Consider the following 144,179-nt stretch of genomic DNA (forward strand, 5'->3'; position numbering starts at 1 on the left):
TATTCCGTGGTTTCAGTTGTTCCCGTGCCCCGGGCCTACCCTGGATACCCCATGCGTGTGCTTGCTTATTGTTACACGACCAGTTAACTCCTCCTCACATCCTTAGGGTGTGGTCATCTAGGGATGGGTTGAGGGGGATTGCCATTCGTTGTGTACCTCATATCTTTCTGATATTATTATTATTATGTAGGGACACGTTTCATGGTTACATTTCTTTCCTGTGATTGTTATTGTGTAGTGTTTGTGTGGTTGTTGCATTTTGTTTATATCGTTATTGTTTACTGTTAGTTTTGTTGTTGCATTTTGTTGTTGTTGTTATGGTTTGGTGTTGGTTTTGTTGTGTATCATCTGCTGCCAGTATTGTTGGTATTGTCTGCTCGCGATGTAAGGCCGGGGTGGATGCCACCCCCTAGGTGGGGTGTGTATGGCATACCCATGTCTGAAGCAGGGGTAGCGTTTCTCCCACGTGGTTCCCCATACACCCGGTCCAGCGAGTTGTTTTAGTCCCATGCTCATGGTTGTTTGTTTTTATGATCATTTTGCCTTCTTTCTGTTATTTCTAATGGTGTTATAATGGTAGTCCCGCGCTGGAGTCCTATCCCTCGTACCCCTAATGAGTAAAAGTCGTCTTGCGACGACTTGAGGGGGATATGTTGGGAAAAATAACCTGCTGAGTACATCACATGTACATTATAAATATAGCTAACTCCTACCCCAGCCTGATGAGCACATCACATGGCAGTCACATTACAATATAGTCAACTTTTAACACATAACACAAACATGATAATATAGTCAGGTCAAGGCCAGAGCCAAGGCCCCATTTCCCAAGCAGGCAAATGGTAGACACTCAGACAATGCAACAGTCATCCTCAAGAACGGGAAAGCCACATTAATTCATCACACAAGAGATACTTCGAGCACACAAGAGATACTTCGAGCACACAAGAGATACTTCGAGAACAAAGGAGACACTGAGGAGCTCTTCCCCGTTAGTAGGAACACAAGAAGATACACTTGCATACACCAGGGCCTGGGAGCCAAGGTCAAGCAAAAACACACAGAACCACACACACCTCAAACGCACACACCTCATCGAGAGGAGGATACAGCATAAAACTGTATCACACAGAGACTCTTCATCTTCTTCTGAAGCAGACCTTCCACGGAGGCGAAGCTCCGGACGAACCATCAGCGCTGATTAGGGACTTAGACATATTCGATTTCTCACGCTTTATGACTCTGTATAACCGTTGCCACTTTACTTAATAAATCCAAGGTCCTCGTGCCGACAGACTTTATTACCTCTCCGTCTCATTTCATCTGGTCCAGTAACTAGACAGACCGTTTTTCCCAACAGTGCTTAGCCCACGTCACTTTAATAACCTTATCAAAATTGGACATTTTCATTTGCATAGCAATCACTGAACCACCATTAATCATATTTAAAGACACACTTTTTCCTGGACCAATGTCCAAGCGAATAAAGGTTGTTGAGGATCGCCACTTGTGTGCCATATAATATTGGTGCTTTTTGGTCAATGTTTTTGTGACATTTTTAAAGGACTTCAGTTGTTTCTGGAAAAAATTATGTTTGCCTTCGTATCTCATGCACCAGCTATGGAGTACAGGTCCTATTTTCTGAATGCAGCGAGGATAGTGAATTAGGAAATGGTGTTTTGGTAAAAGTCTTTTCTGAGGATATACCTCCTTAAACAGTTTATGATGTTCAACAATCAAATGTTTCAAATACACACACAGGCCTTGAGATAACGTGGGAGAGAATACAAGGTTTACTATCTGTAATAACAAAATAAGCAGGGCCCAGTGTTGGTTTGTAGAGGCTACCAAATCTCCAAATATAAGGGGAACATTCCTCAGTAAGCACCATGACTGAATTGCGTTTAGTCCCAAATCATTAGACTCTGCACTTAAATTCACAGCCACTGGCCTATTACATCTCTCTGTGAATCCATAATCAAAACTTAATATTCTTGAATTCAGTTCTGCCAGTGTAATGTGTTCTTTCAAATAGAAAAACAGCTGCTTTAATTCAAATTGTGCGACGCCTTCTAAAAGATCATGCATTACATCAACTGAGTAGTTCTCAGTTGTATGAAAATATGTAAGTGAATTTAGCAAGCATGATCTCTTCACGCCAAATACATAAGGAAGAGAAGGCTTATTTGCCATTTCTTGACAGTGAGCACTGTGGGCCTCTTTGGTACGCAACACTATTTTGGGAGCCTCTTCGGAGAATTCAGTTTGAAAGTCCCCTTTCGGCTAAACAAAACCTACAGCAATACCTTGCATTGAAACTCTCAACCAGACCAAACAAACTATGTAGGCCTAAATTATCTCCAGTGACCTGTATAACACTGCCACGAACACAACCACCATAAAATGGTATATCAATGCCATTACTCTCTAACTGTTTAAGATCACGAACAATAGGATCTAAAATTGCGCTAAAACCGTAACGTTTTATATCTTGAGCATGAAACAAGGCACAAAGATGAATATTGGCCAAAATACAATTCCACTTTGGTGAGAAATTCCTTAAAGTAAAATAGATTCCACCCATTTTATGAACTCCCTTCTTGGACCCCAGGGGGTTGGCAACTTCGAAGTCGTCATAAAACATTTGGATCTGTATAGTGTGTCTCTCTGATGAAAATAGAGGATGAGTGTTGAAGAAAGAGCCATCACAAATATCTCTGAGTTTTGAATCACTAACATTTGGGCTTTTGAGCATTTCTCTAGCATGTTCACTTTTAAATATTGATTTTAATGTCGATAAAATTGGTACATACATAAATTTGTCTCTAACAACTACTTGGTCATATGTTCCTGTGTTTTTGTTGAGCCTCGAGTCAAATCTTGAGCCAATTACAAGCTCCACTGGCTCCACAGTTTCCCACTTACTGGTAATAAATTTTGATTGTTTGTAATCTGAATTTAGAGCTGTGAATGGATTCTCTAATTGGTTAAAACATCCCTCCACATTCTTGCATGTTTCAGTGTCTCTTTGATCACGAAATACACCCTGGATGACTGACTCTTTTGCATGCTCATGAATTTCCTGCACAATATCCTCCATAGAGGTCACTAAAGAATTAACAACAGACTGGGCTACACCTGCTGCCTTTAGATCTGAAATGACAGAGGCACAACTATTTACAAGGTGTTCTGACGATAATGCTGGCTCTGACTCAACCTCAGCCTCATATGTCTCTTCTGCGGGATTTGCATTAGGACTATCAAGAACACTTTGACAATGTGGTGGTTCAGTTTCAACAATAACATCACATGCACTATTCACATGACACTTATTCAGATGCTTCCTAAGACCAGAAAAACTATTGAAAAAACGTGAGCATCCCACTTGGCCACATTGAAGATAAAGAGTCCCGTACAGAGTCCATGTATTACTTTGAGGTGCTTTACTAGATTGTTTGCTTCACCAAAGACATTGCCACAAAGAAAGCACCTCATTGTTTAATTTTAAGAGTGCCTAACGCACCATTCTCGCTTGCAACTCTGCAATTCTTGGCGTTTCCTTAGTTTTCCCCACATCAATGTTGTAAATGGAAGTTTGCAGAAAAGTGAAAAAGTTGTTCAAGGCAGGACTGTAAGATGTACCAAACACGTAGTGGGCCTTGAAGAGCTCATCCAGGGCTCCAACCGAGCTGGTGGCTTGGCATGGAAGTGCATGCTTGTCGATGGCAATGAAGAAAGAGTGAATGCTGCTTTTTGTGGGTCCGTGAGCAAGGAGGTAGGGCTGACTGCTTTGAGGGATGTTGTCAAGATGCTGCTGCACGCTTGTTCCCGTCTATAACAAAACACATTCAACAACACTATTTATTAAAACAATAACATGATATCACTCCAATCTCTAAACAATTTAAGGATTGAAGAATTTTATGTCACATGCATAGAATTACTTGCGCAAAGCACATGCAGTGAAACTGTAAGGTTCTCCAGAAGAAAGAAAGGTTCAAAGGGAAGAGTGCTGTGTGTGGGATAGGTGCTCATAGTAGTATGTGGTGTATAACGTGTGTGTGTGTGTGTGTGTGTGTGTGTGTGTGTGTGTGTGTGTGTGTGTGTGTGTGTGTGTGTGTGTGTGTGTGTGTGTGTGTGTGTGTGTGTGTGTGTGTTGTAGAACTTTGAGTGATGACAGAAATTAGATAGATAAAAGGATACAATGATGTTTGAGGGGATGCACGGCTGCAGTGTGTGTGTTTGGGGGTGAGTGATGTTTCAGTGTAGGGTGGCGTTGACAAAGGGGTAGTGAGTGTGGGTGGAGTGGAGTTGGGGTGTGTTGGTGGATGTTTGGAGTTTGAGGTGTTGTTGGCAGGGGGGTGGGTGGTGGTGGGAGGGATGAGGTTTGATTAATGTCTAGTGTACCTTTTGGAATTTGATGAGGTGATGAACTGCATTAGATGCAGATATCTTCCCTGGCCTCTTTCGTCCCTGTGCAGATGGTGGTAGCAGATGTAGCAGCAGTATGATGGCAGACATGTCACTGTCCCAGCCTAGAGGCCAACAAGTATCAGGTTAACATTATGCCATAATTTCCCACCATCCTCAATATATTTAGCAACATGCTTCTCCACATTCAAAGACTTACCTTTTTCAACTTCAGTAGATGTCTCAGCGTTGCGCATTAAATCAAGAAGGTCTGTGGAGGGGACCAGTCCATGGCTTTCCTTAATGACTCCTGCTTTGAAAGTGGTAGGCCACCTCTCCATGAACTTGTTGGCAGTCTGCTCACCAAACATCACTCTAAAATCTTGTTCTATCTGTAGTTTGAAAAAGAAAAAAAAGAAGAAAAGGAGGACAACCTGAGTTGGTACCTTGTGCTACATTTTACAATATGTCTCAGTATTCAATGAATGTAGATGCCATACCAGTCCTGGTGTGTCTAGGAACCGTGGAAATACTGAGAAGACCTCTGCTGATTTGTTCTCATCATTGACCATGGCATGGTGGCGGTATGCGAAAGTGACTTTCATCATTTCACGGATGGTCTCCTCATCAGCAGTGTGTCTCAACAAAGCGATTCCTCGTCAGTCAGGACTCTGTCGGCAGTAAAGGGTCTAGTACGCCCATGGCCTGGCCCACTACCTTTAGAACAAGACAATTTTGTTGTTGCTGTTAATAACTACACAGTTTCATATCCTCCTTTAAACACATTTCACAGGTTGATAATTCCACCTCATGATAAATATTACCTTTAGGAGATGTACTAACTGCAGGACCTCTTTCCTCAGCAGCTTTTCGTTGAATTGTCTTCAACCGCCATGCAATGTAGCCTGAACCACTTTCAGGATCGTAGTAATGTTCCTATAATGTAGGCACAGTGTGATATATACATTCATATGATCTCTGAGCTCTGGATAAAAGCGTCTGCTAAATGCATAAATGTAAATGTAAATCTCAGCAGTTCCAAGGGCAAATATATTTTAAAACCTTTACTTACATAGCCATTCTGTGAATATGGGTCTTCAAGGTATGGAAACAGAGCGACAATCCCCTGTGCATACATCACTTTTACACTCCGGGGCGGCGATGTCCTGGTGTATTCAATAATCAACATTCATAGATAGCATTGAACAACATGATCTAAACAATAATTGCTATGTTTAAACAATGTCTCATGATAACATATTTGATCCATACTTACCCATGTGTTTCCGTCATCTCTGCAGTAAGTATGTTGATGAGCTGTCTTCTGGTTGAATCTGTAATTGATTTAGTTTTCGCATACTCCTCCATGACACGGTCACCTCCAGGCTTTGTCGTCAAGATTTTTTCAATCAGCTAAGAAATAAAATGTGCAGTGTTGTATTTTGAAAAATACTTGGAAATTATGAAACAAATAAGATGCACCTCAAATTAAACATGTGAATCAAACTCCCCACACACACACAACTCACAGCTTTTGCTTCATAGTTAGTGCGGCAAGGCCTTTTAGGTTGACTTCCTTCGGCTGCAACTGGCTCCTCAGCTGGGTCACACAACGAGAAGTTGAGGATCACTGTGTCTTCAGATGCAATAGAGCATGGAGATGACGTGGACTGAGGGTAACCTGAGCATTGGGAAATAAGAACACAATTACATAGTTCAACACTTCCACTTCAACGATGTGTGTGTAGTCTTATGCAGGTAGGCAGCAATTACCAGGTGCTTCATTGGCCAATGAAATTAGGAAAGGTCCATGGAACTCTTGTACGATCTCCTCAAAAACCTCAGAGTCGACCTCTGTGTTAGACTGGTCATAAACCTTGATGTCCAACCATCTGTCTTCAGCAATGTTAAATTTTAGACTCACTAGAGTAAAAGAAATAAACAGTGCACAAAATGTTCTGATGAGAAACAATTGCAATATGCCACCACTTGATCAGGCTACTTTCAATCCAAATTTAGTGACCAACCTTCTCTCAAGAAATCACTGAATGTTAGTTCAGGCAGCTTCATGTACTTCTGCACTCCGCCAAACGAGACACGCAGCAGCATTTTCTGTTAAATTTAAATTTAAGGAAGGTTGAATAACTGTTAATATCCATCAAAATATTCTCTGAAGAATCAGAGCAGTTATTAGAAAACGTAATGGTCTAATAAACACTCACAGACTTATGGTATTGTAACGCTGGGTGTAAGTTAGCGTCACCTTAATAAAGTCTATTTTTGGGTTCGTGGGTAAGAACAGCACGGGGACAGCTTCTTCAGAGCAACTTGTATATGTTTTATTCTCCGCTCAAGAAAACAGACAAGTGGCACCCTTGTTGCCGGTAACAAACTTGAAACTAGCCTCGTGTGCGGCGTATCACTCCGCCCAACCTAACTACGGTGAACCCTATGGATACAAACTACATAGGAAGAAGTAGTTCCCCAATCTAAATAATAATATAAAGAATATATTTATCAAATCATTAACCATCATATAAATCATATTTTCTTTTACACAATTATTCACACAAATAAATCTCCTCTTACAGTATCAATAGGTTGATATACGGGGTGCTAATAAACTTGTTAGCTGAGAGTATAACCTCGTGTCTTTCTAATGACTTTCTTGCCATTCAGCAATTGTCTAAATTACTCTCAATGTCTGGTTTCAGACAGGCACAAGTCAAGCACGACAACATAACATCTTGCAAATTATTTCAACTTGGGCAGAAACCACGTTGTCAAGCTAACTTGCTAACATTTTGGTACGTTAACCCAACGTCACCCATCCGGCCGAACAACTTCAATTATCACTAACCCATACATTGCACGGTGTTAACAAGTAAATCAAGTCTGAAATGTGTCATTTAAATGAATTTCGTTATCAACTGTATTACTTCTAAGTTCTTGACGTGGTATTGCAGTAGAATGCATCTGAACTTGAAGTCAGTGAGGCATATTGATTAGCTAACTACATCTATGCATGCCTAACTTAACTTAATACGCCTACCATCGTCTATCATCGTCAATGTATTGCAAAAAGTTGGTCGTTAGTGGAAAAATATCTAGCTAGATGGTGAAAACCTACAAATATTCATACAAACTTACCACGATAGGTCTGCTAGTGGGGAGAGAGACGATTTCCAATGTGCCACTGCCAGTTGGATCCAGTTCAGTTCTAGTACTTTCGCGGGGAATCATCACCATGTAGAGTAGATTTGGTCATTGTGTGCATGTTGGACTTAACTCTCACTTTTGACACTACTATTTAGACGATTTTAATCTGTACATTGTTATAACTACTCTATCCAGAGGAAAATAGGTTTACTCTGCAATAATGACACTCCATTTTTTACTGTGTACATACTACTCAAATACATACTGACATTCCTTCTCTCTTTACAATCTCAGAATGCCATTACATTCTTCCTTTATCTTCTTTCGTTGTTGGTATATTACTTGCTGAACTTGATGAATTCGGTGTTCCCGCTTCTTCCGCGCGTTCTGAAGGTTCTGAAATAGCGCGAAACCGCTAACGTTGATGGGAACTGTAGTTCTTAATGCTGCGTTCGCAACGTCTTTCTACCAGTAATGCTTTTCCATGTTGCAATGCATTTTTGTAGACAATTATGGACATGGTTAGAAGGTCATGTCATAAGTCAGACCAATCCTGTCACTGATGGCTAGCATACATGTTTTCACCATCTCTCAGTGGCTAGAGCTACGTTAAAGTTCACTTAACGTCAGCCAGCTTGCTAGCAATAACGTAACGTGCTAACTTACTCCCGCCGAACACTGCACATTGCTAGCAACTAGTACAGCCTAATAACTTTTTAACAAGTCCAACGATATATTCCCGCTTACACAGTAGGTTTATTATCAGGGAGTAAATTTTTCACGAACGTTAACGTCATAGTCTAACCTGAGAGTATTGAGTCATGCTAAAAGCTTTGCTATAACCTAGCTATTACCTAACGTTACAATACAAAATAGACAATTACAACTTAAATAAGCACAAGTTATGAAGCAAATATGAATTATGATAAAATAACAGGTGTATGACTAAGTCTTGAATACCCCCAGACAGTCAAATTAAGCACTTACCTTCTACCGTCTTGTGAAAGAAAGAAATGGCGCAGGAGAAAGTTTTTTCGTCTTCATCACGTCCTGGACAACCGTTACGTGAGGGCGTGGCTTAGATAATAATAATAATAATGCATTTTATTTAGAAAAGCGCCTTTCAAGTCACTCAAGGACACTGTACATCACACACAATAAAACACACAATGAAATATACAAAAAACGTGATAAAATAGACATAGAAAGGACAACATAATAAGTTAAAATACATAGGGCAGAATGGCAGGAAGCATGGAGGTTAGAGAGAGTAGGCAGTCCGAAACAGGTGGGTTTTTAGTTGTGCTTTGAAAATGGGGAGAGAGTCACAGTTTCGGAGGTCGGGTGGTAGAGAGTTCCAGAGATCTGCCTTAACACCAAAAAAGCTTAACACTCTGATTTGACAACGCAAATAAGTCACAGGCAACACTAGCAGTGCTATTTCATAACTGCGTGGTGTTAAAATAACACCAACACTCTATATTCAACACCGTCCCTAACATTTTAACACTCATGTATTTGCTGTGTAGTTTACGACAAAAACCACCCAATTGACGGCAGCTCCTTTGCCGCGTGGTTTTTAGAGCCACGAGTATTAGAGGCTCTAAATAATATCATTTTTTCCCGCTCGGCTCTCGCCGCTTCATGGCCTTGAGGCGCTTCTGTCTGGATTCGAAATCACATCGCGACATCAGTCAGGGTTAGGTGCTTTGCCAAAGACACCTCGATACACTGCTTGGTGAAGCCGGGGATCGAACCAACAACCTTCAGATTACCAGCCAACCCGCTCTACCACCTGAGCTACTGCCGCCACACAGTGTACTATATATATTAACAATCTAAATGGCAGAGTTAGACCAACTCCAGACCTCCCTCCAGACGCAGACAGACTGTCCTAGCTCACAGAACCAGTGAGTCATCGTCACTCTGGTCAAGGCTAGTGCTTTCACCTCAAAAAGTCGCCAAAAGTCACCAATAGCAGCTGAAAAAGAAGCTAGATTTGTCGCTTGTCGCTGTTTTGAAAAAAAGTCGCCAAAGGGGTCTGAAAAGTAGCTAAATATAGCGACAAAATCGCTAAGTTGGCAACACTGCGGTTTGGTCCAGTAGTCGTAAGCGTCTTTGTATTTAATGCGCATGCGCAGGCTTGTACGTAACCTTGAAATTGTACATTTGTCTGAACAAATATTTCTAAATTGAGCTCCTAATCAAGTATAACAGTGTTTTAGGAAGAAAACAAAAAAAATTATTTGGATTGAATGACAAAATTATTAATCAGTTGAATACACAACCTTAAAATTTTACATTTGTCAAAATGGATATTTCTTAATTGAGCTCCTAATTAAAAATATCTATATTTCACAGTATTTTGAAATAAAAAAAAGTTATTTTAAAAATAAAACAAAAAATGTTTATTTGAATTGAATTACAAAATAATAATCAGATGAAGTACGGCTTAAAACCCTTTTAGGTTTTTAGGAGTTGGTCTAACTCTGCCATTTATATTGTTAATATATATTGTATATTGTGTGGAGGCAGTAGCTCAGGTGGTAGAGCGGGTTGGCTGATAATCTGAAGGTTGTTGGTTCGATCCCCGGCTTCACCAAGCAGTGTATCGAGGTGTCTTTGGCAAAGCACTTAACCCTGACTGATGTTGCGATGTGATGTCGAATCCAGACAGAAGCGCGTCAAGGCCATGAAGCGGCGAGAGCCGAGCGGGAAAAAATGATGATGATGTATACAATAATGAGAAACAATTATTTGATTAAATTGTAATCTTTTTGATTGGATAAACCAAATTATTTCTGATAGATATTTCTTAAATGAGAACCAATTGTTGGAGTGAATCAATCTTTTTTTGTTTAGGATTTAACATACGATTTAAATGTATTAACTTCATTCAAAGAATAGAATTATACTTGGTGCCAAGTTGTATTATTTTGTTTTTATGAACATAGGAAATATTGTTTGAGGCAAGCTATATATTTGTCATTGGCTCAAGTTATGTAATATAGATGTGAACCATTACCCATGTTTTTTTTAATTGGTTCAACAGAAGGCTTTTTCCAGTGTACCGCTGAACCTGCAGTAGAGAGCCTTGACCAGAGTGACGATGACTCACTGGTTCTGTGAGCTAGGACAGCCTGTTTGTGTCTGGAGGGAGGTCTGGAGTAGGCCTAACTCTGCCATTTAGATTGTTAATATATATTGTATACAAAAATATGTTATGTTTAAAAATGTTCATGTTTAAATGAGAAACAATTGTTTGATTAAATTTTAATCTTTTTGATTGGATAAAACAAATTATTTGTGATAGATATTTCTTAAATGAGAAACAATTGTTTGATTAGATTTTTATCTTTTAAATTGGATAAAACAAATTATATCGAATGCATATTATGACTTAAATGAGAAACAATTGTTTGATTAAATTTTAATCTTTTTGATTGGATAAAACTAATTATTTCTGATAGATATTTCTTAAATGAGAAACAATTGTTGGAGTGAATCAATATTTTTTTGTTTAGGATTTAACATACAATTTAAATGTATTAACTTCATTCAAAGAATAGAATTATACTTGGTGCCAAGTTGTATTATTTTGTTTTTATGAACATAGGAAATATTGTTTGAGGCAAGCTATATATTTGTCATTGGCTCAAGTTATGTAATATAGATGTGAACCATTACCCTACATTTTTTTAATTGGTTCAATTAAAGACTTTTTCCAGTGTAACAGGGTGGACATGTTATGCTTTACCGCATCAGTCAAGCTTTCTAAAACATTGAAAAAAAGGTTGATTAAAGAGTGATACTTACTCTGCTTCTCGTAGATGATTTCCCTCCAAAAAGTAATGTTACTTGTTGAGTCATGTGACTAGAGGGATAGTCGGAAGGGGGTGGTCAGGGGGACTTGCATCAGAGTAACAGGGGGGACAGTCGATTCAGGGACACAACATATTTTAATTACTTAAAGTCTTAAAAATGTTTTAATCACAAAAAATAACATTTGGTAAGGAATATTATAAACAAAGCTATACAACAATAATGACAAATGTAGAATTTCTTTGATTTTTATTACTTATATTTGTATCTGAAGTTGAGCAAACACGATTGGGGACATGGCAGTTTAGTTGTTTGTGCTAAAGTTGGAGGAATTATTTTAAATGCAATTAATCCTGGGGACATACTGTTGTGTTCTACGGTAGAGGGGGGTTAACTATATAAGATGAGCTTTTAAAAATAAGCATTGGCCAATTTTTACAAAAAATATACCATATAGGCTATGGGGACTCAAATGGCACCGAATACTAGGAATGACCCGGCTCTCGTTTTGAAGAATAATCACAGCGCCATTCGTTTCAATGGAAATCGCGACGGCCTATACTTTAAACATAAAGTGTACATATTTATAATTCGAAATTCGTCCCAGGCTTTATACCACGGATACTCTAGGGTCTATAGCAGGGGTTTTCAAAGTGTGAGAGAGTGAGCCCCCCCTCAGAGAAAAAAATTCAGCTGAGCCCCCCCCCCCCAATTTTTTTCTAAATACCTGTGTTTTGAAAGCTATCTTAATTATTTTGCACATTTGAAACATCTCTGATCATAATTTTAAAACATTTGAAACATATTTTTGAAACATTTGAAACATATTTTTGAAACATTTGAAACATATTTCTGAAACATTACAACGTCTTTGTGACATTTCCTAACACAATTTAACAACTTTATCTCAGCATGTTTTAGCTTAACCTTTTTTAAATACACTTGAACATCTTAATCTGTGTAAACTGCCAGTTTACACAGATTCATTCAGGGTCCCTGACTCTGAATTTTCTGAGTCGAATCAGATCTGCCTTTTCAGTCCAGAGATTCGACTATTCGGCGGGGTTTGTTTACCGGCGTTGCTATGGTGACCTAAATTATTATAAGCAACTGAAAACGATGCCAGTTTGAAACTAAAACTGTGATTCTGAAAAAAGTATAAATGCTATCAAAATTCCGTTTCGATAGTATTGAAGATACAAGTGTGTAGATTTGTGTAATGGTTTGAATGATGGTAAACGGTTGAAAAATGAATGAGTTACGAGTACGACGATGTCTAGAAGTAGGTGTATCAGAATGGGCTGAAGTCTTCAATGAAAACAGCTGAAAACGAAGCGGTATGAAACTAAAACTGTGATTCTGAAGAAATTTTAAATGATATCGAAATTCTGTTTAGATATTATTGAAGATACAAGTGTGTAGATTTGTTAAATGGTTTGCACGAAGATAAACGGTTGAAAATTGATTTAGTTATGTTACTTCTACAGTTGAAGTACGATTGATGATTTGAATCATCGACTTTCCGTTTTTTTTTCGGGTTTATTTTTTTCTCACGTCGCGCCCCACCTGAAGAACTCTGGGGCCCCCCAGGGGGGGCGCGCCCCACAGTTTGAAAACCACTGGTCTAGCATATAGGCCTAACCGCGTTGTCTGATTACAGTTTAATGTAACAGTAAGCTGACAAATAGCAAATTAACACCGCAACTGCAAATTAACCACACAGAGATAACCACACTGGAAAAAGGGTTTTAAGCCGTACTTCATCTGATTATTATTTTGTAATTCAATTCAAATAAACATTTTTTGTTTTATTTTTAAAATAACTTTTTTTTATTTCAAAATACTGTGAAATATAGATATTTTTAATTAGGAGCTCAATTAAGAAATATCCATTTTGAAAAATGTAAAATTTTAAGGTTGTGTATTCAAACGATACGCAAAACCCAGCATTAACTACTGTGGAGGGCGGATACGTCCATTTCGCGTGCATATGTGCATATGATACGAAAAACCCAGCATTAACTGAATGGGAGATGCAATATTTTAGGACAGATTCACCATTTAACGTGTTTCTAATGACATTTCTAGCGAGAAATGTACTTTTCCCTTGAATAATCCTCAGTCAGTGAATGTGTATGATCTAACTATTAATAACTTAACTTTTAATGATATCATCTTGTTAGAAACACGTACGTTTTCGTGAACACTGGATTACGTCGCATTTCAACATAAAATAGCGTGTTATACACACACACACACACACACACACACACACACACACACACACACACACACACACACACACACACACACACACACACACACACACACACTGCATTTCGCTGCCAAATAAATAAATACTAAGGCAGAATAAAGAATAAATTAATTCATTATCATTCAACTTCAACATGCGTTATTACAGTATAGTGGTGGAGGGATGACGTGTGTTGGCCAACCCGGAAGTGAGCGTCGCCCTGGGTTCCCTTGACAAAAAGCCAACGGGTTTTTCCATTTGATTTTGGATTATTGCAGAAAAATTAGCATCTTTGAAGCACCTCCTCAAAAACTGAAAATAAATAAAAATAACTGTGCTCCAAAGAAAGAAATGTAAACCAATGCATTCCGAATGGGAGTGTTTCTCCGATTTTTCCATGCTACACAGAACGAAATGTAAACCCATGCAAATAAAGACTTCATGGTCATAATCATTTAAATATCATTAATCTCCTGAGGGTGGTATTCTATTTTTTTCAACGGGGCTGAATCCAGTCACTTGACCGTCATGGTTGCTATGGTGGTTGCTATTCACCAGCCCCTCTAATCCTTACATGGCTCTAAAAACCACGCGGCAAATGAGCTGCCGTAATTTGTGTTGTTTTTGTCGTAAACTAGTGTCCGATGGTTAAAAAATAGACGGATATTCCAAGGTATCCTTAAAAGGCAGCTTGGATGTTTTTATTTTCTGCAGTTTAGACTTCTTCTATAACCTATTTTTGAAAGCAAAACACCAAGCTCATTGATTTAACGAGGCAGGGTTATTTGAAACAATTTATTAAATAAATATTTATGAGAGGTCATTCCTTCTCCTGAGTTTTCTTCCTATTTATGTCTAGTGTACAACCCTACTGTCCACAAGCATCACCCCCCCCCCCTCCCCATATGGATTTGGAGAATTGTTGCCACGTCCCAGTGGTGGAGGTATCATATATATGAAAGAGGGCATTCAATTATACTACAATGATCAATTAGGAGGCCGAAGCCCTAAAGGAAGTGATGCAATAGGTGACTGGGTCGACGACATTTAAGTAAGCTTTACTTTGAGGTCTCTTATATATCAAAGGGGGTCTCAAAGGACGCATACGCTTCAACCTGTGGCTCCGGTCCTACAGGAAATGACTCAGCAAGTGCTCCATCTCGTTGCACCTGCACCCAGCGGCTCGCTTGCAAGATTTTGGCCTGAAGTTATTCCCAGACCTACACCGTAGCCATCCAACCTGCATATCTGAGAATCAGGCCTCTCTTTAATAATGACAAAATGTATGAGAGAAATACACATTAACTTTTGACTCATAAGCGGCGTGGTGCCGGCTCCTTTTGACCTTTTGACCCCAGACTTCTGGGGGAATAGCTGAATCAATTCATTAGTCAATCAAAAGCATGTAAAGAGGGAGAACAAGGTGTCCTTCAACATCTACGCTTCCAGGCGATTGCAACGGTGCCACACATGAGCATATTCGAACATGTTTAATGGTAGTAATTAGCTGTCGAAATTGGAGGCCTTAATCAATAATGAGCAGCTATTGATTTGCTTCCCGATAGAAATTTGTGACAAATGACATGTTATTTAGCCTCTACACGTTGAGTTGAGTCCAATGACACCAAGCATGACACTCTAGAAAATGGTAACATGTATTTTACATGGTACACCTAGGTCTAGGACATGATCTCGGTGTAGCAAGAGGGCGAGCTTGATCTCATTGGACTCAGCTTAACGTGTAGATGCTAAATAACATGTAATTTGTCAAAAATCTCCATCGGGAAGCAAATCTATAGCTGGTCATTATTGATAAAGGCCTCCAAAATCGACAGCTAATTACTACCCCGAAACATATTCAAATATGATCATGTGTGGCACTGTTGCAATCGCCTCGAAACGTAGATGTCAAAGGACACCTTGTTTGCCCCGTTACGTAACCGGGAAGATATTTTCATACTTCTAATGAATTGATTCATATTTTAAGGTTCTCGGAGTGAGACTTTAAGCGGCTGCAGCAGAAGTGTTGAGACGAAAGATGATATCAAGACATTTATAGAATATTCACATTCACATTATGATTCTTCGTCATAACATCCGACCAAACATCCTTTACAGTCACCAAGCGAGGATTATGAAAGTCCAGGCCCCCCCTTCCGGCACTCAAGGTCCGACTGGGCCAAGTTTAGGGCAGGAAGGGCCCCCCATTCCGGCCCTCGGGGTCCGACCGGGCCAAGTTTCGGTGCGGGGATCCCAGTTAGGCCTTAGAATAAGGTATTCAAATTTCAGGGCGGTAGGACCTTCCTATCTCAAAAACTGTTTTTCCACCACATTCTGAACCATTAGGTCTTGCAGGTAACACATCTGAGGGGCTTTGTCCTTTAGGCCGAAGCCCTAAAGGAAGTGATGCAATAGGTGACTGGGTCAACAACATTTAAGTATGCTTTACTTTGAGGTCTCTTATATATATCAAAGGGGGTCTCAAAGGACGCATACGCTTCAACCTGTGGCTCCAGCCCTACAGGAAATGACTCAGCAAGTGCTCCATCTCGTTGCACCTGCACCCAGCGGCTCGCTTGCAAGATTTTGGCCTGAAGTTCTTCCCAGACCTACACCCTAGCCATCCAACACGCATATCTTAGAATCAGGCTTCTCTTTAATAATGACAAAAAGCTATTAGAGAAATACACATTCACTTTTTGTTATCTCATAAGCGGCGTGGTGCCGGCTCCTTTTGACCTTTTGACCCCAGACTTCAAAAACGTGGCCACAGGCCAGCTGTGACTACACACCTTAAGCCACAAATGTACACCTCCATCCCACAAAAAATGGGGACTAGAAACTAACCTCTGTCTTATTTACATTTACCGTACTGTGGGAGGTCACGCCCCTTTTCCGGCCTTTTCGAGATAGCTAGGGATGCTAAAATGTTTACACACATTTCCCGGGGCCCCGAGAACGACATATCCGAGATTTGGAGTTCTAGCCCTTAGAGAAAAAAAGTTTTCCCAAATGGACTGTAATTTGGACAAAGCCCCTCAGATGTGTTACCTGCAAGACCTAATGGTTCAGAATGTGGTGGAAAAACAGTTTTTGAGATAGGAAGGTCCTACCGCCCTGAAATTTGAATACCTTATTCTAAGGCCTAACTGGGATCCCCGCACCGAAACTTGGCCCGGTCGGACCCCGAGGGCCGGAATGGGGGGCCCTTCCTGCCCTAAACTTGGCCCAGTCGGACCTTGAGTGCCGGAAGGGGGGGCCTGGACTTTCATAATCCTCGCTTGGTGACTGTAAAGGATGTTTGGTCGGATGTTATGACGAAGAATCATAATGTGAATGTGAATATTCTATAAATGTCTTGATATCATCTTTCGTCTCAACACTTCTGCTGCAGCCGCTTAAAGTCTCACTCCGAGAACCTTAAAATATGAATCAATTCATTAGAAGTATGAAAATATCTTCCCGGTTACGTAACGGGGCAAACAAGGTGTCCTTTGACATCTACGTTTCGAGGCGATTGCAACAGTGCCACACATGATCATATTTGAATATGTTTCGGGGTAGTAATTAGCTGTCGATTTTGGAGGCCTTTATCAATAATGACCAGCTATAGATTTGCTTCCCGATGGAGATTTTTGACAAATTACATGTTATTTAGCATCTACACGTTAAGCTGAGTCCAATGAGATCAAGCTCGCCCTCTTGCTACACCGAGATCATGTCCTAGACCTAGGTGTACCATGTAAAATACATGTTACCATTTTCTAGAGTGTCATGCTTGGTGTCATTGGACTCAACTCAACGTGTAGAGGCTAAATAACATGTCATTTGTCACAAATTTCTATCGGGAAGCAAATCAATAGCTGCTCATTATTGATTAAGGCCTCCAATTTCGACAGCTAATTACTACCATTAAACATGTTCGAATATGCTCATGTGTGGCACCGTTGCAATCGCCTGGAAGCGTAGATGTTGAAGGACACCTTGTTCTCCCTCTTTACATGCTTTTGATTGACTAATGAATTGATTCAGCTATTCCCCCAGAAGTCTGGGGTCAAAAGGTCAAAAGGAGCCGGCACCACGCCGCTTATGAGTCAAAAGTTAATGTGTATTTCTCTCATACATTTTGTCATTATTAAAGAGAGGCCTGATTCTCAGATATGCAGGTTGGATGGCTACGGTGTAGGTCTGGGAATAACTTCAGGCCAAAATCTTGCAAGCGAGCCGCTGGGTGCAGGTGCAACGAGATGGAGCACTTGCTGAGTCATTTCCTGTAGGACCGGAGCCACAGGTTGAAGCGTATGCGTCCTTTGAGACCCCCTTTGATATATAAGAGACCTCAAAGTAAAGCTTACTTAAATGTCGTCGACCCAGTCACCTATTGCATCACTTCCTTTAGGGCTTCGGCCTCCTAATTGATCATTGTAGTATAATTGAATGCCCTCTTTCATATATATGATACCTCCACCACTGGGACGTGGCAACAATTCTCCAAATCCATATGGGGAGGGGGGGGGGTGATGCTTGTGGACAGTAGGGTTGTACACTAGACATAAATAGGAAGAAAACTCAGGAGAAGGAATGACCTCTCATAAATATTTATTTAATAAATTGTTTCAAATAACCCTGCCTCGTTAAATCAATGAGCTTGGTGTTTTGCTTTCAAAAATAGGTTATAGAAGAAGTCTAAACTGCAGAAAATAAAAACATCCAAGCTGCCTTTTAAGGATACCTTGGAATATCCGTCTATTTTTTAACCATCGGACACTAGTTTACGACAAAAACAACACAAATTACGGCAGCTCATTTGCCGCGTGGTTTTTAGAGCCATGTAAGGATTAGAGGGGCTGGTGAATAGCAACCACCATAGCAACCATGACGGTCAAGTGACTGGATTCAGCCCCGTTGAAAAAAATAGAATACCACCCTCAGGAGATTAATGATATTTAAATGATTATGACCATGAAGTCTTTATTTGCATGGGTTTACATTTCGTTCTGTGTAGCATGGAAAAATCGGAGAAACACTCCCATTCGGAATGCATTGGTTTACATTTCTTTCTTTGGAGCACAGTTATTTTTATTTATTTTCAGTTTTTGAGGAGGTGCTTCAAAGATGCTAATTTTTCTGCAATAATCCAAAATCAAATGGAAAAACCCGTTGGCTTTTTGTCAAGGGAACCCAGGGCGACGCTCACTTCCGGGTTGGCCAACACACGTCATCCCTCCACCACTATACTGTAATAACGCATGTTGAAGTTGAATGATAATGAATTAATTTATTCTTTATTCTGCCTTAGTATTTATTTATTTGGCAGCGAAATGCAGTGTGTGTGTGTGTGTGTGTGTGTGTGTGTGTGTGTGTGTGTGTGTGTGTGTGTGTGTGTGTGTGTGTGTGTGTGTGTATAACACGCTATTTTATGTTGAAATGCGACGTAATCCAGTGTTCACGAAAACGTACGTGTTTCTAACAAGATGATATCATTAAAAGTTAAGTTATTAATAGTTAGATCATACACATTCACTGACTGAGGATTATTCAAGGGAAAAGTACATTTCTCGCTAGAAATGTCATTAGAAACACGTTAAATGGTGAATCTGTCCTAAAATATTGCATCTCCCATTCAGTTAATGCTGGGTTTTTCGTATCATATGCACATATGCACGCGAAATGGACGTATCCGCCCTCCACAGTAGTTAATGCTGGGTTTTGCGTATCGTATGCACACGAAATGGTCATTTGGCGTATGTAGGCTACTGCACGCATCTTGAAAGTGTCAAACCGTGCGATCTGTGCGCATATTGGTGAGACTGGAAAAGCTGTCATATTCTTAGTTATCACAGACAATTTTTAACAATAAATGTTCTGTACGGAGCTCCTTAAGGGACAATAGGGAGAAAGCTCCCGGACAGAACCTTAGATGGAAGTCGTGCTTAGTGACAAATCACGACAAATACTTCCAATTGATATGCATGAGTTTGAAAAATGTGCTTTTTGACACGAACATTTAGAAAATACGTGTACCTGATCACGTTTCAATAGATTAAATAACGTGACAGTGTCACCTATTTTCGTGAGCCCGGGATGCCTGTACGCCGGCCATTATCGCCCGATTAAATATTCTTCGTCATATCTATCAAACCAAACATCCTTCACATTCGCCGAACGACGATTATGAAAGTAAAATGCACATTTCTCGCTAAAAATGTTTACATAAACACTTTTAATGGTGTAACTATTCTAAAATATCATATTTTCCACCCAGGATAAAAAGTATGTCCGCCATTTTCACAGAAGAATATCCTAAAAAACTATCCAATAGGAAAGATGCTCACATCGTCTATTAGAGACGTAGTGAGGCACCCCCCATTCCGTATGCAGAAGACGCCGAAGGGTACCTTTACCGTCACCGAGCGAATAAAAAGGGTACCTTTCCCGTCAGTCACCGACGCTAAAGGGCCTTTGCCAACAGTCGGTATTTGACGTTCTCGGAGTGAGACTGTGTTGATTCAACTGATTAATAATTTTGTCATTCAATCCAAATATTTTTTTTTGTTTTCTTCCTAAAACACTGTTATACTTGATTAGGAGCTCAATTTAGAAATATTTGTTCAGACAAATGTACAATTTCAAGGTTACGTACAAGCCTGCGCATGCGCATTAAATACAAAGACGCTTACGACTACTGGACCAAACCGCAGTGTTGCCAACTTAGCGATTTTGTCGCTATATTTAGCTACTTTTCAGACCCCTTTGGCGACTTTTTTTCAAAACAGCGACAAGCGACAAATCTAGCTTCTTTTTCAGCTGCTATTGGTGACTTTTGGCGACTTTTTGAGGTGAAAAAACTAGCCTTGACCAGAGTGACGATGACTCACTGGTTCTGTGAGCTAGGACAGTCTGTCTGTGTCTGGAGGGAGGTCTGGAGTTGGTCTAACTCTGCCATTTAGATTGTTAATATATATTGTATAATGTGTGGCGGCAGTAGCTCAGGTGGTAGAGCGGGTTGGCTGGTAATCTGAAGGTTCAACAGAAGGCTTTTTCCAGTGCATGGCAACTGGTCCAACAAATGTTCTTCTTGCCATCTTCCTGCGCGTGCATCCGCTGTGTTGATAAACAAATAATCCCCCTATACAATATAAACAAATAATATACAACAAAACCCCAGCCTCTTTCATTTTAATGTAATAGTATGTAAATATTTTGAATGAATAGGCCTCCATTTTTGTTATATTTTTTTAATTGTTCCATTATAGCCTATTATTATAGCTTACATACTGATATTTAAAACATAGGAATGCAAAATGCATCCTGGGATATTTAGGCCTATATTTATTTGTTTATAGGGGAATTATTTGTTTATCAACACCGCAGATGCACGCGCAGAAAGATGACAAAAAGAAAATTTGTTTGACCGGTTGCCATGGTTAATTAGCGATTTTGTCAGCTTACTGTACCATTGAAACGAATGGCGAGGTGATTATTCTTCAAAACGAGAGCTGGTCAATAGTGAAAAATTTATTAAACTGTCAGACTAACTAATCAGACAACGTAGTTATATGCTATAGACCCTAGAGGACTCTAGAGGATTCACCATGGATTGCCATGGTGACGGCGCGGCTGTGTCCAGACGCCGTCAGGGTCTCTATGTTTAAGATTGTGCATTTTAACTATTTTTTTTATATTTAATCTTTTTTACTGATGTGACTTTTAGTATGATCATATATGATCACCAAATGCTTTTAGAAATAAGGGATCAGTGCGGCATATTTTATGTTAGCACGTCTTTTGACAGCAAGTCGGCGTTTCCAGCTGAGATTCTCCGACAAACTGACGGTCATAACAGTAATAGCGACAAGCCCTGGAAACGGTCAAAACACAGAGGGAGAAGAGGGGGGATCCGGGACAGACTGAGGAGGAAGGTAAACCATCCACCTTTGCCCAGTATTCTGCTAGCAAATGTCCAGTCTCTAGAGCAGGGGTTTTCAAAGTGTGAGAGAGTGAGCCCCCCCTCAGAGAAAAAAATTCAGCTGAGCCCCCCCCCCCCCCCCAATTTGTTTTTTTCTAAAGACCTGTGTTTTGAAAGCTATCTTAATTATTTTACACATTTTAAACATCTCTGATCCTAATTTTAAAACATTTGAAACATATTTTTTAAACATATTTTTTAAACATTTTAAACATATTTCTGAAACATTACAACATCTTTGTGCGTTTTTAAACACATTTCTTAACACAATTTAACAACTTTATCTAAGCATGTTTTAGCTTAACCTTTTTTAAATACATTTGAACATCAACAACTGCCAGTTTACACAGATTCATTCAGGGTCCCCGACTCTGAATTTTCAGAGTCGAATCAGATCTGCTTTTTCAGTCCAGAGATTCGACTATTCGGCGGGGTTTGTTTACCGGCGTTGCTATGGTGACCTAAATTATTATAAGCAACTGAAAACGATGCCGGTTTGAAACTAAAACTGTGATTCTGAAAAAAGTATAAATGCTATCAAAATTCCGTTTGGATAGTATTGAAGATACAAGTGTGTAGATTTGTTCAATGGTTTGAATGATGGTAAACGGTTGAAAAAGGAATGAGTTTCGATGTCCAGAACTAGGTGTATTAGAATGGGCAGACGTCTTCAATGAAAACAGCTGAAAACGAAGCGGTATGAAACTAAAACGGTGGTTCTGAAGAAATTTTAAATGATATCGAAATTCTGTTAAGTGTGTAGATTTGTTAAATGGTTTGCACGAAGATAAACGGTTGAAAATTGATTTAGTTAGGTTACTTCTACAGTTGAAGTACGATTGATGATTTGAATCATCGACTTTCAGGTTTTTCTTCGGGTTTATTTTTTTCTCACGTCGCGCCCCCCCTGAAGAACTCTGGCGCCCCCCAGGGGGGGCGCGCCCCACAGTTTGAAAACCACTGCTCTAGAGAATAAGATGGATGATATTAGAGCAAGGATTGCCTTCCAGCGTGACGTCAGAGATTGTAGCATTTTATGTTTTACCGAATCCTGGCTGTCCCCATCTATCCCGGATCACTCTGTTACCAGTGGCGTATCCAGGACATTTTTACTGGGGTGGCCAAGATGGGACACAAAGCTAGTGTGGGGTGGCCATGGCATAGCGAAGTTTAATACATACACGTACGCAGCCAACTGCGGTTCGAATCCCGGTCCTTTGCTGCATGTTGCATCCCCTCTCTCTCCCATGATTTCCTGTCTCATAACTGTCAAATAAAGGTGTCTATGCTGGTGAAATTACTTCTTTTTTTTTAAAGTCATTTTTTAAATTCCATTTCCACCTATCACAGTCCTCAAGTATATCTGGTTATTTTAACATGTCTATTTTTAATCAGTAATTATGTTCAGAATAGGGTACTCATTTTCTAAGAGCCATTTCCTTATAGTGGATTAAAGTCCTCATCTCTTCACAAGTTAAATTAGAGTAGCAAAATTCAACTGCTCTTAACTCATCCTATATAATAACATTAATCAGCTCATCATCTGTGTCACCTGTATTGTTACCTGTGTTTGCTTTACTAATTGAGGCGCCATCTTGTGGTTACATAAAACACAGCAATCCAGGCAACAGAACAAACCAAAATGCTTTAAGATAGACCTTATTAAAAAGTGTATCTGTAAGCAAAGGATAAATTAAGCTTGTGAGGAAAAAAACAGAAATATTTGTTGTTCTTTACATCCTTAGTTTATGTTATTATTTAGCTTAGATCTAATTTGTTGGAGATACTGGAATTAGATTTTTTTGGTTTGTTCTTTGATTTGGTGTGTTTTTATTTAACCACAAGATGGCACCTAAATTAGTAAAGCAAACATAGGTAACAATACAGGTGACACAGAGGATGGCCTGATGACTGAATAATGTTATTCTATAGGATGCCTTGTGATGTATGAAAATGTGCAAAAAGTGGGTTTTCAACCCAGACAGTATTCATGTCCAGGGCCCTGATGAAGGTATAAACGTTGGCTTTGATTCAACATAAATTATGAAGTTTATTTAAATCAAACAGTTAAGCCTTAGAATCACAAATTAACTTGATAAATATACATAAACAATTGTAACAAACCAAACAAATCTTAACTCCAAAGTATATACTATAAAGTAATGTTATGTAAACCTTCAAACTCTCATGAACAATAGAGGATTCTAATAATAGTAACAAAGTGCAATAGAGGTAGCTAGTTCTTGCTTTTGCTCATTCTCCTGCTACAAAATGCTTTCACATAGGCCATAAGACCACAAGACAAGACTTAAAGTCCAATGCAATGCCACCAGACCAAATATAACTTGGAACCCCTTAAATAACAGCTTTGACTCCATTAAAATGTCAAAAAGAAAGGAGGTGTCAACAATGTGCCTAATTATGTCTATTTATAGGATCTACAAAGGTTTATTTTTACATAACTACCACTCTTACAACTCACTTTTAATACCACAATTAACACATATTGCATCTCAAGCATTTGTGGCATTTGAATGCAACAAATAAGTCACAGCTTGTTCTTGTGTTATAACTAGTTAAATCTAGACTGTCACACTATGTTTCACACACTGGTTGGCCAAAAATATAACATTAGCTCTATTGAACACACACATCTGCAAAAAACACCATCAGTCTTCAGTCCAGAAAACATCTTTTCATATTTCATGGCGGTATCCAAAACACTAACGTTACATGCTTAACTTGGTTTGCAGGCTGCTAAGCTAGCTAGTGCAGTGTAGTTCGTCTTTTAGCTGCTACTTAGTGCTGGATAAAGTTTTCCTACACATTCAGAGGGAACTACGATATAACTAAACATTAAATTACCATACCTCTCAACGACAGATTTCAGCGTCTTTATCGTTTTTATATTGTTCACGTTGTCACTGTGACCGTTGTCGTCCTCCTGTTTCACGGACCAGCAGCATGTGCAGCGCGCTCATCTCATGGGTCACCTGACCTGCATAGCTAAATGTCCGCCGAGCAGAAATCAGCTCTCACAACCTCAGTACGACCATTACTGTGTATTAGTTAAAAATGTAAAACTGACCCTAAATCAGTTGATCAGCTGTCATCATTGATTGACAGTATTTCTCTTATTTCTTGTGTTGATGAACTTGACCATCTACCTATCAGATCTGGGGTGGCCACAGGGGTGGCCAATGAGTTTTCAGGGGTGGCCCTAGCCACCCCAGGCCACCCCCTAGAATCGCCACTGTCTGTTACACCCGCCGAGCATTTCTCCATCGCTCGCATGGTTAGAGTGGAAGAGTCCGGAAAGTCCAAGGGTGGAGGAGTTTGTTTCATGACTAACAACAAGTGGTGTGATCCGAGGAACATTACCGTTCTCTCCCAGGGCTGTACTCCCCATCAGGAACATCTGTCCATTATGTGCTGCCCCCACTATCTACCCCGTGAGTTCACCGCAATCATCACCACCGCGGTTTACATCCCCCCACAAGCCAACACAGATACTGCCATATCCGAGCTGCAGGAGGTGATAAACAAACAACAACATCGTCATCCGGCAGCTGCTATCATCGTTCTCGGTGATTTTAACAAAGCCAAACTTTCCCGGGGCCTGCCTGAATTTAAACAGCATATCCACTTCCCGACGCGAGGAGACAACACCTTGGATCACTGCTACACTCCGTTCAAGGACAGCTACAAGGCTATCCCCCTGCCTGCATTCGGAAAGTCCGATCACGTTGCCATCTTCCTTCTCCCTAAATACAAGCAAAAGATCCTTAACTTAGCTGTGGTGACTAAAGAAGTAAAACGTTGGAATGACCAATCAGAAGGCTTGCTGCAAGACGCGCTTGACATCGCTGACTGGGAAATGTTCCGGGAGTCCTCCGACAACGTCAGTGAGTTTGCGGAAGTAGTCGGGAACTACATACACCTTCTGGTAAATGACATTATACCATCAGTCAAAATAAAAGTTTTCCCAAATCAGAAGCCATGGGTAGATGGAACTGTCAGGGCAGCACTTTCAGCGCGTACTGCTGCCTATAATGTTGGGATTACTACGGGGGACATGTTGGACTACAAAGTGGCTGCTTATGGCCTAAGGAAGGTCGTAAAAGCTGCAAAGTGCCAATATAAGGACAAAGTGGAAGCCGACTTCACCGCTGGTGACCCCGCTAGTGTGTGGAAGGGCCTGCGAATAATGACAGACTTTAAGAACAAGGCCGGCTCGGTGTGTAGCTCTGACCCCTCCCTTGCTGATGAACTAAACACTTTCTTTGCACGGTTTGAGATGGAGAGTGAAGATCATAACTCAATGGTAGTCATGGCCGACATGTTTGGGAATAACACCAAACCCCCCTTCATAGTAAGTGAGAGTGATGTGAGGAGGGTGTTCAAAGGGGTAAATGGGAAAAAGGCTGCCGGGCCTGACCAGATCCCTGAAAGGGTCCTTAAATCCTGTGCTGACCAACTAGCTCCAGTGTACCCCATGATCTTTAATACATCCCTGGCCCAAGCTGTCGTCCCATCTTGCTTTAAAAAGTCTATCATTGTACCGGTGCCCAAAAATAGTAAACCATCATGTTTGAACGATTACCGTCCAGTGGCCCTGACCTCTGCAGTGATGAAATGTTTCGAAAGGCTGGTGAAAAATTACATCTGCACCTCCCTGCCAAACTCGTTCGACCCCCTCCAGTTTGCTTACAAAGCAAACAGAAGCAGACACGATGCCATCTCCAACCTGCTAAACACCACTCTTACTCATCTGGATGGTGGGGGGGGGAACTATGTGAGGATGCTGATCATTGATTACAGTTCAGCTTTCAATACCATAGTCCCCCTCCGCCTGATCGACAAGATGAGGTCGCTGGGGATCAACACCCTCCATTCAACCTCCATCATTAAATTTGCAGACGACACTGTGGTGCTGGGTCTTATCTCTGATAACAACGAGCAGCCCTACCAGAACCAAGTGGCAGACCTGGCACTGTGGTGTCAGTCCAACAATTTGGCCCTAAATATAAAAAAGACAAAGGAAATGGTGGTGGACTTCCGGGGGAAGCAGGACAGCGGGTTCACCCCCCTCATCATCAACGGGGAGCCTGTGGAGAGGGTTCCTAGTTTTAAGTACCTGGGTGTGCAGATCACTGAAGACCTAACCTGGACCCTCCACACACAACATGTGACAAAGTCATCTAGGCAGCGACTGTACTTCCTCCGGAGGCTGAGGAAATTCAAGGTCTCCCCTTCCATCCTGAAGACCTTCTACTCCTCAGCCGTGGAGAGCGTCCTCCTCACAGGATGCATCTCTGTCTGGTACGGAAGCTGTACCGCTCAAGACCAGGCCAACCAACAGAGGGTGGTGCGCTCAGCTGAGCGGACTATCAGAGCGTCCCTACCCAACGTGAAGGACATCTACCACAAGAGGGTGGAGTCGAGGGCAAAAAACATCAGGAGGGATGACACACACCCCAATGCCAGCCTCTTCACCCTGCTGCCGTCGGGTAGACGCCTACGAAGCCTTAACTCAAGGACTGAGAGACTTAAGAGAAGTTTTTATCCACAGGCAGTGAGACACTTGAATACAAATTTTTAATTCAACACCTTATTTTTAAATTTGATTTTATTTACATTTTTTAATTTTATCTAAATAAATTAACTAATTTATTTTATTTTATATTTTTATTTATTTTTGCACAGTGTGGAGCATTGACCCTTTAACATTTCACTTCAATTTATTGTATGTGACAAATAAAAACACTTGAACTTGAGAGTATCTTTGGTATAAAGGCTGGGCCGAATTTCGAATTAGAAATATGCACAATCCATAACGTTAGCTCTCTGGCTCGTAGCTCAGTGGACTAGAATACCTCCTTTGGCAAGTCGTAGCTACGGTCCGTCCTATTTATGTGAAAAACTTTGGATTTTAAAACGCATGAAAATATGCGTTTTAATGATAATTTAATGATTGATCTTAACTTATTTTCCTTGGCAAGTGACCATGGTATAAGCGGGATAATGCCCTTCAAAAACATGTTTGATCGACCGTAATTAAAGGGGACTACTTTTTGAGGGCGATGAACTCAAACAGAGTATACATTTAATAAGTATGCAATACGAATAAGAAAAAGCGTAATCATTTGAGTAATTGAATTGTTTTATTATGTTGGAAAGCAAGAAGTAGAATACATTGGATAATCAGTCTTATTAAAAGTCGCTCTCTTCTCTTTCTAACGACATGCGCGTAGGGCGGGGAGTGACGTAGCGTGACGTAGACTGATAATCCCTCTATAAATCGCTGATAGAGGAAACCCATCGCAACGGCAACGGAAATCCCGGTCGGATCCATTCGATTGTTTGTGTGTGTAGCCGTTTCTCAATTTGCGTACTTTTGCGTGCTCGTGTGCTCGTGGACTCGTGAAACGTCATCAGTTGTTGCCCGAGCACTGTTCCAATTCGAAGCACGCATCAAGCGAGTACTGTCGTAAAACCCGGAAGTGTTCTGGATGCGTGCTCGATATCGCCGTTTCACCGAGCATGCATCGGAGGTGGCTCGTGTGTGCTTGCTCCCGCTATAAATCCCAGGATGCATTTCGCACTCGCAGCAGTACGAGGGCGGACAATATGGAGAAGACGCACAAGTTACAACTGTAGCTTAAGTTACTCTTAACTTATATATATATTTATATAATATATAGGCCTAATATAATAATAATAATATATAAATATATATATGTAAGGTCGTGTGTGTGTGTATAGCTTATACACATGACAGGACACTCATATCTTTTCAATTGTTATTCATTCAGAATATTTAAATACTATTTGAAAATGAAAGAGGCTGGGATTTTGTTTTATATCATTTGTTTATATTGTTCAGTAGTATATGCCTAAATGAGGCCGTAGCACAGTTAACGGACGAGCAGAGGTGGTGACGTCATCGAGTCCGCTGCTGTTCCAATTGCAGGTACGTACTCGCATGCTCGCAAGTATGTGCTTGAAGTACAGACTTGCCAAGTACGTGCTAGCAAGTCATCGAGTCCGTAGTACGCGTGCTACGAATTGAGAAACGGCCAGAGTGTGTGTGTGTTTCTATTCTATTCTCGCTTGTTCTATTTCATGTAGGCTACGCCGTCTAGGCTTCGCCTTATGGGCTTGTCCCGTGCGCGCGGCTGCGCGCGCTGAAAATTCAAACTATGCACCTATCAGCGTGGGCACCGCCCACATTTCCCACGGTATCGTGTCTATATAACGCGGTGTATACCGTCGCTCATCCTCCCTTTTCTTTCAGCACTTGTGCTTATCAGCGAGAAATTGAGAACTACTATTAAGAAGAAGATGAAGACTTAAACACGGATCTCCCGAGCCGGTGGCAGCGGCTCGGGCGAGGCCGCGGACAAACGGCCCCTTTTCAGGGCCACCTGAGAGCGCTCCTGGAGCTAGGTCCTTTTCAGGACTCCTTTGCGCCTCCTGTCCCGCCTCCCTGGCACCGGGTGACGGGCACTTGGCGTGCTCTGTGTGCCTCGGCACCGACCACGCCGAGGCTGCTATGGCGGCCCCCGTCTCCTGTGTCGCCTGCCGGGAGCTGCCTGAAGAGGGGATCCTCTCCAGGCATCTCTTCTTTTCCCCTGCGGTGGACCTGACGCGATGGCATCATCGACGCCGACGACGACGCCTCCATGGACGGCGACTCGGCGTCCGGTTTTTCCCGCTCTCGGGTTACAACCGCCACCGTCGCGGGGAGATCATGGGTGAGGCGGCGGCCATCAAAGGGTTTCCCATGCCGGCCCCGCCTCTCGCCCCCGTATCTGACGATATGCAGGGCGAGTGCTTTCGCACCCCATCTGCTTCCCGGCGGGTTACCCCTTGTTCCCGCCTGTGCAGCACTTGTTTACTGCTGCAGGTGGGGACCCTTCTACCCTGAAGGCTCCGGTAAGCGAGGGGGATCCCTCGCCTGGAGCCTCCACTGGCAGCGCTTCTCTGTCCGGGCGCCGGATGGCGCCCTAACGAAAAGCCGCTGCCCCCCGACCGCCTCCAGAAGCAGATTGTCGGCCTAACGGACGTTAGGCCGACAATCCGCGACGGCGGTCAACAACATCGCCCTGCTCTCCTCTGCCATGGTCTCCTTGTTTGCTGACAGGGAGGCCTACGGCCCGGAGGAAGCCGTGAGATGGCTGGCGGTTTCCCGCTTTTTCCAGCGCCATCCTCCAGCTATGCCAGCCGATAGCCGTTTCGGCCGGCCGGCATATGGCGTGGGCTACCATGATTCAAAGGGTCATATGGCTCTCCCACACTGCGGTGCAGGAACGAGAGCGGGCCAGCCTCGTCCAGGGTCCACTAGCGCCTGATGGCCTATTTGGTCCCCGGTTCTCCGAGGTGCTCGCGCACCAGCAGTCAGTCCGTGAGAATCGTTCCCGGTTCGGGGCGATTCTCACGTGCTCCTCCCACCAGCAGGCTGGGAGGAGGCGGGGTCCAGACCGGTCCCAGTGTTCCAGGGGGCCGCCTCCGATTCCTGCCCCGGTGCCGCAGCAGCCGGGTAGAGCAGCGCCACGGACCGGTAAGTTCCGGAAGCTTGCTCCTACTTTTTCTTTCCCTATTAAAAAAAATAAATAAAAAAGTAAAGACCGTTCGGCCGAACAGCGGTAGGCTACATGGTACCTAAAGAGCGATATTCCTCAGGCCACCTGCGTCCTACGCTTGTGGTGCGTTCCTCCATGTTGCCTCTTCCCCCCTCTCAGCCCTGTGGCTGTAGGGTGGCGGTCGGACGGCGTGTTCACATGGCCTCTGGTTCACCTGCTTCTAAGAAGCGGCGTCCCTTGGAGCCTCGTGGACGGATCAGAGACTCGTTGCACGAGCCCGTGGATACGGCCGCTTGTACCGGTCTCCTGGTTCCCCACATTATAGGTGAGGAGATGGGTCCGCGCGCTGTGGCTACAGCCTGCGGACAGGTGCTGCGGCCGGACGGCTCGCTCCCTGTTCAGCGGGCACGAGCGCGACGTCTAGACAGCTCGTTGTTTTTACAACTGCTAGTTGTGGTACGTCTCCTACGCTCGCTGAGCCTCCTCCCTTTCATGGGGAGCCCCCCATGGTTCACACGCAGTGTGAAGGCGGTAGGGGCAGAGGAATACGGGTTATTCCTGGACGGTCTTCCTCAGCTGTCGGCTCACCCTCTCTCCAACCGCTATGCGTGTTGGCAAGAGCGGTGCGTTCTGCCATCGTGGTTGGACACCACGTTGAGATGGGGCCATCCCATACAGTTCAAGCGTTGTCCCCCACCCTTTATGGGGTTGGTGGAGACCACGCTACGGGACCCGGCTGCGAGCACGGGTCTTGCAGCAGAGGTGGCACGTCTCTTGGTAAAGGGGTCCATCACTGTCGTTCCCCCCCACGAGTCTCACCTAGGTTTTTATTCCCGCTACTTCCTGGTTTCCAAGAAGTCAGGGGAAATTAGACCTATTCTGGATCTTCGCGTGTTCAACAGATTCGTTGCCACGAGGAAGTTCAGAATGCTCACGGTCGGAGCATTGTTCCGGTGTGTGAGAGAGGACGATTGGTTCACATCCCTGGATCTCAAGGATGCTTACTTCCACGTCCCTGTTCGGCAGGCGCACAGGAAGTTTCTCCGCTTTGCCTTTATGGGGATGGCGTACGAGTACCAGTGTCTGCCGTTCGGCTATTCCCTGGCTCCGCGCACCTTCTCGAAGTGTGTGGAGACGGTGTTGGAACCGCTCAGACGTCAGGGAAAGAGGATTCTTTTCTACCTAGACGATCTGCTTATTCTGAGCAACTCAGAAGAGACCGCGAGAAGGGACACCATGTTGGTGATAAACCATCTCTCCTTCCTGGGTTTTGCCATCAACTGGGAGAAGAGCTCCCCGCTCCCCAGCCGGCAGACAGTCTACTTGGGGCTTTGCCTAGACTCAGCCACCATGACTGCGATGCTTTCGCCTCCTCGGCGAGACGCCATCCTGTCGGCGCTCTCCCGTTTTCACGTTCGCAGAAACGTGACCGCACTGTCCACCATGCGCCTGTTGGGGCTGATGGCAGCTGCCCACCCCGTGGTCCCCCTGGGTCTGCTTTTTATGCGCAGACTCCAGCGGTGGTTTGCTCGCCAACGGTTGGACCCCAGGCGACACAAGCTCAGGGTGCTCCTCGTCCCCCGTTCGGTGTCGCCAGACCTGGAATATTGGAAAGGACCCTCCGCCCTTCTCAAGGGTGTTCCACTGGGCAGGGTGGCGTCCTACGTAGTGGTCTTCACGGACGCCTCGTTGACGGGTTGGGGAGGAACGTGCCTCTCTCACTCGGTCGGAGACGAGTGGCGCACGCCCCCTACAGCACACATAAATGTGTTGGAACTCGACGCAGTGAGGAAAGTGCTGTTGCATTTCTTTCACCTGGTGCGCGGCCGCCACGTTCTGATCAGGACAGACAGCGTGTCGGCGGCGGCGTACATCAACAGACAGGGGGGAGTCCGCTCCCCTGCTCTCCACCGAAAGGCGGTCGAGCTCTGGCTTTGGGCTCATCAGTATCTCCGCAGTCTGAGAGCCCTGCATATCGCGGGCGCCCAGAACTTTGGGGCGGACCTCATGTCTCGAGGCGGTCCCCGCCGAGACGAGTGGCGGTTACATCCCGACATTGTCAGATTGATCTGGCAGAGGTTCGGGACAGCGCAGGTGGACCTCTTCGCGTCCCGGGAGAACACGCACTGCAGGTGGTGGTTCTCCCTCAGCCCTCGGGATCTTCCCCCGTTGGGGGTAGATGCGTTGGCACACACACCTTGGCCGCGGGCTCTCTTGTATGCGTTTCCCCCGCTCCAGCTGATCCTTCCTCTTCTGGAACGGGTCAGACAGGAGAGACTGTCCCTGATATTAGTGGCCCCGGAGAACCGTTCAGCTCTGTGGTTTCCAGAGCTGGCCGCGCTCTCGCGGTCGGCGCCTTGGCCAGTACCATTCAGGCCGGATGCGCTTTCACAGGCCCACGGGACGGTGCACCACCAGCCCGATGTCTCGGGACGGCTGTTGGTTTGGCTCCTGAGAGGTTGATCCTGCAGGGCAAAGGTTTGCCTGAGACGGTTATCAACACTATTCAGAGTGCTCGTGCGCCTTCTACTTCTTCCCTCTATGCGGCGAAGTGGTGCGCCTTCTCTAATTGGTGTGAGACGAACCACGCTGTCCCATCTCAATGCGAGGTGGGAAGCGTGCTTTCGTTTCTGCAAAACTTATTGGAAAAAGGTTTGGCTTTCTCCACTATCAAGGTCTATGCGGCAGCCGTTTCGGCTGGCCATGCAGGCTGTGATGGTGGACCGATCTTCAGCCATCCACTGGTCAAGAGATTCTTGCGTGGGGCTAGACGGGTTAGGCCTGTTTCACGCGTGCTTACACCACGCTGGGATCTCCCCACCGTGTTGCGCGGATTGTCCTGGGATCCTTTCGAGCCTCTCTCCCAGGCCCCTTTGGATGCCCTGTCATTTAAGACGGCGCTCTTGTTGGCCTTGGTTTCTGCCAAGCGGGCCGGTGAGCTAACCGCTCTGTCTGTCAGCCCGAGTTGCTTGTTGCTAAACGAGGACAGCTCCTTCGCGTTGCTCAGACCTAATCCTGCGTTCCTCCCGAAGAACATTAATAGTTATTTTCGGTCGAGGGATATTGTGCTTAAGGCTTTTCACCCCCCGCCTCATTCTAGTGAGGCGGAGGCTGAGTTGCATCTCCTGTGCCCGGTTCGGGCGTTGGCTATGTACGTGAATCGCTCGGCAGCGTTCCGCTCCACACAACAGTTGTTTGTGTGTTATAGCGACGCTAGCAGGGGCCGCGCTCTCTCTAAGCAGCGGTTTTCTCGCTGGGTATGTGAGGGTGTTTGCCTAGCCTACTCTCGGCAGGGCTTGGCGCCACCGTTGGGCGTTAAAGCTCACTCCACACGGAGCGTGGCCGCTTCAACGGCTCTACTCAAGGGCGTTTCGGTGGAAGACATCTGCGCGGCTGCGTCTTGGTCTTCCCTCGGCCTCTTTGTCCGTTTTTACATGTTAGACATGTCCAGGGGCTCACTCGGCAACTCTGTGCTAGAGTCCGGGACCCCTTTTTACGGCTTAAGAATATAGACATGTTCTTTAAAGCGGCGTGGTTGGATTTCCTCTCGCCGGCTGGCGAGTTGGTCTTGATTACCAGTCTCTTACTCTCCCACCTTTTTTCAAATGAAAAACAGGCTAGGGGGTTTTCTATTGGCTCGCCAATTGTCTGGTGGTTTTGTTTACCAGTGAGGCACTCCCGCCGTTTTCTTCAAATAAGAAACGGCCGAGAGAGTCCCATTATTGGAGAGCCGAATTCCGTAGCTCCGCCCCCGGTGGTAGCGGACCTAATGGAAACCGTGTTGCTCTGGTTTTCTTTTCCTTTTCATGGGTTCCATGAAGCACGGAATAGAGCCGGAGTCTTTACAGACTCACTTTTTTCTCCCTTGATCATTGCGTTGCTTGATCTAGGAGGAATTCGTTTTTATAAAGCTGTTGTGTTTTACACTTCCTTGGCTTTTTGAGTCTTAATGTGTTCTGGTGACTTAGGTCGTTTTGACTGGGGTCCAGCAGGAGTACATTGATCGGGCTCCGCTCGCAGCTTCACCTTAGCCCATAAGGCGAAGCCTAGACGGCGTAGCCTACATGAAATAGAACGATAGTTATGTTATTATAACTCTAGTTCTATGATTGTAGGCGTAGCCGTCTAGTTTCCCACCTGCTGTACCCTCCAAATGCTGAAAGAAAAGCGTGGAGGATGAGCGACGGTATACACCGCGTTATATAGACACGATACCGTGGGAAATGTGGGCGGTGCCCACGCTGATAGGTGCATAGTTTGAATTTTCAGCGCGCGCAGCCGCGCGCACGGGACAAGCCCATAAGGCGAAGCCTAGACGGCTACGCCTACAATCATAGAACTAGAGTTATAATAACATAACTATCGTTCGTAGTTCTTATATCAATAGCCTACTCTCCAATAATATAATATTAGGCTATATATAGGAACATTGAGAAACGGCCTACAATCTTTTTCCCGCCACTGACTTTTTATATGTAGGGTACAGCTGGCGTGCCATGTGAATACGCATAATATATTTTCATTTATATTCATTCAAAATATTAACATACTATTTTAAAAGAAAGAGGCTGGTGTTTTGTTTTACATAATTTGTTTACATTGTTCATTAGTATATGCCTACATGAGGCCGTAGCACATTTAACAGACGAGCTGAGGTGGTGACGTCGTCATCGAGACCGCTGCTGTTCCAAATGCAGGTGCGTACTCCTGTCCTCGGAGGTTTGTACTTGGAAGACGGACTTGCCAAGAGCGAACTTCCAAGTCCACGAGTCCGTAGTTCGCGCACTTGATATTGAGAAACTGCTACAGATTCCAAAATATGCTGCAGAGAGCGGACATCCGGGGCTTGGCGAGGGGCGGGGACATGCTGCACGGATTGGACATCCGGGGCTCGGCCACGGGCGAGACATGAGCCGCTCCCTGAGTTCCGGTCGGTCTGCAGAGAACAGGAAGACTTGACCAACTTAAAGGAAGCCAATGTGAAAGCTTGTTGACCCGGTTACACTGACATCGCTACAGCTGAGCGTTGGTAGTGGAACCAAATAAGAGCAAAATACACTGCCAAACTTCTGATCACCCCCCTAGACCCGACTGGACCAGGACCTGACCGGACCAGTACCAGGACCAGCACCAGGACCGGACCAGGTCCCCTCCTCACTGCAGAAGACATGGCTCGGCTCTGGTTGGCGGTTGTCCTCACGTCTGGGATGCTTCAGTTCTGTTTCTCCTTTAATCTGGACGTGGAAAACCCCGCCGTGTTCTCTGGACCAGAGGGGAGCTACTTCGGCTTCTCGGTGGACTTCTTCAAGACCGCCAACAACCAGAAGTAAGAGCTAGTCCTTAACTAGACCTTAGCTGGCCCGTAACCGGTCCTTAGCTTGTCCTTCTCTAATCGGCAACACGCCTTAGACTCAGACCCTGCGGAGAGTGGTCTGCTCTCTAGAGGTTATGTCTCATGTTAGATGTTATGTCTCATGAAGGAGATTATGTCTCATGGTAGATGTCATGTCTCATGTGAGATGTTATGTCTCATGTTAGATGTTATGTCTCATGTTAGATGTTATGTCTCATGTAGATGTTATGTCTCATGTTAGATGTTATGTCTCATGTTAGATGATACAGCTATATCTCATCTTGAATATAATGTCAGAGGTTGTCTCATGTTAGATGTTTCATCCTGTTATATTTACTTTGATGGAGGTTACAACTATAACTACGAACTATAACTACGACCTAGTAATCATGCATTCTAGTGTTTAGTAAATGTATTATAGCCTGTATAGTAAAATAATTATAGCTTGTATAGTAGATGTATTATAGCCTGTATAGTAGATGTATTATAGCCTGTATATAAAACAATACTATCAAAATACTAGTTTGAATGGAAATACATTTACCATGAGATCATGTTTTTTTTGAGAACCACTGTTATAGCCTGTATAGATGTATTATAATATATTATAGCCTGTATAGTAAATGTTTTATAGTGTATTATAGCCTATTTAGTATATGTTTTATAGTGTATAATAGCCTGTATAGTTAATGTATTATAGCCTGTTTAGTATCATAGCCTGTTTAGTATGTGTATTATAGCCTGTATATTATATGTATTATAGCCTGTTTAGCATATGTATTATAGCCTGTATGTATTATTGCAGGAGAGACCCTGAGGAGGGAAAGAGAGACCCTGAGGGTACATTAACCAGGTGACCCCTCAGGTCAGAGTGTAACCAGGTAACCCCTCAGGTCAGAGTGTTACCAGGTAACCTCTCGGGTCAGTGTTACCAGGTGCCCCCCAGGTCAGAGTGTTACCAGGTGACCCCTCAGGTCAGAGGTTAACCAGGAGACCTCTCAGGTCATTGGTTAACCTTTGAACCCTCTCCCCAGGTCAGACGTGTTGGTAGGGGCTCCAAGGGCTAACACCACGGAGGACAGCGCTGTGGTGGAGCGAGGGGCGGTGTACAGCTGTCCCTGGAGCTCTGCAGCCTGCGAGCAGCTCCACTTCGACAGCACAGGTACCACACCACCCTAAACACCCACACCTGAAGCATCACACCGCCCTAACGACCTCCCCTGAAGCATCACACCACCCTAAACACCCCCACCTGACCTACAACACCCACCTAAACACCCCCACCTGACCTACAACACCACCCTTAACATCCCAAGTTGAAGCACCACACCACCCTACTGCATTGAACACCCCAACCTTACGTACCACACCACCCTACTGCTTTAATCACCCCCACCTGTAGTTCACCTACACACCGGGTCCACCCATAGCAACAAAACATTTGCCACAGCTACACCTACACTACACCACATACAGCTACACCACCTTAAGCACCTCAACCTACAGCTACAACCCTAAGGCTACATCCCCACCCCCATCCTGCATTAATCATGTACCACCGTCAGCTACATCTCTATACCATCCCAACCTAAACCCAAAGCTACACCTACATTTACCACGTACTGTAGCTAGCTATCAATGCTACACCAACCATACTGGACTGTAATACATACAAATAGTAGGTCACTGATTATATGAACTAAAGACCAGACAGCATAGAGCAAGTACTTCTGTTATTTATTATCTTATTACGGATCTTGTACTTCCTGGAAGAAGGGTCATTTGTTCCTAGAGTGAAGGGGTGTGAATCCTCTTGGCCTGTGAAGCCCAATGCAAACATGGATATGACAAACCCATGTTATTAGTAGACCCTCGATTGAGTCTGACTAACTAACCGCATGGCTTTGGACAAACAGGAAGAGAGGAGGCAGGCGTTCAGCCAGCCTACATGTTCCAACACAGCATGGAATGTGAGGTTGTATGCTCAATGTGAAATAAACTGTCTTTCACAAGAGTTGCTAATTATTGTAAGCTTCTGCTCCCCCTGTCTGTGATGGAAAAGCACAGCAGGCACCACACAGCTGCCTCTTAACATGAGAGAGAGAGAGAGAGAGAGAGAGAGAGAGAGAGAGAGAGAGAGAGAGAGAGAGAGAGAGAGAGAGAGAGAGAGAGAGAGAGAGAGAGAGAGAGAGAGAGAGAGAGAGAGAGAGAGAGAGAGAGAGAGAGAGAGAGAGAGAGAGGGGTCTTGCAGGGCTCATTCTTCTATTTACCTTGTTTGGGCAGAACTCTGTGGCGTGTTCAAAATGCTGCTGAAGTGAACCAGTTTTTTTATCATGCTGTGAGAGGGAAGGCTCAGGAACATATGGGCCTGTCCAAATAATAAGCATGTAGCCTGTAGAGCTCTTCAAACCACATTTAGCCACAAGCTAGTGCTAGCTATGCTAGTATAATGTTAACACTATTAGTACCGTGTGTGTGTGTGTGTGTGTGTGTGTGTGTGTGTGTGTGTGTGTGTGTGTGTGTGTGTGTGTGTGTGTGTGTGTGTGTGTGTGTGTGTGTGTGTGTGTGTGTGTGTGTGTGTGTGTGTGTCATGCTAATATCTGCTTCCTCTCTGAAAATACTCACACACCAACACAAAGGCTACCCATTACTACTGCACTCAACTGTATTCATCATATACAAGGTGTAGTTGTTTAGTAACGTTCCGCTTGACATTAGTGCTCCGTAATAATGATGAACACGCTGCTTTTTTCTTCCTCATGCACACAAAACCATGGCCTGGAGCTCAACATGTAAGAGCACATTCCAACAGACCGCATCTTCCTCTTGTTCGTACTCCTGTCCTCTCTCACTCCTGCTCCACTTTCACCCCTGCTCCTCTCCTCTCTCTCCTCTCTCACCGCTGCTCCTCTTATGGCAAGCCGAATTGTCATTTATTAACTCAGTTTGACTATCCGGAATTTACATTGCAGATATCTGCAATTCAGTTTCGCCTAGTCAAAACTAACATCTCGGATATCCGCAACTACATTCCTCCTATCCGCAATTGTCTTTTCAGATATCCACAAAGACATTCCTCCTAGGCGAAATGACGTTATTTTCGCCATTCATGTCTATGGGGTTTCTCATTGCGGATATCTACAATTCAGTTGCGGATATCCACTTTGTGAATTACGGATATCTGCAACTGAATTGTAGATATCTGTAATTCCAGTTAGAGATATCTACAATTTGATTCTGACTAGTCATAATTCCAGTTCAAGATATCTTTAATTCACCTCAATTCAAGATATCTACATGTCCCTTTTCAGATATCTTAAATTAAGTTTTGACTAGGCGAAATGAAGTTGTAGATATCTCTAACTGGAGTTACGACTAGTCAAAATGACGTTGTAGATATCTCTAACTGGAGTTACGACTAGGCGAAATGACGTTGTAGTTATCTAATATCAAGTTATAGATATCTTGAAAGGAATTTTGATTAGAGATATCTACAATTGTAGATATCTTTAACTTTCATTCTGCCTAGGCGAAACTGAATTAAAGATATCTTGAATTCGAGTTTTGACTAGGCGAAATGACGTTTCAGATATCTGTAATGACGTTTCAGATATCTGTAATGACAAATTATAGGACCGTTTACTTTAAGCGGGAGCGGAGCATCTCCTCGTTCAATCATCATTCACACTGATTACATCGCTCCATATAGCACCATGTCAGAGCAGCCGGAGGTCGAGGGAGTCGGGGTTTTTAACCGTCTTTTTAACGCTGCGGCCCGTGCCAGGCAGGAGCTGGCAGCGAGCAATGAGGATTCCCGGATATCTAAAACGTAATGCCCAACACTCAAATGACGTTTGAGATATCTTTAACTTTCATTCTGCCTAGGCGAAACTGAATTACAGATATCTGCAATTGTCATTTAAGATGTGTGACGAGTTGAATGTCGTTTTCCGTGAAGTCATTGCAGATATCTGTAATTCAGTTTCGCCTAGTCAAAACTGAATTACAGATATCTGCAATCTGACAGATATCTGCAATTTGACTAGTCGAAACTATTGTTTCGACTAGTCAAAACTACGTCACAGATATCTCTAACTGTCGTTTCGACTAGTCACAACTACGTAACAGATATCTTGAATGAAGTTGTTGATATCTACAATGTAAATTCCGGATAGTCAAACTTAGTTAATAAATGTCAATTCAGCTTGCCATACTCCTCTCCTCTCTCACCCCTACTCCTCCCTCACCCCTGCTCCTCTCTTCTCACCCCTGCTGCTCTCTCCCCCCTGCTGCTCTGCTCCTTGTGTGTGTGTACGGTGGAGACAGAGTCTGTCTCATTGTCTGTTGTAATGTTGTGGTTCTGTGTTGGTATTCTGTGGTCATTTTGTCAGACACTACAGCCCAGCTTAGTGTGCACACTCACGCCCTTGTCTCTGACTCATAACTCCTTTTAACATTGGTCAAACAGAACAGCTATCTAGGTAGAAGGGTTAAAGATAAAGGGACTAACAAACTCCTGCAGTAAAAATGGTGCCATGTGGCGTTACTTCTAGATTTACTTCTAGAAAACCCGTTAATCTATTCTACCATTTCCACTTCCTTCCACGTGGTGATAGCTCATGATTAATCTCCCTAAATGCGTAGCCCCTCCAGTTCAGACAGATGGGCAGCAGGCCGGGCCCGGGTTGCTCCAATCACAACCGATTATCTAATAGGGTCGGTTTGATACGATGACTCTACAGAGGAGCATTTCAAGGAACAAGATGGCTGCCGCTAATGTGCCACAAATTGCGTTTCTGGTTAGTTGTAGGTCCAGTTGAGTCAAGATGGGTTTTGGTCTGCATCGTTGATAAGGCCCTCAACATGGCAGAGGAACTGATAGGTTCCAAAATGATATGGTGTAGGAATTGGTCTGGTGATGTAGGGCTAGGATAATGCGGGTTTCGTAGCGGAAGGTTGTGTGTGTGTGTCTATGGATAAGTAGTATCGATTTCCTGCTTGTCATGCTCTGTTCTTCCTGCTGTTACAGTATGGAATTCCATCAAGTCAATATTAAATGGGCGACTTCCGGTGACTCAAAGGGAACAGTGGCTGTGTAGCTAGATACGTACTGTAGCGTGCCAGTCGGTGTGGGGTTTCCACGCCACCAAGTTGAATGATAACACCACACAACACAGAGAGCAGGTCCATCTCAGGATGGTTTATTCATCTAGTAAATCAAAACCACCAGGGTGGGTGAAACAGGGTAATCCCCAATCCGTAGTCCTCTCTGTAGCTTGCTAGCCCTAGCTCCGGCTTGTGGTAGCCTCCTCTTTCTTTTAACAGCCAGCACTCCAGCTTAATGGCCTTCAGGCCTGCCTCGTTGATCGGAGGAAGTCCATGTATGGCTTGGGGGTGGAGCCAGCAGGTTGCCAGACCTACCAGTCCCCTCGCTCCTCCCTGGTGTCTGCCACAGTACGCTGAGAAATAACACAAAGAGGCCTCCGAAGATACTAAACAGGTTAGAGAGAGTGGAAGAAATATGAAGGATTTACAACCCTTATTGAAACGCTCGGGGAAATGGAGGAGAGAATAAGCTCAACTGAAGACAGAGGAATGCGTCATGAGCGGGGCGTTTGGTATCACGGTAACAGTGTAATGGATGGAAAGATTGATAGAATGCCGATGGAACGCAAACAGTCAAATCAAGAATACTGCATAACATGTTAGGAGAGCAGGGTTTGGTAGACTTTTGGAGAAACAGAACTCCAAAGGGCAGGGACTTTAGTTTTTTCTCAAATGTCCACGGGGCTATTCATATATCGATATTTTCTGTGTCCCTAAAACAATGCATGTATCAATTACTGGATTGCAAGATAGACTCAATAACAATCAGCGACCAGACCACGCATCTATAATCCTTTACCTAAATTTAGGAATAGAAGAAATAAAAAAATACTGGAGAGCAAATATCTCTTTACTGAATGACCCTGCTGTAACTAAGGATATTAAAGAATATATACAGAAGTACTTTATTATTAATGATAATAGGGATGTTTCACAGTCTGTCCTATGGGATAGTGCTAAAGCCACAATAAGGGGAGCAATTATATAAATATCTAGTAGAATTGAAAAGAACAGGCTAAAAGAATAAGCAGATCTGGGGTTAGTTTCCCAAAAACATAGTTTCTAACTTCCTTAGCAACCTACCTGTCCAGTTTTCACTAAGCTACCTGCTATAGCTCAATAAACTCCCCACTGGAAGGGTTTCAGGACAAGTACGGCGGATACAACTCGATTAACTTTATGAACTTTTATTGCATTCACATAAACAATAAGCATCCACGCACTAGGTAGCCTGACTACCAAGAGCTACGCTAGCCTCTCAAATTGACAATAACTAATTAGTTGTTGGTTAGTTAGTTATACAGATAGGTTGTAAACCTGCAACGAAAACACAAACAGAAAACCCAGAATTAACCAATGAAATTATACAAACATTCCCGTGATATTAATTCTTGATTTGAGTTACTAGCAATGCTAGTTTATAGTCACTCACCGGCAAGGCGTACTAGTCCTGACCATCAACTGAATAAAATGCGACCTAAAGGCGTGGCCACCTGCGCACTGGGACTAGTCGCGCATACACAGACACACAGTCTGGAGACCAGGAATGATAATAAACAAACCTGTAACCTGGTATAATTATAACATACAGTATATAAAATATAACATAAAATATGCCTGCATTCGGAATAAGGTGGTAAATGTTCACACATATTTCCTCAAATACCCCAGAACATATTCATAACATCTATCACTTCCAATATATATATATATAAAGCAATAGTAACACTTACTGGGAAGTTCTACACCTCCCACTTGGCCTACTGATTCTAGAATTCAAGTAAGCCACCATAACCAAAACAGCTAAACTTCTAAGTTCTCCCCATGAACGTACTATGTCACAACATGAATAACCATAGGTTCAAGGTAGTCTCAATAACCATAAACAACACACATTGTCCTTAATGACATTATGACCTCCTTCACCGAAACACACCACCAGCCTCCGGGAGGATGGTAGTGGGGGGGTCTTGATCCTTCACTGAAACACACCACCAGCCTCCGGGAGGATGGCAGTGGGGGGGTCTTGATCCTCCACTGGAAGCAGAACCACCAACCTCCTAATGTCCCTGTGGAGGATGGTGGAGGGATAGTCCTGCACACCTCGGCTTCTCTTGGGCTGTCCACTGAAAACTTCTCGTACTACTCCCTTCACATCGGGACACACCTCCACGACCCGACCCAGCCTGAACTGGCCCGGATATAGAGGCCCGGAATCCATCTGTGACCCCAGAATCCATCTGTGACTATTGGACCTTCACCAATAGGACTTGCAGGGTTTAACAACTTCTTGGCTTGCGCTCTGATGAGGACTGCCGAAAAGGCCTTTCTCTGGAGTTTGCTCACCATCTCCCTAGCATCAGCTGCTACTTCTGAAGCGGACTTCATGGGCCAATCCTCCACTGGACTAGACAGGAACTTGGGACCTTTCTGCCACACAGAGTTCTCACCCAGCAGTTCAGGAGAGCACCCCCTCGTGACTAGATCAGCGATGTTGACCTCGCCTGGTATCCACCACCAGTCAGTTACGGGCCCAGCCTTCTGAATCTCTCCGACTCAGTTCGCAAAGAATGTCTGGAATCCGTAGCTCTCTCTCTGGATGGCTCCTAGCACCGTCTGACTGTCAATGAAGTGGTACCACTTCTCCACGTCCAATCGTCCATGCTTCGATACGTATCCCTTTAGACATGAGGCAAAAACAGCCCCGCAGACCTCAGCCTTGACTGCGTCACCTTTCTGGTCGAGGGGGGTTAACTTGGCTTTTGACTCTACAAGCCGGGTGACCACACCATATGACGTCTCCCATCGCAAGTACAGTACAGCACCATAGGACTCACAGCTCCCGTCAGAAAACGTGATACCCCAGGGTTTACCCCTCCAGTCGGAGGGCGTGAGGCTTCTGTGGAACTTGATGCTACTCAGACGAGCGTACTCCTTAAACAGTTCAATTGCTTTTCCTCTGAGCTCATCAGACAGGTTCATCCCAGGTATCTTTGGTAAGCTTGCCAGCTTCCTGGAAGGCTCTTCTCACAATAATCACTCCTTTCTGTTTCACAGGTGTTGCTAGACCGATTGGGTCATACAACCCGGCGATCTGGCTAAGTAGAACACGACGAGTCAGTGGGTTTGGTGTCTTTACTTCCACTTCTTCTTCGGTGAGGTCAATCTCAGTTCTCATCTTCTTCTTCCTTCTGGAGATGTTGATGGAGACCATAACAAAGAGTTTGTCCTCTTGCACTAGGTAACCAACCCCCAGGGCTTTGTTATCTTCCTCCCATAGCTGGTTGGGCAACACCAGAGTCACTGGCTTGGACCCTGTCCCGTCCTGCCTCCCACTCTGACCAGACCGGACCCAGGGCTTGAGGTAGAAACCTCCTGCTTCCAGTATCTTCTCCACTCCCTTTAGGATCTTGTCTAGACCGTGTGGGTCATTGTGGGACGTAAGGAGGTCATCGACATAGGAGTCTTCCTCAATGACTCTTCTTTCCTCCTTCATATCAGAAAACTGGGGTAACTTCGCGGTCTCACGCATGGCAATCTGCGCAATGCACCCCGCTGGTTTATCTCCCATGATCACCCTCACAACAGCAAAATCCTCAATCTCATCTTTGGGTGAGTCTCTCCATAGGAACCGATGCACATGGACCTCTCATTCCTCCAGCCATACCGAATTATACATCTTGGTGATGTCTCCGATGGCTGCATGTTCTCCTTCCCGGAATCTGAGGAGCACTGCTCTGATAGGGTTTAGGACGTCTGGGCCTTTGAGCAAAATGCCATTCATGCTCACCCCTCTGAACTCCTGGCTACTATTCCAGACGAGGCGCACCGCTGTAGTCACTGAGTGGGGGTTTGGTGCGGTTAGGTGGCTCACCCACCACACGGCACCATTCCAGCTGTCCATCACGTCCTTAGTGAGCTTAACAGCAGCTCCCCTGTCTACCATCTCGTGCACTTGCCTCATGTAAGCTTCTTTCCACACGGGGTCTTTCATGAGCCGCTTCTCAGCCCTCAGGAACGTTGCTTCCACAGCCTCTCGGTTGTTGGGAAGAGAGGCTGGGTTTTCCTTCCAGGGGTACCTCGCATCCCAGCGTGGCTGGTCGCTGTGGATGTCACTCTCTGAAGGTTAGACCTGCCCTTATTATCTTCAGCTCTTTGTCGTCAGCCAGAGACATCTCCTTTCCTCCTGGTGGGCACTTTCCACAGCGACACCCTCCACAGGTAGGGTCACAGGCAGCACCGATGCTGTCCCATTTTAGCCACTCAAGGATCTCTTTATTGCATGCTGCTGTCGTTCGAACTTCCATACTGCTCTCTTGTTCCAAATGGCTTCCTGGCCTTCCCACAAAGTGTTCTTCAACTTTGACTGCTACTGTCCTCATGGAGTGAGTGAAGTGCGACTCCGACTGCCATGTGGTCACCTCCACTTCTTTGAAGAGGTTAGGATGCACACCACTCACTGTCTTGCCTAGAGGACCGTCCCACAACACCAGGTCGCCGACCCGTTGCAGTCTTTGTGGAGCTAATCGGCCTTCTCGAGCACTGATCAATAGATCGATCTTCCCTGGGCGGGCCAGTTTTCCCGGTTTAGCTTCAGGGAAAAACTGCTCCAGCCGCTCCGAACTCAGCACTCGATCCATTTTGGCGATGTCTTCCATCCCGTAGCAGATCATCTCGTGGAAGCTCAAATTTCCACGTGAGGTCCACACCTTTATTGTCACGAGATACCTTTTTGTATCAACCTTCACCTTCATCGTGCAACACCATACACGACAAGGGAGATTGGTTCACCGGTCAGTCCGAGTCTTTCAGCAGCTTGGTGCGTAATGTAATTAGTGTCAGAAGCGAGATCAATCAAGGCTCCAAGGCCGCATCCTCTCTTTGCCGTGACAGGTAAGAGCATCATGAGGACTGGATGTTCTTTCCAGCCACTCTGTTCTATCGGATTCTTGCCAGAACACGCTCTCAACGTTGCCATATTAGTACAGGCCCTGCGGACAGCCTCCAACTGGCGGGGAGTCAGTCTCAACTCGGCGAACACAGCCTCTTGCTCCTCTGTCGGACCACGAGGTCCCCTCTTTTCCTCTGCTTTGTTTTCCTTCTTAGCAGCATCCTTCATTGTTGGTGCCTTAGGGCAGAGGAATTAGTGGTGGTCTACCGGAATGTCGCCTATCTTACACTCCTCCGTACGACAGAGGAACCTTGGAGTGCTGGCCCCATCGATCCCGTGAACATCCAGGCACTTTGTACACGCTTTTGCCTTTTTCACCTGAGCATTCTTCTCCGACAGACTGGCCTTCCTGAAAGTTTTACAACGAAACAGTTTACCTCCATGTTCCTCATCGCCACACACGGCACATGGTATCTGCTTGGAGTCTCTTTTGACTTCACTTGCTGTAGTCTTAGTGAATGACTTATTTTCTCTCCACCTGTCAACTGGTTTCTCCCGGTAGCTTGGTCTCTCAGGAGCATTAGCAGGCCATGGCTTGCTGGGAAGCAACTGTTCCAACCTCACGAGCAACGACTTTTGGTCTTCCAGGAACATCAAGAGCCTGTCGAAACGGTTTCTTGGTGGGCCGTTGTTAACAGGCGTTTGCTCTCTAAAGACCGAATCACCAGCTGATTCTGCATAGCATCTTCGCACCCCAGGTCTGTGAGGTCCAATGCTGCCCTCTCCACTGCTAGGATCAATTCTAACATCTCTCGTGGCTGGTGGTTCTGGTGGTTGCATTTGGTGGTTGTCATAAGAAGTATTGATGCACTTCTTAATACAAATGTACTTATTGTAAGTCGCTTTTGATAAAAGTGTCTGCTAAATGCCCTAAATGTAAATGTAAATGGTTCTTTACAGCAGGTCGTGATTATAGCTCCAAAACGATCTCTTCTGCCGTTTGTGCTTTATCACAATAACGGTTCTCTAATTCCCTAAATATATCGTTTGCATCTCTGTAACGCGATAGTCTGAGTTCACTTTTCACAGTCTCATCTATACTGTCCAGCAAGTGAAGTTTCTTGCATTCCCTTGACACCGTAGGCTCCGCTTGCGCCTGGATACTCTCCCATTCAGCCTTCCAGCGCCAATAGTCCCTCCTGTCCCCGGAGAACTTATGCAAGCTTATGGGTGTGAGCCTTATGTTTGGTCGGGCCCATTGGGAGCTGATATCCCCACCGACGTACGCACCAGGGCCGCTATATGGCATGCTACTACCTTGCCCCATGCTGATATCGACTGGTGGAGAGGCACGAACACTCAACAGCTGTGGCGTGCTGGCAAGGGTTGGAGGTAGGGCGGAACTGACACCAAGTCCACCATCAGACCATCGCGACTGCAGAGTGGGCTGTAATGTCTGCTGGGGGGTACTAAGTGTGGTAGCTGCCACATACCTGCCCTGAGGTCGACTATTGACAGTAGCACTTTGAGCAGCGCAGGTAGTGATGCTTGCTCTTTCAGTGGACATGAATGAAGGAGAGCTCGTAACATATACAGTTCCCTGCCCATCGACGGGCGGATTGACAACAGCAGGCTGGGTGTCAACAGGTGGAGTAGCACCAGCAAGGGTTACTGGTTGGGTAAAAGTGATGTTATCTGCAGCTGTTGCGACATGCCCACCGACCGCATCATCACCTGCCACATCTTCATCCTCTTCCTCACCTCCGTCACCGTTGCCACCGTCATTTTGTTCTGTACTGTTCCTCTTCATAACCTCATTGTCACGTTGACATGTCCACTCATCCATCAGTTGCTCCTTGTCCTCTCTCAGTGATAAAAGGAGCATCCATTTGTCCTTTCCATGCGGCCGATAGTCTCTCCAAGCGTACACAGCCTCTCTGAGTTCATGGAGTTTCCTATCCAATTTACCCATTGTAGCATGTAGCATTGTAGCTGTTGCTGCGTCTATGGCACTACTTTACCTTTCCCGAGCGCCTCAGCCTGATCAAAGGCAGACTTGAACTGTGGTACGAGAGCGTCTATGTCCGGCGCTGCATACTTGGACCAAAGCATTTCCATGATCTTGCCCTCAATTTCAAGGAACCTTTGCTCACTGGCATCTCTCTTCACCAGGGCGTCCCACGACTCACTGTCGTCACCTGTAGGGTCTGTCTGGCTCTGTGCGTCGATATATTCATTACCGACATCGAGGAGGTTGTCATAATCATCCTTCAATCTCGCCTCTTCTGACAACTCAACTTCACGTAAACGACCAGCACTAACATCAAGGCGGTTTATTCGTGTTGTAATGTTTCGTTGCGCATTTGAGCGCCTCCGCTTTAAGCTCTCTAGATCTGGCTTGTCATCCGCCATTTTGTCTTCTCTAGGTGAACAGAATCACTAAAATCACCTTTTAGCAAAAGGACTCATTTAAAGGACTCGTTCAAAAGATTTGTTCAAAATGAATGGCTTGTCCAAAAGATTATTTCGAAACAAACGACTCGTCCGCGAACGACACAGACGTCTTTCCGCGAACGACACAGACGTCTTTCCCCGGTTGCTATGGCTGGTAGCGGTGTTGTTTGCAAAGTTACTTTATTAGCTCTGCAGCTTTAATATTATCCACTAGGGGTGTGATGATCTCGCGAGATTAAACTTGACGATATTACCCGTCGCATTAAAAATCTGTCGTGAGATTTGTGAACTATCCAAACTTCTATTTGTGGCTTGTAGGGGCAGTAATGCGCCTTTGCTACGTCTAGCCTGCCAGAACCTAACGAAGGAGAAGGAAAAGAAGAAGAGGAGGAGAAGTCTGTTGGTCCAGCCATATATTTTGTCATTGTAGTTTTCTTAAAATCTCGTCTCGTCTCGTTCTCGTGAACCAAATATCATGTCTCGTCTCGTCTCGTGAGCTGAGTGTATCGTCACACCACTATTATCCACACAGCGATTGAGGTCAGTAGCAGTTGCAGTCATCCACGGCTTGTTTAGTTTCTTGTTGGATTTCTATTGGTCACACATGTTGATTACGTTACTGTTGCGTCTACCAATTAAGTAATTGTACTACGTTGCACGGGCAGACTTGACAGAAGAGGGCAGAGAGGCAGGGGGGAAAGAAAATAATGAGAAAGACTGAAGTAAATGACTGAAGTGCTTTATTGAGGTTATAAATCCTCATCTAGGTTTGTGCAAATTGCACTTTACATCAAACTCATAAACTTGTTTGCAACGTGAACTGTGCTTGATTTCTGTAGATTAATATTCCTCTTCCCAGCATCCCGCTCCTATCACAGGAATCTAGAATCAAAATGTTTGGGGGTTGTTCCGAATATTGTGTTCATATTGCATGGATACAGGATATATGCGTGCATGTTACAGAAAATGAAATAATGGACATGGGTTGTAAAAACAAGCGCATATATATATATTAGAGCCGTCAGTTAAACGCGTTATTAACGGCGTTAATGCAAACCAATTTTAACGGCGTTAAAAAATTTATCGCGCGATTAACGCAATTACTTTATTTAAAAAAAAACAACATTTTTTTTTCTCAAAACAAAGAAGCAGTAGCCTGACTGCTATGTTCAAATGACATTTGTTCAAAGCAGTCGTTTAATTGCACTATAGGCTCTTTTTTTGTATCGTCCTGTTTTGATCAGTATATGCCAATGTTGTTATCAATAAAAAATCATTTGCACAAGGCAAGCCAATGCACTTCACCATGTTGATAAGAGAATTAAAATGAGAAGAATTATGGGACAAAGAAATCAAGGGATATTTAGCATAGAAAAAGAATGTGCGATTAATCGTGAGTTAACTATGACATTAATGCGATTAATCACGATTAAATATTTAAATCGCTTGACAGCTCTAATATATATATATATAAATACGATAACTGGGGGGGGGGGCATAGCAACCACCAACGCAGGCCTATTGAAAAGTATAGGTTGTTATTGTAGAACTAAAACTACCACGTTTTCCGCTGTGGGACAACGTAGATATACATTCTGGTGTAAGATGCAAAATCTGCAAATTCAGATTGTTATTTTTTTGTATCCATAACTAGAGGGACTAGTTATTGCACTGGTATTCCTGTATAGCAAGAAAAAAGTTGGAACAATCATGCTCTTGGACACGTTTCAATGGATACATTTTCGTGAGCATGAGCACGAAATCACGTGATACAGGGTTGTATGTTAATATTGACATTTATTTACTTCATAGTCCTATTTATTAATTTCTGTGTTTAATATTTATTGAAATACTGTAGAGATTCTATGTAGTGCTGCTTGCATACACCATTCAGAGTCAGATACATGATTAATGACTGCTTTATTACTTCTCTAATTTCCACAGGGATTTCTTTTCCACTATTGTAAAAATGTTATCAATGAATAGAGATGACTTGAAAATGATATTTAAGTTGAAAATATATTTACCATGTGTAAAAAACATATTTAACGTGTGGACAATAAACACAGTAGGAAATTTCAAAAATACCTTTAATATTGAAAAATATAAAATATACATTAATATAAATATTTATACCAATATATATACTATATCCATATTTGAAAACGTAAGTACCTCATGTTTTTCACACTCCATTGAAATATGAGTGTGTGTGTGTGTGTGTGTGTGTGTGTGTGTGTGTGTGTGTGTGTGTGTGTGTGTGTGTGTGTGTGTGTGTGTGTGTGTGTGTGTGTGTGTGTGTGTGTGTGTGTGTGTGTGTGTGTGAGCAGACAACAGGAAGTCTGCTGAAGGAGTACAGATGGAGTTTAAGTCCAGGCAGTGGTTCGGAGCGTCGGTCCGTTCGGACGGGGAGCACATCCTGGTGAGACCTCATGTTCAACCACCTGGACCTTGGACTGTTAGCTTAGCCTGTTCATTATTGTATTAAGTATTGTTTAACAGCATGTGCTTCATGTTTAATGACGTGAACCCACACAGGGTGAACCCACAGCATGAACCCACACAGGGTGGTCTATGAACCACCCTGTGGCCCCACCGTGCTAGTGTGGCTGCTCCATTAATCATCATTATTGAATATACAGGTTGTGGTGTTGCTTATTACAGTACTTTACTGTAAGGAGGACCCTGTTACATGCTGACGTATGTCTTTTTATCATAATCAAATCTTGCATTACCATATCGTTTTCTACTCAAAACAATCATGTATGCGTGTGTGTGTGCCTGCATGTGTGCTTGTCTGTGTGCGGGTGTGTGTGTGTTTGTGTGTGTGTATGCGCGTGCGTGTGCGTGCCTGCGTGTGCATGCCTGCCTGCGTGCATGCGTGTGTGTGTGTGTGTGTGTGTGTGTGTGTGTGTGTGTGTGTGTGTGTGTGTGTGTGTGTGTGTGTGTGTGTGTGTGTGTGTGTGTGTGTGTGTGTGTGTGTGTGTGTGTGCAGGCCTGTGCTCCTCTGTACCAGTGGTCAACCTACAGCTATGCAGAGAGAGAGCCGGTGGGAACGTGCTTCCTGAAGAAAGGAGAAGCAGTGGTGGAGTACTCTCCCTGCCGATCCAGTCAGTCCTAAATCTGTCTGTCTGTCTGTTAACAGTGTTTTATGATGGCTCAATAAGACCTTCATCCTATTCTTTGCATTCTATTTGTACTCTTCTATTCGGCCTGGTTCACCCCAGTCTCAATGTAGACGGAGAGAAACAGTCCCTAACCCTCACCCTCAGCTCACAGACCTCCTAGACTCACCTGTTAGACCTCCTAGTCTCACATGTTAGACCTCCTAGTCTAACATGTTAGACCTCCCAGTCTCACTTGTTAGACCCCGTAGAGATTAGAGACCAGAGGCCCGGTCTCACCAGTTTGACCCCATAGTGACAAGAGGCTCCAGACCCGGTCTCACCTGTTAGACCCCGTAGAGACCAGAGGCTACAGGCCGATACAGGTTCAAGTTCAGGTCTGTACTGGGTCAGCTGGGTTCTGGGTCACAGCATCAATGATATAATAGAATTACAAAAGCTAGGATCCAGAATTGGATGAACAGGATTAACAGAATTGTAAAAACAAAGGATATGAGTCCCCCTCGCTTCAAGGGTCTCCACGTTCACTCAAGTATTGTATGTTTATAGAGATAAGTAGTTTATAGAGATACGTATTGTATGTTTATAGAGATGTGTATACATTTAAGAGATGTGTAGGTATGTTTAAGGTATGTTTACGATAGTTTTCATGAGATGTTTTCTGTATTCCTGTCCAGCCGAGGCCTCTCCTGAAGGCCAGGGGTTCTGCCAGGCTGGTTTCAGTGCAGACTTCCTCAAGGTATGCACACCCAGCAACTGGAACTGAAAGAGGCAGTGATCTGGGACATTTATTTGATCTTTATACTGTTTAAAAGTCAGAATGGAGCCGCTTAAACATAAGTGTTAAGTTAATGACAAACTCTCTCTCTCTCTCTCTCTCTCTCTCTGTCTCTCTCTCTCTCTCTCTCTCTCTCTCTCTCTCTCTCTCTCTCTCTCTCTCTCTCTCTCTCTCTCACACAGAACAATACAAGAGTGGTGGTCGGAGGCCCAGGCAGCTTCTACTGGCAGGGTGAGGATGAAATGATGAAAGGAAGATTGATGAAGAATGAATGGTGATGGGATGGAGTAAAGGAGGGGAGTTGACCTCAGAGGACATGTAGTCCAATGCTTAAAAATTGTTCTCTATCTCTCACTCTCGGTCTCGGTCTCTGTCTCTGTCTGTGGGAGTGTGTGTTAGAGGGTGTCATTATGGTGTGTGTACTATGGGTGTGGTTGTGGTTAGTTTGGAAAACAACTGTCATTGTAAACAATGTATTTCAGAGTCATCTCCTCTCCTCCTATGTCTCCTCCCTCCTATGTCCCCTCACTCCTTGTCTCTTCTGCTCAGGTCAGCTGATCTCTGATGATGTGTCAGAGGTCTTCACTCGCTTTGACCAGAAAAGCTTTAAGACTGGCTATGCGAACACACTGGCTACCAAGTCAGCCAGCGCCCAGTACGATGACAGTTACCTAGGTAACACACACACACACACACACACACACACACACACACACACACACACACACACACACACACACACACACACACACACGAATCCTGGTCTTATGATTTGTATTACTCCTGTTATTATCTCCGTCTGTCTGTCTGCAGGGTACTCTGTGACTGTTGGAGACTTCAACAAAGACGGACGAGAGGGTAAGACAGCCCTAGGGTTCAGGGTTATTTTCCCATCTAGAGCAAGGCACTAATACTGTCAGATCGATGATCAAATCACGGATGATGCCATGAACCCTGATCCAGAGCTGAGAGCTTTCTCCTCTTAAGACACACACGTCTGACGTGATGCCAGCCCCGAGAAACATGCTGTCCTGTTAGCCCTATGAAGAGCTATGCTAGCTAACTTGTTAGCGCTACAGAGAGCTAGCTGTCCTATTATCCCTATGAAGAGCTAGGCTAGCTAACCTGTTGGCGCTACAGAGAGCTAGCTGTCCTGTTAGACATATGAAGAGCTGGCTGTCCTGTTAGCCCTATGAAGAGCTAGCTGTCCTGGGAGCTAGCTGTCCTGTTAGCCTTATCAAGAGCTAGCTGTCCTGTTTGAGCTACAGAGAGCTAGCTGCCCTGTTAGCTCTCTCTTTTATGCTCTAATATGATATTCTAACTTTGTTTCAGACTTCATCACTGGGGTGCCGAGAGGGAACAATGCACTAGGATACGTAAGTTAACCCACAGCCAGTTAACGGGAGTATGTCTAATGTGTCCTCCAGTTAACGTGAGTAGGTCAAACAAGTTCTCCAGTTAACGAGAGTTCGTCTACCTAGTTCTCCAGTTAACGAGAGTTTGTCTGGCTCATGGGTTCTCAAAGTTTTGAAGGCTGAGGGCCAATTTAGAAACCCAAAATTTGACTGAGGGCCGACAAAGGAAAATTAATTAGGCGGGTAACGCCGTCAGCATCCCAGTGGTGAAAAAAAACATTGCACTGTGGACCTCTGGGAGTGAGGTCTAAATCACGAAACTGAGGTTCATCCTTTCAAAGTATTGTACAGTCGGATTAAAACTAACAAATGTCACAGGATTTAAAGGATAATTCTGGTGTAAAATGGATTTGGGAAGGCATGAAAATCACTCACCTTTCGGCGAAATTCGCCGTTTTGAAACCAAAATAGGACCTCCGTGAATCGTGTAGATTCGATGAAAAAATATTTATGGGGTGGGGGGGGGGGTAGGTTCAGAGGCCAGCCAGTTTATAGTCCTCCGTAAAATGCTGTACTTATGCTGCGTTCGAGTATTCTCTGCGAACCGACTCGGATCTCGGATCCGACGCCACGCCCACACACAGGAAAACATGGACGCCACCCGGAAAGCTGTTGTCGCGGTAGCATTGGCAGAGGACCAGGCGCTCCAAAATAAGTAGGCTATAGGCCATAGTCAAGTCAAGTCAAGTTTATTTATATAGCACATTTAAAACAACAGTAGTTGACCAGGTGCTGTACACGAATACAATATATTTGTGTACATAGGCAGAGATACGGACGCAGTAAGGTATTGCAGTAATACGAGTGATTGAAATTACCATTTTAACTAGGGCTGCAACAACGAATCGATAAAATCGATAAAAATCGATTACTAAATGTCGTTGTGTCGCGCGATTAATAAGTTACTCATAGGCGCAGCACTGTTTACAGCCAGCCGCCGACAGGTTGGTTCACGGTTCATGCACGCCCACAGCGAGCTTCAGTGTGAGCGACCACAGCTTGTATTTTGGTCATATCTTAAAACTGGACTGTAGGCCTACATAAAAGTGTTGTACCTTCACTGTCTTTGGGTTAAAAAAAAACCCTTCAACTCAGTATCCGTCTAGTCCAACCGAAAACTCTGTCAGCTGCTGCTGCTGCAGACGTTGTGCAGACGGGCTCGGAGTCGGCACCGCGTGCATCAACAGTCAATCAAAGCAGCGGTAGTAATCACGCAACCGGACGGTGTAGAAAGTCCCGTCAGTTAAAAATAGTAATGCAGTTTTTAAATCCATGTTAAAATTGGCAGGATATAGAGATAGTTAGCTTAAAGGTCCCATGACATGCTATTTTATGTATTCTTTAATATAGGTATTAGTGGGCAACTAACACAGTATTCAAAGACGTTCCCTAAATTCAGCCGTGGTGCAGAGTTACAGCCACTCCGAGCCAGTCGCACATTGAGCTTCCCCCAAATGCGCTGTTTCGGTGGGCGTGTCAAGGAGGAGGGTGGGGGTGTGGCCCGGAGCAGCTTGCAGCCACCATGCGCTCTGTTTACAGTGGATGTATCGCAATGGCGAGGCGCACACCCTTTAGCCGTGTTCTGTAAATATTCTAGAACACACGGGAGTCCTGGAGCTCTATATCTAAATATTATCATATAGCCTACACCTCATCCTCATCCTCATCGTCATCCGCTTATCCGGGGTCGGGTCGCGGGGGGAGCAGCTCAAGCAGGGGGCCCCAGACTTCCCTTTCCCGGGCCACATTGACCAGCTCTGACGGGGGGATCCCGAGGCGTTCCCTGGCCAGTGTTGAGATATAATCTCTCCACCTAGTCCTGGGTCTTCCCCGAGGTCTCCTCCCCACTGGACGTGCCTGAAACACCTCCCAAGGAAGGCGCCCAGTGGGCATCCTTACCAGATGCCCGAACCACCTCAGCTGACTCCTTTCTAAGTAAAGGAGCAGCGGCTCTAATCCGAGTTCCTCACGGATGGCTGAGCTTCTCACCCTATCCCTAAGGGAGACGCCAGCCACCCTTCTGAGAAAACTCATCTCGGCCGCTTGTACCCGCGATCTCGTCCTTTCGGTCATCACCCAGCCCTCATGACCATAGGTGAGAATAGGAACGAAGATCGACCGGTAGATCGAGAGCTTTGCCTTGCGGCTCAGCTCTCTTTTCGTTACAACGGTGCGGTAAAGCGAACGCAATACCGCCCCCGCTGCTCCGATTCTCCGGCCAATCTCACGCTCCATAGTACCCTCACTCGCGAACAAGACCCCGAGGTACTTGAACTCCTTCACTTGGGCTAAGGACTCATTTCCTACCCGGAGTAAGCAATCCACCGGTTTCCTGCTAAGAGTCATGGCCTCAGATTTAGCGGTGCTGATCCTCATCCCAGCCGCTTCACACTCGGCCGCCAGCCGATCCAGTGAGTGCTGAAGGTCACAGGCCGATGATCCAATGAGGACCACATCATCTGCAAAAAGCAGTGACGAGATCCTCAGACCACCGAACTGCAACCCCTCCCCACCACGACTACGCCTCGATATCCTGTCCATGTATATCACAAACAGGATTGGTGACAAGGCGCAGCCCTGGCGGAGACCAACACCCACTGAGAACGAAACTGACTGGCTGCCGAGAACACGAACACAGCTCTCGCTTTGGGAGTACAAAGATTGGATGGCCCTGAGGATAGACCCCCTTACCCCATACTCCCGCAGCACCTCCTACAGTTTCTCCCGGGGGACCCGGTCATACGCCTTCTCCAGATCCACAAAACACATGTAGACCGGATGGGCATACTCCCAGGCCCCCTCCAGGATCCTTGCGAGAGTGAAGAGCTGGTCCGTAGTTCCACGTCCGGGGCGAAAACCGCATTGTTCCTCTTCAATCTGAGGTTCGACGATCGGCCGAACCCTCCTTTCCAGCACCTTGGAGTAGACTTTACCAGGGAGGCTGAGAAGTGTGATACCCCGGTAATTGGTACACACTCTCTGGTCCCCCTTTTTGAACAGGGGAACCACCACCCCGGTTTGCCACTCCTTTGGCACTGTACCCGACTCCCACGCGATGTTGAATAGGCGTGTCAACCATGACAGCCCCTCAACACCCAGAGCCTTTAGCATTTCTGGCTGGATCTCATCAATCCCTGGGGCTTTGCCACTGCGGAGATGTTTGACTACCTCAGTGACCTCCACCAGGGAAATTGACGACGAAACACCATCAACCTCGAGCTCTGCCTCCAACATAGAGGGCGTGTTATTCGGATTCAGGAGTTCCTCAAAGTGTTCCTTCCAACGTCCGACGACCTCCTCAGTTGAGGTCAACAGAGTCCCATCCTTACTGTACACAGCTTGGATGGTTCCCCGTTTCCCCCTCCTGAGGTGCCGGATAGTCTTCCAGAAACACTTTGGTGCCGACCGAAAGTCCTTCTCCATGGCCTCTCCGAACTTCTCCCACACCCGCTGCTTAGCCTCCGACACGGCAGCCGCTGCAGCCCTTCGAGCCTGTCGGTACCCTGCAACCGAGTCAGGAGTCCTCCAGGATATCATATCCCGGAAGGCCTCCTTCTTCAGTCGGACGGCTTCCCTGACCACCGGTGTCCACCACGGTGTCCGAGGGTTACCGCCCCTTGAGGAGCCTAAGACCCTGAGGCCACAGCTAGCCACCGCAGCTTCAGCAATGGAGGCTTTGAACACCGCCCACTCCGGCTCAATGCCCCCAACCTCCACAGGAATGCCAGAAAAGCTCCGCCGGAGGTGTGAGTTGAAGATACCTAGGACGGGGGCCTCCTCCAGACGTTCCCAGTTCACCCGCACTACTCGTTTGGGCTTACCAGGTCTATCCGGAAATTTCCCCCATTCCCTGATCCAACTCACAACCAGATGGTGGTCGGTTGACAGTTCCGCCCCTCTCTTTACCCGAGTGTCCAAAACATGCGGCCTCAGATCAGATGACACGATCACGAAATCGATCATCGATCTTCGGCCTAGGGTACTCTGGTACCAGGTACACTTATGAGCACCCTTATGTTCGAACATGGTGTTTGTTATGGATAATCCATGACTAGCACAGAAGTCCAATAACAAACGACCGCTCGGGTTTAGATCAGGGAGGCCGTTCCTCCCCACCACGCCTCTCCAGGTGTCTCCATCGTTGCCCACGTGGGCGTTGAAGTCTCCCAGCAGAACTACGGAGTCCCCTACTGGAGCCCCATACAGGACTCCATTCAGGGTCTCCAAGAAGGCCGAGTACTCTGAGCTGCTGTTTGGTGCATACGCACAAACAACAGTCAGAGTTTTCCCCCCTACAACCCTTAGGCGCAGGGAGGCGACCCTCTCGTCTACCGGGGTAAACTCCAACACCGCGGCGCTCAGCCGGGGATTTATGAGTATCCCCACACCCGCCCGGCGCCTCACGCCCTCGGCAACTCCGGAGAAGAATAGAGTCCAACCCTTATCCAGGAGTACGGTACCAGAGCTGAGACTGTGCGTGGAGGTAAGCCCCACCAGATCTAACTGATAGCGCTCCACCTCCCTCACAAGCTCCGGTTCCTTTCCCCACAGCGAGGTGACGTTCCACGTCCCCAGAGCCAGCTTCTGCCGCCCGGGTCTGGTCCGTCGAGACCCCTGACCTTCGCTGCCACCCATGTGGCTGCGCACCCGACCCCAACGGGTCTTCCCACAGGTGGTGGGCCCATGGGATGAAGAGAGGGGGGGTGCCACGTAGTTTGTTCGGGCTGTGCCCGACCGGGCTCCGTGGCAAACCCGGCCACCAGGCGCTCGCCATCGAGCCCTCCGTCTGGGCCTGGCTCCAGACGGGGGCCCCGGGCTTCCTCCGGGCCGGGTCACATCTCCTCTTTTTCCGTTCTTCATTGGAGTTTTTTGAACCATTCTTAGTCTGGCCCCTCACCTGAGACCACTCTGCCATGAGAGACCCTACCAGGAGCACAAGGCTCCAGACAACACAGCTCTCAGGTTCACAGGGACACGCAAACCTCTCCACCACGATAAGGTGACGGTTCCAGGAGAGGATATAACATATTGTAGCCTACACAGATATCTATATCATATAATATATATTATCACGGCCAAAAGCTGTGTGAGCCGATATTATGAATCTCAAACGACCGCATTGGGTTCTCCGACGTTCCTGGTTCTTCAACGTCCACATCAATGTGAATACACACACTGTAACGCAAGTGTTTCTTGTCGGTTCTTTGACGTGTCTTGTATTTCCACAACGAGACAATCGTGGGGGTTATCTGAGCCATGGTTGAGAAGGAATTGGGGGAAAGGAACTTTGGTTTGACTCGCTGAAGTACATGAACTGGGACATGCCGCCGGTTGCCGCGAGGCACCATCGCCCGGCAGCGGGCAGCCGGCAGCAGGCAGCGCGCGGTTCAGTCGACTTCAGGTTGATGTGAAAGTGGAAGAACCAGAGACGTCGCAGAACCCGACAAAGTCGTTGTCTTGTATTTCCACAACGAGACAATCGTGGGGGTTATCTCAGCCAAGGTTGAGAATGAATTGGGGGGAAGGAACTTTGGCTTTGACTCCCTCAAGACCATGAACCACGACAAGGAGGAGAAAGGGATCTTTGCCGGGCAGCGCTTATGCACCTCCGCCTCCGGCGGTGGTCCCTCAGCGGGGCTCAAGCGGGAGACATTCGCCGCCAACAATCCCTTTCTCCTCCATGTCGTGGTTCATGTTCTTGAGGGAGTCGAAGCCAAAGTTCCTTCCCCCCAATTCATTCATTCGTTATGCGCCATCACACCAACAGCAGAACGGTTATCCAAATAACAAGGAAGTGTACAACACTTCCGTTACAGTCCTGGAGCTCTATATCTAAATAATATCATATAATACATAGATATCTATATCATATAACATATTGTGTGCGCCTCCAGACGATATTATGAATCACAAACGACTTTGTCGGGTTCTGCGACGTCTCTGGTTCTTCCATTTTCACATCAACCTGAAGTCGACTGAACCGCGCTCTGCCGGCTGCCCGCTGCCCGCTGCCGGGCGATGGTGCCTCGCGGCAACCGGCGGCATGTCCCAGTTCATGTACTTCAGCGAGTCAAACCAAAGTTCCTTTCCCCCAATTCCTTCTCAACCATGGCTCAGATAACCCCCACGATTGTCTCGTTGTGGAAATACAAGACACGTCAAAGAACCGACAAGAAACACTTGCGTTACAGTGTGTGTATTCACACACACACATGTGGCGCTCGCACGGTCGAGTCTCATTGGCGGGCCAACGTCTCTGGGCGGGCCAGGCAGAGTAAGGGGAGGAGCTGAGATTCCTGATGACGTCATGAGCACAGACATGCGTTCAAATGCAGCAGTAAAAAAAAAAAAAAAAATGACATTTTGGTGAAGACTTGTTTTCCCAGTAATATAAAATAGATAGTAAAGATAGAATTAATTATGACCTGTTTAATGTCCTATCTTGAACTATCATCATCTTATCAGCAATTAAAGCAATATTACAAGTTCTATTTCAAGGAGTCTCGAAAATGGTATCAATAGGTTTGACCGGTTAACCATGGACATCCCTTATATACATATAAAAGTATATCAAACATTGTATGTTTCTTTTTTGTGTTATCCCAGTTATGTTTTTTTAATATTTTTATTATTTAATATTACTTTTAATAGTTCCGGGACGTTGGAGCAATAACCTGGTGTTTTTACATTTCAGTCTGCACTGTGAATTTGAAGTAATGTTCAGTTTTTGAATAAAGATGCGGCAATTCCAATTTTATTTTTATTTTTTTTCAATCCGATTCATCGTTTAATCGAAAAAATAATCGACAGATTAATCGATTATTAAAATAATCGTTAGTTGCAGCCCTAATTTTAACCACCAAAGTGGTCCAAGCACAATGAAAACAGTTCATACTTCAAGTCACAATGGGCGCAGCCATCTTGAATTCTGTCTCGGAATTTTGCTCGGTCACCACTGAGTTCAACCGAGATGGCGAGTTCGCCGTCCGAGGAAAAGGGGCGTTTCGCTTGGCAACGTCCTCGGATCTCCGAGACGGATGGATATTAAAACGCAGCAATAGGAGAGCCTGTCGGAGAACCTTTCCGTAGTTTACGTGCGCATCCAATATCAGTCGACGCAAACGAGACGGTAAGGGCTGATTGGTCCTCTAACAAAATCCTTTCCGGAAACGCTACTCGGTTTGACTTTGGACCTTATTTACTTTGTACGTTGTTTACTTTGCAAAGGACCAATAAAATACCAAATAGGATTTTTAAAGCTTTGGAAGTTTATTTACAAAACTATTTACAAATATTTTGTTCAACATATAAGATCGATCGGGCGGAGAATTGCACTGCGTATCCGACATCCCGACGGAGAACTTTGAATGCGCGAGCAGGCGTCTCATTAGACCTGGGCATTCGAGGCTATAGCCCCGGATCTTTTGGGAATAGCCCCGGATCGCTGTGCCGTAAAAAAAACCATCATAATGTTGAAAGTAGCCCCGTAGAGTTTACTTCTTTGTGATTGAATTACCAGCAGCCACAGATGCAACATTGTAGCGAGTGAAAACCGCAAAATTCTGCCGTGTCCATGTATGGGCAGATTTAGAATAATTTGTTGCAAAATGTTGCAAATTCAATGTTGGTATTCTTTCTTCTCTATGCATAGCGCATCTCGTCAATATTGCTGTTTTGTGCTGCCAGCCTTTTAGTGAGATAGGGGAGTGTTGAGAAGGACAGTACCAAAATATCTTTGGTAAGATGGATATAAGAGAGACCCTCAGTGAATTCAACCCGGTCCACTTGACATCGGGTAGGTGCATGACAGTGGTACCGTAAAACGTCAATAGCCCGGGCTATTATTTGTTTTCTATCACTGAACTTTCGAACAAAACTCTTGCTCAGCAACGATGGGAAATAGCCTACTATCAAATGCATTATTTAAACCAGTATGAATATTACCGTAGGCCTACATGTTTACCAGGCAGTTGAATAACGCCTGCACACACACACAGTCACGCACGCACGCACACGCAGAGTGGTAATCGGGAGAGTTGGGAGAATTCCCTGTGGCCCGTTAACGTTTTGGGGGGCGCCGGGTCAACGTCGAAACCAATTCGATTTTGTCTAGAGGGGAGTAACTGAGCGCCCCCTCCCGAAGTGGTACAGCCCAGGTCGGCCTTGAACTGCGTTTGGTCAGAAAGACGTAACGGCTAATGACAACATTGAACTCTCACGCAGGCTCGAACAGAATATTAAAAAAAATCTAGGGGGGGAGGATACCCCGGACCCCCCTAGAGGGATAATATCCTTCTCACCTTTTTCACCCCTAACCCGTTTTCATGCCTGTGGGATATATTTTGTATGATATCGAGTTGAAACGTTCGTTGTGGAGCACAAAAAACGCATATAGACGCTTTCTTCAGTTGGCTGTTTTTAGCCGATTCTATCAAAACGCTATAAACTTGGAACGATGGGGGCACTGGTTATGGTAAAAACTAAATCGCTATTTTAAACCACTTAAAAGGCTAAAAGTAGCCCGACACTTCTTTGGTAGTATAATAAGGGTCTTAACATATAAAACAAGGCATTGAGAACTTTGTAAGTGTACAGATTGTTCATTAAAAAGGACATTTTATGCACACAATACCATCAGTAGATCACCCGTCGACGCCATTTTGTTTTTAAGACTCAATAAGTAGATTGGCGAACACAGAGCTTGCGTGTTGCTGACGGATGTCACAATATCTGTGTTCGTCAATCTACCTATCGAGTCTTAAAAACAAAATGGCGTTGACGGATATGTGGGTAATGAAATGATAAAGAAAAAGAGAGAGTGAGGAAGGGGAGAGAGGGATGGAGGGGTACGGTTGAAGGAATATGGCGTGTCTATTTTTGCTCGTCAGTGTTGGGTGGGTGTGTGTCATATCTCGCATAACATGTTTTCCAGCGTTTTTACTTGGGGTTGAGCTGAGCAGTAATAGTAGTGTTGAACATGCATACAGAGCAAACAAACAGATACTGGGTACGGGGACTTTACACACATAGACATGGACAAACAGAGAGACAAGACATAAACAAGCAGGAACTAGCAAAAAGATACTGAGTAAGGGGACTTTTCACATATAGACGAGGACAAACAGAGAGACAAGACATAAACAAGCAATAGGAAAGAGAGGTACATGCCTTATCTGAGATTGGAAAGACAGAAAGAGAAAGAGAGAGAGAGAGAGAGAGGGAGAGAAAGAGGGAAAACACAACTGAACAAGTAAAAGAGAGTATTCATTCAGAAAAGCCATGGTGTTTTTTCATGGCTCCGGAATAACTGTCCATTTATATAGAGTTTATCAACTGCCAATGCTGCATGTATGTTGCTTCTTCGGTTTTCGTTTAGTATGGGGTAGAGAGCTTTCCTTCGTTCGTTTATTTCCCGTGGGTATTGATCATTCATTCCAAATTGAGTGTCCTTGCGTTGTTTTCCTTTGCTTTTGACCAGTTTTTTTTGTTGAAAGTGTTCAAATTTTGCGATGATGGGCCTAGTTTTGTCCTGCTGTTGTTTGCTGAGACGGTGAACTCGGTGGAAAGTAATAATTTGAGCGACGTCAGCGGGTAATTTAAATTGAGATTGCATGAAGTTTTGAATCTGCAACTCTGGATTATCGGGTGATTGTTGAATATGCAATAGCACAAATGTTTTTTATTTGTCATAAAAATAAAAATGCAAATTTGCGTTGGCACTTTTCAACTTCATACTGTCAAGTTATCAAAAGCAACCTATAATCATATCCACAGTGCAAGTAAACAAACAAAAAAGGAATCAGGGTGGAGAGCGTCTGAGAGGGGGAGGCCTCCTGGGGCAGACACTTTGGTGTTTGTGGAGATCAGTGTGTGGAGCGTCTGAGAGGGGGAGGCCTCCTGTACTAAAGTACGGCACACGGTGTGTGTGGTGCTGTCCTTCGGAGACGACGTTAAACCGAGGTCCTGACTCACTGAGGTCATAAAAAGATCCCAGGGCACTTATCGCAAAGAGTAGGGAATTCCCCGGTGGCCAAAACTGCCCAACCAGGCTCATTCAATCTGCCCCCTAATCATCCCCCTGTATAATTGGCTGATTCATCATTTCCCTCACTCACCTCCTCAAGCTGGTGTGTGGTCAGCGTTCTGGCACTGATTGGCTGCTGTGCATCACCAAAGTGGGTGCCACACATTGGATGGTGGTTGGTGAGGTCCCCCCTTCAATGTAAAGCGCTTTTGGTACCTTGAAAAGCGCTATATAAATGTAAGAAATTATCAATCAAGGTCAATTTGTCGAGTGTAAGAGGGTGAGGCCTCCTGGACCCTACTAAAGCAGAATGCAACAGGTTGGATGGGGAAGCTCATCATCAGAGGTTTATTTGATCTCTGCGTTTGAGTCAGGGTTCGTGTGGCGTGAGTGTCTGTAAAGACACAGTGTGTGGCGCTTGTACGACATAATAACATAATAATGCTCATTCACAACGCCAGTATTAATAAAACTAAAGTTTGTTCTTTGGTCTTGAAAGTTCTTTCACACCAGAACATGATAACATCCATGTGGTCTACTACATAAGGCAGTGATAGCTGCATCAAGTTCTCCCGTCACCATTACTCGTTTCGCTCGTTGTTTAGTTCCAGAGAGGCCAATTTTTTTGTCCCCAAAAGAGCATGTAGATGTAAAGAGACGGGGCGTTTTTCGCTGGCACATTGAAGAGTCTATTTCAAAATGCATTGCTATTTGAATAAAGAGACAAAGAAAATCACGAAAATATGAAATGACATTGTTTAAACTGAAATGAGGATTGCATTTCACCTTTGCTGAAAAAAAAAAAAAATAATAATGTTTAATTGCCAAATGCAAAATGCCATTGCCATTTAGAAAAAAGATTGTTGGGGTGCTATCCCCCAAAAGGATAACATTGAAGCCCATTTTCTCAGATTACGTCTGCAGAGTGTTATCCGCTATAGTCCCGTTTGAAAAATCTCAAAGTTCTCCTTCAACCTATACAAGGAAATGACTAAACCAGACATGCTATTTAAATAAATGATATTTACTGAAAGAGTTTTAGGGATGAAACAAAATGAATTATTTCCTCTAATAGTATAATAATTAAATACCAAAATTCTCCTTTACATTTTTTTATCCAACCAAACCTACTACCAATCCCTGGCTTCACTTAGATCCACAATATATCTCATATCTATATAAAATGTTTAGAGGTCGCTCAATCTAATCAATTACAGAAGACGTAGTTTGAGGAGGTCCTGAAGTACTGGGGATCTGGGGAGTTGTGGTCTTCACCATCGTTGATCTGATGTTACCCAGGCAGAAATCTGTTCACGATGAGTTAATGTATTAACATTTTATAGTCTACTTTTAGTCTATTTTTTGCATTTCATTCTATTGAAATTGCCGCAAGTGAAGTTGCCTTAACCTGCTATTTTACCGTTAGACGAGTCGACAGGAAGATAGCTGTAGATGATGTCATGTGGGAAACTGAATGTTGTTATCCGTGGTCAAAGCAAGCATATCAAAACCAACTTAAGAGCATGTTGAACATGATTTTAACTTTATAACCTTACAGTACCCGTTAAAGTGTTTCCCACAGTTAGATTCTACTGGTTGGGGTCGCTGATAGGTGCGGTTATACAATTAACCTCCAACTTGTTACGTGACAGTGTTACCCACCGAGAAAAGTAACTTCTTAGGGTTATTTTGTGTGACCAAAAGTGATCACTAATTTTATCCTTGCATGTTGGTTATATTGTTTGTGTGGTCTACTGTAGGTCTGAATGACTTCACTCTACCTGCATCAATAGCATATTTACAAATGATACATTCTCACCTTGTACTTGTTAACAGAATGTTCAGGTCTACTGTGGGACCTCTTAGCCTCCATTAACAATGCTAAATGGTGAACCCAATGACATAATGAATCCTGGATGCTAAAGAGTCAATAAAACAGCAGAGGAGGAAACACTTCTAATCTCCCAAAGCACTTTAGTGACAGACACCAAGACCTCTAAGGAGTGCAATCACCACAGGTTAGCAGATAATCTCGTTGCTAGCCCGATGGTAGGATTATGATTGATTGATTGATGAGATACGTAGCATAGCAATGTAGCGAATCAATGTAATGCCTACCGTGATGAGCTACACATGCCCAATACACAGCTACCCACCAAGAAGTTGGAAAGAAACAAGCAGTGTGCATGCGTCTGGGATTGTAACAGGAACGGATTGCTGGAAACTTAACTAAACGTATCATAACTGTTTCCTTAAATTGCGAAACGAATGCATTAAGTTCCTTGATACAACAAAAGGTATTAGGTAGTAAGTATTGTAAGTATTAGGAGTGAATGAGCAGAGTGGTCAATCAAGTGTAATATGAATGCTCACATTGCATAAATGTTCAGATGAGAGTAGTAGCTATGATGGGGAAACAGCAGATTCAGAAGAGAGTAGTAGCTATGATGGAGAATCAGCAGATTCAGAAGAGAGTAGAAGTCCATTAGCTAAATAACTAACCTTGTAAAGTTCAAAATTCTTGTTAAATACCTTGTGCTACCTTGCATGTAATGGCTAATGGCTTTTGATGAACAAATGTTTGCCTATGAGTTCCAATAAACACTTCATCAATCAATTCAACTCAATTCATTCAGAAATTAGTTGGGTCATCTCCAGTAATTCCTCTAACATGGAGTGAATCAATGTACTGATCATTATTGTAGGCCCAAGTATTGCACAGATAATTTCAATGTTTGGGTCTACAATCAGACAAAAAGAGTGTGAAGCTGTTGTTTTTTCTGTTTGGGAGCAAGAGTGAACAATTGTTCGACCTGGAGTTCTTCCTACTCAGTGAGAAGACATAAGGAACAGAGCTCTGAGTCCCATTGGTAGTACGTCGATAGAATTAGGTTTCCCTTTTTGCACCATGGGTCATGGGTGACTTTCTTGATATAAAATGTGCAGCTGCGAATGCGCGATGTGGATAAGCACTGCCTCAGGCGGTCAGTAAGAATCACATTGAACTGATTTGCTGGTTGAATAGAGTTAACTAACACTAGGTGAATTGTTGTGTTAGGTGGTCTTGTTTAACTGGTTACTTTGTTTACTCCCAGGTGAACATCTTTAATGGTCTCAACATGCAGTCCATGATCAACTTCACTGGAGCCCAGGTAAGAGGATGGGGAAACGAAGGGTTTCTGGGTCGCACAGGTGTAAATATTGAAAGGTTTACACTTTAATGCAATATTTACTGAACTGTAAATTTGTTATAAATGTGTTTTATGTGTATAAATGTAAAGGTTACATATCAAAGTGTTTGCCCTATAATTGTACAAAAAAGGCAAATGCTATAAATAATGACGAAAAGACAAAAATAACGTGGCGTTATCTTGAAGCAATGTGAGTGCCGTTGCTGCCTCTTTAAACTATGGACGTTTTTATTGGACTTTATTATGCGCAACCCACCGAGGATGATTCATGCTTCGTATACTGCGATCGACTAATATTTGGTAGTTGTTCCTCGTAAAATGATATCCATATGGATGTTAAGAGATCCAAAAATGCATATTTTTTACTTGTGGCTTCAAAAATGTTATCCACTCTCACTTTCAGAGCAGATGCAAAGTCGAGTTTTGCCCAATCTGTATCGCAGCTGATCGGTAAAATAAAAAAAAGTCTGCAAAATGTGGATGCATACATAGCATACACCTGCAGATGGCGACATGCAAGTAAAAGGAAGGGAGTTTAATTCCCAAAATATAATTCACATTACTTGTACCACAAACCACAAAGACCGATTTTTTTGTCATTTGTATAGAGATATCCACATGAATATGTTGTGATGCACAAATTCATAAAGTTTACTTGTGTTTCGTATATTGCTATCCACACTCGCTTTCAGAACAGATTAAGATATGTGAATTCGTCGCATTGTACGCATTTGCGGAACTCGTTGAGTTTTTTCAATGTGCACTGAAGCTGATCTTCAAAATCTGGCTGTGTACACAGCATCCACCTGTAGAAGGGGACATGGGCTGATCTGTAAGACCTGCTGTGTACATAGCTTCCACCTGTAGAGGGCGATATGAGCTGATCTGTAAGCCTGGATGTGTACATAGCGTCCACCTGCAGACGGCTATATAAGCTGATCTGTAAGTCTGGCTGTGCACACAGCATCCGCCTGTAGACGGCGATATGAGCTGATCTGTATGTCTGGCTGTGAACACAGCATCTACCTGTAGACGGCGACATGAGCTGGGGCCTCATGTACTAAGACTTGCATGGATTTCTTACTGAAACTTTGCGTAAGCAAAAATCTGGAAAGATGCATACACAGAAAAAAATCCAGATGTATCAATCCTTGCGTAAGCACGATTTCACGCAGATTCTCTTTGTGCATCCCAATTAATGTGAAATTGAGCGCACATGCACAAGCCCGACTCTCCGCCCAGTGTCCTCCCTTATTTAATATGCAAATTATTATAAATAGGCCTGCAGTATGCCCTAGTTAGGAGAAAGGAGAAAATGGAGAAAGGAAGAAAAAAAAACTTTACTGAATGCGAGGTTGAGGTGCTGATTTGGAGGTAGAGGCCAGAAATAAGATCTTGTTTGGCTCTTTTTCCCCCGCATCAGCACCAAAACCAAAAACTAGATTGTTGTCTCTGTTTACCTTTTTATGGCTATAACTGCTGCCGGGTTTTAATGGCATAGCTATTGGGCTATGCATTGTTTGGTCCGGGGTCTTGGTCGCCTAGAAGGTTCATCACCTTGTGTAATGGCATGCCGTGCCAGTGTGCAACATTGTGCAGAACCCCACATGCCTGCACAATGCGGCACACCTTTTTCAGGGTGATAGAGCAGCATCCCCCCGTTCCGGTCAAGGCAGCGCCAACGGCTTTTCAGCTGCCCTATCGCTCTTTCCACGACTGACCAAGTGCGTGCATGGATATCGTTATATCTCTGCTCTCGGACAGTCTGTGGGTTGGCGAGGGGGATTATTGCCCCATTTTGCGGGTAGTTTTATGGGTCTGTTTAAGTTTAGCCTAATATCAAGTGTCACATTATGCGTCTCAACAATAATGCATGATCGAAGTGCATTTACAGGGTTTCCGCGGGGTTGTTAAAGGTATTAAAAGGTAGTAAATGAAATTAGCCCAAATTAAGGCCATTAAAAAGTATTAAAAAGTAATAAACGTCTTCTGACGAGGTATTACATTTCCAACAAGGCCTATGAATTTTTCAATTGGTGTTATTCAGGACTATCTCCTAAAATTTCTAAAACTTGCGTGGATTTATTTTTATGTTGCGATTAGGACCTGAGAGATCTTTAAAGAATGATCGCAAAAAGAACATTTGTTTGACCGGTTGCCACGGTTATCTCTGTGTGGTTAATTTGCAGTTGCGGTGTTAATTAGCAATGTTGTCATCTTACTGTTACATTAAACTGTAATCAGAAAACGTGGTTATATGCTATAGACCAGGCCTATTCAACTAGCGGCACGTGGGCCAAATGCGGCCCCTCTTAATTTTTTTCTGGCCCGCAAGAGGTTGCATGCAAAAAATAAATAAAATAAAGGAGAAACATAGTTGCATGCAAATCTGGTTTCTGTGTGTAGCCGGTGATACTAGCCAGTATCAGTAACCCACAATCAGGAACTGGCATCACTTATTAGCTTTTCTTATATGAATGCCATCAGAACAAGGGCACGTTGCTCCATGACCTATGAGAAGCTGCATGAGTGTCTCAGGATGAGCCAAACTAGGCAAACAAGGCAGTGCAATCTTTCTCACTGACTCACTGGCTCAAAATGTCTCATATACTGTAGTTCTGTTTTGGGATGATTCAAACAACATTGTTGAATTCTAAATACGTGTCCAAAATATGTGAGAACAAAATCTTTTATAATGATACAGTTAAAAGTGAAGACAGATGCAATACGAATAAGAAAAAGCATGATCAGTGAAGTATTTGAATTGTTTTATTATGTTGGCAAGCAAGAAGTAGAATAAATGGGATAATCAGTCTTATTAAAACGGTTTGTGCAACCAACCGCACAATAAGACATGATTGCGGCTCTTGTCGCTCTCGTCTCTTTCTGCCTATGACAGGCTTGTAGAGCGGGGAGCGACGTAGACTGATAATCCCTCTATAGAAAGTACACTGGTGTGATTTTGCGCTACGGTATGGATTTTGACGTTACCGTGAGACCGGTGTGACCGGTAGACAGCCGCGTTTACATGGACACTTCTGATCCGATTAGAAGTGGAAGAACAGCTCAATCGGAATAAAAAATTATCATATATACGGCTCAATCGGAATACAATTCTCTGATCTGAATAGAATTCCATGCGGAATAGAAGAAGTGGTGTAGTCCGCTATAGTCGACATGTATATTCCAATTGGTTTGGGCTGGGTTCGGCTAATTTTTAACTTAGAGAGATGGTATCAGCAGCTGCTGTATTTCGCAATTGGTCAGTCGGTACTTTTATGCATACCGAACTTGACCACTGTCAAGGAAAGTGAATTTTTTGCCTGATTCACATCTTACTTCTCACTCCGTAAGTCTGGTAACTTATCAACCCAAGCGTGTCCGGTTTCTAAGCGAAGTCAACGTCTTTGGTGGACTATTTCTCTGCTGTTTTGGCAAGGAGCCGTGTAATAATGTATAGAACGTCGCCGGTCATTATCGAAAAGAATACCCTTCAGGGCGAAGCAAGACACCTTCGCTTCACATCGCGGTCCGGTTCGCCCTGTCTGGGCTTATTTACCCGATAATGACTGGCGTTCTGTACTATAACGTTATCCCTTGCATATCATATAAGTCCAGACCAACACAACGGCATTTACTTTTGTAAATGCCATGATAGGCCTATATACATATTTATAGGGGCTGCATCCAAATACTATTTTGTTTGTACTTGGGTATCAGGGGTTGACACTAACGGTTTCCCGCTTGCCTGGGGCAACTAAAAATAATATTTGGGCAAATTGAGATTATTTCTGGTTGCCCGAAAGGGCAAGTGCATTTTTTAGGGTTTGTTCATATATATTTAAGAGTTTCTAAAAACTGCAAAGCAACCATTCTCTTCCGTAAAATCACACAAAATAGATAGGCCTATATTTGCAATTGATCAGCGCGCTGTCTTCTCTTTTATCGGACAGCGAGTTAACAGACACACAGCGCTACAGCGCGAACATAGCCCCGCCTCCTGTCACTCACTCGCAGTGCGGTCTCTGGCAGTGATTCGGCAATAGTCTCAATGCTCTGTGTGACGGTGTTAGTTAAAGGTTAGCCAATACAGCTATCATCTCAAGTGCAGCGCCGCCACGACCGTTTTAGGTAGAGAAGGTAGACGGAGTAGTGATGGAGGAGAGCAGTTTGGAAGTACTTTAGATTAAAGCAAATTACCAAGGAAAGTCAAATTAATCATTTAAAATCATATGCAAATGCGGTTTGGGGTTTCATAACTGTGCACATGCACAGCAATAGCGATCTTTTTCACGAAATTGGACCTGCACAAACTATATATTATATGAAAGCTGAGCCTCCGCCAATTCCGACAATCTAAGTCATATCATTCTGGGACTAAAACTCGCAAATAACAATTTTAGAAGAAACTTCCCCTTTTCTTTTAAAAACCAAAAATGAAATTTTAGTCCACAAAGTTGAATCTGATCTCATTAAACCACCATAAACAGATTATCCAGTGGCCAAATTTTGCAACTAAACATGGTGTTTACATTAAATTACTTAGAGAAGGTTTCTTAGGAAAAAGGTATTTGCCTTCAATCAGAACACATGTTCTTCAGCGCAATCTAGTGGCCATATGTGTATTTGCGAATGTTTGGCTTGGTGTCATTCGATTAAATTTGCCCTGAACTTTAAATAGAGGTTTCAAGTGTCAAAATGGTAAGATATCTACCTGTTTGTGTCTCATAGTACCACAGTGATACCAAGTAGCTTTGCTACTACCTTGGACATTTAGTTATTTACATTTGCATAAAATCCAGATGAAAGCATGCAGGTCTACATATAACTGGGCGATAGCTTTAATAGGTTGCAACGGTGGACTGAAATCACTTCATGGCACGTTGTGACCATTTGGTAGCCTAAATAAGTAAACAAAGAAGAAGTTTGTTATCTTTTAAACACGTACTATGGGGAAGCTAACATTCAGCTTCAGTCTGAGCTAGGATGAGTTTTCTGAGTTCCCCAAAATTAGCCCAGGTGCCTCGCAAAAAGAGGCCGGTTCACGATTCTGATTTTAATTATGGCAAGTGAACATTACATTCGGGCAAGTCGAACATGATCTGTACTTGCCCGATGGGCAAGTGCTTTTGAAACCTTAGTGTCAACCCCTGGGTATGCAATGTGTGTTGCCTTCATCGAGATGTTCAGAAGGTGTATATGGCATCTTCTACTGGTCTGTGAAAAGTATTGGGCTTGGTACCTCCTAATCCTTTTGCACTCCCTATGGGGGGATTTTGTATCGACTGTAGTTCGCATCGGTGGTTTGGTTTCACATTGAGCAACCCTAATTTCTTTCTTTATTTCTACTTCTTTTCTCGTTATACTGCTCTGGATTTGTCTGTGACAATAAACACTTTGAATTTGATTTTTTTTTAATTTGAATACAGTACATTCTGATTGCATGGTAGGAATAGAACTATTCCGATTAGAAATCGAATCGGATCAGAAGTGTCCATGTTAACGCGGCTAGTGTTGTGTGTACCACAATACTGCGCGGTACTATTTCATGCAAAACCTTAACACTGTGATAACAATATTAACAAGGTAATTATAACTTAACTTCAACACTGGACACAAAAAACTCTCTCTCTCTGACACTCTCTGTCTATGTCTACTTTGTGACATATTGCTTAAAAACTATGGACCAAGTCCCGTTGGGACATCTTGATTAATCCAACTCCTATGGTCTCTCTTGAAGTCGTGCTGGTATTAAAAAATATGGTGAAGGTATTAAAAATGGTATTAAAAGGTAGTAAATTCAACTCAAGAATTTCTGTACAAACCCTGATTTTAGATCACGCATCCCGACGTTCAAATCCACTTCAACTAGCCTCATATTGCAATATATATTATGTCATGACTCGTGATCGAGTAGGCCTAATATTCTTGCACTGCATTTCCTCTACGTGCCGCAAACTGACAAAATCCACCAGAAATGTGGGTACGCCAGACATGAAGTTTGCGTGGAGGACCGCACTTTCTCACGTCAAGCCTGTCTCTGTACATCCAAACGTTTGCGTGAGAAGTGGTGTACGCTACTTTTTTGTGTGTACGCAAGCCCCTGATCTGTAAGTCTGGCTGTGTACAGAGCATCCACCTGTAGAGGGCGATATGTGCTGATCTGTTAGTCTGGATGTGTAAATAGCATCCACCTGTAGAGGGCAATGTGTGCCACTGTAGACGGCCCGTTTTAGAAGTACACAATAAAACAAGCCTTATGTTGGATAGATTATTAATGGTCCCAGAATAAATATTATATCTAGCATATCTAAAGGATTGCAATTGTAATTTGTAAAAAAAAATTCAGCACACGGGTTGTGATGAGGGGTACCATTTGGAAATTAGGTCTTAAACAACTATACTGTATTCTTTTTTTTTAACTTTTTTTAACTACTGTGTATCCATTTTATTATTATCGAGTATGTTGAATTACTGTGGAGAATATGGTCTCAGTTAATGGAAAAATCCGCTAGTGAAGGTAGTGGTTCACCCCAACTTGGTGTACCGAGTTGGGAGACATTTCAGTGATGAGAAAATGCTGGATTTGTTCATCTACTGTGTTCGTCATTCAAACAATAAGTAACGCTGCAATGGTAACAGACATTGCACCTTTACTTATTTTTTAGTTAGTTACACAGTAGTTTAAATACAGTATAGTTGTTTGACCCTCTATTTACAAATTATTCCCCCACATCCAGCTTGTGTGCTTAATTTTTTTTTAAAAATGACAATTGCAATCCTTTAGATATGCTAGATATATTATTTATTCTGGGACCATAAATAATCTCTCCAATATAACCATTGTTTTATTGTTTCAATGATTAGTATGGATGATAACAAAGGGGTGTCAGTGTCTTAGGGCCCTATCTTGCACCCAGCGCAATTTACTTTCTACACCATACACCTTTCTATGATACATGTATCGTTGCTAGTTTGCACCCGACGTAAAGCTGATTTTCCCCCGCAGCAAACTTGCGCCATAACACTTGCGCCTGGAGAGGCGTGTCGGCAAAAAGGCGTGTGTTCCGGCGCAAATCATACATGTTGCTATTTCACTTATCCCAAAAGCAATTGCGCCAAGGACCGGCAGATACCTGGTCTAAATGCCGTAGCGGATAGCGCAGTTGGTGTCGCTATTTTGACGTGCCATGGCAGGTCGGAACTACCACATAAGCTTAAACACACGTAGGCTATACACAGCACAAACATGCAAATGATTAGCCTAATTGAAATATTATGATGTCAAAGATTGTTCATGTGTGTGAAACTGCATAGAAATAGCATGTGGATTGTGGAAACATTTATTTTCCATAGGGGCTGCATGAATGAACACTGTAGTATGCTCTGCCATGCGATAAAATAATAATGACAAAAATAAAGTAGAGCAAAGTAGGCTATATCCCAGCCTTCCACAACCAAATCTCATTTTAGGGTAATTTGTAATGTTGGTTCAATTATTTGGGAAAGAACAGCTGATACAGAGGTAAGAAGTTTTAGTTTTAAAAGAATGCATCTGCAAACACCGTACATCAAACACATATTTTCTTGACATAGACATCCTGTACAAGCCCATAACTTTTAGGCTTGATGAGTATTAGATCATGAGAAAACATAGTTTTACCGCGGGTGAGCCCATCTGTTTAAACACACGCAAACTAAACACGTAACGCATACTACAGTCCATAGCAATGTATATTAACGGGGGGACAAATGCATATTATGAACACAAGTCGAACGATAATTATACAATACTGGTTAGAAACAATGTTTGGCGCATATCATTAAATAGACCCAACAGTTGCGGCCACAGGACTGCATATCATATATGTGTTAAGTAGTGCTGTCAGTTTTACGCGCTATTAACGGCATTAACGCAAACCAATTTTAACAGCGTTAATTTTTTTATTGTGCGATTAATGCTCTTTTGGCTTGGCAAACGTTGTAGTTTTTTCACCTGCTGTCTAGCAACAACTGGTCGCGTTACAAAAACTACAACACCATTACGGATCTAGCATCACCGGAAACAAAACGACAAGCACGCCGCACAAACTTGTTGGGGCAAGCAGGGATACGAAGCGGGTAAAAAAACCCTTAAAAGTGTGTGTGTGTTTGTGTGTCACTCTGTGACACACAATGTTGTCATTAGCTGTTACGTCTTTCTGACCAATCGCAGTTCAAGGACAACCTGGGCTGTACCACTTCAGGAGGAGCCGCTCAGTTACTCCCCTCTAGACAAAATCGACTTGGTTGCGACGCTGACAGTTTGTTAATGTTAAGGCTGTGTTGAGTGAGTGAGAGATTGCGGGCGCACAGCTCAGGTTACCGGACAGCGCTGCAAGGAACTTTTATAAACGCAATATTGTTGTCCAGCAGTAATCAGCCCGACAGCCCAGAAACGTTAACGGCCCACCAGGAATTCTCCTGACTCTCCCAATTACCACTCCGCCACCGTGTGTGCGTGTGTACGTGTGTGTGGGCGTTATTCGATAGCCTGATAATGTGTATAAGCCTACGTACGGTAGGAATATTCATAGTGGTTTAAATAATAAATGTTAGTATTTCCCATCTTTTTTTAAGTTTTACTGGTCTACCACTTTCATGCACCTAGCCGATGTCAAGTGGACCGGGTTGAATTCACTGAGGGTCTCTCTTCTTACATCCATCTTAACGAAATATTTTATTACTGTCCTTCTCAACACTCTCTGATCTCGCTAAAAGCCTAGCAGCACGAAATCAAGGGATATTTACAATAGAAAAAAATTTCATTAATCGCGAGTTAACTATGACATTAATGCGATTAACCGAAATTTACATGAAGTCTCAAGTTGTAGAAGAAAACGCTATTCCATGTGTGAATTAGGCCTATTATTTGGCCATAAACTTCCAAAGAAGCTAATGGAAGATTAACGAGGCTATTGGAAGGCTAACGAGGCTAATGTAAGGCTAACGAGGCAAATGGAAGATTAACACGGCTATTGTAAGGCTATTGGAAGAATACCGAGGGTAATGTAAACCTAACGAGGCTATTGGAAGGCTAACAAAGCTAATGTAAGTTTAATGAGGCTATTGGAAGGCTAACGAGGCTAATTGAAGGCTACCGAGGCCAATGGAAGGCTAACGAGGCTATCGGAAGGCATACGAGGCTATTGGAGGGCTACGGAAGCTAATGGAATGCTAACGAGGCTATTCAGTAGCATGTTGAGAAGAAGCCTTTCTTCCCCCCCCCTTCCTTTTCCTTCACTCCTTTCTGCCCCCCCCTCCTGTTCATTCACTCATTTCTGCCCCCCCCCTTCTTGTTCATTCATCCTTTCAGCCCCCCCCCCCCCTGTTCATTCACTTATTTCAATTTTCATAATATAAGTCTATACTAGTTATTTATTCAAAACATTTTAAGCTGTTACTACTGAATTAAGTTAACTAATAACACGTTAATTTGTTATTTTCTAGTCATTCTTCTAAAAGAACAGAGTACCGTTAAAGTACTGATAAGCTGTATGGTTAAGAGTAGCCGTTCAGATAGGACCCGTCTCGAGTTCTGACTAAGAAGAATGACCAGACCCCTTAATGTCCGCTTGAGCCCTGTTCAGACCCATTACATGAAAATAACCCTGATATACATATCTATATAAATGAATGTATATATATTAGTGCTATCAAGCGCTTAAAATAATTAATCGTGATTAATCACATTAATGCCATAGTTAACTCACGATTAATCGCGAGCAATCGCGATTAATCACAAATGTTTTTTCTATGCTAAATATCCCTTGATTTCTTTGTCCCATTAATTGTTCTCATTTTAATGCTCTTATCAACATGGAGAAGTGCATCGGCTTGCCTTGTGCAAATGTTTTTTTATTGATAACAACATTGGCATATACTGATCAAAGCAGGAAGATACAAAAAAAAGCCTATAGTGCTATTAAACGATGAACATACAAACATACTGCCTTGAACATAGCAGTCAGGCTACTGCTTCTTTGTTTTGAGCCAAAGAAAAAAAAAAACTTAAATATGAATTTGCGTTAATCGCGCGATAAAAAAAATGAATAACGCGTTTAACTGACGGCCCTAATATATATATACACGCATATATACATGCATACATACATACATACATATATACACATCCATATATACGTCTTGATCCCTGACTAAATGCTAATGTCAAAGTTTTGTAAAGATATATGTATGTTATTTTATCACTGCATGTTTTAAATTGGCAAGGATGAAATAAAGTATAACGGTCTCTCTCTCTCTCTCTCTCTCTCTCTCTCTCTCTCTCTCTCTCAGATGGCGGCCTACTTTGGCCACTCTGTAGTTGCTTCTGATGTCAACAACGATGGGTAGGTCTGTCTGTCTCTAGTGAAGTCAATGTGGTAATGGTTTTGTGTTGGTGGAGGTTAATTAGGTGATGGTGTTGTGTCTGGGTGAGGTTAATGTGGTGATGGTGTTGTGTCGGTGTGAGGTTAATGTGGTGATGGTGTTGTGTCTGTGTGTAGTTAATGTGGTGATGGTGTTGTGTGTTGATGATGTTGTGTAGGTAGGGGTTAATGTGGTGTTGGTTTTGTGTGTTTTGCCAGTTGGAGGTTAATGTGGTGATGGTATTGTGTGGTGATGGTGTTGTGTCTGTGTGAGGTTAATTTGGTGATGGTTGGTTCCGTGTGTAGTTAATATGGTGATGGTGTTGTGGGGCAATGGTGTTGTGTGGTGATGGTGTTGTGTGATGATGGAGATCTGTACCAGGGAGCGTAATGTGTTACGTCTTTCAGGACAGTGGATCTGTTGGTGGGAGCTCCTCTCTTCATGGGCCGAGGCTCGGATGGCAAACTGAGGGAGGTGGGGCAGGTAAGACACACACACACACACACACACACACACACACACACACACACACACACACACACACACACACACACACACACACACAGTCCTCCCCCCCCCCCCCCCCCCCATCGCAAAATCAGCCAATTCCCCAGGCCTATTCTAGCCGTTGTTTTGAGGGGGTCCTTGGTTTTTCTCCCCCATCACAATCACTCATTCTGTGGCTTTTCAAAGGACGATGTGGTCCAATTGAACCCCCCCCCCCCCCCCCCACACACACACACACCCCTCTGCTTCCTTCTCCTCTCCCCTCTCTCTTTCGGGTAACCCAGGGCTGCAGCAGTTTTTAATTGGAATAGATCGTCTTTTGTCTTCTCAATTTGTGAAGTCCAGCAGAAGTAATGCACGATCCCACACAAACACACACACACACGTGCGTTTCACACACACACATTTTCTCAAGCATTTCTGAAGTTCAAGCGCAAATGAGCTTTATGCTGTGCACCAATAAAACTGCTTAGGATCAGTAAGGGATGCCTCTATGGAGCCAGTTTCCTGCCATAATTCAAACCTGAAAAAAAAAGTTTCAAAGGCTTGTAAGTCTGGGTTTGAAAACTCAACACCTTGTAAAAAAGGTTTTGCAGTACTGAAAAAAGAGATTATAACCTGAATAAAATTCAAACAAAAATTCAAACATCTGTAAACATGATTTTGTGTTCTATTTTATCTTCTTCATCATTTTCACCAACACATTTTCAAAGTATTTTTTTTTCACAAACATGTTTTCAAAGTTCAAACAATATCACCAGCGCATTTGCAGAGTTTCAAATCTGGCACTGTTCTAACAGTGTATTACATTGTTTCCCGGTTTTGAAACCTTGTAAATGCGATTCTGCAAACAGGTGTTCATAGATTGAGAAATAAGTGTTGAAAGGTTGAATATTTATTTTTAAAACTTGTAAAGGTGTACGTTTACGCCATTGCAATGTATTTTTTCAGAACTGACTTTTCGGCACTGACTTTTCAGAGATTTGACCACACAGGCGCAAGCTTTGAGTCACGTGAATATTGGCAGTGTTCTGTCGCGCATTCGTTTTGAAACTCCTGACAGTCAAAGTCTGAAGAAAAAAAAAACGTTCCTTGGGGCGGGACCATTTAGCTCTAAAAACCTATTGGTTGCTCTCGGCTGACGTAGGCCTACATTCCAATCACATGTGCCGTTCACCGGGCTGTGCGTGATTGACAGTGCTCTGCCGATGACAGGAATGTGATTGGAATGTACGTCGGTACATTCCAAGGGGTCAGACAACTATCATACCGTCGCAGTCCACCGCCCAGACTCCCCCATCCGCAAACACCCGCATGGGGATAAGGGAGGGACGAAGGATGTACATGTGCCGTTCACCGGGCTGTGCGTGATTGACAGTGCTCTGCCGATGACAAGAATGTGATTGGAATGTACGTCAGCCGAGAGCAACCAATAGGTTTAGAGCTAAATGGTCCCGCCCCCAGGAACATTATTTTTTTCTGAAAAAAAGGAGTTTCAAAAACAAATGCGCGACAGAACACTGCCAATATTCACGTGACTCAAAGCTTGCGCCTGTGTGGTCAAATCTCTGAAAAGTCAGTTCTGAAAAGTCAGTTCTGTGAAAAAATACATTGCAATGGCGTAAACGTACACCTTTACAAGTTTTTAAAAATAAATATTCAACCTTTCAAAACGTATTTCTCAATGTATGAACACCTGTTTGCAGAATCCCATTTACAAGGTTTCAAAACCGGGAAACAATGAAATACACTGTTAGAAAAGTGCCAGATTTGAAACTCTGCAAATGCGCTGGTGAAATTGTTTGAACTTTGAAAAAATGTTTGTGAAAAAAAAAAAACTTTGAAAATGTGTTGGTGAAAATGATGAAGAAGATAAAATAGAACACAAAATCATGTTTACAGATGTTTGAGTTTTTGTTTGAATTTTTTTCAGGTTATAATCTCTTTTTTCAGTGTTGCAAAACCTTTTGTACAAGGTGTTGAGTTTTCAAACCCAGATTTACAAGCCTTTGAAACTTTTTTTTTCAGGTTTGAATTATGGCAGGAAACTGGCTCCATACGCCTCCGCCATCGTTGCCAGTTTGGGCCAGATTTCCCACCCAATCAGGCAACACTTGCGACCCACATCACGTCAGAGGGGTTGTTGTCATTTTTAAATAATCGTAATTATAATGTGTAATTTAAAAATATATATTACTTATAGCAAATTCTAATATTATAGTCAATAATACAGTTTTAACATTTGACAAAATTCAACAAATTCACTCAACTTTTCTTCCTTTTGAAATACAAGTGGAGCATTATCACAAAAAGGCTCTTCAAGATGCAGATAAAAACTGCAAAACAATGAACTATTTCCCTAGAAGTGCAACACTGTTTATTAAAAAGGCGTTAATGCTTTTAGAAATGGATTTGTCTATTTAAGTGAAATCAAAGTCATGTTTTTTAACTTATGGCCTTGATGCCCTGGCATGTGGCCTTTGTGGCCTCAAAATAATTGCCTTGCCCCTAATATCAAGAAATTCCAGGCCTGTGTCTGTGTACCGTGGTGTTGAGGGTCAGAGGTCATGTGTTCCAGGTGTCTGTGTACCTGGGGAGAGGTGGTTTCTCCTTCCGTCCCGCCCAGACGCTGACTGGCTCCGAGATCTATGCCCGCTACGGCTCAGCCATCGCGGCCCTCGGAGACCTGGACATGGACGGCTACAACGGTACACACATTACACACATCTGGACACACACTACCCACACACATCGGGATATACACACACTGAATACACACATCTGGATATACACACACTACACACACACCGGGAATTACACACAACTGTATATACACACATATGTATAGACACATCTGGATACCCACACATCTGTATACACACACTGTTAATGCACACATCTGGATGTGCACACATCCGGATATATACACATGTGTATATATACACATGTGTGTATATGTACAGATCTGTGAATATTTACAGATGTGTTTTCATCAACAAACACAATGCATTGAGAATCCCTGGTCTAAAGTGAGATGTTGATGACCCTCTCTGTCTCCAGATGTGGCGGTGTCATCCCCTTACGGGGGTCCCAAGCAGCATGGGCTGGTCTACATCCATAACGGAGGCCCCGGGGGGCCCTCCCCCTCTGCCTCACAGGTACAGCCCACCCTGTAGAGGTTTCGGTCTGGATTAGGAGGATGTGTGTTCAGTGATTACTTGGGTTATCTACCATAGATTATAGATGATGTATGTATCATAGATTATAGATGGTGAATGTATCATAAATTATAGATGTTGAGTGATGTATAATAGATTATAGATGTTGAATGTATCATAGATTATAGATGTTGAGTGATGTATAATAGATTATAGATGTTGAATGTATCATAGATTATAGATGTTGAATGTATCATAGATTATAGATGTTGAGTGATGTAGTATAGATTATAAATGATGAATGTATCATAGATTATAGATGTTGGTTTATGTATGTATCATAGATTATAGATGATGTATGTTGATGTATAAATTAGGGATGTGCATTTCTGGCAAAAATAGTACCATTCAATATTCGCTACCCCCCCACGCACGCACACACGCACCTCGTATACACGCACACACAATGACACAGGGGGAGGCTTTTATGATATGTATGAAATCAATCTGTTTATTTCAACATTCAAAATTATTTGAATGTCAGTTTAGGCAGATAAACCTACATGCGCCAAAAACGGATCGCTATTTATTTTACTGAACACAGCCTGCATGAAGGTAGACTAGACACGTCTTTAGCATATGGAAACTATGGCCAAAAAAATAACTTCACACGATGTGTCTTTTTACAATTTATTTGTTACCAGCATTATTTCGTAGTGTTGATCAGCAGAGAAATAGTCCGCCAAAGACGTTGACGTTGACGTCGCTTAGCAACTGAGGACGCTGGGGTTGATAAGTTAACGGACTACTTGCGGAGTGATACGACAAAAAATAAAAAACACTTCCCTTGACAGCGGTCATTATATACTTGGCAACGGTGAATTATCAAAAAAGTATTCACCACCGGAAGTTGTGAGGGCCCATGCAAGTGAACGGAGCGTTCAACAGCATTGGGAAGAACCGTGTAATAAATAACGATAGTCACATTCATAATTCGATTTCCTATGTGACTCCAACTCTTCGACTATTCGACGATCGTTGCCCATCCCTAGTATAAATGTAGAACAGTAATCTAACCCTTTCCTCCAGGTCCTGCAGGGTGTTTGGGCGTCCAGCTACATGCCTGCTAGCTTTGGCTACGCGATAACTGGCAACACTGATATAGACCGAAACGGATACCCAGGTACACACACACACACACACACACACACACACACACACACACACACACACACACACACACACACACACACACACACACACACACACACACACACACACACACACACTATTCAAAATATTCTCTCTCTTGTCCTCCAGATCTTATAGTTGGAGTGTTTGGGGCGGACAAGGCTGTTTTATACAGGTAACCACAGATAGAGTGAGACTCCTCTCACTAACCCCTCGACCTCCTCTGATACCAAAGATGCTGAACTCATGCTGTCTTAATGCATGCTGTTAGACTTTAGGCCTGCTCCCTCTCTCCTCTCGCCCTCTCCTCGTCTCCTCCCCCTCTCCCTCTCCTCTGACTCTCCTCTCCCCCCCCGGGTCACAAAGCAGGTCTGTGTGACCCGCTGTGTCGATATGGTGTCTCTATTGATGTTTTATTTACTATTTTGTGTGTGTGTGTGGACTCCAGGGCTCGTCCTGTCATCGGTGTGAATGCCACCCTGGACATCACTCCTCAGATCCTCAACGCAGAAGAAAAGAGCTGTATCCTCCCTGGAACTAGCACCAAGGTGTCCTGGTAGGTACACACACACACAGATGCACACACACGCACGCAGACACACACACACAGGCACAGTGTACACATTTGTGTCGTAGTTTGTGAAGGTGTATTGTGGTTCAGTTTTAGGGTGAAGTACTGCCTTGAGGCCGGCGGGATGGGAGCTCCAGCCATCCTGAGTAAGCCTCTCTCCTACAGCCACCATCTCTCCTCCACTCTCTCCTACGCTCACCGTCTCTCCTTCACTCTCTCGCCTACAGCCATCGTCTCTCCCCCACTCTCTCCTACAAACACCGTCTCTCCTCCACTCTCTCCTAAATCCAGCGTCTCTCCTCCACTTTTTCTCCTCCAGCCACCGTCTCTCCTCCACTCTCTCTCTGCCTTCTGTTCTCTGCTTCCTCATCTCTGCCCTACTGAGGCCCTGATGTTGGATGTTGTGTTAACGTCCCTCTGATCTCTAGCCTGACTTGGAATTGGTTGTCAGGTTTCAGGGTGGACCTGGTTCTGGACCGTCTGAAACACAAGGAGGCCACCAAGCGAGTCCTGTTCCTCCACAGCGGAGCCTTCCAGTACGCAAAGAACATGAGCGTGTCCAACCGCCTTGGGTTTGCCTGCGAGGAGCTGGAGGCCTACCTCAAAGTGAGCTCCTGTGAGCACTGCCAACACCTAGCTACTAACACACTAAAACCCAGCCGCTAGCATCTAGCTGGTAACACATAGACCCCAATAGACACCAATATAGGCCCAATTCGGAAAGTCAAATCTGCTAACCTTCATGCCATCTTTCCTAAACATTTGTGGAAAAAGTCATCGGGTCAAAGCGAGATGAAAAGGTGCTTACTTTCGAACATCGGAAAAGACAGCACTGTTTCGAATGATTCTACTCCACTTTTCCCAACCGACATCATTGCGTGAAGGCGAGTATTGCTGACCTATACCGTATCTAAAGTGAAACTACATTTTTCCAAAAATGGACTACAACAAGCACTCTTTCGATCCATGCGCTCTTGTAGTATTGATTTCAATCAGGTTGTCGCCAACAGTGAGAATCACTTAGTTCTGACTTGGCCAAAGGGAATATTTTAGGCCAACTACATTTTTCCAAAAATGGACTACAACAAGCACTCTTTCGATCCATGCGCTCTTGTCGTATTGATTTCAATCAGGTTGTCGCCAACAGTGAGAATCACTTGGGTCTGACTTGGCCAAAGGGAATATTTTAGGCCACTTGAATCCCAATTCACATGTGAAAAAAAAGAGGCTAAACTTATGTTGATGCTTAAATTAACTGCCCCCAGTAGTCTCTTAAATGTGAAGTTGGCATTTTCTTTTCTTCTCTTCTTCTGCCTTACCGCATCGGTCATGCGTCTTGTGCATGAGTCTGTAAACTTTGTCGGTGGCCTATTGCTTTAAATATCGCTGCTGTGAAGGATTATGGGTTACAAACATCTTGTTTCCTTTCGTAAAGGTTGGTCAGGAGTAACCTATGTTAAAGGTGGGTTAAAAGTTGCATAGAGGCACCTTTCCTAAGGATTTTTAAGAATTCAAACAACCTTTCCTCCAAGTATTTCCTGGTCATCTCGTCAGGAAAGGAATAAACTGAATCCGTAGAGGCCTAAAGACACTAAAGGCTGATTTATACAACTCCATTAAGTGCTGTACGTAGACACGGAGACCTCTCTCCGTCATCTGGAGACCCTCTCCGTAGCTCTACATGCTCATCCAATATTTTTTAACTATCCGTAGACGCAACAGAGACAGACGGAGACGGCAAGGGCTGTGATTGGTCCACTAACAACATAATTTCCGGAATCACTTTGCACCTTATTTACTTTGCACCTTATTAGGGGTCCAAGCCAACAGGTTGGATCCCTATTGTTTTTGTAGCGATTTTTCTTTTTATTATACTACCTCCCCCTAGAAGTGGTACCACAGCCCAAACCGTAAATGGTGCGGACACACCAATTGCATGACTAGATCCAGGTCCGGCACCGCTACTCAGACGACAAAATCCAGACACGCCGGTCACTAGGTGGCGCTATACCAAGGGAAGACGCGTTTGGGGCTATAACTCCAAACCGAACCTCCGACAGTCAAAAACGTTATACCCACAGATTCACTGGAGTCTGCTGCATCTTTTGGCATAGGCCACGCCCATTTGCGTCTATAATTTTTTTTCGCAAAATCGCGAAAACCGCTAAACTGTTTTTTCGCTACTCCTCCCACATTTCTTGACCAATCGACACCAAACTTTGCACACGACATCTTCAGACGCACACGCATAGAGATCGCCATTAGGGGGCGCATTAAACAAGGAAATTGTATATCTTCTACAGAATTTCGCCATTAGGGGCCGCCATAAACGAGGGAATTGTTCATCTCCTAACTGGCCAAAGGAATGTGTTGAGTTTTATCAGCAGAGTGGTGCTGCTGACGATGCGTAGGAAGGAGGCTGACGACTTCTCTCATTATAGGACATTTATTTCAGAACAATGAAATGTGGCCATCTGCCGGTTGGGTTGAGCGCGGACTGTTTGAATATGAAAAACGTCACGCATAAAAATGTCGATGTACAGGAAGTCCATTAGGTCACGATACAATGGTATCAGCCGCCCAGTCTGCATCACTGTAGGCTTTTATACCAAGATTCTCAGTGCTTCTCCTAAAGGTTAAACCTTTGTCTGCTGTACCTTTAAGGTATCGCAGGACATGCTTCACAGTAACCCATTGCTCCTCTGTAGGCTCAGCTAGGTACTGTGACAGCCTGCTCACCACAAAACTCAGATCAGGCCTAGTGCAGGTCGTCAGGTATATCAGACTGCCCACGGCCTCTCTGTACATCCTGATATCTGTCATTTTAACTGCATCATTACTGTATTCTAGCTTTTGCTCACAAGGAGTATCTCTCACCCTGCATTCTGACATGTTGAAACGCTGTAGAATTTTGTTAATGTACTTCTCTTGTGACATCTTAATGCATTCATCAGAAAAATCAAAATCAATACCAAGAAAATGTTTGAGTTGCCCCAAATCTTTCATCTTGAATTGCTCTGCAAGCATCCCTTTCACCTTTTTCAGTTTTCCTTCATCGCTTGCAGCGATGATCAAGTCATCGACCCACACAATTATGATCACTTTCCCTTCTTTAGACTCTTGAGAATAAACACAGTTGTCAGCTTGGTTTTGTGTGAAACCATTTTCAGTTAAGCAATCATGTAAAACCCTGTTCCAGTTTCTTCCAGACTGTTTGAGACCATAAAGCGATTTCTCTAGCCTATAGACTACACCCTCTTTTTCTTCATAGCCCTCTGGTGGATTGATGTAGATTTCGTGGTCGATGGGGGCGTGTAAGAACGCGGTTTTCACGTCCATTTGGTGGACCAGTAAATTTTCCTGCACTGCCTTCTGTATCACAATTCTAACACTGGTCTGCTGTAGGTGAAAACGTTTCCCCATAGTCTACCCCCATTTTCTGGCTGTAGCCTTTGGCGACAAATCGAGCCTTGTACTGGTCATTCCCATCTACACCAGACTTGATTGCGTAAACCCACCTACCCCCCACTGGTTTCTTGCCCACGGGTAGTGTTGTCGGGGAAAAGGTTTTATTCTCATTTAGAGACTGGATTTCCTCATTCATTGCTTTTCTCCATTCTTTTGAATTGTCTGACTGCATTGCTTCACCATAAGTTTGCGGAAAGCCACAAACTGCTCTGCAGCAGTAGTCTACTGTGACATGCATCCCGTCACTATCACTGTCTTCTCTCACGAAGTCGCCTAGGTAATTTGGTGCCCTCCTTTCTCTTGTTGGATACCGCCTACTCTCAGGATCGACGCTTGTAACACTTCCAGTTTCATTATGCTCAGTAGACTCATTTGCTGCCCTTGGACTATCGCAATGTGGACTTTTACCGGGTTCATTTTGCTCTAGAGCCTTTTCTGCACTCCTGTTGACCCCCTGCGTCCCCCTAGTCCTGACTCTGTGCCCCACACTGTCATCATTTAGATCTGGCTCATCTGTCTGTGTTTGTTTTTCTGCAGCTGTTTTGCTCACAAATTTCACCAGCCTGTGTTTTTGCACTTTGTTTGTATTTGGGTGATACACCAAATACGCTGGGCTATTTTTATCGTACCCAACAAAACGCCCCTGATCACACCTGGAGTCAAGCTTTCCCTTTCCTGCTTATAATTGTAGCAAACAGACCCGAATCGTTGCATTCTGGACACATTGGGCTTTTTGTTTGTCAACATCTCGTAAGGAGTCAGCCCTGTGCGCTTGTTCAAGCATCTGTTGCGTACCGTTGCTGCTGTTTGTACTGCGTAGTGCCAAAGGTGTTTTGGTAACTCACTTTCAATTAGCATGCACCTGCCCATCTCGAAAAGAGTACGCCACCCACGTTCTGCTGTTACATTTTGGTGCGGTGAGTACGGAGCTGTCGTCTCATGCCTAATTTTGCTTTTCCTCAGCAGCGCCTCGAAATCACCACCTGTGAATTCAGTTCCATTATCAGATCGCATACACTTCACCTTCCCATAAGGGGATACATCTGCAAGGAATTTTTCAGTTGCCTGCACTGCTTCACTCTTTTTCTTTAGAAAGTAAACAAATACTGCATTTGAGTAATCATCGGTGAAAGACTGTGCATATTTGTACCCATCTAATGACTCAGTGGCTATTGGACCTGCAAGGTCTGTGTGTATCATTTCTAAAGGAGCCTTTGCTCTGGCATCGGGGTTCCTATTTCTAGTTTGTGTAAACTTCCCTTGAATACACACCTCACACTCTTGCTCAGGCTTACCCATTTTTCCCTTGATCTGCATACCATCAACAACATCATGTAACCTAAGCACATCATCATAATTACAGTGGCCTAGTATCTCATGCCATGCTTGGATGTCGTGGGTTGCATTACACTTATCATCAGTTGACTCAATCTCAGTGTGCAGGTAGTACAACCTGCCAAACACATGAATGTCAAACCTGGTACCATATCTGGTTATCAAGACATCATTGTCTTCTTTGAAGACGACTGTGGACCCATTCGTGGTTGCTGCCTTCACCGAGAAGATGTTCTGCGGGTACGACGGCACATACAGAGCGTCCAACAGTTTCGCATTGCACCGCCGTCCACTGCTGTCGATGAGGGTAACCACTGCCGTGCCTCTCCGCTGAGCGACGCCGCTGCATCTGGTCCCATCAGCCAACTCGACGCTGTGAGTCTCCGGCCTGAAGGTGCTGTCGAAACTTGTGAACAAGGCGATGTCGTTGATGACGTGGGATGTGGCCCCGGTGTCCACCATCAGGCCCCTCTCCTGGATGGTGCGCGCCGGCTGCCGCTGGTCACTGGCCCGTCCGTCCGCCATCTTGAACGCGAAGTCCTCCTTTACCTCAGCATTCTCCGACACTTTGCGCACGCCGTCCCTTCGGTCTCTGTTCTTTTCGTCTGCATGTCGCGTCCCTGTGTGTGTCACTTTTGCAAACACTACACCACGTCTTCTGTCGACACGCTCTCGATCGGTGCCCCTTGGTCCCGCACTTGAAGCACACTATCTCGCTGTCGTCTTTGCCCGGTCCATGTGCGCTGCTACTGGGAGGTCGCCGTCCGGTTCTCCCCTGGGTCTTCATCACGCTGTCATCGTTCGACCCGGTTGCTCTGATGTTCTCGGTTTCCTCGAAACTCCGCAATTTGGTCTTTAAGTCAGCAAACGTGATGTTATCGTAGGTGTGCGCCACATGAATTGCGAATGGCTTGAAGCTCTCTGGCAATCCCTTCAGTGCCATAGCCACTAGCAAACTGTCCCCCAGCGTTTCTCCCGCGTTTCTCAGGGCAGTTATGGCGGTCTCTGCTCTAATGATATAGTCTATTACACTTTCGCCGATGGACTGTTGAAGTGAGGTCAGCGTGGTGTACAAACTAATTATACAAGGCTTTCCCTTCCCTGCATAATAGTCTCTCAGAATATTTAATGCTTTTCTGCCATCATCTTGCGCATCTCTCATTACCAGAGACAGACTTTTGTCATCTAGCAGTAGGATCAACTCTGCATACGCGTCCGCGTTTTTCTCAGGATCTGCTGCTTTTTCAGCTTCTTCTACTGGCTCATTCAACACAGTGTTTTTCAGTCCTAATAAACTAAAGTGTCCCAACAATTTAGTTTCCCAAACTTCATACTTTGCTTCGTCGCCGTCGAATACCAGTCGATGTAGCCTGCTGCTACTTGCCCTTCGTTGCTCTGCCATGCTAGCTTGCCCCTCTCCTCGGGTTAGCAGCCTTCTTCAGCACGCGATCCGTTGCAACTTTCTTGGCTTTCGTCGACTATCTTCTCCTCCAAACGTCTCCTGGGCCCATAACCTGTTGAGTTTTATCAGCAGAGTGGTGCTGCTGACGATGCGTAGGAAGGAGGCTGACGACTTCTCTCATTATAGGACATTTATTTCAGAACAATGAAATGTGGCCATCTGCCGGTTGGGTTGAGCGCGGACTGTTTGAATATGAAAAACGTCACGCATAAAAATGTCGATGTACGGGAAGTCCATTAGGTCACAATACAAAACATGAACATTCATTACATTAATTATTGTGTGTGCTCTTGCGTCCTCTTTTGTCGCTAAGAGTAAACAATATTTACAGTTATGTAACCTGAGAACATAAAAAATAGGCTTACATTTTAACAGAATATTCTGAAAACGCGTTTGGGGATATATCTCCCACACCGAACCTCCAACAGTCAAAACCTTTATATCCACAGGTTCACGGTAGCGTTTTGAACACTAGCTTCGCGTTGTGCCGGCGAAATGCACATTTCTTGTCGCGTTGTTCCGGCGAAATGCACATTGCTTGGACCCCTGCATAACTGCTTGCAGTTCTAGTTTACTTTGTACCTTGTCTACTTGCACATTAAGGACCAATAAAACACCAAATAAGATTTGTTACGTTTATTTACAACACTATTTACATGGTTAGTAGTCTGCATATAAAACTCGAGCGAGCGGCGAGCGAGCGGCGAATTGCATTGCGTATCCAAAATCCTGACGGAGAACTTCGAATGCTTGAGGGGTATCAGTAGTCACAGAGTCGGACTACGGATTACGGAGTCGGACTACGGATTACGGAGTAAGAGTAGTTTACTTTGGCCTTAACAGATAGAAACTAATACATGGCCGCTTACACAGAGCCGATAACATATAGACACTAACACATAGACACTAACACCTAGAAGCTAGCAAACAGCCACTAACACATATGCACTAACGCATAGACACTAACACATAAATACTAACACGTAGACGCTAACACGTAGACACTATTACATAGACACTATCAAATAGAAACTATCACATAGACACTAACACAGACACTAACACAAAGATACTAACACATAGACACTAAACTATAGACACTAACACATAGAAACACATAGTGGTGCGGGGGAAAAATCGATTCTGTTCAGTATCGTGATATTTCACAATTATATCAATACAGTAGCGCAGTATTGCGATAAGTATTGCAATATAATTTCTTATTATTTAGTTTACGCTGATAATTTACATTTGCGTTTTACATCCACAGGTCCTGACCTACGCATACGCAGAGACTAAGAGACTGTATTGTTTTTCGTCAACAAGACAAAATAATAAAGTGTGTGCACCCGGTGAATCAAAACACTATTTTCAGTTGGCCTGTGTAACACCGACCGCCGTATATTTCAATGATTTTGCGCCATGTCATTCAACATATCTTCAATGGAGCATCCAAAGTGTGGTGGTGTGGTTGGGACCACTGGCCCATGTTACCATGAGTTGGAGGTCAAAGGCAAGCAGCTCTGCCAGTACCCAGGTTGATCTCCCTCTGTGTCTTTGTTTTAGGATGAGGGGGAGTTCCAGGATAAGATCACTCCCATCTCCGTCGTGATGGAGTTCAGTCTGGACTACAAGCTGGCAGCGGACAGCACCGGCCTGCTGCCAATCCTGGACATGAAGGCTCCTTCCAACCTCACCAAACAGGTCTGACCCCCACCATCCAGCACCTCACACATACTGGGCTCAGAATAGTGGATTTGATCTTTATTTGTTCCCCCGACCCTGGGTTGAGACCTGGCCGCAACACTTTGGTAAACCCCTTGAATTCTTCAATGCGTGCAGACTCAAGGTGGCAAGCTCTACGCTGCGTTGGAAATTAACAAACTTCCTGTGAACTACATGATTAGCCCAACGGGTTACCAACCAGGCAGGTAGCTCAACTATAGCTAAACTACAACGGGCAGGTGACAGCAGCTGTAATTACAATTAGAATTAGGGCATTTAGCAGACGCTTTTATCCAAAGCGACTTACTTCGGTCAATACTAGGGCTGGCCCGATTTATTCGAATATTCGAATACTCGTTCGGAAAATTAGTATTCGAAGTTTAAAATCAGTATTCGGAGCTTCGTGTTTTTTTTTCAAAAAAAACTATAAGCGTCAGCGACACCAAGCAGAGAAGGGAGAGAGGTGGAGGAAGAATAGATATCTTGTTTACCTATACTTTATGACACAACATTAGCGGTGTCTCTGGAGGAAAAGTAATCCGTGCGCTGTACAACTGTGACTGGCTTGCTGCAGAGCATGAGCGTCTTGGGAATTCCCGGTCACTATAATGGATATAATGTGGACACATAAGACAATCAATATTCGGTATTTGTTATGGATTTATTGTAAAAATTCCCTGAAAAGATGCACGTTCCAGGATTAATTGAAAAGCTCCCGTAAGGGCTGAGATGGCAGAGAACAGCTGATTTGGAACGGAGCAACAGCTGTTCGCTTTCACAGGGAAAAACTAAGGAACTTCAACCTACTTAGGCCTATTAATTAACGTTCAAAAGCTATTAAATCTTCAACAAAATATGCAGATACTGTCAAAATCGGTTCCAGGGAGTATATAGGGATTATTAATGTTGTTTTTGATGGTGTTTTTTCTGGAACGAGTATTCGAATATTCGCTCGGAAAAACCAACGAGTATTCGAAGCCTAAAAAATGGCATTCGGGCCAGCCCTAGTTAATACTAGGGTTGGGTATCGTTTGGGTTTTATCCGATACCGGTGCCTACTCGGTACTTTTCAAACGGTTCCGGTGCTAAAACGGTTCTCAAACCGGTAGGCCTACTTAAAAAAACGAAACGGCACACACTTGCATTAAGCAGAAAGTCAGCGGACACTGAGTTGAATGGCAACGGTGTTTGCTAGCCTATTTGATATGCAAGATTTACGGTTGGCATTCAATTACTCGACTTACCCGAAAAGGCTGCTGTGAGTGCTGTGACTGATACATATCTTTTTAAAATTACAAATAATTTTAATTGCTCACTGAAAGCAGGCAGGCACGCATCATGGCGCAACATTACTGCCAAAGTCATATTAAGTAATATAACTCATGTGCGCAAGGCAGCCACAGGAGACGCCAACATTGTTTTCAACCGCTCGGTACCGCGCTGTATTAATTCCCAAGTTTTGAAAAGAAAAAGTATTTGAAGTGAATAACGACTCTGTTTTTGATTTGTTTATTTGGTTTTTGAACAGCAAGTTTTGGATGCATGCATCGGCTTTGAGTTTGTTTGTTTGTTTGTTACTTTAAAATTACATTCGCTCGCAACACACACACACACACGCACACACGTTCATTCACGTTCACCCACTACAGCCTGCCGATCTTCAATTGACAAGTCCGTCCTGAGTCTCGAGGCGCCAATAGGCTTTATGGTTTATATGTTTGAAAGCCGTGACACACTCTTTTACCAGTTGGCCTGAAATACCACGCCTCGCAGTCATGGACCTATAAAGAAAGTCGTAGTCGTACCATGCTTGTTTACCGCAACATTGAACATTGCGTTCCGACGTTATAGCGCCCAGCAGTAACGCAAGTTGACGCCGCAACACCATGGGGGCGGGGCAAGGGGCGTTAAAAAACGTCAGGCACCGTTATGAGGAACCGAAATGTGCGTTCTTATTCGATCTCGTTACAACCGTTTACGTCGCAACCGGTTCCCTACTGGAACCGAGTTTCGGTGCTCAACCCTAGTTAATACACACATTGACACACCGACGGCAGAGTCAACCTTGCAAGGCGACAGCCAGCTCGTCAGGAGCAGTTAGGGTTAAGTGTCTTGCTCAGGGACACATCAACACTATAGATAGGAGGAGCTGGGGATCGAACTAACAACCATTCAGTTACAAGACAACTGCTCTACTTCCTGAGCTAAGCCGACCCCGGTTATCTCCTCCAGGCTCACATCTTGCTGGACTGTGGTGAAGACAACATCTGTAAGCCCGACCTCAGGCTGTCTGTGAAGAGGTAAGTCCTCCTTAAAGGGTTGGGCTGCTGCACAATGTGCAGTGTACTCAGCCTGTCAAACTGCCGCACTCACTACAACAAATAAAACTGGGTGGGCTGTGAGTTAAGTGTAAGGATGAGGATGAGTGTTAGTTAAGTGTAAGGACAGTGTTTCCCCTACCATTGTTCAGGCCTGGCGGCCCGCCAGGCCAACGAGCGCCCCCGCCAGGCCAACAACCGGCCAAAAAAATGAAAAAGAGAAAAAATTATTATTATTAGCCATAATATCATAACCATCCAAGCTCACCACCAGCTATCTCAATATGTATTGGTGCTTTATGCTCCTGTACATGAAATTAGTTTACATTAAATCAACTTTGTTTTTATAAAAACACTGTTCAGTGTTTCCCACACATTGACGAGACTATGGCCATGATAAAAAAAAATTTTATCATTGACTTTTTCCTCATTGCCCAGACGAAGTTTGAAGACAAACAACCCCCCCCCCCCCCCCCCCCCCCCCGTCAACAATCGCTTCCCCCCCCCCCCCCGTCCCCCGTCCCCGTCCAACAAATACCAACAAATACTCTAGCATCCCGTGAAATATTTATAACAAATCACACTATCAGCTCTTACCACCGGGCCTAAAAAAAATTCTAGGGGAAACACTGAAGGATGAGGGTGGGTGTTAGTTCAGTGTAAGGGTGAGTGTTAGTTAAGTGTAAGGAAGAGGGTGACTGTTAGTTGAGTGTATGGATGAGGGTGAGTGTTAGTTAAGTGTATGGATGAGGTTGTTTCACCCAGCAGCTCGTCGGGCGGTGTGTTGTGTTCATGCGACAGAAAGCAGCTGTACATCGGTTTAGGGTTAGGGTTAGCTGGTCTCAGCTGTGTGTGTTGTGTTCCAGCGACAGGAAGCAGCTGTACATCGGCGACGACAACGAGCTGACCCTGGAGATCAGCGCAGAGAACTGGGGGGAGGGGGCGTACGAGGCCGAGCTACGTGTCTTTCCGCCCCCCCAGGCCGACTACACCACGGTGGTCCGCAGCCAGGTGGGACATGGTCGTAAGGTATCAAGAGTCCAGATGGGACAAGGGTCGTAAGGTCACTAGAGTCTAGATGTGTGAGACCTCCTGGTTAGAGGCGGGACACATTAAGGAACAACAGAGAATCCGCTCTGACTGGCTGGGCTCCTGAGTGACACAAACCAGCGCCGCCCGGTTGGCTGGCTGGTGTGGGGGGCGGCATTTGGTGTTCTTCATCTTGTAAACTAAGAGATACCTTCTGGACAGAATTTCTTTTAATTGATCATTTATAGTTGTCATTTATTTATAATTTATTGATAACTTTATTGTACTGAGCCAGGCTATGTCTGGGTGGTAATGAAGTACTGGGCCAGGCTATCTGCTGGGTGGTAATGAAGTACTGGGCCAGGCTATGCTCTGGGTGGTAATGTACCTGTTTTTTTCAGGCTCTATCCAGGCTGTCATGTAACTCCAAGAAGGATAACGAGACCAGAGTGGTGGTGTGTGAGCTGGGAAACCCCATGAAGGGAGGAGCCAAGGTCGGTCATCAGTTAACACATTTATTACCAAGTCTTCTGAACCACATCTCTTACTGCATCGGCCCTGTCCAAGCTGGTTAACTTGTTATCTCATCCACTTATCCACTTAGTATAGGAATTCATTAGTAAACACTCCATAGTCAACTATTGAAGGAACTTGTCATTCTGAGAATAGAGGGAGTTAGTTATGCCAACCTATTCCTCTTTCATGTGTTGATGGGCTGTTGTTACAACCTGCTGCACTGTGATTGGCCAGGTCCTGGCAGAGCTGCGCTTCAGTGTCCACCAGCTGTCAGAACATGACACCTTCGTCCAGTTTGACCTGCAGATCTTCAGGTAGACCCCCGTTTGTCCCTGGTAGACCCTGTGTCGCTGGGAGAGCCTGAGACTCTGGTAGACCCTGCGTGTCTCTGGTAGACCCTGTGTCTCTGGTAGACCCTGTGTGTCTCTAGACCCTGTGTGTCTCTGGTAGACCCTGTGTGTCCCTAGACGCTGTGTGTCTCTGGTAGACCCTGTGTGTCTCTGGTAGACCCCGTGTGTCTCTGGTAGACCTCGTGTGTCTCTGGTAGACCCCGTGTGTCTCTGGTAGACCTCGTGTGTCTCTGGTAGACCCTGTGTGTCTCTGGTAGACCCCTTGTGTCTCTGGTAGACCCCGTGTGTCTCTGGTAGACCTCGTGTGTCTCTGGTAGACCCCGTGTGTCTCTGGTAGACCTCGTGTGTCTCTGGTAGACCCTGTGTGTCTCTGGTAGACCCTGTGTGTCTCTGGTAGACCCCTTGTGTCTCTGGTAGACCCTGTGTGTCTCTGGTAGACCTCGTGTGTCTCTGGTAGACCCTGTGTGTCCTTAGATCCCGTGTCTCTGTAGACCCTGTGTGTCTGGTAGACCCTGTGTGTCTCTAGACCCTGTGTGTCTCTGGTAGACCCTGTGTCTCTGGTAGACCTTGTGTCTCTGGCAGACCCTGTGTGTCTCTAGTAGACCCTGTGCGTCTCTGGTAGATCCCGTGTGTCTCTAGACCCTGTCAGTCTCTAGACCCTGTGTATCTCTGGTAGGCCCATTGTGTCTCTAGATCCTGTGTGTCTCTGGTAGAGACCCCTTGTGGCTCTAGACTCTGTGGGTCTCACGACCCGATGTGTCTCTAGACCCTGTGTGTCTCTAGACCCCGAGTGTCTCTGGTAGACCATGTGTATTTTTAGACCCTGTGTGTCTAGACCCTGTGTGTCACTGGTAGGCCTAGTGTGTCTCTGGAAGACCCTGTGTGTCTCTGATAGATGTCATTTACATTATGAATGACGCTGAAGGAAAGTTGTGTGGTTTCAGCTCCAACCAGTTCAACAACAGTAGCCCACTGGTATCCAGCAGGACCAACCTGACTGTGCTGGCCAAGGTCAACATCAGAGGGTGACCGACACGCACGCACACACACACAAACACACACACACACACACACATCTCATACCCCCCCTGCCCCCCCTACACACACACACACACACATACACACACACACACACACACACACACACACACACACACACACACACACACACACACACACACACACACACACACACACACACTCAACTCCTACCCCTCCATACAAACACAAACTAACACACACATTATGACAAAATACAAATCCAGACTAAAAATTGACTATACACTGTCGCGTTAATTGTGTGTGTGTGTGTGTGTGTGTGTGTGTGTGTGTGTGTGTGTGTGTGTGTGTGTGTGTGTGTGTGTGTGTGTGTGTGTGTGTGTGTGTGTGTGTGTGTGTGTGTGTGTGTGTGTGTGTGTGTGTGTGTGTGCGCAGCGCGTCTGTTCCAGACCAGGTGTTGTTACCAATAGCCAACTGGAAGCCCAGAAACCCCCCGGTGTCAGGAGACGACATCGGACCCCAGATACTACACGTATACGAGGTACTCACTCACTCACTCACTCACTCACTCACTCACTCACTCACTCACTCACTCACTCACTCACTCACTCACTCACCTACAATATGATGTCATCTGTCTCCAGCTTCGCAACAGTGGTCCCAGTGCATTCAGTAAGGCCATGCTGGTGGTGGACTGGCCATATCTCTATGGCAACGGCTCTCTGCTTGACATCATTTCCTATGACGTCGACGGACCAATCAACTGCACCACAGATGTGGAGATAAACACCTTCAACGTGTCCGTAAGTAACACACACACAGATTGTTTTGCCTGTTCATTGGATTTAAGGTAGAGCTTGATGAGGTAGGAGGAGGTTTGAAGGGATACACCCAGATATCTGGAAGGGTTAGGGTTAAGGTTAGGGTTAGGGTTAGATAACCCTCGAGACTAGCCCTAACCCTAACCCTAATAATATCACTCAGTTGAAGCTCTACTATGCGCGTATGGCCATGAGAGTCTGACACAAGAGCTCATAACATTAGTTCTGGTTATACGGGTGTATTGTACCATTTCAGAGAGGTATCATATGAGGGCATGTTCACTGGCGTCATAATCATTTGAAAGAAGGAATAGAGTCAAGAAGTTGAGCACTCCCATCTGTTGGTATTATGACCAACAGATGGTACACAGCACACACACACGCATAGCTGACACAAAGCACACACTTATTGTATTTAGTTTTATATTATAGCCTACGTAAAGTGGAATCAATATGTTTATAAGACTGTTCATTTATTGGTTGATTTCAGACAGATATCCATGATGATGATTCAGTTTGACCTTCAACAGTCCTTGTTTTTCCATTCTAAATCTCAATAGCTGATTGAGAGCTGATTTTTTTAGATTAGTTTTGTTTACACATTTTATCATTTTACACCGAGTGCCGCACAATGTCCTTGATATAAAAATAACTATAAGCAGTCTTATTGTGTGAAATATTATTTGATGTCCCCAGTAGGGCTGTAACGATACGCGTATCAAACCGAAAATCGCGACACTCAAAGCCACAAACCTGTCTCGCGGTGTGAGAAGGCAGAAGCGCGATATGCCCTTTCTAACTCTTCGGTCAAATTGTCCGATTGAAATTTGCTAATAATTTGTCTAAATAATAGTCTGCTGACAGCGCCCCCTCCTATCGATGCCGTAAATATGTGACGAGATGCCCTCTCTGTGATCACAGCTCTCCGTGGCTACGGAGGATTGCATTTCTCCACAGCCGTCGAAGTCCTCATATGCGATATGAACGACATTTATCCAGAGTGGGCCAAGCGCGAAAAAAATTGCCTGTGTGATCCTGTCTCTATTGTTTTGTGTGATTTGACTGGCAGTTTGTCTGCTTATAGGTTGGAATGAAGCGGCCACCGATTATTGACAGGATGGGTACTTTATTCTACCGGACTCGTTCGCTTCTTCACTAGACACACGCGCTACCGCTCGCTCTCCTCGCTCGTCCACTCACTCGCTGACGTCACTCACACACGCATACGCACACTGCCATTCTCGCACATAAACATATGCTACTCGTAACACTATGCCTCGTTATTGCGACGTTCATGTTCTATCGAAAGTTAGGCTATTAAACATGTTGCATTCTATACGGCCTGATTATGTCATTATTTAAGCTACATAGCCTAATAAGAAGCGCTAATAAGGATATTTGAATAAACCAACCAAACAGTTAAAGGGGCCCTATTATGCCTACCAGCAAAAAGCATCCTCCAACTGCAATCTTTGGTTATTTCTTTATTAATTTAGCTATACTTTAATAGTATTCTTTCGGTTCAAATCTGTTCAGTGTTCCAAATTATTTGTTATTAAATGTTACATTAAGATAATTGGTATTTAAGTGTTGTTTAAATAAAATGCTTTTTCAATTTAAAAGAATCGTGGGATGTATCGAACCATGGGTCAAAAATCGTGATACAAACCGAATCGTGAATTTGTGTATCGTTCCAGCCCTAATGTCCAGGCTTTAGAACATCTGAAATAAATGAATCCTATTTGTTTGTCAATCGAATATAGTCAACCTAAAATCACAGCGGTGCGCTTTGATCAAAACATCCTCTAACTTACCAAAGATATAGTCATTGTAGGAATGAACAAAGAATAAGGAAACCCAGCTGGTGAGAACTCTAGCCACTCTCTGTGGAGATCCAGCGAAGAGTCTGGGCTGGGACGCTGGGTTTAGAGGGCTTCTGCTCAATGCTTCATCTAGCGAGCTACATAGTAGAAAAAATGGCGGCAGTCCATACCGTGGGGAGCCAGCGTTCAGAGCCAGCGTTCAGAGCCATAGTTCTGCTTTTGATCAACAATACATTTTAGCTTTGTTGGTAAATGGCCGACAGTGGGGGTACATTCCTTTTCATCTGCTGTTAGAGAGATCCATACTGGCCCTACTCACTGTGCTGAGTTTGGAATAGGGCCCTACCGATTCATCGGCCTGCCGATTTAATCGGCCGATTATAGCCTTTTTGAAAATAATCAACATCTGCCAAAAAGACGCCGATTACAACCGTTTTTTTTTTTTTTTTTCCAGAAATGTTATTGCACTTAGTATCCTGCAGATTGCGCTCCTACTCGCCTTGCTAACTAACAACTTTAGCTGGAGTAAAAAAGAGGAGATTGAATTTTACCGTACAACATGAAAGCACGCTCGCTCAGGCAGCTGCGCGCTCACCTCACCAATGTACACAAGACGCGTTGTTTGAGCATGTTGTGCCTGTTTTTCTTTAGGTCCCAGGCCATGTTAATTTGTTATACTGTAGACTCTAACGGTGAGACCATACTGCTCAGCACGCAGGTGTTAGTCACTGCTCACGAGCGCAGCACATTGGGAGTTAGTTATTTATTTTACATTTTACATTACACTCATTTTTGACTGTAAATGTATTCTAAAACACTCAAAGGTTCTGCATTCAATTCACATATTCGTCAAAATTGTTTAAAGTATATTTAAGGTATCAAAAACTACGTTTTATAGGCTTTTTTTTGTTTTGTTTTTAATCGGCTGATTAAATCATAATCTTAATTTTTCTCTGAAAATAATCGGCATCCGCATCGGCACTCAAAAATCAATATCGGTCGGGCCCTAGTGTGGAATAAACAATTAGTCTGAATCTGGCGTAGACTGGTAACCAGACGCATTGGTGATACTGGCATACTGTATGTGTCTGGCCCCCACTCGTTAAGACATAGGGCCTAACAAGAGGCCCTTGTTAAGACAGAGGGCCTTAACAAGAGGCCCTCAGCAGACCTGGCTCCCCCTCGTTAAGACAGAGGGCCTTAACAAGAGGCCTCCAGCAGACTTGGCCCCCCTCGTTAAGACAGAGGGCCTTAACAAGAGGCCTCCAGCAGACTTGGCCCCCCTCGTTAAGACAGAGGGCCTTAACAAGAGGCCTCCAGCAGACTTGGCCCCCCTCGTTAAGACAAAGGGCCTTAACAAGAGGCCTCCAGCAGACATGGGGTGCATCTGAATACTAAGTATATACTACTTCTGTGCAGTGTCTACTACTTGACCGTTAATGTAGTACGTTCTACAGCTTTGCGTAGAACGCCTCCGAACGCTTCCGAACACCAACAAAACGCCACCGGATGTTTTGAGATTACGTATTTCCCCTGTGTGCTGCACATCAGATGCCAGCAAAATTAAGTCACCTGCGATAATTTACAGATTTCAGCATTCTTCTTCTTCGGTTACCAGACTCCGGCTGAAATGTGGGATAGTGTAGTGACCTACCGTTGTATACTGTGGCGGTAGTATGCATTCTGAAACTTTTTGCCTTCTACACAATGCGTACTGGGCATTCGGACACGCTATATTTGTGACGTACTACAAAATGCCTACTATATAACAGTCAAGTATGAGTATTCGGATGCAGCCTTGGCCTCCCCTCGTTAAGACAGAGGGCCTTAACAAGAAGGCCTCGTTAAGACAGAGAGCCTTAACGAGCGGCCTCCTGCAGACCTTGGGAGGGGCCAATCACAAGCGTCAGTCAAATAAGACGCTTAGAGATGATACCTCCACGGTCCACAGGTGCCTCCTATGGGAGCGCCACATTGGCATAAAGAACCAAGATGGATCCTGCTGACGTGTCCCACATGTCCTGCCTTCTAACTACACTGTGTGTGTGTAGAAGCCGGTCTCCTTGGAGAAGCCTGGAGACCGAGGGAACGAGGGCCGGCAGCCAAACCACGTCCACAAGAGGGCCCTGGAGGAGCCCCGGCCCCAGGACCACCTGCAGATCCTGGTAAAACACACACACACACACCCCGTTAATGTGAACTATACACTGTGGAGACATTGTGGGTGTCCGCCGCCAGAGACACGCAGTGTGTGTGTGTGTGTGTGCGTGTGCGTGTGTGTGTGTGTGTGTAGGACTGCACCACTGCATCATGCCTGAAGCTGCGTTGCCAGGTTGGCCGCCTGGAGCGAAACCAGGGTGCGACGCTGTTCATCTACTCAAGACTGGCCGTCAACAACTTCCTCAGGGTACCAGACACTATATATACACTATATAGAGGGATTATCAGTCTACGTCACTCTACGTCACTCCCCGCTTTACGCGCATGTCGTTGGCAGAAAGAGACAAGAGCGACAAGAGCCGCAATCATGTCTGGTCGTGAGATCTGTTGTACAAACCCTTTAAATAAGACTGATTATCCCATTATTCTACTTCTTGGTTGCCAACATAATAAAACAATTCAAATACCTTAATAATTATGATTTTTCTTATTCGTATTGCATGCTTATTAAATGTATACTCTGTTGTATACTCTGAGTCAAATAGTAGTCCCCTTTAATTACGATCGATCAAACATGTTTTGGACACCTCGAAGGGCATTATCCCGCTTAAACCATGGTAACTTGCCAAGGAAAATAAATTAAGAGCATTCATTTATATTTTCATGCGTTTTACAATCCAAATATAACGTTTTTCACATAAATAGGACGGACCATAGCTACGACTTGGCAACGGTAGGTATTCTAGTCCGCTGAGCTATGAACCAGAGAGCTAACGTTATGGATTGTACATATTTATAATACGAAATTCGTCCCAGCCTTTATACCACAGATACTTTAGGGTCTATAGCATATAACCACGTTGTCTGATTACAGTTTAATTCATTTTTCACAATTTACCAGCTCTCGTTTTTAAGAATAATCACCGCGCCTTTCGTTTCAATGGAAATTGCGACGGTCTATACTTTCAACATAAAGTCTACATATTTATAATTCGAAATTTGTCCTAGCCTTTATACCACAGATACTCTGGGGTCTATAGCATATAACCGCGTTGTCTGAGTACAGTTAAATTAATTTTTCCCAATTTACCAGCTCTTGTTTTGAAAAGTCTCCTCTGTCCCCTGGTAGGGACCATTTTGGTGCATAATGACTACTGCTGCCTATGCCTGTGAAAGTAATGCAATTATGCTGAATCTACAGCTGATCACTATCACTGGCTAAGCTAAATCATCCGGTATTTCGCACACTGCCATCTCAATATATGGCCTAACAAAATATAACACTGTACTAGACACAAATGTATTTTCCACTAGCTAGTGGTGGTCATTACATTGTAGTGTATTATAATGTAGAGAAACTAGTAAAGTCAACACAGCTTTATGTTACGGCGTAACATGGCAGGCACTGCAGCTCTCGACAATGCATTACTTTACTCTGGCATTTCTCTTCAATGATTGGTTAGAAAGCTTTCAAACTTAGTGGTCAAGCAAAAGAATGGGAGGGGCTCATTTTGCATACCTCATAGCTGCGGCTATGAGGTATGCAAAAGCTGCTAATTATCTGCTAAATGCTAAATGCGTCTAATGCCGCGTTTCCACTGCAGGGTGCGGTATACGGTTCGGTTCGCCTCAGTCCGGGAGGGAGGGGGCGGTATAGCCCAGCTCAGTTCCGAGGTCGCGTTTCCACAGCCGACATTACCCTTTATGGTAGGCTGGATGTCGATCGCCGCGGCAGCTACGTAAACATCGTAAACAACGTCTTCCTCCCCAAGAATGCAGAGGAACGTCTCCACCTCCTTGGTCGCCCAAGCAAGCGTTTTACGCGACATGTTCATTGTAAAGAATAATACCTCGAGGCTACTGTTTGTTTGTTTTTATCCCCACGTCGCCCGGAAGTGACGGTTCTGTCGACCAATCAACAGAGGGGGTGTGTAGCTCGAATTTTCCGGTACCCTTTCAGGCGTCGCGTCTCGTTTTCAGTACCCCCAACGGAGGAGTACTGAAAACGAGGGCAAAACGAGTACGGCTCAGTCCGGGTCACGCCCACTTTTGGCGGTGGAACCGCAATCCGTACCGCACCTTTGCGAACCGAACGTACCGCACCCTGCAGTGGAAACGCGGCATAAGTCTTAGAGCCAGGGCTCCTGCTTATTGGTTCATAGCGCAGCCATGCGCTATGAACAGACGTAGGCGGGATCCAGATCCCTTAGCTAGTCACACCCGCCCAGAGGAGGACTTTTCTCCTCCCTCCCATTGAACCCCATGCTATTCACCGGCCGCCAACTCTTTCGGGGAAAAGAATGGGAGTCAATGGAGGCTGAGGGAGAAACGTCCTCCCTGAAGTAATGGTCAATAGGCGATAGGGGGTGCTAATGTCCCTTTACAGAGGGAAACAAACATTACATAAAGGCATTAAAGTAGTCATATTTAAGGGCAATAATTCATTAATAGTCTGGGCAATCAACATTTTTTATTCTCAACAATGTTAAGGAGGATCTTCCTCCCTCCTCACTGGAGAAGCCTCCACTGCTATATATACACTATAAATATTTACTAGACACTTTATATACACTATAAATATATAATATATACTATGATATACACTATAAATATATACTTTGATATACACTATACATACTGTATGTACTATATTTAATGTAAACTATACACACTATACATACACTATATACTAGATATGATACATGCTATACTATACACTCTATATACATACTATATTTAATATATACTATACATTACATATACAATATGTACTAGATGTAATATATGATCTACAAACACTCTTACATCTACGCAAGACTGGCTATCTAGAGTGTATAATATACTGTATATTTATATATATGTTCACCATACACACTTTTCACTGCATGTGTTATCTAGTGATTTAGTTTTAGTATCAACACACTTTCGTATGCAAATCCATCTAACAGAATGCGCGTGTGTGTGTGTGTGTGTGTGTGTGTGTGTGTGTGTGTGTGTGTGTGTGTGTGTGTGTGTGTGTGTGTGTGTGTGTGTGTGTGTGTGTGTGTGTGTGTGTGTGTGTGTGTGTGTAGGCAGAGAACCAGAACAGGTCCTACACGGTGAGGTCTTCAGCCTCCTTTAGTGTGATCGAGATGCCGTACAAGAAGCTGGTGTCTGAGATGCCCTCCAACAGCACCACCGTGAGTCCAGGGCCCGGGGCCATCTGAGTGTTGGAACACACCCAGTAGGGGGGCGTGTTTCTGATTGGAACACACCCAGTAGGGGGGCGTGTTTCTGATTGGAACACACCCAGTAGGGGGCGTGTTTCTGATTGGAACACACCCAGTCGGGGGGCGTGGTTCTGATTGGAACACATCCCGTAGGGGGGCGTGGTTCTGATTGGAACACGCCCGGTAGGGGGCGTGGTTCTGATTGGACCCGGTAGGGGGCGTGGTTCTGACCAGGTGTTTAGCAGTTCCACCAGTGAATTGACTGCTCTGCTGGTCCTCTCTATCCTCTCTGTCCTCTATCCTCTCTTTCCACTCCGCCACTCTATCTCCTCATTACATGAGCGTCTCGGTGCTCTCAGGTTAATACAATTGTTATCTATCTCCAGGTTAATAAAGTTATGAACTATTTCCAGGTTAATAAAGTTGTTGTCTATCTCCAGGTTTATCAAGTTGTTAACTATCTCCAGGTTAATAAAGTTGTTATCCATCTATCAGTTGAGCGTCTCGGTGCTCTGGTTGACTGACACGCCCCCTCCCGTCCCGGGCTGGATCGTAGCGCTTGCTGTCCTGGCCGGACTCCTGCTGTTGGCCCTGCTCATTTTCATCATGTACAAGGTAACTCCTCTTCATCATGTTCAAGGTAACTCCTCTATGGTATACTCCTCTTCGTCAGGTAACTCCTAATATGGTATACTCCTCTTCATCATGTTTAAGGGCTATATACACACGATAAGTGTGTCTTCATCATCATCCAATCTAATGTACACCTTCTTCTCCTCCTCTCCTCCCCTCATGTCTCCTCCTCTCTTCCTTTCATGTCTCCTCCTCTCTTCTCCTCCTATAGGTGGGTTTCTTCAAGAGGGTGCGACCCCCGCAGGAGGACTGTACGGAGAAGGAGCAGCTGCAGCCGGAGGAGAACGGCAACGCCGATGCCTAGTGGCGCTCCGGGAAAACCTACTACCTGGAGGATTCTGGGTGACGTAGTCGCGTCCCCTGACGATACGACTGCGCTCCAGTGCCATGATGTAGTTCGATTTCCTTGGATGTGGTGATGATCCCATGTTGTTTCCTACTGAGTAAACCTGCAGAAGGTCTATTAACACCAAACATCACACAAAACTTACAATGCTTACTTTCAATTTCAGAATAAGCTGATTTATGGTGGATAGTGTGGTGGTTTTCAAACTTGCATTTCTGCATTTAATTGAGATGAATTAACCCATAGCTCAGCAAAGTAATGATTTATAAATCACGTCTTGGGTTCTAGCTGCCGCCTGTAGATCATGGCTGCTATTAAGTTTGGCTCAAGCACCGGCAGTCATTTATTTACAGCTTTTGTGTGCAAATGATTCCAATTATTCTGTCTATATGTGCTTTCTTTCTATAAGGTGTGTGATTTAGCTTCTCACTAAACACATTAAATGATAATGAGCATTGTTGTGTGCGCCACACACTGCGGTGTTATGAGATGGACTGTGTGTGTTAATGTCCGGTCCAAGAAGCTTAATCCTCTTGGACCGGACATCAAAATCAACCGCTTGCTAAACGGAGCTCCACACTTCACACCGGGGTGTTATAGGAGTTATAAATTTACTGAGCTATATATATATATATATAAGAGCTCCCCACCTCCACACACATCATGGCATTATAGGAGTTCTATATAAGACCTCGACACACACCGTGGTGTTATTTGAGTTATATATACAAATGAGCTCCACACCACACTCATATAACACTTCTTCACTCACGGGGGGATTCAGATGGTTGCAATCTGCTCCCTCACCGGTAGTGGTAGTGGAATTTCGAATTATAAATATGTACAATCCATAACGTTAGCTCTCTGGCTCATAGCTCAGCGGACTAGAATATCTCCCGTTGCCAAGTCGTAGCTAAGGTCCGTCCTATTTAGTGGAAGAGTGAGCAATTTTTCCGTTGCATAAGAACCTTACGGGAGGGTAAAAACTTTATATTTGGATTGTAAAACGCATGAAAATATAAATGAATGATCTTAATTTCTTTTCTTTGGCAAGTTACCATGGTATAAGCGGGATAATGCCCTTCGAGGTGTCCAAAACATGTTTGATCGATCGGAATTAAAGGGGACTACTTTTTGAGGGAGATGATCCCAACCAGAGTATACATTTAATAAGCTTGCAATACGAATAAGAAAAAAGCATAATTATTCAAGTATTTGAATTGTTTTATTATGTTGTCAAGCAAGAAGTAGAATAAACAGGATAATCACCTCAAGTCAGGGCAATAAACAGTTTGATATGCCCTGCTCGTGGAAGGTTACCGGTAAGCCGTCCACGAGCCGGGCATATCCAACTGTTTATTGCCCTGCCTTGAGGTGATTATCCCTTACTTAACAATGCTAACACTGGAGTGCGTTTATCTCTGCTTTGTGCTGTATTAGCCCAACACACTCTTATGTATTGATGAACCAGATCCCGCTAGAACCTTTCTTCTCGTCGGTCAACCAGGCGGCATTGAAGCCGAGATATATATACAAGGTAGCCTGGTCCTACCAGACGTTCGTACTTCATTTCATTTGTTCAGAGAGTCTGGGCCTACTCAATTGACAAACGTTAACTCACTTGAAGAAGGGTGTCTGTTGAAGTTTAAAGCTATTGGATCTGCCCAGTGCCAATCTGGATCTTCCATAACCATTTGCTAATGTTTGGTCGGGAATCACGTTGCGCATCAAATTTAGACGGAGAAAATCCACTAACATACCGCTATGGCAAGCCGATTGGACATCAATTCGCTAGACTGGATATGTGTTGCAGATATCTGCAATTCAGTTTCGCCTAGTCAAAACTAACATTTCGGATATCCGCAACTACATTCCTCCTATCCACAATTGTCATTTCAGATATCCACAAAGACATTCCTCCTAGGAGAAATGACGTCATTTTCGCCATTCATGTCTATGGGGTTTCTCATTGCAGATATCTACAATTCAGTTGCGGATATCCACTTTGTGAATTACGGATATCTGCAACTGAATTGTAGATATCTGTAATTCCAGTTTGAGATATCTACAATTTGATTCTGACTAGTCATAATTCCAGTTCAAGATATCTTTAATTCACCTCAATTCAAGTTATCTACCTGTCCCTTTTAAGATATCTTAAATTAAGTTTGGACTAGGCGAAATTACGTTGTAGATATCTCTAACTGGAGTTACGACCAGTCAAAATGACGTTGTAGATATCTCAAATTGGAGTTAGGGATAGTCATAATTTAATTGTAGATATCTATTATCAAGTTATAGATATCTTGAAAAGAATTTTGATTAGAGATGTCTAAAATTGTAGATATCTCTAATTTTCATTCCTCCTAGTCAAAATCTAATTACAGATATCTTGAATTTGAGTTTTGACTGGGCAAAATGACGTTACAGATATCTTGAATGAAAATTCCAACTATTCAAAATTTAATTACGACTAGTCAGAAAGAAGTTGTTGATATCTACAATGTTAATTCCGGATAGTCAAACTTAGTTAATAAATGACAATTTGGCTTGCCATATACCGCAGACCCAGACCTTGTACTGAAGGGAAATTCAAATTGAGCGGAAGTACTTAGGCGGGTGGAGCCAGGCTATATACAAGGTATATCACGACCACAATGGGAAGGTACCGCCCACTGCTAGAGCCTCCCTCTGAACAGCAACGGTTAAATATCTGCCTGCATTGAGAGGGAACCAGGGTTCTCTTTGCATGGAAATATGGTAGGATGTAACCTTGCATGTGACCTAAGGTGGAAACATAATAGTATGTTACCTAAGGAAGAAATGTGCTAGTATGTTACCTAAGGCAGATCTACTGGATCCTGCTGCTGTGTGGGGAAGAGGCAATAATACCATTCCCTTGAGAACGGGACCTTTATTCCTATTTGATTTACATTTCAGGGTCATCAGGGTGGTGTTGTTAGATTAGCTTTGACTAACTTTGGGGTGGTATTAGCCAACAATGTGCCATAACATGCAGGTGTTTGTAGATGCTTAGTAGTTTTCAATAATGGTATTAAGTATGATTATATATGTTACGTTTTTTTATGTATTGGTACTAATGGCTCTTGGTACATTTTTGTAGTTGTGATTTAATCATTTCTCCATAACAACTTTGAATGTGTGTGTGCGTGCGTATTTGGAGATATTCAATAATTTATACAATGATTTTAGCATGTGGAGAATACAAATAATTGATGGAATGGTTTTAGCATCGATTTGCCCATATTGGGTACACATTCATACCATGGATTTAAAATAAGTGATTATTAAAACATTGACTACAAATAAAAGTACAAAATCAAATCTGTAAACAAACTCAAGTTTTCACCCATGTGACCCGTGACCCCCCCTCCAGGAGGTCAGGGGGGCAAGGAGACAGTAGAGCGATGCCCATCATGTCATAATCCAGTTTAAAGCACATACCCTCCTGCCTCTCCAAGAGTCTTAACAGAACCAGACCCCTCACTGACCACCTTGGTTGCTATAGCATCACTTTGTTGTCCTTTTCTATCAGAGCGTCACAAGGCTAACTATTTTTATGATGCAATGTTTTCTTGCACGTTGGGCTCCAAATGATTATTAATCATGACCGAGACGATTTCACCTTTGAACTCTAATAAACCTATTTGTTTAATCACATGTCTCTAGTGTTCTTCTACTGCTGATCTTATCAGATCGGACTTTGACTCCAGAGCCTTATCAGCAACATGAAGGAGGAGGAGAGAGAGGGAGTGCTGAGAGACCTTTATTTACACACAATCACATTAACGACCAAAGCTGGCCGAAACAAGATCTCTGATTGGTTAGTGTTCATCAGTCAACAGGAAGCTGAGATCACTTCCTGTGTTATACTCCACAGTCGGCTTTCCTCTGAAACACAGACACAGTCCCCATATATATACACACATGTATGTATGTACGTACATATACTGTACGTATTTGTATTTATGCATGTGTGTTTATATAGCCTAACTGGCGTGTATCACCTGGTAAAGAGGCGGGCCTCAGAGCCTCCCAGTAGAGTCGCTTGGTTCCCCTCCACCATCAGAACACAGCCCTCCCTCAGAGCCTGCAAAACACACTCACTGGGGACCGCACTTCATAGAGAGGTCTCACTGGAACACACACTCACTGGGGACCATACTGCATCTAGAGGTCTTCACTGGAAGGTCTATTACTCACATTACTGTTATTAATTAACCATTATTAATGATGTATATTGATCGAAAGAATGAGAAAAACACTCTCACCAGTATAGGGGGCGTGTCAGGTTCCTCATGGTACTGCAGAATACTCTGCTCTCTGGTCTCCTACACACACACACTGACAGGTTACATTGATATTGTGTGTGGTGGCTATGTGTTAGCTGACCCCTGTGTGTGTTTGAGTGAGTGAGTGTGTGTGAGCGAGCTTAATCCTGTGTGTGTGTTGTGTGTGTGCGAGCTGACCCTGTGTGTGTGTGTGTGTGTGTGCGTGCTGACCCCCCCAGTGTGTGTGTTTGTGTGTGTGTGTGCGCGAGCTAACCCCTGTGTATGTGTTTGTGTGTGTGAGCTGACCCTGTGTGTGTGTGTGTGCGTGCTGACCCCCCCCCCCCCCCCCCCCCCCCAGTGTGCGTGTTTGTATGTGTGCATGCGCAGTTACCCCCATGTGTGTGTGTTCGTGCGTGCGAGGTAACCCCCATGTGTGAGCTGACCTGTGTGTGTGTGTGTGTGCGCGCAAGCTGACCCCCATGTGGGTGCTGCGAGGGTCGTTTGTGGTGCTGATGCTGATAGTCGATACGTTGGTCCCAGCACTGGACCCCATGTAGGAAATGCCGTCCTGTAGACACACAGATATATCACCATAAATATATCACACATGGATCTATCACACATAGATCTATCACCATAGATACATCACACATAAATCTATCACACAAATCTATTATACATAGATCCATCCCCATAGAGCAATCACAATAGAGGGATCACCAATAGGTCTATCGTACATAGATCTATCAACCATAGGTCTATCATAAATAGATACATCAGCATAGATCTATCACCCATAGCTCTAAGATACATAGATATAAACACAAACACACGTTCGTCCCAGCACTGGAACGCCCTCCTATAAATGTAGAATACATTTATCATATCCACAGATATATCATATTAGAAACACGTTGGTACCAACACTGGACCCTGTAAAGTAATGCGATAGATACTTGTTTGGATGCTCAACTCAGGTTTATTAACTGCCGTGTGTCTCGCTCACATCGGCTAACCTCCCGTATATCCCCTAGTATATGCGCAAGCACATTAACTACCGTATATGACAAGTATGTGTGCAAGCACATTAACTACCGTATATGTCATCTCCCCCTTTTTAAAGTGTTATGTCAATAACATCACAGGAACAGTTTAACTGAAAATGCCTATTCAAACAGGTCATAGCATAAACCAAGATTAACTTAAATGGAGTCATTTCAACATACACAGGTCTCTTTCCCCTCAACCAACAGATAAACCTAATCAACAGATAAACATGTACAACTGTACAACTTTCTTCTTTTTTTTTTCACAAATCAACAGTATCACATTAATGTCAATACAACCTTTCTTCTCTTTTTTTTTTTCAAAAGGGCATATGATCTGCACTTATTTACAGGTCAAGCCTGTCTATCTGCTTGCACACCCGTCCCGATCTGGTCACAGTCTGACCGGGCAGAGGGGTTGTGGGTGTAGCCACACTCTGACTCACAGGAACGGTCTCTGACATGGTGGCACCATCAGAGTGTGTGTCTGTCCCTGTGACGTCCCTGTGCGCTGCTGGGATGGGCTGGGGAACTGGCCCTGGTTGGAGGTGACGGCGGTTCCGCCGCAGCTCCGCTCCATGCTGCGTCCTGATGACGAAGGATCTCGGGGTGGTGCTCTCGCTTGAGATCACCGCTGGCAAAGACCATGACTTTTCATGGTCCAACTTGGAGAATACAACATCTCCTGGTTGCAGGGCAGGTAAGGGCCTGGCTCCATGACGGCGGTTGAAGTAGTGAGCCTGTTTAGCCTTTTCCCTTCCGTCCCTCTCCTTCACAGCTGTCCTGCTAGGCCATTTGGGTAGGAGATTTTTCTCCAGAGTGGGGAGTGTGGTTCTGATTTTCCTCCCCATCAACAGCTCGGCTGGACTGAAGCCTGTGGTGGAGCACGGAGTGGACCTATAGCTCATCAGAGCCATCACAGGATCTTCTTGCTTGAGAATTTTCTTTGCCGTCTGTACAGCTCTCTCTGCGTGCCCATTGCCCTGTGGATGGTGAGGGCTGGATGTGCAGTGCTTGAAGTCGAGCTGCCTCGCGCACTCCCTGAACTCTGCACTTGAAAACTGGGGTCCATTATCACTCACCACCTCATCTGGAATGCCAAACCTGGCGAAGACCGCTTTCATTCTTTGAATTACCTGTGCACTCGTTGTCGAGGGTAAGTGCAGTATCTCTAGGAACCTGGAGTAATAATCTGAGATTACCAGGTAGTTGTGGTGCTGGTGCTCACAAAGGTCCATTGCAATTCTCTTCCAGGGTCGCTCTGGAAGCGGTGCGGAGATGAGAGGTTCCTTTTGATGTGTTCTTTTCAGTTCACAGCACACCTGACATGACGTCACAAGCATGCTTATCTCCGTAGAGAGTCTGGGCCACCACACAGATGAGCACGCTCTCTCCCTACATTTGACTAGGCCCTGGTGCCCTTCGTGAATCTTCTGAAGGATCTCACCTCTCATTGACTTTGGCACGACAATCCTGCTTCCTCTGAGGACCAGGCCATTGTGTTCTGATAGCTCTGACTTCACTTGGACGTACTCTCTCGCGTCCATGGGCACATTGCTTAAGTGTTCAGGCCATCCTTTCTTTATGAGTTTCACAACCGACAGCAGTTCGGCATCGGCTGCTGTCGCCGTTCTGATTTCATCCATCTTGCTTGATGATGCAGGGATCCCCTCTACTACACTATCCACGTAGCATGCCACGTCAGAGTGTGTGTCTGTCTCTGCACACGTGCTGGCCAGTGGACTGCGTGACAGGGTGTCCGCGATGACCTGGCGCATATTCTGCCACTGGATTGAATCTCATGAGCCTCATGAGAAGACGCTGACATCTTAAAGGTACATTGTCTAGACTGTGGCTGTTAATGAGAGGCACTAGCGGTTTGTGATCAGTGATGAGCTTGAACTGCTCCAGTCCATTGAGGTATCTGTCAAACTTCTGGCATGCCCACACACCGACCAGGCATTCCTTCTCTATCTGGGCGTAGCGTGTTTCTGCCTCAGTGAGCCGTCTGGAGCAATATGGCACAGGTTTCCACTGCTCCCCGTGAAGCTGAAGGAGCACACCCCCCAATGTATAACTACTTGCATCTGCTGACACAGCCGTGGGCTTGTTCAAGTCATAGAAAACAAGTACTGGTGCAGTTGACAACAGCTCCTTGATGTGTTCAAAAGCAGTTTGTTGTGCGTGGCTCCATGTCCATGAATTCTTGTCCCTCAAGAGCTCGTACAGCGGCTGTCCTACGGTAGAGAGTCTGGGGATGTATCTTCCAAGATAATTTACCATTCCCAGTATCCTTCTCAATTCTTGCACGTCTGCTGGTGGTGACAGCTGCCTTATAGCTTTCACTTTGTCTGGGTCAGGCCGGATCCCGGACCGGTCAATGAGATGTCCAAGGAACCGCAGCTGACTCTGCCTGATGGAGCACTTCTCACGGTTGAGCTTCAGACCAGCTGTCACAATGTGCTGCATTACCTTCTCCAGGCGACCGTCGTGCTGCTCTTGTGTGGTCCCATAGACCAGAATGTCGTCCATGAAGACCTCAACACCCTCCAGCCCCTGCAGGGTCTCCATCATCTTCCTCTGAAAGATTTCTGGTGCGCTCGTGATTCCAAAAGGTAGCCGCTTGAAGTTGAATCTGCCAAATGGTGTAATAAAGGTAGTGAGCTTAGAGCTGTCTGGGTGCAGCGGTATCTGGAAGAACCCACTGGCGGCATCGAGCGAAGAGAAGACAGTGGCCCCACTCAGCTTTGCTGTAATCTCATCAGTAGTAGGCAGGATATACTGTTCTCTTTTCACTGCCTCATTCAGCCTCTTGAGATCAACACATATGCAGGCTTTACCTGTGCTCTTCAAGACTGGCACCATGGGTGCACACCAGTCCGTGGGCTGTGTCACCCTCTCGATGATGCCATTTCCCTCAATCCTCTTGAGCTCCTCCTTTACCTTTTGCAGCATAGGGAGAGGCACGCGTCGTGCTGCGTGTACAGCATATGGCTGAGCATTGTCTTTCAGCAGTATTCTCACTGGTTTAGTCTTTAAAGTCCCATGCGTGCCATATGCCTGTGGATGTTCCCTGTTGCACACCGTTTCATTCACTCTCCTCACTAGATCCATTTTCACAGACAGCGGCCTGCTGAGTAGTTTGTTGACCGTACGTCCGCGGATGACATATGCTGTGAGTGGGTGAGTCTTTCCTTTGTAGGTCACAGTGCTCTGGAACTGTCCTATGCACTGCAGCTCGCCCCTGGGCTGTCCAGTGGCATCTCTGCAGGCTGCAGTGCTCTTTTGGGCATGAGTGAGTGGTAGGTCTCCTCGCAGATGACGTTAACATCGGCCCCTGTGTCGATTTTGAAGTCAACTGGTGTAGAGCCCACCAGTAACTCGACGGCCCATTGCTCTGGCGACCCATCTGCTTTACTCACAGCCCCAAGAAAGTGTGACTGCTGCTCCGTTTGCTCTGTAACCTCACTCACTGCCTGCCTGCGCCTACACACTCTACTCCAATGTCCAACTTTGTCACATGTATTGCATTTGGAATTTCGAGCCGGGCAATTTTCATCTTTACTGTGCCACGCTTTCCCACACAGTCCACATTGCCCTTTATTTCCCCCTTTTGGCTTACCGTAGTGATTGGGGTATTTGCTGCGCTCGTGAGTGACTTCTTGTATCACCCCCGTTGTCTCTCCTTGCATGCTGACTTGAGAAGCAACTTCTTCCGACTGCCTGACTGTCTCTATAGTCAGCGCTAGTGTTAAGTCCTTTGTCAGCTGCAATTTCCGTGAGACATCTTTGTCGAGTATTCCAACTACGATTCGGTCGCGGATATTCTCATCTCTGTTCCCGCCGAATTCGCAATGTTCTGCCAGTTCATACAAAGCCCTGATAAAAGTTTCAGCTTTTTCTCCTGGTCTTTGCACGCGCAGATGGAAACATGCACGTTCGTGTATTACATTCCTTCTTGGCACAAAGTAATCATCGAACTTTCCAAGCACCCTCACATAATCATCTCTATGTGCATTATCTTCAAAGTTAAACGAACGGAAGATGTTCTCCGACTCGCTTCCCATAGCGTATATCAGACTGCTAACCTGCACAGCACCATCTTCCTTGTCCAGCTTGGTTGCGATTCTGAATCTCACAAAACGCTGCTTCCACTCCGGCCACTCTCCTGGCCTATCGAAGGAAAAGTTTGTCGGAGGGGGGAACTTAGGCATGACTTCGTTTTCGCTTCTGACACCATGTAAAGTGATGCGATAGATACTTGTTCGGATGCTCAACTCAGGTTTATTAACTGCCGTGTGTCTCGCTCACATCGGCTAACCTCCCGTATATCCCCTAGTATATGCACAAGCACATTAACTACCGTATATGACAAGTATGTGCGCAAGCACATTAACTACCGTATATGACAGACCCCATGTGGGTGTTAATGTGTGGTTGTGGGTGTGTGTGTTTGTGTGACCTCTAAAACTCTCCTCCTGATGTCAGCCACCAGCTGGTTGTCATAGAGACACTTGAGCAGTCGGAAGGTGTTCCCTCCTCCTGGAATACAACAGAGCAGTTAGTGCTCTGCCCTGCGAATAGAAGCCCTAGCCCTGCAGTGTTAGTGCCTTACTCTACCTATTGAGTAACAGGGAATATAACCTCCAACCATAAAGTGTTAGTGCCTTGCTCTACCTACTGAGCTACACAGGGAATATAACATCTTACCATGTAGTGCTAGTGTAGTGATCACTATACCAAACTGGAAAATGGGCACAACTGACCATAGAAATGCAGCGTTACAATCTAAGCATTGTTGGTGTATGTGAGAGCCAATGGAATACCTTTGGAGAAGTAACAACTGCCACTGGAGAGACATTTCTCTATTCAGGCAACCCAAAAGAAGAAGACCCCCACACACACAGGGTAGGACTACTCTTTACAAAAGGTGCAGTTAAAAGCCTCATTGAATGGGAACCAATTTCAGAACGGGTCATCACAGCCAGGTTTACATCAAAAGGTCGCAATATCACATTCATCCAATGCTACGCTCCCACCAACAATGCTGTTTATGAAGAAAAAGAGACCTTTTACCAACAACTACAGGCTGTCTTCAAGAGGACTCCCAAAAGAGACATCAATATTGTAATGGGAGATCTGAAGGCCAAAATTGGAGAGGATAACAACGACTGGAGAGGAACAATGGGGACTGAAGGACTGTGGCAGATGAATGAGGATTGGCTGCTCTTTGCCAGCTTCTGTGCCCTCAATTATCTAGTGATCGGAGGCAAGTTAGGCCAGGTAGACCTAAATCCAACTGGAGGCAGTCCACGCTTGATGAACTGACCAAGACGGGGACCTCCTGGCAAGAAGCAAAGACCATCGCGCAGAGGAGAGTGAGGTGGGGATCCATGATGGAGCCCCTATTCTCCCAAGAGGGCCAAAAGGACTAAGAAGAAGAAGATGGAGTGCTAGTGTCTTGCTCTGACTAAGTGTTTGTGTGTGTGTGAGACCTATAAAGATGGCCTCTGCTGTCCTCACAGCCTCTCGAGGATCCTCTGCGTCATGGATGCTATCCAGCTCATAACCTGAAAGATCAGAGGTCAAAGGTCCGAGATCACAGGTCAGAGGTCAGATGTTACAGGTCAGAGATCACAAGTCAGAGATCACAGGTTGGAGGTCATATATTACAACAGGCTGCTTTGGAATAAACATGAGTAATCAAATCCATCACCAGCAATGTTATAAGTGTAAAATACAATATTCGATACTATCAGGCAGCTCATTAAAAAAACACTTTAAGAGCAAATTAGCTGAAGTTAGAAATGTGCCTCATGGTCCACAGAGCAGTAGGTCAGTTGACATGTTGTCCTGAACGCACCACATGGTCCACAGAGCAGTAGGTCAGTTGACATACTCACCCAGGCTGTTGAACTTGGTCCTTGCTAGGCAGGCGTATCCGTCTCTGTCGTGGAGCGCGTACGGTACGAAGAGCACTCTCTTCAGCCTGGAGACGGAAGGACGGACAGACCGGTCACACAGGCTCTATCCACGCCTCCAGCTCTAGATGAGCTGCAAGTGTTCTCTCTACAGACTATCCTTTCTATAAGACAAGAAACAGTCTTACCTCCCAAAGAAGGTGGAGATGTGGGCCTGGCAGTGGTCCAGGTACCCCCCGCCGTGCAATGTGGAGTTAGACACCAGCAGCAGACGCCTCTTTTCCGTGTGAGTTCAGAAGATACTCGCTCTACCTTCAGTCCTTCATCAGATGGCCCGTCCACAGACTCTCTATCTTGTGAATCTGCTGACGGCAGCTTGTGGCTTGGCAATAATAAACCATATTTATTATGGGCCCATATTAAAACATTTCAACCTTATCACCTACTCATCAATGATTATCTATGGCGTTAATAATAAGAAGAATTGTAAGAGCAACAATGTGAGAGTATAAATAAATTGAAACATGCTAAAATGAATAGTTAATATATTCGTATGGTAACACGCTGTTCAATAACCTTGGAGCCTGGCAGGGCTCCAAGGTTATTGCCTATAGACCTCTAAAACTTTGTTCACAATACAGTCTCCTGCCACCTGCAGTCTTTCTTCCTGGGAAATAACCCTGAAATATAACTGAGCCGCTTTACTTTTAGTACTATTTAGGAGACACTGACTTTACCTTACATGGCTTCAATTCGATAATTTATTAATGTATGCATATTTTATGCTGTTGATTAAATGCATACTTTCTCCATAATTAGAATATTTCTTTGTACACTGTATTTTGTGTTTATGTTGCTAGCTATGTTTTTCCTATTGCATTAGCTATGAGATCTAGATTTTCTGGCTTGAGCTAAGCAATTGTAATGGTCCTGGATCAGTAAAGTAATTTGTCACTGTATCTAAATCTGGAAGATCAATAAAGTACTTACTATGTGTATCTATCTGTATCTATATCCCTCAGGTAAAACCGCCCAATCTGGCAACACTACTAAAACTGTGTTTCTGAAGAAAGTTTAAATGATATCGAGATTCCGTTTAGATATTATTGAAGATACAAGTGTGTAGATTTGTTAAATGGTTTGAACGAAAATAAACGTTTCAAAATTTAATTAGTTACGTCTTAAAGATCCCATGGCATGAAAATGTCACTTTATGAGGTTTTCTAACATTAATTTGAGTTCCCTTAGCCTAGTGGTTCTCAAACCTTTTCGGTCATCCCCCACTTTGGACAAGTGAGAAATTTCAAACCCCATCGCCCCAACACAATGCTAATGAAATACGCCAAGCTTAACATTTTCAAATTGATTGAAGTAATATCAAGCAACATCATGTTGTATCTAAATTATAACTCAATAACATCAAATAGTTAGTAGTGTGTAGTAATAATAAATAATAATAATAAATGTTATTTATAACGCACTTTATATATATTCAATGATCTCAAAGTGCTACAATGCACATTAAAAGAAAAGAGAAAAATGCAACAAAAAAATAAATAAATAAATAGCACATTAGCAAAAGGCTTTTCTAAAAAGATGGGTTTTTAGGCCTTTTTTTAATGAATCCACAGTCTGTGGGGCCCTTAGATGGTCAGGGAGAGCATTCCACAGACTGGTTGCAGCTGAGCAGAAGGCACGGTCGCCCCCTTAATTCGGAGCCTTGTCCTCGGAAGCTGGAGGAGATTGGCCTGTCCAGAGCGGAGATGGCGTGAGGAGGAATGGGGGGTGATGAGTTCTTTGAGGTATAGGGGGGCAGTGCCATGGAGGCACTGGTGGGACAGAAGGGAGATCTTGAATTGGATCCTGTACTGGACAGGAAGCCAGTGGAGGGATTTGAGGATGGGTGTGATGTGGTGGTACTTCCGCACCCCCATCAGGATCCTGGCAGCACAATTCTGGATGTACTGCAGCCGCTGGATGTTCTTTCTGGGGATCCTGATGAAGAGTGCGTTGCAGTAGTCCAGCCTGGAGGAGACGAAGGCGTGGACAAGTTTTTCAGAATCGGGGAGAGTGAGTATGGGGCGGAGTTTTGCAATGTTCCTGATGTGGAAGTAGGAGGTTTTGCAGAGATATTCAATGTGGGCCTCAAAGGTCAGGTGAGGATCCATTTTGACACCAAGGTTAGTGACTAAGGATGAGAGGTGGATGTCATGGCCGGAGAAGGTGATGTTGGTGATACTGGATGACCGGGTCTGGTGTGGAGTGCCAACAAGAATGGCCTCCGTTTTTGAGCCATTGAGCTGCAGAAAGTTAGCCGCCATCCACACCTTTATCTCCTCCAGGCAGGTGGAAAGTGTGGATAGAGCTGCAGAGGGGGATGGGTTTGTTTTGATGTAGAGTTGGGTGTCATCAGCGTAGCAGTGGAAAGGTATTCCATGCCGGCTGATGACACGACCAAGGGGGAGCATGTATAGCGTGAAGAGGGTGGGGCCAAGGACTGATCCTTGAGGGACACCACAGGTGACAGAGTGCGTGTACGATTTAGCATCACCCAGGGATACATACTCTGTTCTGTCCGTGAGATATGATGTGAACCAGGCCTGGGTAGTGTCAGAGAGTCCGATGGAGGAGTGAAGGCGGTGTAAAAGGACGTGGTGGTCCACGGTGTCAAAAGCTGCGGTGAGGTCGAGAAGGATGAGAATTGATGGAGAGCCAGCATCAGCAGACATCAGCAGGTCATTGGTGACCCTGACCAGGGCAGTTTCCGTACTGTGGCCAGAGCGGAAACCAGACTGGAACTTCTCATATAGACTGTCTGTTATGACTGGTTGTGGAGTTTGGCAGAAACTACCTTTTCTAACACCTTTGATAGGAAAGGGAGGTTGGAGATGGGGCGGTAGTTGGCAGGTGCTTCGGGGTCAAGGCCGGGCTTCTTGAGTAGTGGCTTGATGACAGCAGTTTTCAGAGACGTGGGGACATGGCCGGACCGGAGGGACTGATTGATAATTTTGGTGATCATGGGACTAATTGCAGAGGAGTGACCTTTTATCAGGGTTGAGGGAAATGGGTCCGGGTCACAGGTGGAGGGCTTCATCTTCCTTAGGATGTCTTCAATCTCATTCTGAGTGATGTCGGTGAAACAGCAGAGGAGCTGAGTAGTCCCGGACTGAGGATTGGCGGATGTGACTGGAGATGAAGGAGGGGCAGAGGGGCTGGGGAGAAGAGAGGCTGGGTGCGGGGGAGAAGAGAGAGCAGGGGGGCTGGAGAGAGGGGAGGGCGGGGAGGCAGGGGTGCTAGAGAGAGGGGAGGGTGGAGGGGCGGAGGGCAGTAGTCAGGCTAGGGCCTAGCCTGACTGGTCCCCCAGTAGCTAGAAATGGCGTTAGGTGTAAAACGAGCATTAAAGCATTAAGCATATTAAAGAAAGGACAGCGGATTCAAAAATGGCTCCCATTCATTCCTATGAAAACTACTCAATGGTGCAGGTCAACATCAAGGAGAGATTTGCTTCTGCATCATGGGCGCCTAGCCACGCCCTAGTGCATGACGTGCCGGATGCAGAAATACTCTCGTTTTCTAGCATTGTTAGCATTGTAGCATCATATGCGAGAGGTCTGAGCAAACACAGTCGCATCGTTTACCGACCATGGAAGTATAGGTTACTAACCCCCCCGATGATTCTCTAAGTGATCTTAAAATTACACTCCTCCTGCCATCCGGGCAACAATTATTATTTAACAATTATTATTTATACTATTATTTAAGATTAGTTTGTCCCGTTTTGACCTATTAAAGAAAAACACCTTGTGTATAAATTTCATTTTTGTATTTTAATACAGAAATCGTAATTACCACTCGAGACTAACACGAGAAGTTAACGGAGCCGTGCACTGAGCCCTTTCAGATGCCGGGCCAAAACATTTGTTTCACTACGACTCCTTTCAGCTGCCTCTTCTTCTGCAAACAACGTCTAATAAAATACTTGAGGTAGCGTTTTGAAAAGAGAAAACTTGCATTTTATTAGTACATCGTTGTGGGGGGGGACGTGCGACGTCTGGCCTGCAGGGGGAGGTACAGGACGGTTGGGAGCACACCGGATCGGCTGGGGGGATTGGACCTGATTGCGAGCAGGTGCCCGCGATCAGGTCCAATCAGGGAAGGTGTATGTAATGGGTTCACCGGCAGTGGCGATTTGAGAGTCCGTGGGGGCCCTAGGCAAAAATTCCTAGGGGCCCCTCCAACCAACTTTCATCACCATTATGTTATAAATAATCTGCCTCAAACAGTGTCTCGTACAAAAACCTTTTATTTAAAATATATATAACATCTTAACCACTTAGTCTTCGGGCCATTGTAGCCAAAATGCATACTGTAAACAAAAGGTTTACCACACATGAACCCAAACATGTCTTGGTCTCAAATGAAAGCTTACCCTCTGGGCTTTCTTGTGAACCATTTAGATTGCATACCAGATGTTCTGATATGTAATGAGACAAGCATAATCACACAAAAATCTAATTTTTAGCTATTCCGTCTATGCAACTTTGACCAAAATAAGCTAATACAAATAGTTTTGGCAATTTATTTTTTTTGCAAACTGCAATGGTATAAAACACCAAAACTAAAAAGGTAAAAATACTATAAATAACTGTACAAATAAACAAAAATAAGTAAAATGACAATAACAATGTACAAATAAACAAAAATAACTATTTACATGATTCCCTCCCCCCTCCATCCCCCGTACATGGGCATAATGGAATTTCTTCCATTTCTTGTGTTCAATGTTCAATGTGTTATATACATGGTACGGTATGACCACCTTAAATAATAAGTGTGTGTGTGTGTGTTTATATGCGTATATATGTGTATGTATATGTATATGTATATATATGTAGTGTGCTGTCTATGTGGACCTTCCTGTGTCTTGAATAAAGTTATAATAATAATAATAATAATACAGTCAATGTCCCGCTCAATATAATTTCATCTGTCATTGTCTATTTTTCGAAAATAAAGGTAGTTTAAAAAAGAAATGCCTCGTAAATGTGCAATGATAAACTGCTCTAACAGTGGAAACGGATTGTCCGTCTTTTCGTTTCCCAAGGACAGAAAAGGGTAACGTTCTTGCTTGCTCCTGTATGAATGGTCCTAGGCTAACTGAGGCTGCACCTGGTAGGGAAAGTTGCGCTGGAGCCCGGGTAAAATCGAGTGTCGAGACTCAAGCACTTAACTTACCTTAACCGATTGTTCCATACAAATTGTTTGTTAACGATTTAACAACTTCAACATCTGCTATTACCCCAGTTCTTTTTTTGTAGGACTTAGTTGGGCTAATGACCTTGCACAGAGCGAAAAACATCTACACCACTGGTCATTGATTGCTATGCATTCACTGATCTTTACAGATGGGTGTGTTTTAAGACATTGGATATAATTGCTCTGCCCTGCAACACATTATAAGCTATGCATGTTTGTTAAATGAGAAATATGGTCTGGGTCACATTGAAACAGTAACAGTTGTATAACAGTAATTATCCAAACATTATACCAACATTGCAACAGGCAAGTTTATTCAAACATCACAATAACAAGAGCACAATAAGAACAGTAACTAATAGTAAATAAAATAAAAAAAGATAAATTATTTAACAACACTAAACACTAACAGAGGCAGGGAAAAAGGACAGAGGAAGAAGACTTCTCCGTTGTCACAGCATCAATGTCCAACTGTAGAGATCAAGAAAGGAAGAGGCATGAGGAGGAGCACAACAGAACACTGCTCTCTAGGAAATTGTTTACTGATGTAAACTTAGTGGATGCAGTCTTAAAATTATGATTCTAATCCAGGTTTCTATTTCAGGAGAAAGAAATGGCTCATAATCGTTACTAAAAAAAAAGCTTTATCATCGGCACTAGTGAGGATTAAAAAAAAAAACACTGTAAGTATACATATGTAAAACATTCGCGCATTTCTTTTTTTACATTAGCTCACTAAAACTCGGTAACTAGTAAGCAAGAAAAAGCCTTACCTCCAACAGCTGGTATTATCGTTGCGGGAAGTGCTTCAGAAACTGCCGTAAAGCAGTACCTCTGACAGTGTGACGTCATCGCATTTTTTGAACACCTTTTTAGAACAGATACGTGACCTTAAAAAATGCAATATTCAGCTGAGTTTATTATTGTAGCCCCACCTTTTGAAATCAACTTTCAAATTACTTGACAAAAAATTACATCGTGAGAAAACTGGATTTTGAGGATAAAACCCCATAGGCTCCCATTCATTCTGGACTGGCCTACGAGCGCCCCGCGTGGACAGAGATTATTACTGCAACCATTCGAGAAAACCGGAACTAACCAGCGAGTGCCCATTCTCCTCATATTAGACATGGGTGTGTTCGAAACCGCCTACTTGCTTACTACTCTTACTAACTATGACGTCAAATTGAGTAAGCAGAACGTAGTAAGCGAGTTTTAGGTAAGCGAGTAGTATCCGAATGTCTTCTACTTCCGGAAAGATTTTGTGTAAGCATCGCTAGCTTACTAGACGTACTCAACTGCCCCAGAATGCACTGCGTCTATTCAAAAGAACAGTGGAAGCAATGGCGCTAAACGGGGAGCCGCAGCAGCAGAGCCCACAGCCATACCGATGTAATTGTTTAATAATTGTTTTTAACACATCACCGCAAATCCTTAGGTTGAAGATGTACTGTGACGTTAAATGTGACGTTTATATATTTATTTATAATATTTATTAACGGCGCCCGGCCGGTAGGTTATTGACACGTCATTTGATTCACGTCATCTGGGGTGGTTAAGTAAGGACGGTCTTCTGAACGTCGATTACTCAAATGGATTACTCAATCATTATTTAAGGATTCGAGAAGTAAGCCAAATATTTAGTAGGTAGTAAGCAGTAAGCAAGTAGGTTGTTTCGAACAGACCCATTCTCTGCCCGTACTCAATGGCAGCCATCTTAGCTACGTAGCGAAAGAGGCGGAGCCAGGCTGAGCCAAAGTCTGCGCATTTCCCACATAGTCTGCATTAATAGAGTCATTTTGTAGTTTTTATAGCTTTTTATAGCTGCTAGGCGTAAAGAGTTCACCTTTCAAAGCGGGATGTTTATTGCGGGGGAGGAGCCACGGCGGCAAACGTGATCGTAATTTCCGGTTAGTGCACCACGGAGTACTCGATTTGGAACAGCACTCACATCTGAAAAATTAACGTAGTAGACAGTGCGGATAGTATACTTCCTTTAAGTATACTCATGGAAGTACGGGTATTGTCTCACGAAAATACGTGACACTGTCACGTTATTTAATCTATTGAAACGTGATCAGGGACACGTAGGCCTATTTTCTAAATTTTGTATTTCAATTGGAAGTAGGCTATTTGTCGTGTCACTAAGCATGACTTCCAAACTAAGGTTCTCCCTAATGTCCCTTATGGAGCTCCGTACAGATCATTCATTGTTGAAAATTGTCTGTGATAACTAACAAATGACAGCTTTTGGCCACCCGTTTCTACTAAAAATTGTCTGTGATAACTAACAATACGACAGCTTTTGGTCACCCGTTTCTACTTTCACCTTTGATACTGAGAAATTATGACAATACACGGATATATTAAATGCAGGTGCGCTGCTCTGTAGGCAAACCGCGAAGGAAAAAAGGGTAGCTGTTTCATCTGTTCTTTTTAGAATTGTATGTCTTGATGTTTATTTTATCTAGCCATCTATTCTCTTGTTTTTGGCTATGTGAATGAACGTCCGCGTCGATGCCTCGATCGCAAGTCCAGTGTCGCGAGCGGACGTTGCCATGACATCTAGAAATCATACCGTATTTAATGGGTTGTAGTGAGTGTAACATAATTCACCTACAGTATTTTGTTATGTGTTGTTCTTTCAATTGTGTTAGGCATGTCGTTCACTATCTTGGTGGTTCAGGGATCGCTGTCCCTTTTAAGGATTACGAGCGTCTCATGACGTCAGAGCCCATGCGAGATTTGTTTACCTTCAGCACGTTTTGATTTCCTGTTTCTCTCTTACTAAATAAACGAGTCACACAACTGTGTGCTCAACGTGCGAAATTGTATCTCTTCATCACTTATGGCAATTTCCACAGGGTTATCATTAATATTGATGTGTAGGGGTTGTTTATAACTCGTGAATAATATTGTTTAGACCACGGTCTGGGGGAATACTAATTGGCTGCAGTGCGTGCATTAACTCCTGATATAGCCCTACACACACCTGCCAAGTAGTTCCAGTCAGTGTTTAGATTCTCTGCCCGAGCCCGAGTCCGAGCCCGACGCGGGCCGGGTCGGGCCGATATTTCCCACCACTATACTCGGGCCGGGCCTTTGATCGAGCGTTTTTATTTTTATTTTACCATTGGTTTATTGGCCTAATCTGAGGAGAAATCTATGCCATGAACAGAAATATTATAGGCCTTTATTACACAGGTCTTCTCAATGCCGTGGAACGCTCCGTTCATGGGTAGTAGTCCGGTGACTTGTCTATCCCAGCGTCTTCCGTTGCTAAGCGACGTCACCGTCTTTGCGGACGGATTATTTCTCTGCTGATCATCACTACGAATGGCCAAAAGACTTGTATTCCCCCCCCCTTAAATAAATACTATGACAGAATTATTATTATTATTATTATTCTCATTCAACTTGAACATGTGTTTTTACAGTAGAGTGGTGGAGGGATGACGTATGTTGGCCAACCCGGAAGTGAGCGTCGCCCTGGATTCCCTCGACAAAAAGCCAACGGGTTTTGCCATTGGATTTTGGATTATTGCTGAAACATTTGCATCTTTGAAGCACCTCCTCAAAAACGGAAAATAAATAAATACATAAAAATAACCGTGCTCCAAAGAACGAAATGTAAACCAATGCATTCTGAAGGGGAGTGTTTCTCTGATTTTTCCATGCTACACAGAACGAAATGTAAACCCATGCAAGTAAAGACTTCATGGTCATAATAATTTAAATATCATTAATATCCTGAGTGTGTAGGGTGGTATTCAATTTCTTTCAACAGGGCTGCATCCAGTCACTTGACCGTTATGGTTGCTATGGTGGTTGCTATCGACCGCCCCCTCTAATCCTTACATGGCTCTAAAAACCACGCGGCAAAGGAGCTGCCGTCCATTGTGTTGTTTTTGTCGTAAACTAGGGTCCGATGGTTAGAGAAAAGGCAGATATTTCAAGGTATCCTTAAAAGGCAGCTTGGATGTTTTTATTTTCTGCAGTTTAGACTTCTACTATAACCTATTTTGGAAAGCAAAACACCAAGCTCATTGATTTAACGAGGCAGGGTTATTTGAAACAATTGATTAAATAAATATTTGTGAGATGTCATTACTTCTCCTGAGTTTGCTTCCTATTTATTGCGAGTATACACCCCTACTGTCCACAAGCATCCCCCCCCCCTCCCCATATGGATTTGGAGAATTGTTGCCACGTCCCAGTGGTGGAGGTATCATATATATGAAAGAGGGCATTCAATTATACTATAATGATCAATTAGGAGGCCGAAGCCCTAAAGGAAGTGATGCAATAGGTGACTGAGGGTCAACATTTGAGACCCCCTTTTATTAAAGGGGGTCTCAAAGGATGCATACGCTTCAACTTGTGGCTCCAGCCCTACAGAAAATGACTCAGCAAGTGCTCCATCTCGTTGCACCTGCACCCAGCGGCTCGCTTGCAAGATTTTGGCCTGAAGTTCTTCCCAGACCTACACCCTAGCCATCCAACATGCATATCTGAGAATCAGGCCTCTCTTTAATAAGGACAAAAAGTTATGAGAGAAATACACATGAACTTTTTGTTATCTCATAAGCGGCGTGGTGCCGGCTCCTTTTGACCTTTTGACCCCAGACTTCAAAAACGTGGCCACAGGCCAGCTGTGTCTACACACCTTAAGCCACAAATGTACACCTCCATCCCACAAAAAATGGGGACTAGAAACTAACCTCTGTCTTATCTACATTTACTGTACTGTTGGAGGTCACGCCCCTTTTCCTCCTCCCCACTGGACTTGCCTGAAACACCTCCCAAGGAAGGCGCCCAGTGGGCATCCTTACCAGATGCCCGAACCACCTCAGCTGACTCCTTTCTAAGTAAAGGAGCAGCGGCTCTAATCCGAGTTCCTCACGGATGGCTGAGCTTCTCACCCTATCCCTAAGGGAGACGCCAGCCACCCTTCTGAGAAAACTAATCTCGGCCGCTTGTACCCGCAATCTCGTCCTTTCGGTCATCACCCAGCCCTCATGACCATAGGTGAGGATAGGAACGAAGATCGACCGGTAGATCGAGAGCTTTGCCTTGCGGCTCAGCTCTCTTTTCGTTACAACGGTGCGGTAAAGCGAACGCAATACCGCCCCCGCTGCTCCGATTCTCTGGCCAATCTCACGCTCCATAGTACCCTCACTCGCGAACAAGACCCCGAGGTACTTGAACTCCTTCACTTGGGCTAAGGACTCATTTCCTACCCGGAGTAAGCAATCCACCGGTTTCCTGCTAAGAGTCATGGCCTCAGATTTAGCGGTGCTGATCCTCCCCCAGCCGCTTCACACTCGGCCGCCAGCCGATCCAGTGAGTGCTGAAGGTCACAGGCCGATGATCCAATGAGGACCACATCATCTGAAAAAAGCAGTGACGAGATCCTCAGACCACCGAACTGCAACCCCTCCCCACCACGACTACACCTCGATATCCAGTCCATGTATATCACAAACAGGATTGGTGACAAGGCGCAGCCCTGGCGGAGACCAGCACCCACTGAGAACGAAACTGACTGGCTGCCGAGAACACGAACACAGCTCTCGCTTTGGGAGTACAAAGATTGGATGGCCCTGAGGATAGACCCCCTTACCCCATACTCCCGCAGCACCTCCCACAGTTTCTCCCGGGGGACCCGGTCATACGCCTTCTCCAGATCCACAAAACACATGTAGACCGGATGGGCATACTCCCAGGCCCCCTCCAGGATCCTTGCGAGAGTGAAGAGCTGGTCCGTAAATCCACATCCGGGGCGAAAACCGCATTGTTCCGCTTCAATCTGAGGTTCGACGATCGGCCGAACCCTCCTTTCCAGCACCTTGGAGTAGACTTTACCAGGGAGGCTGAGAAGTGTGATACCCCGGTAATTGGCACACACTCTCTGGTCCCCCTTTTTGAACAGGGGAACCACCACCCCGGTTTGCCACTCCTTTGGTACTGTACCCGACTCCCACGCGATGTTGAATAGGCGTGTCAACCATGACAGCCCCTCAACACCCAGAGCCTTTAGCATTTCTGGCTGGATCTCATCAATCCCTGGGGCTTTGCCACTGCGGAGATGTTTGACTACCTCAGTGACCTCCACCAGGGAAATTGACGACGAAACACCATCAACCTCGAGCTCTGCCTCCAACATAGAGGGCGTGTTATTCGGATTCAGGAGTTCCTCAAAGTGTTCCTTCCAACGTCCGACGACCTCCTCAGTTGAGGTCAACAGAGTCCCATCCTTACTGTACACAGCTTGGATGGTTCCCCGTTTCCCCCTCCTGAGGTGCCGGATAGTCTTCCAGAAACACTTTGGTGCCGACCGAAAGTCCTTCTCCATGGCCTCTCCGAACTTCTCCCACACCCGCTGCTTAGCCTCCGACACGGCAGCCGCTGCAGCCCTTCGAGCCTGTCGGTACCCTGCAACCGAGTCAGGAGTCCTCCAGGATATCATATCCCGGAAGGCCTCCTTCTTCAGTCGGACGGCTTCCCTGACCACCGGTGTCCACCACGGTGTCCGAGGGTTACCGCCCCTTGAGGAGCCTAAGACCCTGAGGCCACAGCTAGCCACCGCAGCTTCAGCAATGGAGGCTTTGAACACCGCCCACTCCGGCTCAGAATGTGGTGGAAAAACAGTTTTTGAGATAGGAAGGTCCTACCGCCCTGAAATTTGAATACCTTATTCTAGGGCCTAACTGGGACACCCGCACCGAAACTTGGCCCGGTCGGACCCCGAGGGCAGGAAGGGGAGGCCCTTCCTGCCTGAAACTTGGCCCAGTCGGACCCCGAGTGCAGGAAGGTGGGGCCTGGACTTTCATAATCTTCGCTTGGTGAATGTGAAGGATGTTTGGTCGGATGTTATGACGAAGAATCATAATGTGAATGGGAATATTCTATAAATGTCTTGATATCATCTTTCGTCTCAACACTTCTGCTGCAGCTGTCATGCCAAATTTGTACCGGGAGCGTCATCCATACGTAATCCATTCCAAACCTGCATGGCAGCAGATGATCGCGTCGTCCGTTGCCGGGCAGGTTTCAAAAAACATTCACGCTCATGTTGCCAAAGACGAAATAACATAATGCAGTTAACGGATCGCTAGATAACACTTGTTTTTACTTTATATTTGCATTGTATTTAATAGTTTAATCAAATTTAGCTAGTAAACTGAGTGTTTAAAGCGGGTTTCAAAAAACATTTGCGCTCATGTTTCCAAAGACGAAATAACATAATACAGAAAACGGATCGCTAGATAACACTTGTTTTTACTTTATATTTGTATTGTATTGAATTGTTTAATCACATTTAGCAAGTAAACTGAGTGTTTAAAGCAGGTCAAGGATGAAATAGCACAATACAGATAACGGATCGCTAGATAGAAGGTTCGCGAATGTTCGTCAACCATTCACGTCATTCGACGCGATCGCCCGTTGCCAGGCAACGGACGACGCGATCATCTGTTGCCAGGCAGGTTTGGAATGGATTACGTATCGACGCACCCGGTACAAATTTGGCAGCCGGTACAAATTTGGCATGACACAGCCGCTTAAAGTCTCACTCCGAGAACCTTAAAATATGAATCAATCCATTAGAAGTATGAAAATATCTTCCCGGTGGCGTAACGGGGCAAACAAGGTGTGCTTTGACATCTACGTTTCGAGGCGATTGATCACATGATCATATTTGAATATGTTTCGGGGTAGTAATTAGCTGTCGATTTTGGAGGCCTTTATCAATAATGACCAGCTATAGATTTGCTTCCCGATGGAGATTTCTGACAAATTACATGTTATTTAGCATCTACACGTTAAGCTGAGTCCAATGAGATCAAGCTCGCCCTCTTGCTACACCGAGATCATGTCCAAGACCTAGGTGTACCATGTAAAAAACATGTTACCACCCGCATGCTTGGTGTCATTGGACTCAGCTCAACGTGTAGATGCTAAATAACATGTCATTTGTCACAAATTTCTATCGGGAAGCAAATCAATAGCTGCTCATTATTGATTAAGGGCTCCAATTTCGACAGCTAATTACTACCATTAAACATGTTCGAATATGCTCATGTGTGGCACCGTTGCAATCGCCTGGAAGCGTAGATGTTGAAGGACACCTTGTTCGCCCTATTACACCACCGGGAAGATATTATATATATACTTCTGATTGACTAATGAATTGACTAATAAATTGATTCAGCTATTCCCCCAGAAGTCTGGGGTCAAAAGGTCAAAAGGAGCCGGCACCACGCCGCTTATGAGATAACAAAAGTTCATGTGTATTTCTCTCATAACTTTTTGTCATTATTAAAGAGAGGCCTGATTCTCAGATATGCATGTTGGATGGCTAGGGTGTAGGTCTGGGAAGAACTTCAGGCCAAAATCTTGCAAGCGAGCCGCTGGGTGCAGGTGCAACGAGATGGAGCACTTGCTGAGTCATTTCCAGTAGGGCTGGAGCCACAGGTTGAAGCGTATGAGTCCTTTGAGACCCCCTTTGATAAAAGGGGTTCTCAAATGTTGACCCTCAGTCACCTATTGCATCATTTCCTTTAGGGCTTCGGCCTCCTAATTGATCATTATAGTATAATTGAATGCCCTCTTTCATATATATGATACCTCCACCACTGGGACGTGGCAACAGTTCTCCAAATCCATATGGGGAGGGGGGAGGGATGTGTTGGGCAAAATAACCTGCTGAGTACATCACATGTCCATTACAAATATAGCTAACTCCTACCCTAGCCTGATGAGCACATCACATGGCAGGCACATTACAATATAGTCAACTCTTGCTCTAACCCAACGAACACATAACACAAACATGATAATATAGTCAGTTCAAGGCCGGAGCCGAAGGCCCCATTTCCCAACCAGGCAAATGGTGGACACTCAGACAATGCACCAGTCATCCTCAAGAACGGGAGAGCCACATTAATTTATCACACAGGAGACACTTCAAGGAGCTCTCCCCCGTTAGGAGGAACACAAGAGATACACATGCATATACCAGGGCCTGAGAGCCACATTAATTCATCACACAGGAGACACTTCGAGGGGCACTCCCCCGTTAGGAGGAACACAAGAGATACACATGCATATACCAGGGCCTGAGAGCCAAGGTCAAGCAAAAACACACAGAACCACACACACCTCAAACGCACACACCTCATCGAGAGGAGGATACAGCATAAGACTGTATCACACAGGGACTCTTCATCTTCTTCTGGAGCAGACCTTCCACGGAGGCGAAGCTCTGGACGAACCATCAGCGCTGATTAGGGACTTAGACATATTCGATCTCTCACGCTTTATGACTCTGTATAACCGTTGCCACTTTACTTAATAAATCCAAGGTCCTCGTGCCGACAGACTTTATTACCTCTCCGTCTCATTTCATCTGGTCCAGTAACTAGACAGACCGTTTTTCCCCTCAAATTGGTGACCCTGACGTGATTTTTTCTGAATTGAACCGCAACTGGGAAACGAGAGACGGAGAGCGGCACGACCTCGGGACCCCGGAGCACCGGACCGATTCCTGCAGTCTCACCTCGCGATCGCCCAAAAAAAGGTAGGCAGAACCTGTTGATAAAATCCAAACTCTGCATAGTTATATAGGAACCACATTAGGAGGTGAGACTGTGAGAGCGGTTCGCTACAGGATATCTCGTGGGGACGAATAGGACTGCATCCCAGCAAACCCCATAAACCCGATTGACCCTGAACGCGTGACACATCGAATATCGGCTCGTTGCATGGTGAAGGAATACCCTCGAGACCATAGGGCCTATAATAATTGGGCATAGTGATACAAGACTACCGATGGCCAAGTAATGGATGTGTATTAAATAATTCGGTAACCCTTCCTTTTACAGTCCCCTAATTACTAGGTATTTACCCGGTACATACATGGTCAATTATAGTGTATTACTGGGTAATTACCACTGGTAATAAGAAGGTAAATACAGAGGTAGTTACCCGGTAAATACATGGTAAATCATAGTGTATTACTGGGTAATTACCATTGGTAATAAGAAGGTAAATACAGAGGAATTATCCGGTAAATACATGGTAAATTATAGTGTATTACTGTGTAATTACCACTGGTAATAAGAAGGTAAATACAGAGGAATTACAGCTGATATACCAAGTAAAACCTCCACTATTACCCATCAACTCAACTAAATAGCGTGTAGTTGTAACTGTTTTAGGTTGGTAATAACTCCGATATTGTGTACTTCCTAGGAAATTAGGCAACCAATTCTTAGAAACACCTATTATCCAAGGTTTATGTTGGTAACAGCCCAAATGTAATGATGTACTATCTAGAAATTAGCATAGTACTTTCCAATAAAATACTTTTTCTTAGTTATCATTCATTGCTACACCCATTTAGAAAGGGTTTATTCAATTTACCACAATGGAATTACTTACCTGGTAACAACCTCTGCAGGAAGTTTTCCTCTAGTGTCATGGTACATCTTCTTAAATACTGGGTACGAAGCCGTTTGTTTCCATGGTATTACCAGGTTCTTACCATATAATTTATAATAGATACATTCCATTATCCATGCAGTCAACACAAACATGTACAATGTACGTTCTGCGACGTTACCAAGTAAAACACGACAATTTACCCAGTAAGTAAGCTGAAACTGTACTGTAAAAGGAAGCCTCGTTTGTTTCCATGGCATTACCAGGTTCTTACCATATAATTTGTAATACATTATTCCCTTTTCCATGCAGTCAACACAAACTTGTACCATGTACGTTCTGCGACGTTACCAAGTAAAACACGACAATTTACCCAGTAATTAAGCTGAAACTGTACTGTAAAAGGAAGCCTCGTTTGTTTCCATGGTATTACCAGGTTCTTACGATATAATTTGTAATACATTATTCCCTTTTCCATGTAGTCAACACAAACTTGTACCATGTACGTTCTGCGACGTTACCAAGTAAAACACGACAATTTACCCAGTAATTAAGCTGAAACTGTACTGTAAAAGGAAGCCTAGTTTGTTTCCATGGTATTACCAGGCTCTTACCATATAAGTTGTAACTCGTTATTCCCTTTTCCATGCAATCAACAAAAACCATATATGTTCTGCAACATCGTTCACCAGTAGTTAAGCACTTTAATTGTTGTTATAAAACCCCAAACCACTGTTGATGAAAGACATATTAAAATTAAACAAAATCAAAGGCTTATCTTTCAAACAATGCATATCTCACAAACAGGCACTGAACACTGAAGAAATCGGACAAAAAAAAGAGCCGTCCACATCAACTCAATTTAAATGTTACTGATGGTGTTTTCATAAAACACATGACAGTGTTATGGCAAGTGACCACAAGGAAGACTGCTTCAACCTCTACAATTTGAATAAGTGGTGAATGCCATGCAGCAATCTGCCTATGGGAGCATCTTTGTGGTCATTTGCAAACCAATGAGTCCACTCGATGAATGAGAGATGACTCTTCTCGCGTCTTCTCTGTGAGGTATCCCTGCAGTCTCCACATCTGGGATTTGAAGGCTGACCAAGACCTGACCAGGTACCTCCAAATCTCCCCTTCAAGAATCAGAAGACAAGAAAATAAACATTAGGACTGTCAATTAATGAACATTTCTAGAACATGTAGAACTCAAAGATTATTTTGTTTATCAGTTAAGAAAGGATGCTGGTCCTCTGGCCATTGTGTTTGGTCATATTGAAAAGAGAAAAAGGCATAGCCATAGATACAGTTAATATGACGGGAGGGGACATGCTCTAAGCCCCGGTTAGCCCTTTAGCATCGAGCTAGCGGAGCTTCTGTCATTCAAATAACTCGGACATGTTGTTTAAAACCTATAACACCCAATTTATTAAAATATCCGGATTTAATCGGGCTCTCTCCCATAAGTACAGTTAATAGGACGGGAAGAGACAGGCTCTCTTAACACCAAATATGTAGGATTTCAAAGCTGTGAATGCTACAGCATTCACACCAACTAGAATTGCAATCCCTGAAGGTATTGCGGTGTGAATGCTAACGCTGAAATGCTCCGCTCTACTGCTGAAGCTGCACGTTGAAGAATCGTCGCAATGAATCTAGGACATCTGCTGAACATTTTGAATGTAGAATGAAGTCTGTAGAATGAACTATGAATGAGTTGAATGGTTTTGAAGTCATACTGCTAAAGTCTGCTGACGCTGAAATGCTCCGCTCTACTGCTGAAGCGTCACGTTGAAGAATCGTTGCAATGAATCTAGGACATCTGCTGAACATTTTGAAGGTAGAATGAAGCCTGTATAATTTAGACGCTGAATCTAGGAAATCTGCTGAACAATTTTGAAGGTAGAATGAAGCCTGTAGAATCAATACCCTGAATCTAGGAAATCTGCTGAACATTTTGAAGGTAGAATGAAGTCTGTAGAATGAACTATGAATGAGTTGAATGGTTTTGAAGTCCTACTGCTGAAGTCTGCTTTCGCTGAAATGCTCCGCTCTACTGCTGAAGCTGAATGTTGAATCAATACCCTGAATCTAGGAAATCTGCTGAACATTTTGAAGGTAGAATGAAGCCTGTAGAATGAAGACGCTGAATCTAGGAAATCTGATGAACATTTTGAAGGTAGAATGAAGTCTGCAGAATGAAGACACTGAATCTAGGAAATCTGATGAACATTTTGAAGGTAGAATGAAGCCTGTAGAATGAAGACGCTGAATCTAGGAAATCTGATGAACATTTTGAAGGTAGAATGAAGCCTGTAGAATGAAGACGCTGAATCTAGGAAATCTGCTGAACATTTTGAAGGTAGAATGAAGCCTGTAGAATGAAGACGCTGAATCTAGGAAATGCTAACTCAGCGCTAATGCTAACTTCAGCGCTAATGCTAACTTCAGTGCTAATGCTAACGTCAACGCTAACGTCAGCGCTAATGGTACCGTCAATGCTAACTTTAGCGCTAATGCTAACGTCTGCGCTAACGCTTACGTCAACGCTAACGTCAACACTAACGTCGGAGCTAACGTCAGCGCTAACGTCCGCGCTAACGTCAACTCTAACGGTAACGTCAATGCTAACTCAGCGCTAATGCTAACTTCAGCGCTAATGCTAATTTCAGTGCTAATGCTAACTTCAGTGCTAATGCTAATGTAACAGGGTGTGTTATATCCTTTAAATTATAATTACACAATTGCCTTTGTTTTTCTGTATTACCTGAAGTTTAGCTTTCCATGCCGCCTTAAGCTCTATTTTATTTATTTATTTGATTTGGCTCCACTTCCTTCTATACTCCCGCCCACATTCCAGAGTACCCGATAAGTTTCCCGCGCCCCCTGCCCTCTTCCCTTTGTTTGCGATACCCTTGGGAAGAGGTGTGTACATTTATATTGTAATCAAATCTTTGACCATCTTATAATTTATCATTATTTATATTAGTTATTTTGATTATAGATTGTTTAATTGGAAGTCTGGGGTTTATAATCTATCCATAGTTGTTAGATAGATTTCTGTGTTATGGGGAACTTTGTGTTTTGTTGCGATGTACTAGCATATAACTGACCCTCGTGTAGTCATGCTAGTTCCCCTTTTCCCCCCCCTGTGTGTTTCGTAGAGTTGGAGTAAGGGCACAAGGGCTAAGGAAGCTATTTGTATATGTGTGTATTCAGGTATGTCTTTTATTCCTTTTATTTCAATCATTTCTGTTGTAATATTGTATGTGCCCCTTTGTCGCGATACCCTTGGGAAGAGAGTTGGAGTAACGGCACAAGGGCTAAGGAAGCTATTTGTATATGTGTGTATTCAGATCGAATAAATGGACGTCGGAGTGCCCGAGTCCAGACACATCGTGGGTCACGTCATTCATTGCTAGAAAGAAACACAACGCAGAACGAACCGGTCACACTTGGTGCCGTTTGACCCGTCGGATCGCCGACCATCATCGCCTGCCTGGTCGTCGGGGTGCGCCCGTCGCTGCCTGCCCTGCTCTGCTGCTCGGCCCTATCTCCTTCGTCTCCTCGCCGTGTTCGCCGCTGTCTGCCCTGCCCCTGCCCCTGGTATTATGAGCGCTGAGTGCACGTGAGGTACACGGTAGTCGTTAAGAGTGCTTAAAGGGGAAGAAAATACTGCGCTATTTTGCTATAGTTGGGTGCGTAAGAAATAAATAATTATATATATATATTTTTTTTTTATATATATATTTTTTTTTCTGTCTTCTGTTTTACATTGGGGTTATTCTTTGGAAGTGTATTGTCGTGTTTAGTCTCTCTTACTGTGTGTATTGGGGAAGGGTATTGATTGTAGAGATTTTTATTTTTATTTTGTTATGTGTTTTGTGCAGTTTTTTTAGTCACCAAGACTATTATTTTCTGTTAGATTTATTTTATTTATTTATTTTTGTCAGAGGGTCAAATATCTCGTTTTGTAAGATGTCCAGTGGGGATTCTTTCAGTGCAGATATTTTGGCTGGTCAGGGCCCTGTTGGGCGTAACGTCACTTTTGGGTTGGGGAGGGGCCAGAGGGTCACTCCATTTGGGTTTGGGAGGGGTAGGCCGGTAGCCCCTGGTAATCAGGAGTACTCTGTTGACCAGTCAGAGTTTAGTTTACCAGTAGGTCCCACCGCCAGCTCTACACCCATGGCACCCATAGCCCCTCAGCCTACCCAGGTTGTTACCGTAGAGTCATTGGGTGGCCTAGTAGCTGATTTGGCCAAACAGATAGGCGATAGCATTATAGCCAGCCTCAACACCATGCACCAGCCCAGTAGTACTCTGCCCCAGTCCCCGGGCCACCAATCCCTTGGCATTACTGATCCATCACAGCTGAAGGTGATTGTTCAGTCAGACCCTAGAGCTCCACCATACTTCAGGGGTGACCACACGGATACATTCTCCATTCATGAATGGGAAGACATGATGAAGTGTTATCTGGGTAGGATGAAGTGCAATACGCGCACTGAGGTGGTTGATTTGATTATGGCGAGACTGACTGGTAAAGCGAGAGACGTGGTGAAGGTATCTCTTCGCAGCCACCCTGAGTTAGATTCTAGTGAATTCCCGACAGCTGTATTTGACATTCTAAAGCGCAACTTCAGTGAGCTTACTTTTTCAAGCCTCCCTATGAAAGACTTTTACAGCACTGCCCCGAGGGCTGGTGAGGACATGATGGATTACTGGATCCGCCTTAACAAGGCTGTTGATGTCGCTGATGAGTGCCTCCGTAGGCGTGGAAAGGGCGTTGAGGACCCTAGTACTGAGGTGGTCATGATGTTCATTACCCACTGCTCTGACCCCGGTCTCGCCATGTCGTTTAAGTTGAAGTCCCCTGAACTGTGGACCGCAGCGGAGGTTCAGGAGAGACTGGATGATCACATGACGAGTCTGAGAAGAAATTCAGCTCATGCCCAAAATGCAGTGAATGTGTCGGTGTGCAGCCAGAGTCCTGTGGCTGTGTCTTCTCATCGTCCCCAGCATAGTGAACCACATCAGGCCCCTTCGGTGATACACCAATCACTGCCTCATCCTGTCTCTATCGCTCCTGTCTCTGCCCATTGCCAGCCTCAGTCAGCCCACATGATAATGAACCCGCCCCAGGCCCCTCCTGTGTCCCCCCTCTATCCTGCTCCAGCTACTGTCCCTGTTCCCGTCACTGCCAGTTCCTCTGGTGTTGAGCTTGGTCCTCAGCAGGTGGTCGCTATGTTTGACAGAGCCCTCTCTATGTGTACTGCTTCTCTTGCCACTGGTCAGAGGGGTCCTCGTCAGAACGCCCGGCCACAGAATCAGCAGAGTTCTCTGTGTAGAGTATGTAGCTCTGGGGATCACACAACCAATGCGCACTGCAGGTTTCATAGGCTGTGTCTCAACTGCTTCAGACCGGGTCACTTCAGGCATGAATGCCCCAATGCCTCCCAATCTCCAGCTGTGTCGACAAGCCGTCCTTCCAGCGCACCTTTAAACTAGCCAGCCCACGTAGAGAGAGGGATAGCGTGGGCAGTGATGGAGTAACCCTCATTGGAGAACGAGATTTGCAATCTGTCTATGTAAATAGTTGCAGCCAGCTTTCTGAGGACAAGACGGTCATAATGGTGGGGTCGCAGAGAGTGGACAGAGCTAGTGAGTTGTTTTATGCTCCAGTGTCAGTCGGTGGCCAGTCTATATTGAAAGGAATGTTAGATTCGGGCAGCATGTCATGCACGCTTAATGAGGAGGCAGAATCCAAATTGAGAGCTGCCGGTGTTCTCCCTTGTCCTCATCCTGTGCCTGGTAATGTGGTGCTGATCGGTTGTGGTGGCCTCACTACACGGCCAAAGTGTATCTACGATCTGGATGTTGATGTCTATGGATTTAAGTTCATTGTGCCGTCATTCGTTGTTCCTGGACAGAGAGATGAGTTCATACTTGGGAGCAATGTAATCAGACCTATCATACAGGAGATGAAGTCCACTGAGAGGTACTGGGAGCTCATCTCCTCCAGTAGCAGTGACCCAGAGTGTGAGCAATTCCTCCAGCTCCTGAGCTGCGTTTCACGGTGGTCGGGCCCTGAGCTGCCGAGTAAGATAGGCACAGTGAGGCTGAGGCAGGCCGTCACTCTCCTTCCTCAGCAGGAATATGTGGTCTGGGGGAAGCTGCCGAGCAACGCTCCTGTGTCCCCAGGGAGCACTGTGATTGTGGAGCCCACCTCGGCGCGGTCAACCCCAAAGAACATTCTGGTGGGGCGTCTCGTGACACCCATGTGGGGGGATCGTTGGATTCCTGTCAAGGTCCTGAACCCCACACACAGCCCTGTGACGCTCCGCCGCAATGCCAAGCTGGCTGACGTCTCTCCCTGTCTGGCTGTTGAGGACCTGCCCATCACTCAAGGTCTGTGCGAGACACAGTCTGATGTTTGTGGTTCTCCTACTCCTTCGAAGTCCATGCTTGATCCTGTGCAGCTGCTGAAGGATCATGGGTTAGCAGACATAGACATTGGTGGCTGTGAAGTGTCTGATGATTGGAAGAAGGAGCTGGCTGAGCTGTTGTTAAAATTTCAGGATGTCTTTTCCAAGGGCAAGCTAGACTGTGGGGAGGCAAAAGACTTCGTCCACCGTATCCACCTTTCTGACGACCGCCCCTTCCGTCTGCCCTACCGTAGAGTCCCTCCTGCTCATTACCACCACCTGAGAGAAGTACTGTCTGAGATGGAGATGAAAGGTATCATCAGCAAGTCTCTGAGTGAGTACGCCTCTCCACTAGTCATGGTGTGGAAGAAGAACGGGGACCTGAGAATCTGCACTGACTTTCGCTTGCTCAATGCAAAGACCGTCAAGGACGCCCACCCACTGCCCCATCAGGGTGACTGCCTTGCCGCCCTTGGGGGAAATGCCTTTTTCAGTACCATGGATCTGACATCAGGGTTCTATAACGTCCCTCTCCATGAGTCTGACAGGAGATTCACAGCCTTTACGACACCTCTGGGCTTGTATGAATACAATAGGCTCCCCCAGGGCCTGTGCAACAGTCCAGCGTCCTTCATGCGGATGATGCTTAGCATCTTCGGGGACCTGAACTTCTCCAGCCTCCTTTGTTACCTGGATGACCTGTTAGTCGTTGCTCCCTCTGAAGGCGAGGCCCTGAGTCGTCTGGGGGAGGTCTTCTCCCGGCTGAGGGCCAACAATCTGAAGCTGGCTCAAAAGAAGTGTCACTTTCTAAGGAAGTCTGTGAAATTTCTTGGCCATATGGTGGACAGCAGTGGCGTCTCAGTTGACCAGGAGAAAGTCAGAGTTATCTCTGGTTTCAGTAGGGAAGATCTGATGAAAGCTGATGGCTGCACACCATCACAGAAGAGGGTGAGATCTTTCCTCGGAATGGTCTTGTACTACCAACACTTCATCCCTGGGTGTTCCTCCATCGCAAAGCCCCTTTTTGCCCTGACAGCGGGCCAGAAACGCAAGGGGAGAGGCACTGGTGGTACCAGGAGAGCTGGCACCTTCCGTGAGCTGACTCCACAGGACTGGACCCCTGTCTGTGAGAAGGCGTTTGATGATTTGAAGAGGGTGCTCCTCGATTGTGTGGTGTTGGCTCACCCAGATTTCGATAGGCCATTCATCCTCTCCACCGATGCTTCATTGGATGGCCTAGGTGCAGTCCTTTCGCAAGTTCCTGCTGGCGAGGAGAAGGCCAGGCCCATAGCGTTTGCCAGCAAGTCCCTCAGTCGCAGCCAAGCAAATTATCCTGCCCATCGACTAGAATTCTTGGCTCTGAAGTGGTCTGTGTGTGACAAGTTCAGCCACTGGCTCAAAGGTCACAAGTTCACTGTCTGGACTGATAACAATCCTCTCACGTACATCATGACCAAACCGAAGCTAGACGCCTGCGAGCAGCGCTGGGTCTCTAAGCTTGCACCATACTCTTTCGAGATCAAACATATTCCAGGGAGACTGAATGTGGTGGCTGATGCCCTCAGCAGGGACCCCTTTGTGAAGCCTCTGAGCCAACGTCTTCTGTCTGAGCCATACTCCGGGCTGCTGGAACAGGTGTGTGAAGTGGAGGAGGGATGTGTGCAGGACTCATTCCGCCTGACATGTCAGCCTCAATCATTAGGGAGCGTTGCTCCTAGTGCGGCCGTCGATGTGTCCATGTCAGAGGATGACGTCTCCTCTCTCCTCTCCTCTTGTGATGACTGGGACTCAGCACCGAGGCAGAGGGCTGCTTCTATGAGTGACCGCTTGAGCTCATTGATCCCTCCTGGCCAGGATTTGTTCTCCTCTCTCTCACTGGCAGACCTGCAAAACCATCAGCAGCAGGATTCGGTCGTTTCGAGAGTATTCAGCTATGTAGATAGGAAGCAGAGACCCTCCAGGCGTGAGCGCTGCAACGAGAGCCAGTGTACTCTGAGGGTTCTGAAACAGTGGGAAAAGCTCACTATACTGCATGGAGTCCTCTACAGGGTTACCAGGGATCCACTGACAAAACACAAGAGGTTCCAATACATCCTGCCTGAGTCCCTGAAGTCACAGGCATTGTCTGGTGTTCATGACCTGGCTGGTCACCAGGGTCAGCCTCGTTCTCTCTCTCTCGCCCGTCAAAGGTTCTTCTGGGGTAATATGGAGAAGGATGTACGCGATCATGTCCGTAACTGCCACAGGTGTGTTCTCAGCAAAACCCCGGAGCCCGCAGCAAGAGCCCCTCTGGAGAGCATTAAGACCACTGCCCCTCTAGAGCTTGTTTGCATTGACTTCTGGTCAGCCGAGGACAGTAACAACAAGTCTGTGGATGTGCTAGTGGTCACTGACCATTTCACCAAATTAGCACATGCTTTCCCCTGCAAGGACCAGACGGCGAGGAAAGTGGCGAAGAAGCTCTGGGACAACTTCTTCTGTGTCTACGGCTTCCCTCAGCGTCTCCACTCTGACCAGGGTGCGAACTTTGAGAGCGAGCTCATCGCTGAGCTTCTGGAGCTGGCTGGTGTCAACAAGTCTCGGACCTCCCCATACCATCCCATGGGGAACGGCGGCACAGAGAGGTTCAACCGCACTCTGGGCAACATGCTACGGTCTCTCCCTCCCAGATCCAAACAGAAGTGGCCCCAAATGGTCCAGATGATGACGTTTGTCTATAATTGCACAGCACATGAGACAACTGGCTTTGCGCCATTCTATTTGATGTTTGGGAGGGTCCCCCGGCTGCCGGTTGACCTCCTGTTCAAGAATGTCCTCCGTGACGAGACAGTCTGTGACTATGATGCCTATGTGAAGTCTCTGGCGAGCGACCTCCACTCTGCTATACTCCTGGCTCAGAAGAACTCTGCTATTGAGCAGAAACACCAGTCTGACCAGTATAACAGAAAGGTTAAGGGTCTGCCTCTCTCCGTCGGTGACCAGGTTCTTGTAGCAAACAAGGGTGGCAGAGGGAAGCGTAAGCTTGCTGACAAATGGGAGCCGGTTGTTCACACGGTTGTGGCCTCCAAGCCTTCTCTCCACGTCTATAAGATCAGGGATCGAGTCGGACATGAGAGGGTGGTGCACCGGAATCTCCTGCTCCAGGTCAGCTTCCTCCCCTTGGATGAGAGTCTGGATGCCTTGGGCGTCGGCAGTCTGAATGATGGCTGCCCCAAGTCAGACTTACCTGAGTGTGAGGACTCAGCAATTGAGACGGACTGTGGTGCAGCTGATCCCACTATGGCTGATTCGCTCTCCTGGGTCAGTGACGGTAGTGATGACCGTACTCATCCTCAGGGATGAGGATGACAATGGCAGTCGTGACTTAACCATTCTGATGGTCCCTCCTGCATTGGATGGGCTTGCTGGTGCTGTTAGTGTTACCCCGTTGTCATCCCCCTCCTCTGAGCCCCATGTGTCTCCGGTAATTGATGCTCATCCTCAGGGTTCTCAGCCAAGTGATCGCCTCACTTCAAGATTTGGGAGAGTTATCAAGCCGGTCTTTAGGTTGATAGAGTCCATGGCACAACTGGAAACGATTCTGGGTGTTCGGCCAGTATCCACTGTGATCCATGTTTGAGCTTATGTGACAGGTGTCTCCTGGTATTACTCATGGCGAGTGAATTATTAGTGTTTTTATTTATTTGTTTATTTGTTTTATTTGTTATTATTTGCCCGGTCCGAGTATGGCCTATGTATGTGTGGTGTAAATGGCACTTCACGTTGTCTATAGTGTTCCCAGGGGCTTAGCTAACCTCTGGGTGCTCTTAACTCTTTATTGGGTGGCACCTATTGCCGAAGTCGTGGTTTTCTGGTGGTCGGTTTACAGTCCGGTCTGGGCAAGTTTTATTTATGGTTCAAATGTTTGTGTAATTCTGGGGGGTGAGTGTAACAGGGTGTGTTATATCCTTTAAATTATAATTACACAATTGCCTTTGTTTTTCTGTATTACCTGAAGTTTAGCTTTCCATGCCGCCTTAAGCTCTATTTTATTTATTTATTTGATTTGGCTCCACTTCCTTCTATACTCCCGCCCACATTCCAGAGTACCCGATAAGTTTCCCGCGCCCCCTGCCCTCTTCCCTTTGTTTGCGATACCCTTGGGAAGAGGTGTGTACATTTATATTGTAATCAAATCTTTGACCATCTTATAATTTATCATTATTTATATTAGTTATTTTGATTATAGATTGTTTAATTGGAAGTCTGGGGTTTATAATCTATCCATAGTTGTTAGATAGATTTCTGTGTTATGGGGAACTTTGTGTTTTGTTGCGATGTACTAGCATATAACTGACCCTCGTGTAGTCATGCTAGTTCCCCTTTTCCCCCCCCTGTGTGTTTCGTAGAGTTGGAGTAAGGGCACAAGGGCTAAGGAAGCTATTTGTATATGTGTGTATTCAGGTATGTCTTTTATTCCTTTTATTTCAATCATTTCTGTTGTAATATTGTATGTGCCCCTTTGTCGCGATACCCTTGGGAAGAGAGTTGGAGTAACGGCACAAGGGCTAAGGAAGCTATTTGTATATGTGTGTATTCAGATCGAATAAATGGACGTCGGAGTGCCCGAGTCCAGACACATCGTGGGTCACGTCATTCATTGCTAGAAAGAAACACAACGCAGAACGAACCGGTCACACTAACGTCAACGCTAACGTCAGCGCTAATGGTACGTCAATGCTAACTTTAGCGCTAACGCTAACGTCAGAGCTAACGTCGGAGCTAACGTCTGCGCTAACGTCAACTCTAACGTCACTGCTAACGTCCATTGTTGTAGTCCATGACAAAGACTACACTACCCTCCACCACACTGACTTTAACCAGACTCCAAAGTGGTGTGCTCGCCACTGATTGTCAACAAGCAACAGCTGTGGCAAACGGTTAACGAATCCGGAATAAAACTAAAACTGTGAATCTCAAAAAACTATAAATGATATCGAAATTATGTTTGAATATTATTGAAGAGACAAATGTGTAAATCTGTTTAATTCTTTGAATGATGGTAAACGGTTGAAATTTGACCAAGTTATGAAGGTTTGAATGTTGGAAGGGTTGAATCGGATCAAGGATGAATCAGCCTCATTTGAATATTGAATGTTAGAGACCACTGATTGGTCAACGAGCTGTTGCCATGGCAAACGGTTAGAGTGAGAGCAACTGGAAACGAATCCGGAATTAAAACTAAAACTGTGAATCTGAAAAAACTATAAAGGATATCGAAATTCTGTTTGAAGATTATTGAAGATACAAATGTGTAGATCTGTTTAATTCTTTGAATGATGGTAAACGGTTGAAATTTGACCAAGTTATGAAGGTTTGAATGTTGGAAGTGTTGAATCAGATGAAGGGTGAATCAGCGTTTTTGAATTTTGAATGGGAGTGAATGGGGCAATTTTCGGTGAATAAAGTTGAATATCTCGGGAATTATGAAGAATATCAATGAGAAAAATAATAACACAATAGAACTAATAGAGCTGAACGTTTTAATGTTTGAATGATGTTTCTACGTTGAAGTATGTTGAAGGAGTCGCGCGTAGAAAAAGTGGCGGAATAATAATAATTATAACTAGAATTGCAATCCCTGAAGGTATTGCGGTGTGAATGCTAACGCTGAAATGCTCCGCTCTACTGCTGAAGCTGCACGTTGAAGAATCGTTACAATGAATCTAGGACATCTGCTGAACATTTTGAATGTAGAATGAAGTCTGTAGAATGAACTATGAATGAGTTGAATGGTTTTGAAGTCATACTGCTAAAGTCTGCTGACGCTGAAATGCTCCGCTCTACTGCTGAAGCTGAATGTTGAATCAATACCCTGAATCTAAGAAATCTGCTGAACATTTTGAAGGTAGAATGAAGTCTGTAGAATGAACTATGAATGAGTTGAATGCTAAAGTCGGCTGACGCTGAAATGCTCCGCTCTACTGCTGAAGCTGCATGTTGAATCAATACGCTGAATCTAGGAAATCTGCTGAACATTTTGAAGGTAGAATGAAGCCTGTAGAATGAAGACGCTGAATCTAGGAAATCTGCTGAACATTTTGAAGGTAGAATGAAGCCTGTAGAATGAAGACGCTGAATCTAGGAAATCTGCTGAACATTTTGAAGGTAGAATGAAGCCTGTAGAATGAAGACGCTGAATATAGGAAATCTGCTGAACATTTTGAAGGAAGAATGAAGCCTGTAGAAT

General features: G+C 44.6%; 2 protein-coding genes across 2 annotated transcripts; one reads left to right on the plus strand and one right to left on the minus strand.

Annotated features, from left to right (window-relative positions):
* Window positions 1-5,073: 5,073 nt before the first annotated feature.
* On the minus strand, window positions 5,074-6,519 carry LOC130405721 (uncharacterized). Its single transcript, XM_056610887.1, has 7 exons — window positions 6,438-6,519; window positions 6,184-6,333; window positions 5,940-6,091; window positions 5,687-5,823; window positions 5,483-5,576; window positions 5,218-5,346; window positions 5,074-5,127 (listed from the first exon to the last, which is right to left on the minus strand). Exons 1-7 carry the CDS (start codon window positions 6,517-6,519, stop codon window positions 5,074-5,076), a joined length of 798 nt encoding a protein of 265 aa, XP_056466862.1.
* Window positions 6,520-35,082: 28,563 nt separating this feature from the next.
* itgav (integrin, alpha V) lies at window positions 35,083-108,616 on the plus strand. Its single transcript, XM_056611386.1, has 32 exons — window positions 35,083-35,525; window positions 36,587-36,714; window positions 50,334-50,425; window positions 50,999-51,113; window positions 51,806-51,867; window positions 52,089-52,137; window positions 52,456-52,581; window positions 52,720-52,764; window positions 53,239-53,282; window positions 66,441-66,497; window positions 76,872-76,924; window positions 77,351-77,426; window positions 80,029-80,158; window positions 80,511-80,608; window positions 81,698-81,791; window positions 81,929-81,974; window positions 82,248-82,355; window positions 82,461-82,516; window positions 82,822-82,976; window positions 90,202-90,339; window positions 92,593-92,660; window positions 93,545-93,689; window positions 94,109-94,201; window positions 94,458-94,537; window positions 95,518-95,598; window positions 96,008-96,113; window positions 96,217-96,375; window positions 100,268-100,381; window positions 100,510-100,623; window positions 103,448-103,555; window positions 104,081-104,200; window positions 104,430-108,616. Exons 1-32 carry the CDS (start codon window positions 35,368-35,370, stop codon window positions 104,520-104,522), a joined length of 3,111 nt encoding a protein of 1,036 aa, XP_056467361.1. The 5' UTR covers window positions 35,083-35,367; the 3' UTR covers window positions 104,523-108,616.
* Window positions 108,617-144,179: the final 35,563 nt, after the last annotated feature.

Source organism: Gadus chalcogrammus, chromosome 16, assembly GCF_026213295.1.
Source record: "Gadus chalcogrammus isolate NIFS_2021 chromosome 16, NIFS_Gcha_1.0, whole genome shotgun sequence".
In the NCBI taxonomy this organism is placed as follows: domain Eukaryota; kingdom Metazoa; phylum Chordata; class Actinopteri; order Gadiformes; family Gadidae; genus Gadus; species Gadus chalcogrammus.

Coding starts and splice junctions, on each gene's coding strand:
- LOC130405721 (XM_056610887.1), bottom strand. CDS start 6,519: ATGCTGCTGCGTGTCTCGTTTGGCGGAGTGCAGAAGTACATGAAGCTG. Junction 5,824..5,939: donor CTAACTATGAAGCAAAAGCT/GTGAGTTGTGTG, acceptor TTTATTTCTTAG/CTGATTGAAAAAATCTTGAC. Junction 5,577..5,686: donor GAGATGACGGAAACACATGG/GTAAGTATGGAT, acceptor TGAATACACCAG/GACATCGCCGCCCCGGAGTG.
- itgav (XM_056611386.1), top strand. CDS start 35,368: ATGGCTCGGCTCTGGTTGGCGGTTGTCCTCACGTCTGGGATGCTTCAG. Junction 80,609..81,697: donor CCTCCCCCTCTGCCTCACAG/GTACAGCCCACC, acceptor CCTTTCCTCCAG/GTCCTGCAGGGTGTTTGGGC. Junction 93,690..94,108: donor CCACGGTGGTCCGCAGCCAG/GTGGGACATGGT, acceptor TGTTTTTTTCAG/GCTCTATCCAGGCTGTCATG.